General features: G+C 44.5%; 1 protein-coding gene across 1 annotated transcript; it reads left to right on the top strand.

Annotated features, from left to right (window-relative positions):
• Positions 1 to 72,448: 72,448 nt before the first annotated feature.
• Positions 72,449 to 143,282, top strand: LOC121275814 (vasoactive intestinal polypeptide receptor-like). Its single transcript, XM_041183450.1, has 15 exons — positions 72,449 to 72,608; positions 74,274 to 74,432; positions 78,776 to 78,901; positions 80,344 to 80,493; positions 86,167 to 86,274; positions 89,841 to 89,941; positions 95,048 to 95,145; positions 95,231 to 95,363; positions 99,504 to 99,657; positions 107,059 to 107,119; positions 115,338 to 115,407; positions 118,619 to 118,710; positions 128,916 to 129,045; positions 132,591 to 132,632; positions 143,100 to 143,282. Exons 1-15 carry the CDS (start codon positions 72,449 to 72,451, stop codon positions 143,280 to 143,282), a joined length of 1,767 nt encoding a protein of 588 aa, XP_041039384.1.
• The last annotated feature ends 897 nt before the right edge of the window (positions 143,283 to 144,179 follow it).

The following is a 144,179-nucleotide window of genomic DNA, read 5'->3' as shown; positions in this document are numbered from 1 at the left end:
GGCTGACAAGTGGCAAGTAACATTCACGCCACACAAGTGCCAGGCAATAGCCATCTCCAACAAGAGAGAATCTAACCATTGTCCCTTGGCGTTCAATGGCATTACCATCACTGAATCCACCACTATCAATATCCTGGGGGGGTTACCATTGACCAGAAACTGAACTGGACTAGCCATATAAATACTGTGGCTACAAGAGCAAGTTGGAGGCAAGGGATCCTGCAACGATTAACTCACCTCCTGCCTCCCCAAAGCCTGTCCACCATCTACAAGGCACAAGTCAGGAGTGTGATGGAATACTCTCCACTTGCCTGGATGAGTGCAGCTCCCACAACACTCAAGAAGCTTGATACCATCCAGGGCAAAGCAGCCCATCCACAGCACCTTCCAAACCCATGACCACTACCATCTAGTAGGACAGGAGCAGCAGATGGATGGGAAAACCACCATCTGGAAGTTCCCCTCCAAGTCGCTCACCATCCTGACTTGCAAATATATCGCTGTTCCTTCATTGTCGCTGGGTCAAAATCCTGGAACTCCCTTCGTAACATCACTGTGGGTATACCTACACTAAATGCACTGCAGCGATTCAAGAAGGTGACACACCACCACCTTCTCAAGGGCAACTAGGGATGGGCAATAAATGCTGTCCTAGCCAGTGAAGCCCACATCCTGTGGATGAATAAAAAAAATGTCCAAATCATTTATGTACACCACAATCAGCAAGAGCCTCAGCACCGATGCCTGTGGATCCCCATTGGAAACACACTTCCAATCACAGAAACATCCCTCTGCTTCCTGCCTCTCAGGCAATCTTGGATCCAACATGCCATTTTGCCTTGGATCCCAAGGGCTCTTACTTTCTTGACCAGTCTGCCATGAGGGACCTTAACAAAAGCCTTGCTAAAGTCCATGTAGACCAATCAAATGCATTACCCTCATCAACACTCCTGGTTACCTCCTCAAAATATTCAATCAAATTTGTCAAACATGACCTTCCCTTAACAACCCCATACTGAATATCCCTGATTAATCTGTCTCTCTCCAAGTGCAGATATATTCTGTCCCTCAGAACTCTTTCTAGTAACTTCCCCACCACTGAGGTTAGACTGACTGGCCTGTAATTTCCTGGTCTAATCCTTCCCCCCTTTTTAATAATGGGACGACGTTAGCAGTCCTCCAGTCCTCTGGCACCTCAGTTGTGGCCAGGGAGGATTTGAAAATTACTGCCAGGGCCTCTGATATCTCTTATCTTGCCTCCTTCGACAGCCTGGGATACATCTCAGCCTGGCCTGTGGATTTATCCACTTTTAAGGCCACTAAACCCATTAGTACCTCCTCTCTCTCTCTCTGCTAATTTCCTCTAATTTTTCACAGTCCTCCACCCTGATGTCTATACCTGCGTCGCCTCTTTCCATTGTGAAGACCGATGCAAAGTATTCATTGAGGACTGTACCCACGTCTTCCAAGTCCATACACATATTACCTCTGTGGTACCTAATTGGTCCTACTCTTTCCCTCGTTATTCTCTTACTCTTTATGTATTTAAAAAAACTTAATGTTTTCCTTTATTCTACCCACCAATGCTTTCTCATGCACTCTCTTAGCTTTCCTTATTTCCTTTTTAAATTCCCCCTGCACTTTTTACACTCCTCTAGGGACTCTACCATATTGAGCCCTTGGTATCTGCTATAAGTTTCTCTTTTTTTCTTAATCCTAACCTTTATGTTCCTCAACATCCAGGATTCTCAGACTTGTTCCCCCGCATTGTCTTTACGGTAACATACTTGTCTTGTACTCTTGCTATTTCCTCCTTGAATGCCTCCCACTGCTCTGACACCGTTTTATCTGTAAGTTGCTGCTCCCAGTCCACTTGGGCCAAATCGTATCTCATCTCAGTAAAATTAGCCTTTCCCCAGTTTAGAACTTTTATTCCCGGCCCAGCCTTATCCTTTTCCATAACTATCCTAAATTTAACTGAGTTATGGTCACTATCTCCAAAATGCTCCCTTACTTATACGCCTTCCACCTGCCCAGGTTCATTTCCGAATATTAGGTCCAGAACTTCTCCCTCCCTTGTTGGGCTTTCTAAGTACTGGTTAAAAAAGTTTTCCTGGATGAAACTTAAGAATTTTGCTCCCTCCCTACCTTGCACACTAAAACTATCCCAGTTAATATTTGGGTAGTTAAAATCCCCAACTATTACTGCCTTATTATTCTTACACTTCTCTGAAATTTGATTACATATTTGATCCTCTATCTCTCCCTGACTGTTTAGGGCCCTATAGTACACACCCAACAGTGCTTTTGCCCCTTTTGTGTTTTTTACTTCTACCCATATGGCTTCATTTGATGATTCTTCCAGGATATCATCCCTCTTCACTGCTATAATTGATTCCTTTATCAATACTGTGACTCCAACTCCTCTTCTGTTGCCCCTCTCTATCTTGCCTGAATACCCTATAACCTGGAATGTTGAGCTGCCAATCCTGCCCTTTTTTATCCAAGTCTCGGTCGTAGCTATGATATCAAACTCCCACCTGCCTAACTGTGCCCTCAGCTCGTCTGTCTTATTCCTCGGGTTCCTTGCATTAAGATATATTCCATTTAGCCTTGCTAAACTCACTTCTTTCTTATCTAGCCTATGTTTCCTCTGCCCTCCAGACTCACTTACTAGTGTTTTAACTTCTAATTCCATCTCAGCTTCTCCCCCTCTGAACTACTTTTCAAGATCCCATCCCCCTGCCAACTTTGTTTAAATTCCTGGATGGTGTTGAGCTTCTTGAGTGTTGTGGGAGCCGCACTGGTCCAGGCAAATGGAGAGTATTCCAGCAGACTCCTGATTGTATCTTGTCGATGGTGGACAGGCTTTGGGGGGTCAGGAGGTGAGTTACTCGTCACACGATTCCTAGCCTCTGATTTGCTCTTGTCACCACAGTATTTATATGGCTATCCCAGTTCAGTTTCTGGTCAACGGCAACCCCCAGGGTGTTGATGCCTGAACCGATAAGTGTAGCCAAAGTGTTAACACTGCTGGGGAAGGACTGCTACAAAGTGTAGACCACCATAAATCTAACAGGCAGGCAAAGAAAAAAGATGACAGAGATTTTGGAAGCCTTGAGTGCACATTTTGAACCCCAAGTGAATGTTACATATGAACATTATGCATTCCGCACTACAGTTGAGAGTGAAAATGAGACCATTGACCAGTACGTGACAGCAGTAAGGGCAGCTAGCAGAATCATATGAATTTGAACAGCTAAGGGATGAACTGATTAAAGACAGATTGGTCCTGGGCATGAGAGACTCCTCTGTGAGAGCAAGTCAATTGAAAGATGAGAAACGAACACTTAAGAAAGCGATAGATGTGTGTGGAAATATGGGAGTTGTGAAATATCAGCTGAAGCATATATATATATATATGGCAGAGCAGACCAGGAGACTACCATCTGGAAGCAGATGAGATGTAAGGCCAATCCAGCATCTGCTGGGAAGAGTTCCAGCTGCCCTCAAGTCAAACCTAAAAGACAAGATAGAAGAGCTGGAGAAGAGGAGAGTCATCAAAAAAAGTGACAACTCCGACAAGACTGGATTAGCAGCATGGTGTTAGTGAAACAACCTGGAAGGCTGCGAGTATGCTTAGACCCAAAGGATTTAAATAAAGCGCTGAAGAGATCCCGCTACCCCATGCCAACCTTCGGATGGAATGTTGCTTCAACTTGCCAAGGCAAAGATCGTCACTACACTAGATGGGAAGGATAGTTACCGGTAGATGGATTCTTGACTATCAAGGGAGTCAAAGGTTCTCAGGGGGGGTCAGGGAAATGTGGAGTTGAGGCCACAATCAGATCAGCCACGATCTTATTGCATGGCGGAGCAGGCTCGAGGGGCTGAATGGCCTACCCCTGCTCCTTGTTCGTATGCTCACATGTACATCTGTAAGTACTTTTAAAGTGCAGTTACTGTTGGAATGTGGGCACCCAGTTTGCACACAGCAAACTCCCATACACGGCACTGAGGTCGTGGCCAGATAATCTGTTTTTGTGATCTTGATTAAGATGTAAATATTTGCCAGAACACTAGGAATATTTCCCCACCTCTTCACAGAATTACTGAATTGTTACAGCGCTGAAGGAGGCCATTCGGCCCATTGTGTCTGCACTGGCTCTCCGAATGAGCATTTCGCCTAGTGCCACTCCCTGTCTTCTCCCTGTAACCCTGCATGTTCTTCCTTTTCAGATAACAGTCTAATTGCTTCAACTGAACCTGCCTCCACCACAATCTCAGGCAGTGCATTCCAGACTCTAACCACTCGCTGCGTGTAAAACTTATTTCTCATGTCACTTTTGCTTCTTTTGCTAATTATTTTAAATCTGTGCCCTCTGGTTCTCGATCCTTCCACCAATGGGAACAGTTTCTCCCTATCCACTCTGTCCAGACCCTCCACAAATTTGAATACCTCTATCAGATCTCGTTTAGCCTTCTTTTCTCTAAGGAAAACAACCCCACCTTCTCCAATCTTCTTCAAAATAGCACAATGGGAAACCTTGTGTCCAGCTGAGGCCCTGGTTTAGCATCCCATCTGACAGCTGGTACCTCCAACAGTGTAGTGCTCCCTTAGCTCTGCACAAGAGCGTCAAGCTCCATTTTGTGCTCAAACCCAGGACTGGGACTGGAGACCACAACCATTTGACTTAAGAGATGAGAGTCCATCAACTGAGCCACAGCCTTCATCCAGCCCATTCATCCTGAGCCTCCTCATCCCCAGCAGATAAGGAGCATTGGGGTGCATCTGTGCTGAAGTTTTTGGCACATTATGATGAACACCCCCAAATGAAGCAACGGGCATTTTGTTTTCTATTCATTCACAGGATGTGGGCTTTGCTGACTGGGCCAACATTTATTGCCCATCCCTAATTACCCTTGAGAAGGTGGTGGTGAGCTGCCTTCTTGAACCGCTGCAGTTCATGTGGTGTAAGTACACCCACAGTGCTGTTAGGAAGGGAGTTCCAGGATTTTGACTCAGCGATAGTGAAGGAAGGTCGTGTGTTTGGAAGGTGCTGTCGAAGGAGCCTTGGTGAATTTCTGCAGTGCATCTTGTAGATGGTACACACTGCTGCTACTTTAATGCCAGGAGTATTACAGGTAAAATGGATGAGTTAAGGGTGAGGATTGACATGTGGAATTGTGATATAGTAGCCATCACTGAAATGTGGTTGAGGGAGTGGCAGGATTGGCAGCTCAACATTCCGGGGTATAGAATCTTCAGGCAAGACAGGGGAGGGGGTAAAAGAGGAGGTGGCATTACATTATTAGTTAAGGAGTCAGTTACTGCAGTAAGGAGAGATGACATCTTGGAGGGGGCATCGAATGAAGCTTTTTGGGTAGAGCTTAGGAATAAAAAAGGGGCAGCCACATCTGTTAGGTGTTTATTATAGACCCCCAAATAGTTAGTGGGAAATTGAGGAGCAAATATGTGCACAATTTGTGGAGGTGTGTAAAAACAATAACATTAAGGTAATTATATTAGGTGATTTCAACTTTCCCAACATTAATTGGGATAGACCTAGTGTTAAGGGCTTGGATGGAGTGGAATTCTTGAAAGGTGTACAGGAGAATTTTTAGGTCAATATGTAGATGGTCCAACAAGGGATGTCGCAGTGCTGGACCTAATTCTGGGGAATGAAGCCAGACAGGTGGCTGAGGTGGTAGTGGGGGAGCATTTTAATGATAGTGACCACAACATGGTACAATTTAAGCTCGTTATGGACAAAGAAATAGACAAGTTGCAAAAAAATGCTTTGGATTCGGGGAGAGAAGATTTTAGTAAAATAAGGCAGGATCTGGCCAAGGTAGACTGGGAACAGGTACTGGTGGAAAAATCTACAGGGGAGCAGTGGGGGTGGGGGGTGTTCAAAAAGGAAATGGGGAGGCTACAGGCTCAATATGTTGCCCCTAGGGTGATAGGAAGGAGTAACAAGCCCAGAGAACCATGGATGACCAGAGATATTCAGGATACAATGAGAAGGGAAAGAGAGGCTTTTAGCAGGTACAAGGTAAGCAAATCAGCAGAGGCATTAGTGGAGAACAGAAAGTGCAGGGTGGAGCTTAAGAAAGCAATTAGGAGAGCAAAGAGGGGATATGAGAAAGCTCTGGCTGGTAAAAGTAGGGAAAATCCCAAGATATTCTATAAGTATATCAATGGGAAGAAAATAACCAGGGAAAGAGCAGAGCCCATTAGGGACGAAAGGGGCAATCTATGGGTGGAGCCAGAGGACATCAATAGAGTGTTGAATAAATACTTCACATCCATGTTCACCCAAGAGAATGAGGATGAAATTATCGAACTCGGGGAGAGAGACTGTGAGGTTCTTGAGCAAATTGATAGAGGGAGTGACAAGGTATTGGAGGTGTTGGCAGTCTTAAAAGTGGACAAATCTCCAGGTTTGGATGATTTATGTCTCAGACTGCTGAGGGAGGCAAGGGAGGAGATTGCAGGGGCTCTGACCCAAATTTTTAATTCCTCTCTGACCAGAGGACTGGAGAACAGCTAATGTGGTTCTGCTGTTTAAGAAGGGTTGTAGAGATAAGCCAGGGAACTACAGGCCAGTGAGTCTCACGTCAGTGGTTGGAAAACTATTGGAGAAAATTCTGAAGGAGAGAATCTATCTCCACTTGGAGAGGCAAGGTTTGATCAGGGATAGTCAGCATGGCTTTGTTAGAGGGAAGTCATGCCTAACAAATTTGATTGAATTTTTTGAGGAGGTGACCAGGTGTGTAGATGAGGGTAGTGCAGTTGATGTAGTTTATATGGATTTCAGCAAAGCCTTTGACAAGGTCCCACATGGGAGACTTATAAAGAAGGCAAGTGCACATGGGATACAGGGTAATTCGATAAGGTGGATTCAAAATTGGCTTAGTTGTAGGAGACAAAGTGTGATTACAGAAGGATGCTTTAGTGACTGGAAGCCAGTGTCCAGTGGCATACCACAGGGATCTGTGCTGGGTCCCCTATTATTCGTCATTTATATAAGTGACATAGATGACTATGTAGGGGGTAGGATTAGTAAGTTTGCGAATGACACAAAGATTGGCCGGGTGGTTAACAGTGAGGTTGAGTGTCTTGGGCTACAGCAAGATATAGACAGGATGGTCAAATGGGCAGATAAATGGCAGATGGAATTTAACCCTGAGAAGTGTGAGGTGATACACTTTGGAAGGAATAATTTGACAAGGAAGTATTCAATGAATGGCATTACACAAGGAAATTCTGAGGAACAAAGGGACCTTGGCTTGTGTGTCCATAGATCTCTGAAGGCAGAGGGGCATGTTAGTGGGGTGGTGAAAAAGGGATACGGGACACTTGCCTTTATCAATCGAGGCATAGATTACAAAAGTAGGGAGGTCATGTTGGAGTTATATAGAACCTTGGTGAGGCCACAGCTGGAGTACTGTGTGCAGTTCTGGTCGCCACATTAAAGGTAGGATGTGATTGCACTGGAGGGGTTGCAGAGGAGATTCACCAGGATGTTGCCTGGGATGAAACGTTTAAGTTATAAAGAGAGGTTGGATAGACTTGGGTTGTTTTCACTGGAGCAGAGAAGACCGAAGGGTGACCTGATCGAGGTGTACAAGATTATGAGGGGCATGGACAGGGTGGATAGGGAGCAGCTGATCCCCTTTATTGAAGGATCAGTCATGAGGGGACACAATTTCAAGGGTGAGGGGCAGGAGGTTTAGGGGGATGTGAGGAAAAGCTTTTTACCCAGAGGGTGGTGATGGTCTGGAATGCACTGCCTGGGAGGGTGGTGGAGGCGGGTTGCCTCACATCCTTTAAAAAGTACCTGGATGAGCACTTGGCACGTCATAACATTCAAGACTATGGGCCAAGTGCTGGTAAATGGGATTAGGTTGGTAGATCAGGTGTTTCTCACGTGTCGGTGCAGACTCGATGGACCGAAGGGCCTCTTCGGCACTGTGCGATTCTGTGATTCTGTGATTCTATGATCCTGTGATACTGTGCGTCAGTGGTGGAGGGAGTGAATGTTTATAGATGTGGTGCCAATCAAGTGGGCTGGTTTGTCCTGGATGGTGTCAAGCTTCTTGAGTGTTGTAGGAGCTGCACTCATCCAGGCAAGTGGGGAGTATTCCATCACACTCCTGACTTGTGCCTTGTAGATGGTTGACAGGCTTGGGGAGTCAGGAGGTGAGTTACTCATCGCATTATTCCTAACCTCTGACCTGCTCTTGTAGCCACAGTATTTATATGGGTTAGTCCTTTTGGATGACCTAAGCTTGTGCAAGGCTTTATACAAATGAGATTCTTTCCTACATTTGAAGATCTCTGTACAGTTTTTGAGACTCCAATATGGGAAGGCTATTAACATGGTTGAACAGGTACAGCAAAAGAACACTGTCCACAGCAGCCTTAAAACCTGGCAGTCAGTAACCCTGCAGTTTGACTGTTAGGATCACTTGTCCCTTAGTGAGGCTGAAGTCTGTTATGTTCCCAGTGATTCCTAAAATCCATTTATTTCTGCTGTATAAATAAACCTATCCTACAATTTATGTTTAAGTGGTGCATACGCTGACCTTGAGATCGATGTTAAGCCAAATATTTTTTAAAACGATCTTATAAAACTTGGTGAGGTTTTAATCTTCCTCCTGTTCATACTTCATGACCAAAAATAGTTTGAAAAGTTTACAAGGCGTACTCTCGTTTCACTTGCAAGTTCAATCACTCATGACACTTTTCCGCTGCTGTATTTTTTTCAAAGTATTTTCCTATTTAATTTTAAATTGGTTCTCCACTGATTAATCTAAGGTAGAGATTATACATCTCTCTGTGCACTAAGGTAACTTTCTTTTTATCTGCCGGTGTGCTATGTGCTCGTTAAATTAAAGAGGTATTAATATGGAGACATGGGATGTTTTACCATATAGGATGCCAACATCATGCAGTCACATATTGCTTGTGACACAGGTTGGGGGGTCAAGTAAAGCGTTGGGGGTTATAATGCAAAGGCTTGGTTAGACCTCTTCTGGAGTACTGAGTACGTTTTAGATCTGGGCACTGCACCTTAGGCAAGGTATATTGGAAGGAGCTCAGTTCAGATTCAACAGAACAACACTGGGCCATAAAAGGTTTTTTTAAAAAATGTATTCATTCATGGGATGCGGGCATCGCTGGCTAGACCAGTGTTTCATTGCCCCTCCCTAGTTGCCCTTGAGAAGGTGGTGGTGAGCTGCCTTCTTGAACCGCTGCAGTCCATGGGGTGTAGGTACACCCGCGGTGCTGTTAGGAGTTAAATTAGGAGGACAGGTTGCTTAAACTTGACGTGTGTTCCCTTGAGTGTAGAAGGTTAAAAGGCGATCTAATTGAGAGCTGCCATGAAATGTCAGGACTCTTTCATAGATTGAGGTCCCCAAAGCTTTTGGCAGCCACTGAATTGTTTGTTGAATTGCTGTCAAATGTAGGGGAACACGGCAGCGTAGAAAGGCTTCATACTAAGGGGACATATGGTCCCAGCCTCTCTGCTTGGAAGATCAGGTTCAATTTAAGAGGCTGCAGCTGAAATCAGAGGTGACGTTTTACCTGTCATCCATGTGGTTAATGACCTCTTGATGAAAGCCACACCGAGCCCTTAAAAATGCCTTTCGACGCTCACACATTGGCGTTCTTCATGTTTCTTTCATCTGTCAGCTGAATAAACACTAACCGAGGATATTTTATTATAAACTGTGAGTGGGGCAGACTCCTAGTTTCTCTCAGATGATTGAGAGTCGTTGGAGCTCTCTTCCTCAAAAGGCAGTGAAAGCAGGGTCTTTGAATACTCTTAAGGCAGAGCTAGATAGATTTCTGATTAACAAGGTGGGTGGGGGAGCGAAAGGTTATTAGGGGTAGATGGGGGGTTACTATCATATTGGACATGATCTTATTGAATGGTGGAGCAGTCTTGAAGGGTGAAGTTCAAAAGCTTCTATGTTCTTTGCCTAAAGGCAGGTCCTTGACAGTTATTCATTGAAATGCAGCAAAGTGCCATGATTTTTTTTTACACCAGGCAGGGCTAGGATGTTGATCCTGAGCCTACCTCAGCCAAGCCAGGGATTGAAGCCTGTGTTGCTGACATTAATCAGATCCACACACTAGTCATCTAGCCAACTGAGTTCATCGGCCCTCCCAAACTCCTGGTTGCAGGCCAGGTTAAGAGCTGAAATTCTAGAAACAGTGAAGTAAATCATATCACTCGCACACCGCAGAGAACAGATGGATTCCCAGCAGCAACGAAACAGCTGTAAATCTGGCTACAGCTCCCACAACCACTGTCAGTGAAGATGATCCCAAATTCCTGACTACAGTGTGATTGTTGTCAGCTTCATTGACAGTGCATTGGTCTATGGTACCATGGTCTACCTGCTGCTTTATGCTGATACATATAATTGCACAGAACATTCAGAACCATCAGGTTTATGTCAGTGTTTATGCCCTACATGAGCCTCTTCATCTAACTCTATCAGTATATCCTTCCATTCTTTCTCCCTCATAGACTCATAGCTTCTCCTTACATCTGTGCTATTTGCCTGAACTATTCTTTGTAGTAGCACAATATCCAGGCTTGGGCTGACAAGTGGCCAGTAACATTCGCTCCACACAAGTGCCAGGCAATGAACATCTCCAACAAGGGAGAATCCAACCATCACCTCTTGATGTTCAATGGCATTACCATCACTGAATTCCCCACTATCATCATCCTGGGGGTTACCATTGCCCAGAAACTGAACTTAGACTAGCTATATAAATACTGTGGCTACAAGAGCAAGTCAGAGGCTAGGAGCCCTGCACCGAGTAACTCACTTCCTGACTCCTCAAAGCCTGTCCACCATCTACAAGGCACAAGTCAGGAGTGTGATGGAATAGTCCCCACTTGCCTGGATGAGTGCAGCTCCCTCAACACTCAAGAAGGTTGACACCATCCAGGACAAAACAGCCCACTCGATTGGCACCACATCCACAAACATTCACTCCCTCCACCACCGACACATAGTAGCATCAGTGTGTACCATCCACAAGATGCACTGCAGGAATTCACCAAGGCTTCTCTGACAGCACCTTCCAAACCCACAACCACTACCATCTAGAAGGACAATGGCAGCAGATAGATGGGAACACCACTATCTGTAAGTTCCCCTCCAAGTCACTCACCATCCTGACTTGGAAATATATCGCCGTTCTTTCACTGTCACTGGGTCAAAATCCTGGAACTCCCTCCCTAACAGCACTGTGGGTGTATCTACACCATATGGACTGCAGCGGTTCAAGAAGGCAGCTCCCCACCACCTTCTCAAGGCGCAACTAGGGATGGGCAATAAATACTGGCCCAGGCAGAGAAGCCCTCATACTGTGAATGATTAAAAAAAAAATCCACATTAGCATCAATATTCTGGGTAAAGAAGTTTCTCCCGAATTCCCCATCGAATTTATTAGTGACTATCTTAAATTGGTGACAACTAGTCCTGGATTTTCAGTGGAAGCATCTTCTCTACATCAACTATCATTACCTCTCAGACCTTTTTAAAGGTCCCTATTAGGTCACTCCTCAGCCCTTCTTTCTCTCGAAAAAGCCCCAGGCTGCTCAGTCTTTCTTTTATTTAATTTTTGCTGTCATGGAATGTGGGTGTCGTTGGCAAGGCCAGCACTTAGTGACCATCCCTAATTGCCCGTGAACTGAATGGCTTGCCCCAGCAGACAGTTTTGCCATTTGACATCCTTTACATTCAGCAGTAACCATTTCTGCTCATTTGACATCAGTTGCACTCAAAAGCAATCACTTAGCTTTCATTTGACATCGCAAGTAGTGATTGGCATCATTATCATCAAACCACAGCATTCAAACCTTTGTGATTAGCAAAATGATTTGCCTTAACCACCAAAAACGATCATTGGGGTTCATTCTCCATATTTCTATGGTTCCAAACATCCTAAAACTGAGCTACCTTTAGAAAAAGCAGACTCATATGTTATATCAATGTTTTCACAAGTTGGTTTTATGTTTTTCTTCATAACCTATAATTAGCGCAGCACACTCCTACCCCCACCCCAGCCTCCCAGCCCTTCCCGGAGTTCGGCCATGGGGGCTCAGAGTTCACTGACAGCAGCTTGGGCCAGAAGGTTGGCAATGGGCGGTATAGGTCCAAGACCTTGCCCCCCAGAACATTGCCTGGGCTTCCAGATTACCAGTCCAATGACATTACCATTATGCCACTATTTCCTCCTTTGATATGTATATCCTCTTAGTTCTGGTGCTGTATTTCAAATCTTTTTTGCAACTTCTCAGGTGCCTCTGTCCTTTTTTTAAAAATCTTTCATCGACTTTGTGTATCACTGGCAAGACCTTCATTTGTTGCCCATCCCTAATTACCGTGGAGCTGAGTGGCTTTCTAGGCCATTTCAGTGGGCAGTTAAGAGTCAACCACATTGCTGTAGGTCTGGTCCAACAGCTACAGTGCCTGAGGCAACACCACTGTAGCCATTCATGGGAGCCAGTTAAGGGCCTCAATTGGTTTAAGGATGGGAGGGCTGTCCTCAATTTTCCCCACCCTGAACTTAACTGGGGAGTCAGAAGATGAGACTCTCCACCCCGCAAATATCTGCCCTGCTAAATAGTTTCCCACCCCTTCCAGCCCACTCCTGGGAGCATTAAATTCCACCCATAGAGTGATTACAGCATAGGAGACCATTTGGCCCTTCCTACCTGTGTTGGCTCTCAGCAAGAAGCAACTCAGCATGTCCCGCTTGCCTGTCCTTTCCCCATAGACCTGCAAGTATTTACTCTCTAGGTGTTTATCCAGTTCCCTTTCAAAACCTCTGATTGAACCTGCCTCCACCACACTCTCAGGCAGCACATTTCAGACACTAACCGCTCGCTGCATAAGTTTTTCTTCAAGTCGCTATTGATTCTTTTGCCAATTACATTAAACCTGTGCCCCTTCACTCTCGGTCCTTTCACCTGTGGGAACAGTTTCTCCCTATCTACCTTTTTAAAATGTATTCTTTCATGGGCTAAGTGTCATTGGCTAGACCAGCATTCATTGCTTATCCCTAATTGCTCTTGAGAAGGTGGCATTGCCAGATCCCTCATGGTTTTGAACGCCTCTATCAAATCTCCTCTCAACCAAAGAGAAAGGTCCCAGCTTCTCCAATCTATCTAAGTTCCTCATCCCTGGAACCAACCATTGGTTGCAAAGCACTTTGAGCTGGCTGGAGGTCATATAGATGCAAGTTTGAAGGGTAGGCAAGAGAATCCCAGTTGGTGTTCCATTGTTTTTGTCTCTCCCAGGGGGATTGTTTTTTTTTTTACTCTTTCATGGGACGTGGGCATCAGTAGCAAGGCCAGCATTTGTTGCCAATCCTTAATTGCCCATGAGCTGAGTGGCTTGCTAGATCACTTTGGATGGCAGTTAAGAATCAACCACATTGCTGTGGGTTTGGAGTCACATGTAGGCCAGACCTGGTAAGGACAGCAGATTTCCTTCCCTAAAGGATGTAACTCTTTTGAGTACAAACCCATTTCCATCTGTTTCAGATGAAGTTACATTGTTTCATAGTTTGCCATTGTGAGATTTGAACTCTTGATCTTGGGGTTACAAACCCAGTACCATAACCACTTGGCTATTTAGGCCAAGCCCCTAAAGGATGTAAATGAACCAGATGGGTTTTCATGACAATTGATGATAGTTGTCATGGTGATTCGTGGTGCCAATCGTTCTCATGTTAATGTGAGTTCAGTGAGCAGTGCGGGGCTGTAAAGAGCGCGATTTCAGTGAGCAGAGTGGGGTTGTAAAGAGCGAGACTTCAGTGAGCAGAGTGGGGCTGTGAAGAGCGAGACTTCAGTGAGCAGAGCTGTAAAGAGCGAGATTTCAGCGAGCAGAGCGGGGTTGTAAAGGGCAAGACTTCAGTGAGCAGGCTTGGGCTTAAATTTAGGGAAATAGTCCTTTAATTGAAAACAAACAAAAAATATGGCAAGGGAGCTCAGCCCCGTGTGTTGTACTGGCTGCAGCCTGTGGGAATTCTTAGACACTCCTTGCAGTCTGGATGACCACATGTGCAGGAAGTGCCACTGGCTTGACCAGCTCGAGCAACAGGTTTCAGAGCTAGGGGTCAGCTGAAGACACAGCGGAGCATCCGCGAGCTGAGGGTTATGTGGATAGCACGTTTTTAGATGTGGTCACTCCGCAGTTTAAGAAAGTGAGGTCAAAGAGAGAATGGGTGACTACCAGTCAGAAGAAGTGGGGCAGAAGAAGGCCATGGATGTGACTCCAGGATGATGTGTTACCTCCCTGGTGCCAGGGTCAAGGAAGTCAGTATGGCTACAGGGCATTCTGAAGGGGGAGGGCGAGCAGTCAGAGGTCGTAGTTCACATTGGTACCAACGACATAGGTAGAAAGAGGGCTGAGGCCCAGCAACAAGAATTTAGGGAGCTAGGTAGCAGAATAAAAAGCAGGACCACATAGATTGTAATCTCTGGATTACTCCCTGTGCCACATGCTAGTGAGTATCGGAATAGGAGGACAGAGAGGATGAAAACGTGGCTGAAGAGATGGTGCAACAGGGAGGGCTTTTGTCTCCTGGATCACTGGGTCTGTTTCTGGTGAAGGTGGGGCCTGTACAAGTCGGACAGATTGCACCTGAACCGGCACAAGACCAACATCCTTGCAGGGAAGTTTGCTAGTGCTGTTTGGGGGGGGCGGGTTTAACCTAATTTGGCAGCGGGATGGGATACAGAGTGGAGCTACAGTAGGGGGTGATGCACAGCCAAATACAGAAGATAAACTAAGTCAGCCAGGAAGGCAGAGCAAATATAGACCTGTTAAGGCACAAGGGAATAATGCAAGGCTGGATTCCATCTATTTTAACGCAAGGGGCAGAATTATCCCCCCGTCGGGGGTGGGGGGTGGAGTTTAAGACCAGGCCTCTGATCAGCGCCCCCAATTGGGGACACACCACCATTTTACATGGGCGGGCCAATTAAGGCCTACCCAGCGTGACATCCGCACGGAAGTGCTATGTGCTCCCTGTGCGGGTTGCGGGGGGGGGGGGATTCCCTGAGCCGAGAGTGCACTCTATCACGCATGCGTATGAAGAAGCACGCTCATCCCCCTGAGGCTAAATGCTGCCTCAGGGAGATCGGCTCTACAGTTAAAAATATGAAAAATAGAAAAAAAAATCCCCCTGACATGTCCCCTCATGTGACACTGTCAAATCAATTGGGACATGTCTATCTCTTTTAAATACATTTTAATTACATTTTTAAAAACCTACTTGAAACCTCTACCTGCCCGCGGACGAGGGTTTCATGCTTTTTCTAATGCCTGCCAGGGCTCCCGGCCTGTCCACCAACCTTAAGGTCGGCGGGCACACAGCTGATCCTGCTGAACCCCCGCCTACCTGAAAATTTAAATGGGGTGGGGTGAGGTTGGGAGTTCCGCCTGATGTCACCAAGCATCATTTTACACATCAGCGAGCAGGCCCCGACCCCGGCTCGCAGACTGGGAAATCCTGGCCAAAGAGCCTTGCAAGTAAGACAGGTGAAGTGAGGGCATTGATTAACACATGGGAATATGATATTGTTGCTATCACAGAGACATAGTTGAGGTAAGGGCAGGACTGGTAGCTTTTCCATGGTATAGAATCTTCAGGCGTGACAAGGGTGGGTGTAAAAGAGGAGGTGGCATTGCACTAGTGATCAAGGAGTCAATTGCTGCAGTAAGGAGGAATGTTCCTCAAATGAGGCCATCTGGGTAGAACTTATAAACAAAAAGGGGGCAATCACTTTGCTGGGAGTGTACTATAGCCCTCCAAGCAGCCAGGGAGAGATAGAGGAACAGATATGTAGGCAAATCTCAGAAATGTAAAATTAATAGGGTAATAATAGTAGGGGAATTCAACTTCCCCAATATTAACTGGGATAGTCTTAGTGTGAAAGGCTTAGAGGAAGCAGAATTCTTAAAGTGCATCCAGGAGAGCTTTTTAAGCCAGCACGTAGTACGTCCTACAAGAGAAAGGGTGGTACTGGACCTAATCTTGGGGAATAAGGCCGGGCAAGTGGTAGAAGTGTCAGTGGGGGAGCATTTCGGGGATAGTGACCATAACTCTGTAAGATTTAAGGTATTTATGGAAAGGGACAAAGATGGACTGGAAATAAAGGTCCTGAATTGGGGGAAGGCTGATTTCAATATGATATAAGATTGAATCTGACCAACTGGGAGCAGCTACTTGTAGGAAAGTCTACATCAGACCAGTGGGAGTCATTCAAAAAGAAAATAGCAAGAGTTCAGGGCCAACGTGTCCCCGTACAGGTGAAGGGTGGGACCAACAAGTCCAGGGAACCCTTGATGTCAAGGGATATTGAGGATTGGATAAGGAAAAAAAAGAGACTTATGGCAGATACAGAGGGCTGAAAACAGCGGAAGAGGAGTATAAAACTGTAGGGGGGTACTTAAAAAAGTAATTAGGAGAGCAAAGAGGGGACATAAAAAAACACTGATGGCCAAGATAAAGGAAATACAAATATAAATATATTTATAAATATATTAAGGGCAAGAGGATAACTAGGAAAAGAGTAGAGCCCATGAGCGACCAAAGTGGCAATCTGTGCATGGAGCTGGAGGATGGAGGTGAGGTTTTAAGTGATTACTTTTCATCTGTGTTCACTATGGAAAAGAACAATGTAGATATAGAAATCAGGGAGGGGTCTGTGATATACTTGAACAAATTAGCATTGAAAGGGAGGACATGTTAACGGTTTAAGCCGTCATAAAAGTGGATAAATCCCCAGGCCCAGATGAGATGTATCCCAGGCTGCTCTGTGAGGCAAGGGAGGAGATTGCAGGGGCTCTGACACTAATTTTCAAATCCCCTTTGGCTACAGGAGAGGTTACAGAGGGCTGAAGGACAGCAGATGTGGTACCATTATGCGGGAAGGGTATTCGGGTTAAACCAAGTAATTACAGGCCAGTGAGTCTAACATCAATGATAGGGAAACTATTGGAAAATATTCTGAGGGACTGGATTAATCTCCACTTGGAGAGGCAGGGATTTATCAGGAATAGTCAGCATGGCTTTGTCAGGGGGAGATCATGTCTAACAATTTGATTGAATTTTTCCAAGGAGGTGACTAGTTGTGTAGATGAGGGTAGTGTGGTTGATGTAGTCTACATGGACTTCAGTAAGGCTTTAGACAAGGTCCCGCAGGGGAGAATGGTCAAGAAGGTAAGAGCCCACGGGATCCAGGGCAATTTGGCAAATTGGATCCAAAATTGTCTTAGTCGCAGGAGACAGAGGGTGACGGTTGAAGGTTATTTTTGCGATTGGAAATCTATGATTGGGATTGGTGCTTGGACCCTTGCTATTTGTAGTGTACATTAATGATTTAGACGTGAATATAGGAGGTATGATCAGTAAGTTCGCAGATGACACGAAAATTGGTGGTGTTGTAAAAGGTGAGGAGGAAAGCCTTAGATTACAGGGCGATATAGATAGGCTGGTAAGATGGGTAGAGCAGTGACAAATGGAATTTAACCCTGAGAAGTGTGAGGTGATGCACTTTGGGAGGACTAACATGGCAAGGGAATACACAATGAATGGTAGGACCCTGGGAAGTAGAGGATCAGAGGGACTTTGGTGTACATGTCCATCAATCCCTGAAGGCAGCAGCACAGGTAGATAAGGTGGTTAAGAAGGCATATGGGACACTTGTTTTTATTGTTGAGGGATAGAACATAAGGGCAGGGAGGTTATGTTGGAGCTCTAAAAAATGCTAGTTGGGCCACAGCTGGAGTACTGTGTGCAGTTCTGGTTGCCACACTATAGGAAGGATGTGATTGCACTGGAGCAGGTGCAGAGGAGATTCACCAGGATGTTGCCTGGACTGGAGTGTTTCAGCTATGAAGAGAGACTGGACAGGCTAGGGTTGTTTTCCTTAGAGCAGAGAAGGCTAAGGTGGGACCTGATAGAGGTTTACAAAATTATGAGGGGCATAGATAGGGTAGATAGGAAGAAACTTTCCCCTTAGCGGAGGTGTCGATAACCAGGGGGCGTAGACTTAAGGTAAAGGGCAGGAGGTTTAGAGGGGATTTGAGGGAAAAAAAATTCACCCAGGGGGTGGTTTGAATCTGGAACACATTGCCTGAGGGGGTGGTAGAGGCAGGAACCCTCACAACATTTAAGAAGTATTTAGATGAGCACTTGAAAATGCCATAGCATACAGGGCTATGGGCCAAGTGCTGGGAAATGGGATTAGAGTAGATAGATGCTTGATGGCTGGCACAGACATGATGGGCTGAAGGGTCTGTTTCTGTGCTGTGTAACTCCATGACTGAGATTAGCTCTGTATTCCAGATTTGTTTTAATCCCACCAGCTGCCAGGGTGGGATTCATGAACTCATGGTCCAGCCTGGAGCATTAGCTGTTGGCTTACTAGTCCAGTGGCATGACCGACCACTACGCTACCATCCGCCTCCCGAGTGATGGAAGCTTCCTGGTGATGAGGGATGGGGGTGTTTTGATGCTGCCGAGTTGGTTCAAGTGCCTGTCTGAGAGGAGGAGCTGAAAATTAAGAGGGGGCCTGTCAGGAATAAATCTGCCCCTCTCTCTCTCTCTTCCCCCCCCCCTCTATAATATATATATATCCACTGTCATCCAACACAATGTGTATGTGTGTGCGTAATGTGTGACTCCTGTGCTGCCCTCCCAACATCTCTCTCAGTGTTCAGCAACAGGACTTGCTTTTTCAATTCTTTCATTCTCTCTTTCTCCCTCACTCTTTCTCTCTCTCTCTCATTCACTCACTCTCTTTTTTCCACCACCACCCCCCCCACCCCCCTTCCCTCCCTCTTCCCCTCTAGCTTTTTTCAAGCCATGCAATTTCGCGTCAGTTTCATGAACAGCTTGTCCATTCCCCCAGCCGCGGGTGTCTGAGGCAGACCACTTCCCGGGAGCAGCGACCGCCGAGCGGAGTCAGCGAGACAGACAGACAGAGAGAGAGAGAGAGAGAGAGAGCTTCCCTTTCCCGGACTTGACCCTTGGAGGAGTGGAGTTGCCGGGCTGGCTTTGGGCGCTTGGAGCGCTCGGATACGGCACAATGTACCCCTTGACCCGGCACCTCGTACTTTCTCTGGTCTATTACCCGCTGGTAAGCCGGTTTGATCTGATAAAGATGTTGTATTTAATACATTGTCCTGACTGCTCCTGGCTTCCAATGTGACAACTTCCAAACCCGCCTTGGCTCCGGTGTAGTTGTTTTAAATATTGCCTTTCAGTCATATCTCTATTGTATTTTCAACCAAGGGGTCAGTCAGCACGTCAAGGATCAGCACCAAGGGACCGAAAGCGTGGTAGCTAAATTTGCCGATGGCACCAACACAGGCAGGAAAGTAAGTTGTCAAGAGGAGGTGGAGAGTCTGCAAAGAGCTATCAGGTTAAGTGAGTGAGCAGCAGTTTGGCAGTTGGAGTATAAGGTGAGCAAATGTAGACTTGTCCCCAGGACAGCAGCATATTATTTAAATGGGGGAGATTGCAGAACCCTGTGGTATAGAGGGATCTGGGTCTCCTGCTCTATGAATCACAAAAAGTTAGTATGAAGGTACAGCAAGTGATTAGGAAGGAAAATGGAGTGTTGATGTTTATTGCAAGAGGAATGGAATATAAAAACGGGGAAGTCTTGTTACAGTTGTGCAGGGACTTGGCGAGGCCACATCTGGAGTATTGTGTACAGTTTTCACAGAATCACAGAGGCCCTTTAGCCCATCGAGTCTGCACCGACACATGAGAAACACCTGACCTACCTACCTAACCCCATTTACTGGCACCTGGCCCATAGCCTTGAATGTTATGAAGTGCCAAGTGCTCATCCAGGTACTTTTTAAAGGATGTGAGGCAACCCGCCTCCACCACCCTCCCAGGCAGCGCATTCCAGACCATCGCCACCCTCTGGGTAAAAAAAGTTTTTCCTCACATCCCCCCTAAACCTCCTGCCCCTCACCTTGAACTTATGTCCCCTTGTGACTAACCCTTCAACAAGGGGAACAGCTGCTCCCTACCCACCCTGTCCATGCCCCTCATAATCTTGTACATCTCGATTAGGTTGCCCCTCAGTCTTCTCTGCTCCAATGAAAACAACCCAAGTCTATCCAATCTCTCTTCATAACTTACTCCTTATTTGAAAAAGGATATAATTGCATTATAAGCAGTACAGAGAAGGTTCACTTGACTCATTCCTGGAGTGAGGGGCTTATCTTATGAGGAAAGGTTGGGCAGGCTGGACCTGTATCCATTGGAGTTTCAGAGAATGAGAGGTGATTGTATTGAAACATAAGATCCTGAGGGGACTTGACAGGGTAAAAATGAAGAGGATGTTTCCACTTGTAGGAGAGACTAGAGCCAGAGAACACAATTTAAGATTAAGAGGCTCTACTGTTTAAGATGCTGATGAGCAGAAATTGTTTCTCTCAAAGGATCGTTAGTCTGTGGAATTCTCTTCCCCAGAGAGCAGTGGAAGTTGGGTCATTGGATTTATTCAAAGCTGAGTTAGACAGATTTTTGATAGACAAGGGTTATGGGGGCAGATGATGAAGTGGAACTGAGACAGACCCAGGTCAACCATGACCTTATTGAATGGTGGAGCAGCCTCAAAGGGCTGAATGGCCTACTCCTGCTCCTAAGTCCTATGTCCTATGTACTTACCAAGGAACAACTGTTAAGGGGACTTAAAGCAACCCTGTAATTGAAAGATTGCATTCCCCTGTGCGAGCCTATGTGTGAAGGAGTGCTTCCTGATTTCACTCCTAAACAGTCTGCCTGTAAATTTAACACTATGTCCCCTGATTCTCCATTCCCACACTGGAGGGAATAGTTCCTCTCCATCTACCTTATTGAATCCCTCTAACATTTTAAACAACTCCACCAGATCACCACTTGGTTTTCTATACCCAAGGGTATATAAGTGGATAAAAGCAAAATACTCCGGGTATTGGAAATCTGAAATAAAAACAGAAAATGCTGCAAAAACTCAGCTGGTCTGACAGCATCTGTGGAGAGAGAAATAGAGTTAACATTTCAGGTCCGTATAACTCTTCTTCAGAAGCCCTACTTCAAAAAAAAGTGGAGTTTATGCAACCTTATTTTTAACCTATCTATCGGTGTTCAATCATTCCTGTACTTGGACTCCCAAATCTTTTTGCCCTCTGCATTTCCTAGCTTGTCACTGCTTGGAAAATGCTCCAGTTTATCTTCCTTGGGGTCTGGTTACAAAGACCTAATTTGTGGTTCAATAAAAATAAATTGCTGTCTTTGTGGTGTTTATGCTATTAGAAAGAGCCAGAGATATGAACAAAGATGTATTCATGTGTTTAGTTGATCATAGAAGGGAATTTGATAAAGTGAAACATGAAGAACTGCGGAGCATATCGGAGTCTCTCGACCTTCATCTTAGAGTGATAAATCTTTATCAGGAACAAACAGTATTAAAAGTTCAGAACGATTTAAACAATTTTGTGAAAATCAAAAGAGGGACTGGAGGGGAGTGTGTTTTCTCCCCAGACATATTCAATTTTTATAGTGAAAATATTCTTAGAGATTGAAGGCCTTCCTGAATTAATAGTTGGAGGCTTACGACTTTAATAATATAAGATACATCGATGACACCATTCTAACTGTCAACCCTGAAGAGAAACTGAAAAAGGTTTTGGATAGGGTAGGGAGTATAAATGAGAAGGGCTGAGCATAAAGTGTGAGAAAATAGAATGCCTAGCCGTGTCCAACAAATGTATCATACCAAAATGTAAGATCACACTGAAGAATGAGAAAGTCAAACAGGCAGACAAATTCTGTTACCTAGGAAGTACATTAACATTGGACAGAGAGTCCGACCAAGATATAAGACAAAAGATTGGAATGACCAAAGATGCATTTCACAAAATGAAAAAGATTGTGATCAACTCAAAATTAGCTATAGAACAAAGCTGAGAACCCTGGAATGCTACATCGCATTAATTTTGACATGCGGAAGGAAGAGATGGATGACCAGTGAAGCATTGCAGAGGAGAATTGAAGCAGCAGATTTGTGGTTTTTGAGGCAAATAATGAAGATATCTTGGACAAGTCAATGAAGAGGTGCTAGTAAAATCTGAGACCAAAAAAAGCTCTGCTAACCCAGATCAGGGGGATACAGTCGGAATTTCTTGGGGACATAATAAGAAATCTTGATTTAGAAAGCCTGATGCCGATGGGAAAGATTGAGGTAACAAAGAATGACCCTTTCTAAAGAGCCTCACAAACTGGCTGAATGTACCACCAACATAAATGTCGCACACCTCCAGAGCAAGATTAACATGGAGGAACATGGTCGCCAACACCCTCTTAGGTCATGGTATCTGAAAAGAGAAAGAGAGTTCATTGTTCATGTTAATAATTCAATGGTAATTTTTAGTTCTGGGAAGATTAAACATCAACTGCAGAAAATGGGGTAAATGTAGTTAACGCAGCTTGGAGTCTATTACACTTAAAAGGTTTGGGTCATGTTGATCTAAGGGGTTAACAGCTATAAAGGTAAGAGCCATAAAACAGCAGGTGGGCTAACTTAGCTGAAGAACTGGAGACATGATATCTACACTGCTTGCAAAGAAGTGCAGCCCAAAAGAGTTGTTTTGTTTTGGGAGCTAAGGTTACAATTAATTTAAAAGCATTTAGTAAGCCCTAGAAAGCTATGTTGTCATGGAGATGGATGGAGTTTAAGAAAGTTCTAGTGTTCCAATTTATCTAAGCGTCTGTTGGGAGATTGAGCATCCTGCAACAGGGGAAAAGGCCATTTTGAAAAGCTGCTGCTGTGAGAAGGATCCAGGCAGCCAAAGTGCTGGCTCTGTGAAGCTAGGGCTCAGGAGAAGTCTTGGGGAGCGCAGGAGGTGGCAGAAGGTCACTGGCTCCTTGCTGAAAATGGTCAGGGCTCAGAAGAACCCATGGGAGCCATTTATAGCTTGGTACAGCTGGGAGACTGGAGCTTGGTGAAATCCAGGGACCCTTTGAACCTAGCCAGCTATTAAAGAACTGAGATTGCACCAATAAGTAGAGACCGGAGTGCAGCTAACTCTTTCTAAACATCACAATTTCAGCCAGTAACTAAACTAGCTGGTTTCAGATACAATGTTTGTCCCATTGGTAAGCAAGCAATGGTTATAAGGACTTTCACTGTATAACCAAATTGCTGTCAATTGTAGTAATTTTACAATGAAAGTAGAAAATGATGGAAATACATAGCTGGTCCACTGCCATGTATAATAAGGAGACAGGATAATATTTTGGATGTTAATCCTTCCAGCATATTCTGTTTTTATTTGAAAGCTCCAGCATTTGGCAGGAAATCCTAGGGAACAGAGTCTCGGGACTTGAGATTGAAACTCTGGGAGGTGCGTAGTCGTTGAGGCAGTCCAAGTTGGCTTGAAGTTTGGAGAGAATTCCAAGGTGAGACTTTCAAAAGTGAAGATTGGAATTCCTGGGGAGAGAGAGAGAGAGAGAGATTGGTTGACGCACAGTGTTTACTGAGATCTGGGTGGGCTGCTGAGAAATCCATGGGATCTACCTTGGTCACATTTGGTATTCATTGTATAGAATGGTGTGTTCAACACAGTTTGCTTGTTAATTCACATATACCTTATATTAACCCTGAATGTTAGAGCATAAGATATATATTGTAAATTGTTTTATCTTTCTGACCTTGTATAGTAAAGTTTATTTTTGTTTGTTCAAAACACATGGAACGTTGTGACTTTATTCTCTTGGCAAAGTGACTTGAATCTCAAACTTTGTCTGCTTTAAGCAAAACATTATTGGCCCTTAACTGGATCTTACCAAAAGATTTGGGAGTCCAGCCTACATAACAGTCCAAAGTGGATGACCACGTTAAACTCAATCCTCCATAGTTTTAGATCATAGAGGTTAGATCTGAATCTGCAATATGGGAAGAAGCGTTGGGCGTGCACACACTGGTTGGTATGTATGGTGACATCTTTAACATGGCCTTTCAAAATCCCTGAGCTATTTCCCTCCAAAGTGAGTTACCAAGTTAAACTTTTTGATCTATTTGCTATTGGAAAACTCCAAACTATTTCACAAGAAGGAATTAGCTTGCATTTACCTGGTGCCTTTTTCAACCTTGGGAATTCTCAAAGCGCAGCACCTTTATTTTGAAGTCTTGGAATGTAGTCACTGTTATAACGTAGGAAAGGTGGGGGCCAATATGCACATAGCAAGTTCCCACAAGCAGCAAGAAAATAACTATCAATGTTGGACAGGACACTGGGGATAACTCCCCTACTCTTCTTTCAAATAGTGTACCTCCACCTGAATGGGGCCGATGGGTTTAATGTCACACCCAAAAGGCAGCGCCTCCAACAGTTCTGTTCTCCCTCAGTGCTGCACTGAAGTGTCAGCCTAGATATTTCTTGCAACTCAGTTTTAAATATATCAATCTCAGTTTTTACAAATTGCAATAGGAGCAACAGAGTCCATGATTTTCTTTTGACTCATTTGAAATCTGGAGTCAAAGGTTGATGTGACACTGGTGTCACTGGACCAGTAATCCAAAGTCCTAGACTAACCCTCTGGGAGCACGTGTTCAAATCTGGTTAGCTGGTAGAATTTAAATTCAATTAATAAATCCGGAATTAAAAACTATTTTCAGTAATGGTGGCCATGAAGCCATTGCTGATTGTTATAAAACCCCATTGCTAATGGCATATAGAGAAGGAAATCTACCATCCTTACCTGGTGTGGCTTACATGTGACTCCAGACAAACGGCATTGTGGCTGACTCTTATCTGCCTTCTGAAGTGGCCTCAGTTCAAGGGTAATTAGAGATGGGCAACAAATACTGGTCTTGCCAGTTACTGAATGTATTGGAGCCAAATTTGCTGATGATACAAAGAGAGCTAGGAAAGTAAGTTGTGAGGAGGATATAGAGTCTGCAATGGGATATAGATAATGATATAGACTTTTGACCTGGAAGCAGTACAGTAAGGAAAATTTGTAATTTCTTTAAAATATCTGTGGAACCTGTTATTGCTTTTACGAATGTTTGAAAAGGACTTCTAAGATTTTGGATCAATTATAAATTTGCAAGGGGATATAGAGAGGTTGAGTGAGTGAGCAACAACTTGGCAAATGGATTTTAATGTGGGAAAGTGTGAGGTCAGGCACTTTGGTAGGGAGAATCAAAAGGCACACTATTATTTAAATAGAAAGACACTCAAAAAAGTGCAGCACAGAGGGATCTGAGTGTTCTTGTGCATGAAACACAAAAAGTTAGCATGCAGGTGCAATAAATAATTAAGAAGGCAAATGGATATATGGCTATAGGGTTGGAGTTTAAAAATAGGGAAGTCTTGTTACAACTGTACGGGGTGTTGATGAGGCCACACCTGGAGTATTATGTACAGTTTTAGTCTCCATATTTAAGAAAAGATATCCTGGCATTGGAGGCAGTTCAAAAAACATTCACTAGGCTGATTCCTGGGATGGAGGGGTTGACTTATCAAGAGCGACTAAACAGGTTAGGCCTTTATTGATTAGAGTTTAGAAGAATGAGGGCTGATCTTATTGAAATGTACAAGAGTCTGAGGGGGTTTGACAATGTAGATGTTGAGAAGATGTTTCCACTAGTGGGGGAATCTCGAACTCGGGGACATAGTTACAGAATAAGGGGACCTCATTTAAAACAGAGATGGGAAGGAATTTCTTCACTCAGAAGGTGGTGAACGTCTGGAATTCTCTACCCCAGAGAATTGTGGAGGCTAGATCACTGAAAGTATTTAAAGAGCAGGTAGATAGATTTTTGAAAAAAATCGTGGAGTGGAGGGCTATGAGGAGCTGGCACGAAAGAGGAGTTGAGACCTAGGGCAGAGCAGCCATGATCTTATTGAATGGTGGGCCAGGCTTGAGGGGATGAATGGCCTAATCCTGCTCCTATTCCTTGTGTTCTTATGTTCTTACAAAGAGATTTTAATTTTCTGAGGAGGGTGGTGTGGTTGTAGGAACAAGCAAGCAGTGACAGGAGTAGATAATCAAAAGATGTCACAGACAAAAGAACAAAAGAACACAGAGGTGTTGAAGTTGGTGATATTATCTAAACGAATGTGCTAATTAAGAATGGATGGTGCGGCACTCAAGGTATAGCTCTAGTGGGGGTGGGGGAGCATAAAAGATTTAAAAATAATGGAAATAGGTGAGAAAAGAAAAACCTATATAAATTATTGGAAAAAACAAAAGGAAGGGGGAAGAAACAGAAAGGGGGTGGGGATGGAGGAGGGAGTTCAAGATCTAAAGTTGTTGAATTCAATATTCAGTCCGGAAGGCTGTAAAGTGCCTAGTCGGAAGATGAGGTGCTGTTCCTCCAGTTTGCGTTACAAGTTTGCGGCACTTTACAGCCTTCCGGACTGAATATTGGATTCAACAACTTTAGAACTTGAACTCCCTCCTCCATCCCCACCCTCTTTCTGTTTCTTCCCCCTTCCTTTTGTTTTTTCCAATAATTTATATAGATTTTTCTTTTCCCACCTATTTCCATTATTTTTAAATCTTTTATGCCCCCCCCCACCCCCACTAGAGCTGTACCTTGAGTGCCCTACCATCCATTCTTAATTAGCACATTCGTTTAAATAATATCACCAACTTCAACACCTCTGTGTTCTTTTGTTCTTTTGTCTGTGACATCTTTTGATTATCTACTCCTATCACTGCTTGCTTGTTCCTACAACCACACCCCCCCCCATTTCTCTCCCCCCACCCAACAACCCCGCCCCCCCCCCGCCTCACCTTAAACCAGCTTATATTTCACCCCTCTCCTTGGATTCACCCAGTTCTGTTGAAGGGTCATGAGGACTCGAAACGTCAACTCTTTTCTTCTCTGCCGATGCTGCCAGACCTGCTGAGTTTTTCCAGGTAATTCTGTTTTTGTTTTGGATTTCCAGAATCCGCAGTTTTTTGTTTTTATTTCACCAGGATGTTGCCTGGGATGAAACATTTAAGTTATGAAGAGAGGTTGGATAGACTTGGGTTGTTTTTGTTAGAGCAGAGAAGACTGAGGGGTGATCTCATCAAGATGTACAAGGTTATGAGGGGCATGGAAAGGGTGGATAGGGAGCAGCTGTTCCCCTTAGTTGAAGGGTCATTCACGAGGGGACATAACTTCAAGATGAGGGGCAAGAAGTGAGGAAAAACTTTTTTACCCAGAGTTTGGTGACGGTCTGGAATGTGCTGCCTGGGAGGGTGGTGGAGGCGAGTTGCCTCATATCCTTTAAAAAGTACCTGGATGAGCACTTGGTATGTCATACCATTCAAGGCTATGGGCCAAGTGCTGGTAAATGAGATGAAGTAGTTAGGTTGGGTGTTTCAATGTGTCGGTGCAGACCCGATGGGCAGAAGGGCCTCTTCTGCACTGTGTGATTCTGTGATTCTGTGATCCTGTGAACTGGCTGTCCCAGAAGTAGCCACGCTGGGAACTGAGGTGTTATGGTGAATCAGTTGTAAAGGAACCCTGGAAAGCTACACCATCAGGACTGTCGTAACATGAGGGAGAGTGGGTGTCTAGTTGTGCATTGCTGATGTTAATCATACGTGTGAAACCCAAAGGTGAAAACTGCTGTTGGATAGGATCCCTGACCTACCCTGTGTGAATAAAGAACAGAATAATATGGAACTGTGTAGCTACCTGGTGCCATGTTTGTATGGGGAATAATGCAAATGCTTGCCATTCCGTAAGATGTGTATTTGTTGTATCGACTATTTAAAGTGAGATTTACCTTTTTATTTGAAGTGTCATTTGCCTATTAACTAATGTGTAATTTGTGTTTGGTCTGATTTGTGTTAAAGTAAAAGCCACAAAAATTGAAATCTTGGTAATTTACTCATTTAGGGGTCATTCAGTAAATTTACTTATTTCAGTGTACAGTTTCCCTACAGGCATCATAAGAATAGATTAACTGAGTAGACAAAAATTTGTGACATGGAGTATAATGTGAGAAAATTTGTGGTTCCACTTTTGGTGAGAAGAATAGAAAAGCAGATTATTATTTAAATGGAGGGAGACTACAGGATGCGGCAGTACAGAAGGATCTGAGCGTCCTTCTCCATGAATCACAAGAAGTCAGTATGCAGGTACAGCAAGTAATTAGCAAGGCAAGTGGAATGTTATTGCAAAAGAGATGGAGCATAAATGTAGGGAAGTCTTGCTGCAGGGCAGTGGTGAGATTGCACCTAGAGTAATGTGTGCAGTATTGGTCTCCGTACTTTCTTGCATTGGAGGCAGTTCTGGGAAGGTTCATTGGGTTTGATGCCTGGGATGAAGAGCTGCCTTATTTGGAATGGTTGAGCAGGTTGGGTCTATACTCTTTGGAGTTTAAAAAAATGAGAGGTGATCGTATTGAAACATATCAGATTCTGAGGGCGTTTGACAGGTAGATGCTGAGGGGATGTTTCCCCCCATGGGAGGATTGAGTTGTTCAATTCCAGGAGGGAAACTTGAAACCACTGTCAAAACTAATTTTCAATTTGTATAAATTTGAAGGTGCATGACTTTGAATTCAATAGTAATGAGACCACCAAGTCTTATAGGTTTTTACAAAACTAGATTAAGCATTTATTAATAAGAGAAATGATTTTAAAAACATACACAGATCTACAGATTACTACTATGATAACTTCTAGCTCCCATAATCCATCCTGACTCCCAGTTCACTTTCGCTAAGGCAACAGTAAGACACACAGATTTTAAAGACCCAGGCAAAGAAACAGGATACCCTGAACAAGACAAATTCAAACTGAGTTCTCTTCACTTCAGCCCCTGGAGACAGCAGCTTGAGGCATAGATGCTGGAGGCTTTTTCACACTTGTAAGATCTTAAAATTCCTACCTTTACACAGAGCTTTTGCTCCTTCATACATATTTTCCCCTTTGAATGTAAATACCCATTGTTTCACTATGTCCCTTTATCTCCCTGAGAATAAAACAGTCTCACAGTACTAAGTTTTACCAGTAATCTTTGGGAAAATAAACACACTGCTTCAAAACTTTACCTAGCTAGGTGACACATTCACCCCTCCTTTGAAAACAATCTGACCTGGTTTATTTCAAAATGCCAATGTTTCATTGACACCTATGTTTCTAAACTTCCCAATGTTTACAATGTATACAAACCCTTCACATTAACAGAAACCATTTCAGTTTAGAGTCCAAGTTTTAAATGTCCAATTTTCCCTTTAAGCTTCAAATTCTTGATTAAGCTTCTGCAATCAGGTTTTCTTGTCCAGTGACATATGTGATCTGTAGGTTAAATGGTTGCAGTAATAAACTCAATGTGAATAGTCTTGTACTTCTGTCTAGAAATTTGTCCAGAAACCTGGGAATTGTGGCCAGTATAAACAATTGTTTCTGATGAATTGTTTGCCACATAAATTTCAAAATGCTTCAACACTAATACCAAACCCAACGTCTCCTTTTTGATCATTGAATATCTTCTCTGTTACACATTCAATTCTGTGAAAAATACCTAATCGGTTTTTCAATTCCAGTTTTACAGCATGGCCCAATGCCTATATCGCTTGTGTCAATGGCTAACTTAAATTGCTTGGTGTAATAGTGTACTACCAAAACTGGTTAGTAGTTACTACAGTTTTCAAATGATCAATTTCTATCTGACACTCCTGTATCTGTTGAAACTCCTTGTTCTTTTGTAATAGGTCAGTCAGTGGAGCAACCACACTGTTCAAATTTGGTACAAATTTCTGATAAAACCTACTCATACCCAGAAACATCAAAAATTCTTGTTTTGTTGGAGGCACTAGGAAATCTACGATAGCCTTGACTTTCACATCTCTTGGAGCCACCTTACCATGTCCAATGGTATGGCCTAGATATGTAACTTGTGCTTTTGCAGATCCACCTTCAGCCAAGTTCATCATCAAATTAGCTTCTTGTAATTGAGTAAATAATTCTTCCATAATGCTGTAAATGCTCCTCCCACAGTGGATTGAAAACTATCAAGTCATCAATAGAAACAGCACAATTACTCAAACCTGCAGTTACTTTGTTTGTCAGTCTTTGAAATGTCACAGGTGCATTCTTCATACCAAATGGCATGACTTTAAACTGATAGTCTATTTGGTGTCACACAGGCCGATATCTCATTTGCTCTTTCCAATAACTGTACATGCCAATATCCTTTTAGCAAGTCAATCTTTGTGATACATTTTGATTGTCCCACTTTCTCAAAACAATCCTCCAACCATGGTATAGGATATGAATCTGCTTTTGTCACTGCATTCACCTTTTGATAGCCCACACACAATCTTTATGTAACATCTGGTTTCGGTACCGGTACAATAGGCGAACTCCAGTTACTGCAACTGGACTCAAAGTGATATCATTTTGAAGCATGAAGTCAATTTCTTTCTGTACTTGTGATAATTTTGCCAGATTTAATCTAATCAGATGTTGCCTTACTGAAGATGCATCTTCTACAGACACGTCATGTATAGCTAAATCTGTCTTCCCCAATTTATTTCCACAAATAGCTTTGTGTATCTGCAATAGCTTTTCCAAATCACTTTGACACTTGTCTGGAAGGTAACTCAATATTATATTTACATTTTCAAGTACCCCCTCATTATCCACTTTGATTAGAGGAAAATCAATTTCAGAATCCTGCATTTCTACTTCTTTCTCATTATCTACCACCACTAATATCTCCTTTTGGTCCTTTTCCCTGTCAAAGTACTTTTAAAGCATATTTACATGACACACCCTCTGCTTCATTCTTCTATCTGGAGTATTTATTAAATAATTAATTTAACTCAGTTTCTTTTCAACCCTGTAAGGACCACTAAATCTTGTTTTTAATGAGTCACCCAGAACTGGTAGCACTTTCTCTCCAGCACCAAAATTCTGAGCTGTAGCTTTCCTGGCTGCTTTCACCTTCATCACTTGCTGTGATATATTTAAATGTTCCCTAACCAACTCACATGCTTTGTCCAATCTCCCTCCGAAGTTTAATACAAAATCCAGGAGAATGATTTCTAAATTTACCAATTTCTCATAAATCAATTTCAGTGGTCCCCTTACCTCATGACCATAGACTACTTTGAAAGAACTAAAACCAGTCGATGCATTAGGAGCATCCCTAATAGCATTTAACAAGAATGGAAGTCCTCCAGCCCAACCCTGTGGATAATCCTGACGGCACACTCTTATCATAGTTTTTAGAGTTTGATGTCATCTTTCCAAAGCATCTTTTGGTCAGGATGATAAGCTGTTGATTTAAATAGTTATATCCCCAAGTGATCATTGCTTCCTTAAATAGCTGTGACATTAAATTTGAACACTGATCCAATTGTACTTCCTTAGGTAAACCATATCTTGTAAAACATTTGGTTAACTCTTCCACAATTTTCTTTGTTGTAATGTTTCTCAAAGATATTGCTTCAGGAAATCTGGTAGACACATTGGCAGTAAGTACTGATTTCTACTTTTTGACTTAGAGAGGGGTCCTATGCAATCAATCATGACATTAGTAAAAGGTTCTTCTAGGGCCTTCAGGTGAGACAAGAAAGGAGGTAAAAGAGGAGGGGGTATTGCAATACTGATCAAGGAATCAATTACAGCAGTTAAGAGGGATGACATCAAAGACAGCTCCTCAAATGAAGCCCAATGGGTAGAACTTAAAAACAAAAAATGAGCAATCACATTGCTAGGAGTGTACTGTCGGCCCCCAAACAGTCAGAGAAAAATAGAAGAGCAGATATGTAGGCAAGTTTCAGGGAAGTGTAAAAATAATAGGGTTGTAATAGTGGGGCATTTCAACTTCCCCAACATTAACTGGGTTAGTCATAGTGTGATAGGTTTAGAAGGAGAGGAATTCTTAAAATGAATCTAGGAGAACTTTTTAAGCCAGTACGTAGAAGGTCCTACAAGAGAGGGGGTGGTACTGGACTTAATTTTAGGGAAAGAAGCCAGGCAAATGGTAGAGGTATCAGTGGGGGAGCATTTTGCAGATAGTGATCATAACTCTGTTAGATTCAGGGTTGTTTTGGAAAAGGACAAGGATGGGCCATAAATCAGAGTTCTAAATTGGGGCAAAGCTGATTTTAATAAGATCAGATATGATTTGGCCAGAGTGGACTGGGAGCAGCTACTTTTAGGTAAATCTGCATCAGAGCAATGGGACTCATTCAAGAAAGAAAGAAGGAGAGCACAGGGCCAACATATTCCAGTAAAGATAAAGGGTAGGACCAACAAATCCAGGGAACCTTTGATGTTGAGGGATATACAGGATTGGATAGAGAAAAAGGGAGGCTTATGGCAGATACTGAGGGCTCAAAACAGTGGAAGCTCTAGAGGAGTATAGAATATGTAGGGGGGAATTTAAAAAGGAAATTAGGAGAGCAAAAAGGGGGCATGAAAAAGCATTGACAGGTAAATAAAAGAAAATCCAAAGTTATTATATAAGTACATTAAAAATAAGAGGATAACAAGGGAAAGAGTAGGGCCCATTAAGGACCATAGTGGTAATCTGTGTGTGGAGCCCGAAGACGTAGGTAGGGTTCTAAGTGAATACTTTGTGTCGGTGTTCACAAGTGAGAGGGATGACATGGGTATAGAAATCAGACAGAATGACTGTGATATAATTAAAGAAATTAGCATAGAAAGGGAGGAGTTTCTAAGTGGTCTGGCAGGTTTAAAAGTAGATGAATCTCCAGGCCCAGATGAAATGCTGAGTGAGGCAAGGGAGGAGATAGAAGGGGCGCTGGCAATAATTTTTACTACCTCTCTGGCCACAGGAGAGGTGCCAGAGGACTGGAGGTCAGCCAATATGGTATCATTATTTAAGAAGGGAAGAAGGGATAAACCAGGGAACTACAGGCCAGTCAGTCTAACCTCAGTGGTGGGGAAACTATTGGAAGCAATTCTGAGGGACAGAATTAATCTACACTTGGAGAGGCAGGGATTAATCAAGGACAGTCAGCATGGTTTTGTTAAGGGGAGGTCATATCTGACCAATTTGATTGAATTTTTCGAAGGTGACCGGGTTTGTAGATGAGGGCAATGCATTTGATGTAATCTACTTGGACTTCAGCATGGCCTTTGATAAGGTCCAGCATGGGAGACTGATAACAAAGGTACGAGACCATGGGATCCAAGGCAATTTGGCAAATTGGATCCAGAATTGGCTGAGTGGCAGAAAACAGAGGGTGATGTTCGAGGGGTGTTTTTGTGACTGGACGCCTGTGTCCAGTAGGGTTCCACAGGGATCAGTGTTGGGTCCCTTGCTGTTTGTGGTATATATAAACAATTCAGACTTGAATGTAGGAGGGTCGATCAGTAAGTTTGCGGATGACATGAAAATTAGTGGGGTGGTAAATAGTGAGAAGGATAGCCTTAGATTACAGGAGGATATAGATGGGCTGGTCAGATGGGCTGATCAGTGGCAAATGGAATTTAATCCAGATAAGTATGAGGTGTTGCCTGGGCTGGAGAGTTTTAGTTATGAGGAGAGATTGGATAGCCTGGGGTTATTTTCCCTGGAGCAGAGGAGATTGAGGGGGTACATGATTGAGGTGTATAAAATTATGAGGGGCATAGATAGAGTAGACAGGAAGGAACTTTTCCTCTTGGTGGAAGGACCAATAACCAGGGGGCATAGATTTAAGGGTTAGAGGGGATGTGAGGAAGAATTTTTTCAGCCAAAGGGTGGTGGGAATCTAGAACTCACTGCCTGGAAGGGTGGCAGAGGCAGAAACCCTCATAACATTTCAGAAGTATTTGGATGTGCACTTGTGATGCCATTGGCATACAAGGCTATAGGCCTTCTGTTGGAAAATGGGATTAGAATAGTTAGGTACTTATTTGACCAGCACAGACTCGATGGGTTGAAGGCCCTTTTTTTGTGCCGTAGACCTCTATGTCTCTAAATGGTGGCAGTAGGATTAAAGGTGCCAGCTTAATCACGGCTTGTGGTTTCCCTATTACCTGACATGGGTGACATGTTCTATAGAATCTGACTACATCCCTATGCAATCCAGGCCAAAAAAATGTTTTTGTATCTTTGTGTGTGTCTTTCTAATTCCTAAATGTCCCCCCATGTGCCCCCCCACCCACCCCCCCCCCACCCCACCGCTGGAATTTCATGAGCTATCCTCAGAATGTCATTTTTACACTCAAATGGGATAACAATCTGATATTTCTTCCTTCACCTTTCATTTACTGAAACATGATAATGCCTTCATTTTCTCATTGATATATTACCCTGGAGGTAATAACATTCTGGAATACATTTTGCCTGTTTAATATAAATGTTTTATTTGCAAATCTTTTTTCTGTAACCCCACTAACTTCCTTGGGTTAAATACTTAAGCTGAATTGCCCTCTAGTCTTTCTTTCTGAACATGTTATCAAACACAGTGCCAGCCAATTGGATTTCAACAAATTGAAAAACTGCCCATTGGATACAGGCATTAAAAATAATATCATTACTCAGAATAAATTGAACCCCTGCAATGGGCAATTTTCCCATCACTTTGCCTATTTTCCACTTACTCTGTGAATTTACCTTCCTCAATGGAATAGGTTTAGTATCTCCAAGAATCCTACTTATTATCACATTATGCCTCCTGAACAACAAATATCAGTATCCCACAACATTAAGGTTTGACTAGCCCCTGTGTCTCTTAAAATTTTAACATCTTTGCCTACTCTGCCCTGTACAAATTGAAAAACTTTCCCTTCACATACAAAATCTTTAAACATCTTTGCAACCTGCTCCACCTAATTCTCCTTGGTAAATTGTGAACACCTTCCCACTCATTTACCGATCACTGATTCTCCCTTTTTTTTACCTGTACACAAACCATTGTTTTTCCCTGTGCCTGAACCTCAGGAGCCACAGCACTTTTACTTCCAGAACTTTTCTGCACCCTTATAATTCCAACAGATTTTCCCTGCATTTTCCAGCACACTGACTTTGTGTGTCCAACTTTATTACAATGAAAACACCTCAATTTTCAAATATCGCTTCTACCCTCAGTATCTTCATTTTTTATTCTGAGGAAAAACTTCCTGTAAATTTACACCCACTCCTTCGCTTCCCTGACCACCCACCTTCCTTTCACCTTCCCATTTTCTACCCTTTTCCGATTTGAAGGGGTGACGAGAAAAGATTTAGCTCTATGAACTAACTCATAATCATCAGCTATCTCTGCTGAACAAAAACAGAATTACCTGGAAAAACTCAGCAGGTCTGGCAGCATCGGCGGAGAAGAAAAGAGTTGATGTTTCTGTTTTTGTTCAGGTAATTCTGTTTTTGTTTTGGATTTCCAGCATCCACAGTTTTTTGTTTTTAGCTATCTCTGCTGCTTGGCTTAGCATTTCAATTCTCTGTTCCCCCACATGAGTTCTCACTACTGAAGGAATTGAACCTTTAAATTCTTCCAAAAGAATAACTTCTTTAAGAGCTGCATATATTGCCTCTATTTTTAATGCCCGTGTCCACTGGTCAAAATTACTTTGTTTTACTCTTTCAAACTCAATATAAGTATGCCCCTGGGCTGTTTTCTCATATTCCTACATTTCTGCCTGTATGCCTCAGGAGCCAACTCATGTGCAGTCAAAATGGTTCACATCATAGTTCACCTTCTGACAGTGAAGCATAAACTTCATGTGCTCTACCCACCAATCTGTATTGTAACAACAATGTCCAGTTCTCCTGTGGCCCTTTCATCTGTTTAGCTATCTCCTCAAGTGAAATAAGGAATGCTTCAACATCTCTTTCCTCAAACTTTGGAACAGCTTGTACAAATTTAAACATCTCCCAACTGGGTTCTGATCTGGAAACCTCATCCACTGGTGTCTCTTTTTTAGCTGCTTGCATTTTAAGCTGGAACTCTCTATCTCTCTCTCTTTCTCTCTCTCTCTTTCTCTCCTCCTTTTCTAACCTTGCAATCTCTAACTCCCTTCCTTGTTTTCTTTTGTTCTCCTGCCTTTCTGCCTGTTCCCTTTGAAATGCTCTTCCTCTTTCCTTTGCCTCTAGCTCAAGTTTTTTCATTTCCTTTGCTTGTTCAAATTCAAGCATCATTATTTCTAACCAAAGCCTCACTACCTCCAGCTGGGACTCACTAGTATCAGGTATCACTTCCAACTTTAAATGCTGTGCTATATCTTCAATTATATCTGCTTTCTTAGCCCCTGCAGGTAACCCCATGGCATTTTTTCTGCCAATTCCATTAACAACTTTTTTTTACTTTTTGCAAACCAGCCAATTTTATAACTTGAACTCCTGGACAAGTCTGAGCAACCACCAAAGCCATGTTGCAGCCTCACCACTACAAAAAAATCCCACACCACCTCCTGAATTTAAAGTGCTTCTTGTACTCGTAAGCTTTAGATTCACCAACTCCAATCCAATCAAAGAATTTCAAATATATCCCACAAAGTTTTGTTCTGACACAGCAGATGGTAAATACTGAGCTGCTCAAATCCCAGAGGGAAGCTTGAAAAACTGTCAAAACTAATTTTCAGTTTCTATAAATTTGTAGACGTCTACCTTGAATTCAGTAGTAATAACACCACCAAGTCTTATAGGTTTTTTTTTACAAAACTAGGCTAAACATTTATCAATAAGAGAAATGATTTTAAATACATACATAGATCCATGGATTACTACTAGGAGAACTTCTAACTCCCCTAATTTTTCTAACTCCCAGCTACACTTTCGCTAAGACAGTAAGACACAGATTTTAAACAGACCCAGGCAATGAAACTGGATACCCTGAAAAAGTCGAATTCCATGTGAGTTCTCTTCACTTCAGTTCCTGGAGACAGCTGCTTGAGGCATGGATGCTGAAGTTTTTCACACTTGTAAGATCTTCAAATGCCTACCCTTACACACAGCCTTTGCTCCTTTACACATATTTTCTCCTTTTGAATGCAAATACCAATTGTTTCACTATGCCTTCAGGCTTTATCTCCCTGATAATAAAACCGTCTCATAGCACTAAGCTTTACCAGTTATCTTTGGGAAAAATAAATACTGTTTCTTAACTTTACCTGGCTAGGTGACACATTTCACCCCTCCTTTGAAAACAATTTGGCCTGGTTTATTTCAAAATGCCAATGTTCCTTTGACACCTATGTTTCTAAGTTTCCTCATGTTTACCTAGTTAACATTTCAAACCTAACTTTTCTTGTTACATCAAAGCACCCAGGCTAGCTGCCTCTAATTCAATGAAGTCTCACTCACACACACACACACACACACACACACACACCCTACAGGCACATAGGCACATCCCAATAAACTCCAATAATATTATGAGAATTATTATATCTTCTTGACAGAATCTAGAACTAGGAGGCACAGTTTTAAAATAAGAGGTTTCCTATTTAAGACTGCGATCGAGGAATTTCTTTTCTGATGGTGGTTAATCTGTGGAATTCTCCACCCCAAAGAGCAGTGGAGGCTGAGTCATTGAACATATTCAAGTATGGATTAAACTGATTTTTGATCTATGAGGGAATCACGGGTTGTGGGGAACTGGCAAGAAAATGAAGTCAAGGCCACAATCAGATCAGAATGGTGCAGCAGGCTCAATGGGTTTAATGGCCTACTCCTGTTCCTATTCCTTATCTTCTTATGTCCTACCATTGGCCTAACAACACTTCCACTCTCATGGTGTCATTTCCCTCAAGCCATATGAGCAGCTGAAAACTCTTCCAACAGGATAAGTCCCAACGTCGGGCAAGCATCCTTTCCTGCCTCTCAGGTTTTGTCTATACGGTAGATTGTGGGTGTTAGTCGATCTTGGAAGCCTCTGAATGCCCTCCCAAAAACCTGGGGTTGAATTAGATGCTGAGTATAAACCGTGGACCGCCAATGTTGATGTAGGTAAGTTGATTGCCGTTTTGACATGTGAAACAAAAACATAACTGATAATTCGAATGAAATCAATGTGAGACGTTTTATAGAATGAATGAATTCCACAAGGATACCTTTAAGCACAATCAAAACATTTTAAATCAAGAGTACATTGTTTTCGGCATCTGACATGCAGGCCCATAACCCCCGGTCTCCGGAGTATCGTACCGAAAGATGCACTGGGGACACCAATGCCCCAACTTCCAAAGGAGCCCTGCACTGGGAACCATCTAATAGTCCAGTTTAAACTGCATTCTTTAGATGGCTTTGACTGTGTTATAGCAATAGTTACCCAGAAAAAGTTAGAGTAATTACAACCACTTCTAACTCATGGCTAACTATAGTATTAATACCCCATCCAACCCCCACCCTTCACATGCCCCAACTACCACCTCACCTCCCCAACTACCCTCCAGGTCACCCATAGGACCCCCTGACTGCCCTCCCAATGCCCTGACTAACCCACACTCCCCTGACTCTCCTCTCCACTCCCTGACTATCCACCCACAGGGATACCTGACTACCCACTCCACCTCTCGATGACTCTGCCTGACCCCCAGGAGAGGGGGGTTACGGATGGTGCCAAACACAGGAGCTCAGGGGCCGGGGGTGGGAAGGGGGGTGCAGGTTTTGTGTTTTAAATGGAGTTTCTCGTCATCCAGACTGAGCAGTCAGAGCCCAGCTCTGAAGGGCAGGCTCAAAAACACCGGATCTGTCAGGCTGAGAGTTCTGAATTTTCTAAAGCTGGTTTGTCAGTGTCAGGTCAGTTTCATTAAGTTGCTGCTGGTTTCCGATCTTCGGACGGCTTTGTGATACCGATTATATTTTTAAAAATCCTGCGAGAAAACCACAAAGCTGCCTGAAGGTCAACAGCAGTGCAGCAACTGAGAGTGTTCCTGGTTGAAAAATGTTAAGTCAAAACCAATTGGATAGCGGGGGGTGGGGGTGGTGTGTGTGTTTGTGTGTGTGTGTGTGTATGTGTGTGTGTGTGTGTGTGTGTGTTTGTGTATGTGTGTGTGTGTGTGTGGTTGGTGAGTGGGATGGGGGAGGGTTGGAGGGGAAGTTAGGGGGGTCTGAGTGAAGCTAGAGGGGGGACTGGAGCGGCTGTTGGGGGTGGAGGTTGGGGGCAGGTTGGAGCGAGGGTTGGAGGAGGCTAGGGAGGGTTGGAGGGATGCTGGGTGGGGGCAGGGCAGGTTAGTGACAGAGTTCAATTGCTTTATAAATGTGGTGATATCTTTGTGACCACTTTCCTAACATCAATTGTTCGCTCTTTTGTTAATTATCATGAAAGAATCAGCATTGACATGGTTACAGTCACTCTGCCTACTGCAGGTGTAATAAAAGTAACACAAAACCTACATTAATATAGCACCTTTCACAACATCTCAAATCGCCTTACCGCCAATTAAATGCTTTTGAGTTGTAGTCACTGGTATCATGAAGACAATGTTATCAATTAGTGGGGCAGGTTTGAGGGGCCGAATGGCCTCCCCCTGCTCCTAATACGTATGTTTGTTTGTCATTCTGAGATGGATGAGATGAGCTGAGTCTGGTGGCCTTTGTCTTCCATAATTATCTTGCGAATAGAGGGTGGAACCATGACTGGAGTTCAGTTTATTTTGTTGCTACTGAAAGTTTACAGTGAGCAGGCTTTGTGGGGTGGGATGGCCAGGGTAGGAGTGCATAATGGGCTCATAGTGAATAATAACTTGTTTCACACCGCACAGGATTCTCAAGAGTCTTTTCCGTTGACTTTAATATTGACCTTTTGTCTACTTACCTGTTTTCCCACTCTATCTTGGTGATTTTAACAAATTTTTGAGGTATTGAAAAAGCATGAAAAAGTTGTATATTTTAAATTTATTTGTTCGTGTGATGTGGGCATCATTGGCCAGGCCAGCATTTATTGCCCATCCCTAACTGCCCTTGTTCAGGGGGCATTTAAGAGTCAACCACATTGCTGTGGGCCTGGAGTCACATGTAGGTCAGACTGGGTAAGGACAGCAGATTTCCTTCCCTAAAGGGCATTAGTGAACCAGATGGGTTTTTACAACAATCAACAATGGGTTTGTGGTTATCGTTAGACTTTTAATTCCAGATTTTTATTCAATTCAAATTTCACCATCTGCTGTGGCAGGATTCAAACCCAAGTCCCCATTACCCTGGGGTCTCTAGAATGTTAGGACAGTGACAATCCCACTGTGCCACTGCCTCTATCTATTGAAGACGTACTGTAGTGAGAAGCAGCAATCAGCACCGTCTTCAGACTCGCTGATCATGAAAACACAGATACAGTTGTGAAACATTCAGACTTTGCCCTCTGGCCTCTTAAAGGTTGTGCCACACTGGAGGGCTCCAGTGCTTCTCGCTGATGGTGAAGACCCATGCTGTTTCATCATTCCACTTTGTCGCTCAGAAGTCTCAGATCTTTCCACCCCGTGAGATTACTGCTAAAATAGAATCTGATTGCACCCCTTGTGTGAAACGATTATATTGAATCGTACAATGCACCCAGGGAGAAGAGAGTCTTCTACTCCCCACACAGTGGAAAACATCTTTGTGCCATTGCAAGTATTGAATCTTCCTCCAAGTATGAATTTACTGTCACTGCGTCCATATGCTGTAGAGAGGGCTGAGCCGGTCACTGAAACCAGTATCATTATCTGCAGTGTTATAATTAACTAATGGGGTATTTTCCTGTCAAATTAACAACATTGTACAATGCTGTTAAAGTAAAATTTGTACCCTCTGGTTTTTTTACTAGGCGCAGTGGGAGTACCTACAGGGTGCACATAAACTAGTGCGGCTCTAATTATTTGATTTGATTTGATTGAAGTATACAAGACCCTAAACGGCCTTGAGAAAGTGTTTCCTCTTGTGGGTAAGTCCAGAACAAGGGGGGCACTGTTTTAAAATTAGAGGTTGCCCTATTAGGGCAGAGATGAGAATTTTTTTCTCTCAGGGGGTTGTGCAACTTTGGAACTCTCTGCCTCAGAAGGTGGTGGAGGTGGGGTCACTGAATATTTTTAAGGCAGAGATAGATAAGTTCTTGTTAGGCAAGGGAATCAAAGCTAATCGGGGGTAGTTGGGAATGTGGAAGATCAGCCATGATTTTATTGAATGGTGGAGCAGGCTCGAGGGGCCGAATGGTCCACTCCTGTTCCTATTTCTTATGTTCTAATGACTCATGCTGCACATTTATCGGACAATATTTGTAACCAGCCAACAATGGGCATTATCATTTTACTCGGACCTCTCTGTGATTGTTTGGTGAATTGATTGGTGAACCTTGAAAGAGGAAAAAATATCATGGATGTTCCGGTGGGGTAGGGGTTTAAAGGGGGAGGAGGGAATAAGGGGCCCAGAAACAAGATGAGCACCGGGACCCATGACTTCTCTCCCTGGTACTGCCCCAGACTATCTCCCTCCCCCTGATTACTCTCACCGACCACATCCCCTACTGATCACCCGATTCCACCCACTGACTATCCAACATCGCAATGGCCACCTGACTTACCCCCACTGATCACTGCCCCACCAGTGACCACCCCCCCCCCCTCACTGACCACTCCATTTTCCCCTCCAACTGGCTATTGCCCCCACCTAAGCCCCATATCCACAGAGGCCCCCTTCACTGGTCACTCAACCCTTCTTCCTCACTGACCATCCATCCCTCTCCCACCGGCCACAACCCTTTGGCCGCTTGAACCCCACCCATTGGCCACCCAACTCCCCTACCCCATTGACCATCACTTCCACTGACCATCAACAACCCCGCACTGACCAGACCCCCTCACTGACCACTCAACAGGCCCAATCTGACACCCCCCAACATGGCCTGACCCCGACCCCCTGACACTCCTAACCCACCAAAACCCCTGGCCTATCCTATCCTCTTACTGTACACCCTTACCTTCTCCCTGACTTCTCAAAGTGTCTGGCCCTTTGAACCTACCTGCTTTACAGCAGCTAGTGCCGTAACGAAACGAGCGTGTCTTCCTTACCCTCGACCCTCCTGCATGAGACACAAGGCCTCGGGAACCCACTGCACTGCACCTTTCTCACCTGGCCTGAGTCAGGAGGTGGTTCAGAAAGGTGCGGCTGCATTTCAGGGTAGGTAACTGCCGCCCCATGGAAGTTACAGCCCAGCGAGCTCACCAAATTCATTCTGAGTCACTTTGGCAATGGCATCATCATTTTCCTGCTCTATCCTTGCAGTCCCTGTACATTCATCTCCCTCAGGTGCCCATTTAGTTTCCTTTTGAAACCATTTCTAGGCAGCGAGTTCCAGGTCACTACCACTCGCTGTGTTAAAAAAAAATGGTTCTTCCTCACAGCATCTCTTGCCCAAAACCCCCGGTCCTTGTACCAACATCGAATGGGAGCAGTGTTTCCTTGTCCGCCTTATCCAAATCTGTACATTATCTTGTGCACTTCCATCCAATCTCACTTTGCTCCTGGGAGAACAACCCCAGCTTCTCCAAATGCCTGATTTCCACCCCCATATCCCTGGAGCCAGACTGGGTGGATCTGTGGTGTGGCCTAGTGCACGCTGCCCGGCCTTGTCCACCAGCGCCGGCCTCTCTCCTACCTGCTCCCGCACCGCCTGCCTCGACGGCAGCCAGGACCTGCTCCTCGCTGCCCGCGTCTCCCTCCAACCCGGCGGCCAGAAGCTGCCACAGGGGCTTCTGCTTCTGGAGGCCCGCGGCTCTCACACCATAAGACCATAAGACATAGGAGCAGAAATTAGGCCATTCGGCCCAGGCGGGCACACACACACACACACACACACACACACACACTATCCGGGGCTGGCACAGCGCTCCGGCGAACAGCCAGTGCAAGGCAGCGGCAGCACTACTATAGCAATCAAGCAATATATCCCTCATCATGAAACTGGATCCCACATCTTCACCTTAAATTGTGCTGAAGTGCTTGGAAAACATTGAGTTTGCTCAAACAGTCGGATTGATTATTGTATAAATAGAATGCCTATTAAAACCCCGCCAATTGGCCTTGCAATGGAAATATATGTTGGGCATGAGACTTTCACTAGCTCGCATTCTCTAAGCAAATAACCAACTTGCTGCCTGGCAGCTGTTTTAATGCCTTATAAAGTAAAAGTGTCAATAGATCGGCATCTGGAAGTTCTCACGCTATTGGCCTAAGTGCAAGTCAGGAAAGTGCATCCAAACGACTACCACACAGCACTGATGTGAAGCCCAATCTCTCCTTTGGCACCAACTCAAACTAGCCAAGGCATTGCTGAAGGAGAAAAGCGTCGAACCTTTTCATCTTGAACTCATCAGGACAATTCACAAGAATACCAATATATGGGAAAAACAACAGGTTGTACCATTTGTGAAGAGAGTGCCAAGTGGTTGGCAAGTGGACCCTGACAGGTAGATGCATTGCCGTGGAGGATGCACCCAGTGATGGTGACTGACAGTTAACTGCCAAGACAAAAACAGAATTACCTGGAAAAACTCAGCAGGTCTGGCAGCATCGGTGGAGAAGAAAAGAGTTGACGTTTCGAGTCCTCATGACCCTTCAACAGAACTGCCAAGTATTGTTTGAAATTTAAACCTGTAGCAAGGGGATAAAACAACTATGGTTAACCAAGGAAGTTAAGGATGGTATCAAAGTGAAAGAAAAAAACATACAATGTGGTAAAGATTAGTGGTAAACAAGAGGATTGGGAAAGTTATAAAAGCCCACAGAAGATGACCAAAAAAAAATAAAGAGGGAGAAAATGAATTTTGAGGGTAATCTAGCAAGTAATATAAAAATGGACAGTAAGAGATTCTTTAAATATATAAAAAGGAAGAGAGAGGCCAAAGTCAATATAGGCCCCTTAGAGAATGAGGCTGGGGAAATACTAATTGGGAACCAGGAAATGGCAGAGGAGCTGGTAGAAGATACTAATAGCATTCCAAAAATACTAAATAATCAAGGGGCAAAAGTGGGGGTGGGGGAGAAAACAAATGCAATAACTATCATTGGAGAAAAAGTACTAGGGGAACAAATGGGCCTAAAGGCTAAAAAGTTCCCTGGACCCTCTCATCCTAGGATATTAAAGGAAGTAGCTGCAGAGATAGTGGATGCACTGGTAGTAATCTTCCAAGAATCCTTAGATTCTGGAAAAGTCCCAGAGGATTGGAAAACTGCCAATGTAACACCCTTATTCAAAAATGGAGGGAGACAAAAAACAGGTAACGATAGGGCACTTAGCTTTACATCTGTCACTGGGAAAATGTTGGAGCCTATTATAAATAGCAGAGCATTTAGAAATACATAATATGATCAAGCAGAGTCAGCATGGCTTCCTGAAGGGAAAGGTAACAAGCAGGATAGATAAAGGGGAACCAGTAGATGTAATATATTTGGATTTCCAAAAGGCAATCAAGAAGGTATCGCACATAAGGTTACTTAATAAGATAAGAGCCCATGGTGTTGGGGGTAATATATTAGCATGGAAAGAGGATTGGCTAAATAACAGAAGGCAGAGAGTTGGGATAAAGGGGGCATTTTCAGGCTAGCAACCTGGAGTGCCACAGGGATCAGTGCTGGGACCACAATTATTTACAATATATATTAACGACTTGGATGAGGGAAATAAATGTACTATCACCAAGTTTGCAGATGACACAAAAATAGGTGGGAAGGCAAGTGGTGAGGATAACACAAGAGTGTCTACAGAGGGATATAGACAGGTTAAGTGAGTTGTCAAGAATGTGGCAGATGGAATATAATATGGGAAAACGTGAGGTTATGCACTTTGGCAGGAAGAATAGAGGAGCTGAATATTACTTAAATGGAGAAAGACTGCAGAAAGCTGCAGCACAGAGGGATTTGGGGGTCCTCGTGCATGAATCCCAAAAAGCTAACATTCAAGTTCAGCAGGTAATAGGGAAGGCAAGTGGAATGTTGGCCTTTATTTCAAAGGGAATGGAGTATAAAAATAGGGAAGTCTTGCTAAAATTGTACAAGGCACTAGTTAGGTCACACCTAGAATATTGTGAACAGTTTTGGTCCCCTTAACTAAGGAAAGATATACTGCATTGGAGGCAGTCCAGAGAAGGTTCACTAGGTTAATCCCAGAGATGGAGGGATTTTCTTTTAGAGCAGAGGTTGAGTCGGTTGGGCCTGTACTCATTGGAATTTAGAAGAATGACAGGAGACCTTATTGAAATATATAAGATTCTTAGGGGGCTTGACAGGGTAGATGCTGAGAGGTTGTTTCCCCTTGTGGGAGAGTCTAGGACCAGAGGGCATAATCTCAGAGTAAGTGGTCGCCCATTTAAAACAGAGATGAGGAGGAATTTCTTCTCTCAGAGGGTGGTCAATCTGTGGAATTCTTTACCGCAGAGGCCTGTAGAGGCTGGGTCGTTAAGTATATTCAAGGCTGAGACAGACAGATTTTTATTCAGTAAGGGAATCAAGGGCCATGGGGAAAGGGCAGGAAAGTGAAGTTGAGGATTATCAGATCAGCCGTGATCTCATTGAATGACGGAGCAGACTCGATGGGCCGAATGGCTGACATCTGCTCCTACGTCTTATGGCCTTATGGAGTTGATGAGAGATCCATAGCATCTCCATGGCATCTGTCACTTGGTTTCAGAGTGTGTTAACTGACTACAGGTTGTCTATTGGTTTACACGGTCTGTGTACTTACTGTGAACATGAGAGTATAAGATAGCTTTTGTAACTTGTGTTACTCTTACAAACCTGTATATATCTGCATAGTTGTGGGTGAAGGAGTTTGTAATATAGTTTATCTTTTCTTGTTCAATAGATGCTTTTTCTTTCGTTAGAAGTTCCTCAGCTGACTCCTGTGACTCTGTTCAGTAGCCGTTGTCCACACTCTAAACAAAAACTAAAAGTTAGGATATATTGAGCCAGATTCTACCCCGGGATTTGACTTGTCCAGAAGTAAAATCAGCTGGAGTCATAACACTCATATTCTCCCCAGCATCCCTTATCCATAATCTTTAATCTGTGGCCCCAGTCCTTGTACCAACAGCTAATGGGGGCAGTTCCTCTTTGTCTACCTTATCTTAATGTCATAATGTTTTACACCTCCATTAAATCTCCCTTCAACCTGCCTCTCCAAGGAGGACAACTTCAGCTTCTTCAGCCGAACCCTCTACCTGAATTCCCTAATTCCTGGAGCCATTCTGGGTGAATCTCCTGTGTGATCTAGTGCATAAACTATGCCCCAATCACCTTGCCCAGACTCCCCTACGCACTCCCATACCACCTGCTTCAGTGGTGGCTGTGTCTCCCTCCATCCCAGTGGCCGGGCACTGACACAGCAGCTTCTGTTTCTTGAGGCCCGGGGCTCATACACGCACTTTACACTCTATTTCTGTCTACCACATAACTGAGCAACGTTGTGTATAAATTTCAGTGCTGGTGCAGTGCTAGGTACGTAGGCCGCACATCCTAACGAGTGGCTAATCGCATCAAACAGCCTGTTCCTTTGGTTGTGTATAGACAGGCAGAGTACAGACTGTACATAATCCGCCCATGCTTGCAGGACCATAAGACGAAGGAAGAAAAGTTGGCCATTCGGCCCATCGAATCTGCTCCGTCATTCAATGAAATCACGGCTGATCTGATAATCCTCAGCTCCACTTTCCTACCTTTTCCCCATCACCCTTGATCCCCTTACTGATTAAAAATCTGATTATCTCAGCCTTGAATATACTTAATGACCCAGCCTCTACAGCCTTCTGCGGTAAAGAATTCCACAGATTCACTACCCTCTGAGAGAAGAAATTCCTCCTCATCTCCGTTTTAAATGGGTGCCTCCTTACTCTGAGATTATGCCCTCTGGCCCTAGACTCTCCCACAAGGGGAAACAACCTCTCAGCATCTACCCTGTCAAGCCCTCTAAGAATCTTATATGTTTCAATAAGGTCGCCTCTCATTCTTCTAAACTCCAATGAGTACAGGCCCAACCTACTCAACCTCTCCTCATAAGAAAATCTCTCCAGCCCCCCAGAACAACCAAGTGAACCTTCTCTGGACTTCCTCCAATGCCAGTATAACTTTTCTTAGATTAGGGGATCAAAGCTGTTCACAGTGTTCTAGGAGCGGTCTAACTAGTGCCTTGTATAGTTTTAGCAAGACTTCCCTATTTTTATACTCCATTCCCTTTGAAATAAAGGCCAACATTCCATTTGCCTCCCCTATTACCTGTTGAACTTGTATGTTGGCTTTTTGGGATTCATGCACAAGGACTCCCAAATCCCTCTGCAAACATTTAAGAGGATATTTCAGAACACACAGAATAGATACATTCCAACGAGTAAGAAAACGTCCAAGGGCTGGACACACCATCTGTGGTCAACTAGGAAGGTTAAAGATAGTATCAAACTTAAAGAATAAGGACATAATTGTGCAAAGATAGATGGAAGGCCAGAAGATTAGAACAGCAAAGGATGACTTAAAGATTAATAAGGAGGGAACAATTAGAGTAGGAGAGAAAGCTAACCAGAAATTTAAAAACAGATAGTAGGGGTTTCTATAAATAAAATATGAGTTAACAAAGTGAGTATTGGTCCTATTGAAAGTGAGTCTGGAGAATTGATAATGGAAAACAAGGAAATGGCAGGTGAATTGAACAGGAATTTTGCATCAGTTTTCACTATAGGGGATTCAAGTAACACCCCAGAAGCAGCTATAAATCAGGAATTGTAAGGGAAGGAGGAACTCAGGAAAATTACAATCACCAGAGAAGTGGTACTGAGTAAATTGTTGGAGCTACAGGCTGACAAGTGCCCAGGTCCTGATTGACTTCATCCAAGGGTCTTTAAACAAGTGGCTAGTGAGATAATTGATGCATTGGTTTTAATTTTCCAAAACTCACTAGATTTGGGAAAGGTTCCATTAGATTGGAAGATAGCAAATGTAACTCCTTTATCCAAAAAGCAGGGAACTACAGGTCAGTTAGCCTAGCATCTGTCATAGGGAAAATGTTAGAAGCTATTATTAAAGAAGGTATGAGCATGGCACTTAGATAACTTCAAGGTAATCAGGCAGAGTCAACATGGTTTTGTGAAAGGGAATTCAAGTTTAACTAATTTATTTGAGTTCTTTGAAGAAGTAACAGGTGCTTTGGATAAAGGGGAACCGATGGATGTACTGTACTTAGATTTCCAGAAGGCGTTTGATAAAGTGCCACATCAAAGGTAATTGCAGAAAATAAAAGCTCATGGTATAGGGCTTAACATATAAGCATGGATGGAAAATTGGCTGGCTAACAGGAAGCAGAGAGTAGGTATAAACAGGTCTTTTTCAGGATATCAAGATGTAACGAGTGGTTTGCCACAGGGATCAGTGCTGGGATCTCAACTGTTTACCATTTATATAAATGACTTGGGTGAGGGGATGGATGGGATGGTTGCCAAATTTGCTGATGACTCAAAGATAGGCAGGAAAGTAATTTGTGAAGAGGCTGTAAAGAGGCTACAAAAATATAGATAGGTTAAGTGAGTGGGCAAAGATCAGGCAAATGGAGTATTATGTGCGAAAATGTGAAACTGCCCGTTTTGGCAGGAAGAATAAAAGAGAAGCATATTATCTAAATGGTGAGAGATTGCAGATTTCTGAGATGCAGAAGGATCTGGGTGTCTTAATGCATGAATTGCAAAAGGCTAGTATGCAGGTACAGCAAGTTATTAGGAAAGCTAATAGAATGTAATCATTTATTGTGAGGGGAATTGAATACAACTGTAGATAGGTTATCCTTCAGTTGTACAGGCACTAGTGAGACCACAACTGGAATACTGTGTACAGTATTAGTCTTCTTATTTAAGGAAGGATGTAAATGCATTGGAAGCAGTTCAGAGAAGGTTTACCAGACTAACACCTGGAATGGGCTTGTCTTATGAGGAAAGATTGGACAGGTTAGGCTGGTATCCGCTGGAGTTTAGAAAAGTGAGAGGTGACTTGATTGAAACAGATAAGATCCTGAGGGGTCTTGACAGGGTGGATGTGGAGAGGATGTTTCCTCTTGTGGGAGAATCTAGAACCAGGAGTCACTGTTTAAAAATAAGGAGTTGCTCACTTAAAATGGTGATGAAGTGAGTTTTTATCACTCCAAGGGCTGTGAGTCTTTGGAACTCCCTTCCTGAAAAGGTGGTGGAAGCAGAGTCTTTGAACATTTTTAGGGCAGAGGTGGATAGATTGTTGGTAAGCAAGGTTATCAGGGGAGGTGGGATGCAGACTTGCAGTTACTATTGGGTCAGCCATGATTTTATTAAATGGGGGAGCAGGCTCGAGGGGCCGAATGGCCTTCCCCTGCTCTTTGTTTGTAAGTTCAAACGAAAGGAATACGTTCAAGCATTGGGTCTTTTTTGAATTACCCGGGAGTTTGGGGAGCTTTCGTTCCCTATTGCTGGATTTGATTGAAACTGATGGTTTGAATAGAAAAATCTACGCTTTCATCTTTACTTGTTCATCATATACATAATAACTTTATTAAACTGTTTAAAACTCCACATGAAATCTCATCCCGCCGGTGGATGGAGTTTCATGTTTTATCTATTGCCCACCGGGGCTCCTGACCGACCCACCAACCCTAAGGTTGGACGGGCATATCCTTTAATTGTTTCAATGATCCTGTCAATGGCCTCAATTGGCCATTGACAGGTCGCTGGGCCCACAGCTGATTTTGGTGTACCCCCACCTTCCTGAAAATTTAAATGGGGCGGGATGACATCGGGGGGTCCGCCCAACATCATCCCGCGTCATTTTATGCGTCGGCCAGCAGGGCCCGCCCCCTGCTCGCCGATGGCAAAATTCTGGCCAATAAGTAAATAACTGTTTACTGAACAAGATGTCTTTAACTAGTGGCAAAAGAAAGAAAAGTATACTGCTAACTTCCATATACACACACACACACACACACACACACACACACACATATGTAAACACACACCACACACACACACACATGCAAACACACACCACACACACACACACACACACACACACACGTGCACACAGACACTTGCACACACACACACGCACAGACAAACACACACACGCAAACACACACACACACGCACACACACACACATGCAAACACACACACGCACACAGACACACACCTGCACACAGACACACACACACACACGCACACACACACACGCACACACACACACACACATGCAAACACACACACGCATGCACACACGCACACACACATACATATGCACAAACACAGATACACACACGCACACACAGTCATACACATACACACACACGCACACACACACACACACACAAACACACACACACACGCACACACACGCACACGCACACACACACACGCACACACACACACACGCACACGCAAACACACACACAGACACACACGCACACAGACACACACGCGCACACACACACACACGCACACAGACACAGGCACACACGCACACATGCACACACACATACACATGCACAAACACAGATACACACACGCACACAGACAGACACATGCACATAGACACACACACACGCACACACATGCACACACGCACACACACACCCACACACACGCACACGCACACACAGACACACACACGCACACACACGCAAGACATGCTCATACACCCATGCATACACACACGCACAAACGCACATGTACACGCACACACACATGCGCACACACACAAGACATGCACACACACACACACACACAGACACAGACATACACACACACACACGAGACATATAAAACACGGATTTTAAGGGTGAGATAAAACAGTTCAATAGCGCCAATCCGGAGTACAGGATTAGGGGGGTTGATTTTGATCGATATCTTCCAAATTCCTTCCAGTTTTTAGTTGATGAGAGGAAGCGGTCTCCCAGCAAGTTCAGTCTGTAGTTCACTGGTTGAGAAACTTGCCTTCCAATGGGCAGAGTTTCACCCTTGGCCTGCAGGCTCGGCTGAGGCAGGCGGGTGGGGGGGGGGGGGGGGGTGTCGAGAAGCTGCCTGCTACTCGCCGCCCGCGATTGGGACCGGACCGCGAGTTTGCGCCAGCGAGCCAGCTAAGGCCCGCCTGGCGTGAAACGCGAGCTGCAGCCCTCAGCACTGCCTGTGTGAGGAGCGGCTGGGAGGGCGGGCGAGGGGGACGAGTAAGTGAGGGCTTCACAATCTCCCTGAGGCACGGAGTTGCCTCACTTTTACTTTTGGGAACCGCATCCTGCCTGTGGATGAGGGTCCCAAAAAAAGGCAAAGGTTGCTTGGCCTTTTCGCCTGCCCGCTAACCGTGAGGTCGGACAGGCAGCGAAATCTTTAATTTAATGGATTATTTACTGGCCTTAACAGGCCTTTCAACTGTCAGCAAACGCGCTACTGACTCCGGCGCGCGCGCCCACCGACCGAACTATCGCGCGACTGTGAGTTGACGTGGACGCGCTCGGCCGAAGTCAACGCACGTCATTTCACGCTCGAGTGCGTCAGGTGCACACACCTGCCCACTGAGCGAAAATGTCTGCCCAATGTCCCTGATGGTGATTTTTTTTTCCTTTTTTCCTCTTGACAGGGGTTTTCAAAGAAAGCAGATTGCGGAGACCTGAGGGATAGCCAGCTAGTTATTATGGCAGAATTGCTGGAATTTTACAATCACAGGAGAGAGAGAGAGAGGTTTCAGGCCTTCCCCCTTTGCAGGCTAGGAGCTGTTTTGCCAACACTGTTACCACACAAACCTTGGTCACCTCGTCAGGAGCCAATTAAAATGCTGTTGGTAGGCAGTTTCTCCCCTAGTCCAGAACTCCTTTCTGGCACCATCTTGTTCTCTTATGGCACCCTATGTTCCAGGATAGCAGCATTATAGATGCCCCTCATCCTGCTCCAGTGGACATGTCTTTCAGTTGCAGCCATGGTAAATTTTTAAAGCCACAGCCCAAGAAAAAAATGGTTTCTTTACAATAACAGCTTTTAATATTGTAAATTGCCTAAGGGTGATTCATAGGACTGTGACCAGACAAGATTTGATTTTGAGCCACTTACGAGATATGAGGGCAGATGACCAATAAGCCTAGTCAAACAATGGTGTTTTAAGGAGGGTCTTAAAGGAAGAAAGTGAGGCTGAGAGGGGCAGAGATTTAGAAAATCAACCCCAGACAAATGAAGGCATATGTGCCGACGGTGAAGTGATGATAACCCGGAACCAGAATTGGAGGAGTGAAGCGACCCTATAGGGTTGAGGGGCTGGAGAAGATTGCAGGGTTAGGGAGGCGCGAGGCAAGGGAACATGAAAGATGAGAATTTTGAAGTCAAGACGTTGCCAAACTGGGAGCTGATACAGGTCAGGCTGCACAGGGGTGAGGGGTGAGCAGGACTTGGTGTGAGAAAATAGGCAGCGGAATATTGGATCAGCTCAAGTTTGCTGAAGCTAATTGTTGAACAACTGGGCGAGCAGCCTTTGTCTGGAGTTCGAATCTGACTGGGGCGAGACGCAAACTTGAATTTCATTTGCTAGCTCATTTGTGGGATGGCACCAAGACAAAAACTAAACAGGAAAAGGTTTTTTTAAAAATTTATTCCTTCACAGGGTGTGGGCGTCACTGGCAAGGCTTGCGTTTGTTGCCCATCCCTAACTACCCTTGAACTGAGTGGCTTGTTAGGCCATTTTGGAGGGCAGTTAAGTGCTAACCGCATTGCTGTGGGTCTGGAGTCACATGTAGGCCAGACCGGGTAAGGCTGGCAGATTTCCTTCCCTAAAGGGGCATTAGTGACCCAGATCGGCCATTATGACAATTGGGGGTAGTTTCATGGTCACTATTACTGACATTAGCTTTCAATGCCAGATTTATTAATTGAATTTAAACTTCACCAGGCGGGATTTGAACACTCGTCCCCAGACCATTAGCCTAGGCCTCTATGATTATTAATTTCGTGACACTACTAGTAGGCTTCCACCTCCTCTCCCAAATATGTGCGAACAATAATGTGCATATTTATATTTTTTTATTGCAGATTAATTCAATGCATCCGGACTGCATTATATTGCAACGTATCCAAGAAAGCGAAGCCAGCTGTGCAAGGATAACCTTTAACCAATCCAGCAAATTCAATGGCACTGCCACAGGATCAACTGGTACGTGACTTTGCTTCTATTCCATTGCAAGTCAGCAATCCCTGCTCTGCGCAGAAAGACGAACAGGCCGCCTAACATAGTGACCTGAACTTCCTAACCTAAAGATGCCGAATTATCTGTCCAGAGTTGGAATACCCATGTCGTTAAATTCAAAGCCAGGCCTCGTGCGCTATGTTCAGCTACCTGCGCTCTCCCTGCCCAGTCAGCAGGTTGTGGCGACACCACCCAGTTCAAAGATTTGGATGCAAAATCCGGCCTGACACTCTGGTGCCGTACTGAGGGAGTGCTGCACTGTCCCAGGTGCCATTTTTTTGATGAGACATTGAACCGAGGCCCCTTCTGTTCCCTGAGGTGGGTGTAAAAGATCCCCACAGACCATGTTTGAAAAAGAGCAGGGGAGTCCTTCCTGGTTTCCTGCCAAGATTTACCCCTCAATAAATATGACCAAAAAAAAAACCCAGTTTAATTAGTCATTGCTGCTTGAGGAGCAGTGCTGCCCACAAGCTGGTAGCTGCATTAGCTACGTTACAACAACGACTAGACTTCAATGTCAGTAAAGACCTCTGAGGCATCTGTGAAAGACACAATATAAATGCAAGTTCCTTCCTTCTCTCCTTCCCTCTTGATGGGGGAGAATTCTCTCCCCGTTGGTGGTGGGGTGGGGGGGGTGGAGTTGTTGGGCGGGAGCAGGTGTGGGCATGCGTACAGCCGATCGCCGCCCACGATTGGCTGGGCCCCGCCATTTTGTGTGGGCGGGCCGATTAAGGCTCGCCCGGGGTAACGCGCGCCTGGAAGTGCTGAGCACTCCCTGTGCGGGCTGGGGTGGGGGGTGGGGGGTGTGACGATTCCCTGAGTCGGGGCCTGTGCTGTAGCGCGCATGAGTGCGAAAGGGAGCAGAAACCTCCCTGGGGCACAGAGCTGCCTCAGGGAGATTAGCTCAAGTTCCAAAAAAAATTTAATAAAGGGAAAAAAAAAAGTTTTTAAGACATGTCCCCTCATGTGAAACAATCACACGAGCTGGGGCATGTCTGTTGATTTTATGAGAAATCTTTTCAAACGTTTAAAAACCTTCATGAAGCTTCATCCGGCCCGTGGATGAGGTTCCGTGAAAAATATGAAGGCCGCCTCGGCTCATCGCCTGCCCTCCCCCGCCGACCTTAAGTTGGACGGGCAGCTCAGTTTATTGTTTTAATTGATAGTTAACTGGCCTTAACAGGCCTTTGACCGTTCGGCGGGCGCGCAGCTGACTCCGGTGTGTGCCCGCCGAACTGAAAATCTGAATGACACGTGGTGACATCGGGACGCACACCCGACCTCACCCGGCATCATTTTACACCTCGGAGAGCGGGCCCCACCCCCGCTCGCCAAACCGAAGCTTCTGCTCCATCTCTTTCTTTCATTCTTCCTTAGGTCGCACCGCTTGATTTCAGTCTGAAGCTCCCACGCTGTGAGGCCTCCTGCAAAAGGCTTCAGTTGGTGGGAGCTCCCTGAAGGGCCCAGCAGAGGAGGGATGGAGCAGGGTAGAGAATGGGCCTGTCCGCGCCCCCCCTGTTTCGCTGCTCGGAAAATTAGTGCTGGAGGGGGGGTGAGGATCGAGCAGTGATCGTCCTCGCGCCCAATGCCAGGCGTTGGAAGCTGGAAGCTTTCAAATAGCAGGCTGCCCGTCTGAAACAGGGCTCAGAGGCCTTGATTCTGCACACCACGGCCCTGAACCGGTTTCTCCCTTCATAGCCCCATCTCCGGGAAATTCCGAAGCAGCTTGCATCAGACTGATTCACCTCCATACCCAGTTAAATGATCTCTGCTCCCATTAAGGCAGGGTTTGCTGTCAGATGCAGTGCCCATTTTTATACCTTGTCACCTATACCAGAGATTGATAGTCCTCAAAGTAGTTCACTAAATTGTTACAGGCTCGGCTTCAGTTTCCATTACACCTCAAAAGTAAGTTTTTTTTAAAAATTCATTCACGGGATGTGGGCTTCGCTGGCTGGACCAGCATTTATTGCCCATCCCTAATTGCCCCTTGAGAAGGTGGTGGTGAGCTGCCTTCTTGAACCGCTGAAGTCCATGTGGTGTAGGTACACCCACAGTGCTGTTAGGGTGGGAGTTCCAGGATTTTGACCCAGCGACAGTGAAGGAACGGTGATATATTTCCAAGTCAGGATGGCGAGTGCCTTGGAGGGGAACTTCCAGTTGGTGGTGTTCCCATGTGTCTGCTGCCCTTGTCCTTCTAGATGGTAGTGGTCATGGGTTTGGAAGGTGCTGTCTAAGGAGCCTTGGTGAATTCCTGCAGTGCGTCTTGTAGATGGTACACACTGCTGCTACTGTGCATCAGTGGTGGAGGGAGTGAATGTTTATGGATGTGGTGCCAATCAAGTGGGCTGCTTTGTCCTGGATGGTGTTGAGCTTCTTTAGTGCTATGGGAGCTGCACTCATCCAGGCAAGTGGGGAGTATTCCATCACACTCCTGACTTGTGCTTTGTAGATGGTGGACAGGCTTTGGGGAGTCAGGAGATGAGTCACTCTTCGTATGAGTTCTAGCTTATGACCTGCTCTTGTAGCCACAGTATTTATGTGGCTAGTCCAGTTCAGTTTCTGCTTAATCATAACATCACACCCTCCTCCACCCCCCGGGAGAGTGGGGGATTCAGTGATGATATAATTCATCAGTGAAGAAAGAATGAACATGCCACTGGTCATGACGGCCAAAGCTGGTCACTCAGTAGCTAGCTGTCCCAGCTAACTCAGTGCACATGCCTACTATCACCACATAGGTTACCTGATCATGATTCGGACACAAAGATTAGGTAGCAGCCTTGGAGAAATGGCAGGTGTCGCCAATCACCTGAATTTATATAGCACCTTTAGTGTAGTAAAAATGTCCCCCATTACTTCACAGGAGTGTCAATAAAAGACATTTGGCACCGAGAAGCATGAGGCGATATTAAGCCAAGTGACCAAAAGCTTAGCTAAGAGAATGGGGAATCCCATGCAGAAACATTACCTTGCACGGGGGCTCCACATCTCAGGAAGGATATAGAACCAGAGAAAATTTACAGCACAGAAGGAGGCCATTCAGCCTATGTCGACATATGGAAAGGGTGCAGCCCTGATTCACCAGAATGATTCCAGGACCAGAATGTTCCGGCCCCATTGGCATTGGGTGTCATGGCGGGCAGCGTGTGGGGTGGGGGGGTGGGGAACAATATGGCGAGAAGGCCAAAAATCGGTTTTACACCGTCATGATGCCAGTTTGCGATCGTCCGCTTCACCCATAAATGTTTCCCATTCAAAGGATCATCCTCCGCCATTTCCGCCAACTCCAGCATGATGCCACCACCAAACACATCTTCTCTTCACCCCCCGCCGGCGGCATTCCGCAGGGATCATTCCCCCCGGGACACCCTGGTTCACTCCTCCTTCACCCCCTACACCTCAACTCCCTCCCATGGCACCTTCCCATGAAACCGCAGAAGGTGCAACACCTGCCCCTTTACTTCCCCTCTCCTCACCGTCCAAGGGCCCAAACACTCCTTTCAAGTGAAGCAGCATTTCACTTGCACCCCCTTCAACTTAGTCTACTGAATTCGTTGCTCCCAATGTGGTTTCCTCTACATTGGAGAGACCAAACGCAGACTGGGTAACTGCTTTGCAGAACACCTTTGGTTTGTCCACAAGCATGACCCAGACCTCCCCGTCACTTGCCATTTCAACACACCACCCTCTTCTCACGCCCAGGGAGAGAGAACGTTCCCCCTATCCCGCCCGTGGATGAGGTTCCATGAAAAATACAAAGGCCGCCTGGTCAGGCGGGCAGCTTTCTCAATAGGCTTAATTCGGCTGCGCCCCCGCCGAACGGAAACTCTAAATGACGCGCGGTGACGTTGGGACGCACATCACCCCCAGGTCGCTTTACCCCTCGGCGATCGGGCCCCGCCCCCAATCTCCGAGATGAAGGTCCAGCCCTGTGTGTCCGTCCTTGGCCTGCTGCATTGTTCCAGTGAAACCCAATGCAAACTGGAGGAACAGCACCTCATCTTCCGACTAGGCACTTTACAGCCTTCCGGACTGAACATTGAGTTCAACGACTCCAGATCATGAACTCTCCCCTCCATCTTCACTCCTATTTTTTTAATCCTTTTTTTTTCAGTTTTATTTATTTTATTTATTGATCTATTTTTATTTATTCATTTTTTTCTATTTTTACATTTTCTTATTATTTATTTATTTTGTGTAAAAAAAAAATCAGATCCTTTTACCCCAACCCATCGAGCACCCTCCACAAGGCCATCTGCCACTTGTTTCAATGTCGCGCTTCCATGAAGCGTTAGTCCTCGTTCCATTACTAACGCGGTGCAATATTATGTTTATGCCACTGTCAGCATCTTCTTTAGTCTTTAACACTCCCTTTCTCTTGTGTCCACGAAATCTTTTGTCAATTTCTCCTGAGCCCCCACCATTCCCACTCGGATGAAATCCATCACATTTCTGCTTCCCCTTAGCTCTGAAGAAGAGTCATACGGACTTGAAACATTAACCTTGTTTCTGTCTCCACTGATGCTGCCAGACCTGCTGAGAATTTCCAGCGTTTTCTGTTTTTATTTCATATTCGTGCAACTGGCCGACTGAGCAGGTTGTAGAATCCCCTTGTGAAAGGTGGACATGGCGCAGTCCCTGGCGGAGACGCTCACAGCCCCTTGTCTTTATCAAAGACCAGTATCCATTGTGGTTCAGGCTAACAGGGCAGCCTCGCAGTGCAGGTTAGGAGGATGCCTGTGCCTGAGCTGAGAGCACAGGATGCAGTCCATTGGCCGAAGCGGCCGCCAATCGGTCAAGTGGAGTGGGGCGGAGGTGGGTGGGGTTTCGGACAGCCAATCAGCGCACTGCACACTGACCATCCAAGTGGCGACCAGCACTCTCCCGCATGCATTAAGGGGCCTTCATTCTTAGTCAAGTGTGGTTCTTAGTACACCCAATGCTAACCCATGGGTCTCTCTCTTTGAACGTGCAGGAGGAGAACATCAGGATCATGGAGCCTGGTGATTTAGTGGGATGTGCCTCATGGCTTACAGGGAGCAGAGAGGAAGAAGAAGAGAGTGACAGAAGCACCTGGCTTGGCAAAGGGAGGAGCAGCTCCCTCAAGGTGCAGGGGAGACAGGGCCTGCTGTGCACACAGCTGAAGATCCACAGAGAGCCGTCGCTCATTGGCGCCTCGCTAGACCCAGTGTCTATAGACAGCACTTGTCATTCCTGTAGGTGACTGAGAACCTGTGTCACCAAAGACTACACATGGCCAGGGAACTGGTCAGTCACATCTGCTGCCTGCTGCAGGGTTTGGTGCCACAGGGTCAGGGAGGGCATCCACTGCCAGTGGCTGTGATAGTGACCACGGTGCTCATTTTCTATGCCGGTGGTGCCTTCCAGGGCTCCACAGTTGACCTGTGTGGAATCTCACAAGCCTCCACACACACTGTTTCCAGGAGGTCACAGACACCAGCTTCATGAAGGCACAGAACTTTGTACATTTCGCCCGGGATCAGGAAAGCCCGGAAGCAAGGGCGCTGGGATTTGGGGCAACCTCAGGTTTTCCACAGTTGCAGGGTGCCATCGACTGCTCTCATGTGGCACTTAGATCGCCGTGGCAACAAACAGTTAACTACGTCAACCGCAAGGACTTCCACTCGCTGAGAGTTCAGTTAGTGTGCGACCACCACAAACACATCCTACAGGTCTGCTCACAATTCTCGGGGAACATCCACGATTCCTACATCCTTAGCAGGTCTCAGATCCCTGACATCTTCCAGGGTTCAGAGAGGCTGCAGGGCTGGCTCCTTGGGGACAAGGGCTACCCACAGAGGATGTGGCTGATGATGCGGCCTCAGACTGCAGGAGCGTGACGGTACAATGAGGCTCGTGCCACGACCCGGACTTTGGTGGAGCAAATGAAAGGCGTTTTGAAATTGAGGTTTCGGAGCCTCAACAGGTCCAGTGGAGCACGGCAATACAGTCCTCAGAGGGTGTCACGCATCATCATCACTTGCTGTGCTGCAATGGAGGGAGGGCCTGGCTGAGGAGGAGGTGGAGGAGCCGCACGTCTCCTCCGATGAGGAAGACATTGATGATGAGGCCCTTGAAGGCGATGATGCTGGCGATGAGGCCACTGCACTGGACGGACGAGGTGCACTCGGGAGGTCCTCACAGCCGCAAGATTCGTGGAGGATGATGACGAGATGCAGTGAGGACAGTCCTAAGATCCTCACCTTGCATCTGTGAATGTCTGACTCCTGTGTGGCTGATGGCGGTGCACAGACCCTCAGTGCTCAGGTTCATGTCATGGAGATGCAGCGGAGGCCCAGATAGCTGCTAGATTCCAGGAGGATGATGATGACATGCGGTGAGGATACTCCATGGATCTTCACATAGCCTCGGCGAATGTCTGATTCCTGTCTGGCTGAGGGCAGCTCACTTGTCCTCTGTGATCAGGGACATATCATGGAGACACAGCCGTGAAACTTTAAAAGCATCTGATCCTTTGTTGGCCCTCAGCGCCTTTCCCCTTCAGGAGCTGGTGCACAGCGTCACTGGTCACAGATGCTGAAGAGATGGGGACCAGCCCCACCTTAAAGGTGCTGAGAGCTCACAGAGAGAATGAGGGAACTCTGTGGCATCTGCCCACTACATTCTGGCAGCAATGACCAGCACTATCAAGGTGCAGGTATCAGTAATGTTTCCAGGGAGTGTGAGGCTGGATTATCACTGTGGTCTGAAGGCTGCACACTGCACAGGGAAGAGTTTCTGGACTGAGACACCTGTCTTTATCTTGTGCAGGAACCAAGGTTTCACATCTGAGTGACATGAACACTGCTCATGGACCCATAAGCAGAGAGAGACATTCTTGGGAGTTTATTTACAATAGTTAACATTAAATACAAGTGATTAACACCCATTCCCAAGCTGTGCAAATAACTTCATCTGAATAGGAACAGATGGAAACGTGTTTGTACTCGAAAGAGTTACATCTCCTTGAAGGCCTTCCGTGCTCGGTGGGCACCATGGGGACTGGGGTGTTTTATCGACCCCTTTAATCACATTTTGGTTTAAAGTTTGTAAGTTCCCTTTAAACTTTGTTCTTGGTTTTACAGCTGACCTGAATTAGGGACTGTGCCTGATTTATTCCAATTTTGTTAATTTGGTTTAATTGGTTTTAACTCGAAAGAATTACATCTCCTTGACCTTCCTAATCCTGTTACTACGTCTTGGTGCTCCTCAGACATCCACAGAGGAGGTGGAGGCAGCCTGCTGACTGCGATGTCCTGTCTGTGATGATCTTGGTGGGCGTCCTCTGGGACACCAAGACTTGGAGACCCCGACCTGCTTTTGGAGTCCTGCTGTGTGGCAGTAGCACCCTCCTCGGCCTGTGGAGTGGGAGCTGCTGAGATCACAGGAAGAGGGGACTCAGATGGGCCGGATACTTCCGGAGTCACCAGGGTGGATGGCCCCGGAGTGTGTACCTGTTGATCCTCCTCCCAATGGGTGCCCCAGGGCCCCTGGCTGACTCTTTGAGGAGAAGGGGAAGTTGGAGTGAGATGGGCTGCCCAGCACCCCTCATGTTTTGACACTGTTGGAGTCCAACTATGGCATCAGAGATGGTATTCAGTCCGTGCAACAGTGCAGGAGCGGTCCTGGACCAAGGTCTCCATGGTGGCCGCCATTGTACCAGTGCTGACCTTGGTGCCTTGGCATGCCAGCGCTATCACCTCAGCCTGAAGGTGGACGGACTCCTCCATTGTGCCTTGCAATCTGAGGAGCGCAGCGGACATCCCTTCCTGATGTTCCCGAGCTTGCCTTTGCAGCTTCAGCAACTGTGACAAGACCGAGTCCAGTGGCTCGTCATCTGACTCGGCCTCAGCGACGCTCTGGCCTCCAGCAGTCCCTTAGTGCCGGGGACCTGGGAAGCCAAGGAAGTCCCTACCGCCACCTGTTGTAGATCAGTGTGATGTGCTCATTAGATTGTGACCCCGAGGCTATTCTAGAACTAGATCCCACTGAGGTGTGTGTGTCTGCACTGGTGGAAGGTGTGGGTGAGTGCTGTGACAGGCCTTCAGTTAGGGTGTCATCAGATTCTTCTTCTGCGGTGTCTTCTGGGCTTGAGTTGAGGACCTGGGTCATGGACCCACTCGGCTGTTTCCCAGATGTGCCTTTGGAAGCAAGGGGAAATAATTAGTGCATGGCAGTGGCCTGTGAAACAGGACACATCACTCCCAGCATGGTTGTCTGATGGATTTTGCACTGCTGGACCCTCACTTGGTTGAGCAGCGCCAACCTCACCGTCAGCACAGGACTGGTCCAGATCCTCACCGGTCAACTGGATGGCTCTGTTTTCAAAGTCTGTTTTTTTTAATTCATTCATGGGATGTGGGCTTCGCTGGCTGGGCCAGCATTTATTGCCCACCCCTAGTTGCCCCTGAGAAGGTGGTGGTGAGCTCTCTTCTTGAACCGCTGCAGTCCATGTGGTGTAGGTACACCCACAGTGCTGTTAGGGAGGGAGTCCCAGGATTTTGACCCAGCGACAGTGAAGGAACGGTGATATATTTCCAAGTCAGGATGATGAGTGACTTGGAGAGGAACTTCCAGGTGGTGGTGTTTCCATCTATCTGCTGTCCTTGTCCTTATAGATGGTAATGGTTGTGGGTTTGGAAGGTGCTGTTGAAGGAGCCTTGGTGAGTTCCTGCAGTGCATCTTGTAGATGATACACACTGCTGCCACTGTGCGTGGAGGGAGTGAATATTTGTGGATGTGGTGCCAATCAAGCGGACTGCATTTTCCTGGATGGTGTCAAGCTTCTTGACTTTGTCTGAGCTGCACTCATCCAGACAAGTGAGGACTTTGATGTCAGGCATTCTTCCATCAATATGCAGCTTGTCCTGCATGACTACAGATAGAGAGAGTATAAGCAGGACACCTGCCAGGCCAGATGAGGGGATCGGAATCAGCCTGGTACGTGTGGGTGGCGAGCGGTGCTATGGACGGGATAAGGACACGATCCACATGGCAGATGACGGCGAGTGTGAGAGATTGAATACTGATGCCCCTTGAACTTGCAATGAGTGAGATCCTTGTGGATGTGTGATGGGTTAGTGAGTGCATGAGTTGAGAGCGATGAGAAGAGTGACTTGCCCTGGTGGAATGGAGGAGGTCATTCATCCTCTTTCGGCACTGGGTGGCTGCCCTCTTTTGCAGGGCATTGGTGCTGATTATCTCTGCCACCGTCTCCCATGCCAGATTGGTGACCTTGCTTCCTAGTATTCAGCCAGAGGGGGATAGAGGGAGGAATCACGAAATTTGGGGGCAGCACGTTTCCTCTCTTTGGCAGTCATGACTTTGCAACAGCTTTCGATGCCTTAGGGAGAGCCAACTCTGTGCAGGGGCACCCTTTAAATATGGCGCCTGAATTACCGAAGGCCTGAGGTGACGGCAGGGCCGGCGAATCAGAGGCCACCTCACCAGTGACCCGGTGTATTTCCTGTGAAGGCATTATTAATGATGTGGGATGCGCTGCAAATGGAACGTTAGGAGGCAAAACCCCAGCATTGCAACCGACGGGTAAGATGTCCTTTTCCCCCGCCTGCTACTGTACTATGTGCAAATTAGGGATGATTCTGCCCCAGGGCTTAAAGGGTTAAATGATGAGGGTAGGTTATATAAACATGGCTTGTATTAGCTTGCTTTTAGAAGGTTAAGGCTTGATCTAATCGAGGTGTTTAGATGATAAACGGGTTTGATAGCATGTTATGACCACAGCTGATAGTAATTGCTGTGCAAACCAAACCTGAAGGAAACTTGGCTTACCCTTTTTCTTGTGTCCTGAAAATGAGAAGAAGATGTACTGATCTCAGCAGCAAGAACTCCAATAACACGTTTGGAATTTTAAAAATTTAAGTAATGGTTTTATTCACAAGAATAAAAGAAAACTTAAGCACACAAGATTACAGTTGCACAATTAAAGTTAGTCTTACAAAACATTCCCCCAAAAAGAAACTTTACTTGGTCAGACCCACCAAGTTAACACCTTCCCAGGCAACACTCCTTTACAGATGTTTAACTATAAAAATCCAGTAATCTTACCCAAGGCAAACTGCTGCAGCTTTAACAAAGGCATACTGCACGACCTGAAACTCTCTCCCACTCTGCTGTGCAAATCCAAGATTTCAGAGCAAATCTATTTGTTGCAGCCTAAGACTTTTATGGCTTGACAGGATGGCTGATTCAAACTGCCTCTTCTCCCAGCCTAGAGTTATAGCTCCCAGCTCAGCTTCAGCTATAGGTTACAGCTATATCTCACAGCTCAAGCAACTCTAAAATACCTCCCCCGACCCTTTCATCCCATGTTCCATTGTTCTCACACCTTTTTGAAACTAAACTCAAATTCTCCCAAGTAAAAAATCTTTCCTGTCTCTATTTTGTCTTTGCTTTCGGGTCAATTAAATGTAATATCCCCACTTCTATTTACCCATGGAGCTCCTAAAAGATGAAAACATGCTTCTTCTTACCTCTGACTTCCCTCTGATATTCAAACAAACTCTCAACTTATCCAAAAATGCAAATGTTAGATCTAACCTATTCATTTGTACTTCAAACCTAGTACTTCTATCCTTTTATTGTTTTAACCCCCCCCCACCCCCCATCAGACAACTTGTCTCACACTAACTTTCCCAGCTTACTTAAATACCACACACACACATACACACACAGACACACAGCCTCCTTTGCAGAATAACACAATAATCCCCAAAAATATATTTTTAAAAAATCCATTCTCGCATAGAGTAAATACAGAGAAATGCATTCCTTTGATGGGGACTGCAGGAATCGAGGGTATAATCCTAAAATTACAGCTAAGTCTGGAAATCAGGAAATGCGTTTTTACAGAAAGGGTCATAGGAATCTGCAGATCTCTTGCCAAAAGGCTGTGGGTTCAGGTCTGTTATTGTGGGTTTAACTCAGGATTGGTTGACATCTTGCTCTGGAAGAGATGTTGCTGCGGCAATGGTCTTTTGTGCAAAGCCGTGTATTTACAGGCTAACTATTTACAGAAGTTCAGTAAGATGAAGGCATAGCTGAAGCTGCCCTCTGAGGTGTTTCACACTCAGCTCCTCTCAGTGAGTGACATCACTGTGACATAGCTCCTTATGCCCATGCTCAGTAGCGGCCATTCGAGTTAACCCTTTACCCTACAGCAGGGACAATTGAATGAGGCTGAGATCGATAGATTTTGACTCAATATCACGGGAAATGGGAACAAAAGCAGGGGAAATGGAGCAAAGGGACAGGACAGCCGTGATCTAATTGAATTGGGAGCCGGCTAGAGGGGCTGAATGGCCCCCCCTGCTGTTCCTATGCTTGCTCAGCTTAGTCTCTTGGTCTACACTTCTTTGATTTGGGTGGTGAGGCGTGACCCTATTAGGAGAGAGCGTATGCTCCATATTGGACTGACTGCTGGTTGAATTATTCCAAATAGTGAGCAATGGAGCTGTGCGATGCGAAGGCAGGTTTTAATGTACGTCTCTTGGCTGACAAATCAAAGCAAGATAGCCTCAGTAGTGTTAAAAAGAGGATTACAGCAGTGATGAGTGCCCTGAGCCTCCCTGTAATAATTACATTGCTGTGAGACTGTTACAGATAATGTTATTCTTGGAGCATAATGACCATCAGTAACTCCCTGATTCTCCTAAACATTTGTCTCTAATTGGTAATGAGCAGCACCAGGGCCAATAATGATCATAGTTCATTCCAAATCACTTTAGTGCATAAATTAAATTAACCACATTAGCTGTCACAGAGAGATATGAGAAAGAATTTTGTCTTGCAGAGTTTGATTTGTCTAAACATATCAATTATTGTTCCACAGACCTTGAAATTAAATATTCTACTCTTCATTAACTCATTACTATTGCTATTGTGGCACACAATACATATGAATATATATATATATATACACACACACACACACACACAAAGATACAATGTATATATTTATATGTATAGCACCTTTCACAATCTGAGTGGGGGTGGAGGGTGTGGGATGGGGGCTCAAGTGTTTTGCAGCCAGGGAAGTACATCAGAAAGGGAAGTAGCTGCACCTTGCCCTTCAAAGTTAAAGAGTTATGAATGGCACTGATCACTTTTACTTTGGAGGAAGGAGGCCTAAAGCAGAGATCAACAGAGAGTGGTGGAGGCAAAAAAGGCTGGAGGACAGGATAGGATGCCATGAATAAAGATGGATGCTGGCAATATGAAATGCAAAGAAACAGAACAATCTAGGCACATAGGAAACAGGAGCAGGAGTAGGCCATTCGGCCCCTCAAGCCTGCTCTGCCATTCGACTAGATCATGACTGATCTTGTACATCAACACCATTTTTCTGCACTCTCCCGGTGTCCCTTGATATTTTTAATAGCTAGAGATCTCCGTCTTGAACATACTTGATACCTGAGCCTCCACAGAGTGATCTGTGATCCATATGACGGTGGCGTGTTACAATTCACGCAGGGAGTCCACGTTGCTGCGGCAACATGGACTTTTACATGCGTGTTGTAGTTCCAGAGCTGTGGATGATGATGGTAGAGGCTCCAATGTTATTTCCATCGCATGGCTGAGCAGGAATCTCTCCCGCTCTTACTGCCTGTCATTGACGTGTGTTGGAAGGATTTGGAGGTTGAAATTCAACCTGTTCGGCCACGTTATGAACATCAAGTCCTGGGGTGCACCACAACATCAAAAGGACTTTTAAGTTCATAACAGTGAATATGTTACAATAAAGTTTTGCAGCCAGCAGCCTTTGAGAGTTAATTGAAACTACTCCAACCCAACAACACAGTAATATAAACCCTTCCTGGGAATATCGCTGATAGGAATTCAGTGTGGCTTGGTTGGGAGCCATCTCATTTTAGATCTGAAATTTAAGCTTGCACACCCACTCCATAACTTAGGCATATAAACTGGGCTGATACTGTGAAAGAAAGGAAGACTTGGGGCAACATTTCCCCCCCGTTAGGGGGATGTGTGGGTGTGGGTGCAGGAGGGAGGGTTCCCAATCCTGGCGCACCGCCATTTTATGTGGGCAGGCCAATTAAGGTCCACCCAGCGCGATGTGCGCCAGGAACTCTATGCGCTCCCTGTGCGGGCGGGAGGGGGGGGTAGGGGGTTGGGGGAATTCCCTGAACTGGGGGTGCGCTCTTTCACGCATGCGCGCGACAGAGCGCACAGACCTCCCTGAGGCTCAGTGCTGCCTCAGGGAAATCGGCTCAGATTTGAAACATTAAATAAAGATGAGAGAAGAATTCCTTTGCTATGTCCCCTCATGTGACACTGTCCCACGAGTTGGGATTTGCCCATAACTTTTATTTTAACACACTCTGAAATTTTAAAATCCCTCATGAAACCTCGTCCCGCCCGTGGATGAGGTTTCACGCTTTCTCTGAAGCCCACCAGGGCTCCCGGCCTGCCCCACTAACTTTAAGGTTGGACGGGCAGGGGCACTAAAGACTTCAATTACTTTTTTAATGGCCTCAATCGGCCGTTGACAGGTCGGCGGGCGCGCAGCTGACTCGGCTGCACCCCCGCCAACCTGAAAATGGAAATGACGTGGGCTGACTTTGGGAGTTCCACCTGATGTCACCCCGCATCATTTTATGCAGGTGGGGCCTGCTCGCCGACCAGAAAATGCAGCTCTTGCATTTATATAGCACCTTTCCTGCCCTCAGGCCCTCCCAGAGTGCTTTACTTTCAATGGGGTAATTTTGAAGTGTAATCTCTGATGTAATGTAAAGAAGGCAGGAGCCCATTTGCACACAGCAAGCTCCCACAAACAGCAATGCGATAATCACCAGTTCACAACCTGTTTTGCGATGTTGATTGAGGATCAATATCAGCCAGGACACCGGGGAGAACTCCCCTGCTCTCCCTCAAAGTAGTGCCACGGGTTACTTTACACCTACCCGAGGGCCTCAGTGTAATGTCTCATCCAAAAGACAGCGCCTCCAATAGTGCAACACTCCCTCAGTGCTGCACTCGACGTGCTGGCCTAGATTTGTGGGCTCGAGTCTTGGGAGTGGAACCAGCTCAGAGGCGGATGTGCTACCAGCTGACCCATGGCTGACACCAGTGTGGCAATGATGGAGGTGCCATCCCTCATAGGAGATGTTAAACCATGGCCTGCTTCTGATAGTTTTAGTGGTTGTCAAGGATTCTGTGCTCAAACTTTGAAGAAGACCAGAGAGTTCATCTGGCTAACATCTCCCTCTCAGTCAACACCAAGAAAAGCAGACTGATTAATCATTTATTGCCTTGCTTTCTACTTTGGCTATGCACAGATTGGTTACTGTCTTTGCACCATGCTATTTGTGAGGTGGTTTGGGGTGTTAGTAAATGGAATGATAAAATAAGATGTAAATTCAAGTCTCACTTCCATATATGGAAGTCAAATGGGATGAATCGGCCTCACTCACACAGAGAGCAGTTCAGACTTAACCTGTTGAGTCTGTAAGTTTACCCATTATCAACTCAGCCCAGTTTGGTACAGTCAATATATTTCTCACCCTTCAAAGTTTGCCTCACTTACATTTAAAACCTTGAATTGTGACCCTTGCTTCTCCGAGTTAAAATTTGACATCACACATTATTTGTCACAAAGCACAAGATGCTCCCTTACAGTCAAAGGGTAGCAACTTGGTGTCCTACAATGATTGGTGCTGAGACCACTGTTGTTCACAACTTACATAATGATTTGGTCTTGGAAATTGGAAATACAATTTCAAAATCTGCAAGTGTTACTACATGTTGGGGGAAGGGTACAGTTAGGACAGAGAAAGACTGTCAGTAAACTTCCAGAGTGGATTTGTAAAATGCGAGATGGTCTATTTTGCAGTGAAGAATAAGGAGGTCACAACCCCTTGGAAAATGTATCTAAATTGGGCTACAGATAACAAAGCAGGCATGTTGCTGAAGCTTTTTGTCTCGCACTCACCAGGACAAATGCAAGAATGCCAAATTTCAAACGATCACAATAATTTATACCACAGGGGAAAAGTGTGTTGATTGGTTGACAAGTTGACTCTGATTGGCTGAGGCATTGCCATGGAGAATGCAATGGAGAACTACAGGCTCCCCAAGCTCCTGAGTAACTCAAAAAAAGATGCAAGGCTTGAACATATTCCTTTTTTTTGCAGAGAAGGAGTTCCTGAGTATTAATGAATACTACTTTGAGCAAGCATAATGAGCCACATTACAAGTTTGACTGATTGTCTTAAATTGGTTATTAAATTAGTTAGAATCCTGTTATGGACTATTAATTTTTAAAGAGAATTCCTAACACCCTATTTTAACCAATAGAACTGCACCACAATATTTCAGTTTTTTTAACAAAACACAAACTTTATTGTATATAAAACAAGTTAAACAAAGAAAGTACAGTTAACGCTATAGCTTATGTCCACATATGCTAGGCCAATAGGTTTGCTTCTTACTTCCCCCAAGAATGTTCTTATATGTTACGATATCTTAAATTTATTTACTTATATAAGGAACAACCATAAGTATGACGCAGTCCTCTGAAAACTATTCTTTTAATTTTCCTCAGCTCCAGCTATTCTTCAAGATAAAACATTAATTTATCCCCTCTTGACTGTGGATGCCTAAGTCCCTTGTTCTGGTTACTTTCCCAGTACTTCCAAGCTAATTCTGCTGGTTACTTTCTTTGTCGCAAGGCTTTGTGAGGACCACTGTACACTCTTCCACTATTTTCAAAGGCAATATTCAAGCTTCTATTCCTTCACAAAATCCAAACTGAGATTAAGCCTCATCCACATTTCACAGGGTGAATGATGAAGTTGGTATTTTTTTGTTCTGCTTACAGCGTAAGCCTAGCTAACTATCATTTACTTTGGCTATCTCTTAGCTGCAAACCACATTAGGTCCAAACTACAACTACTACTTGGATGGCTCCGAGTCCCTTTGTATAGCCTTGACCAGTTTCAGGTTTCATTTTTGTTTCTTTAGAAACAGGGAGGATCAGATTCCCTCCAGTTTCCCTTTCCTGTTTCCATTTCAGTTTCTGTTTTCTGCTAGGTTATGTATTGTTTAGCTTTCTCCATCTACTGTGTTATAACTCTATCTATTCTATTCGGACTTAATAAGTGTAATAACCTCCCAACTTAATTATGTTGCATTCACATCATATGTTTGCAAATTTTAAATCCTTCCCAGTTTTCTACAATGAAAACTTTACTTTCCTAAAACTAAATGTTATGTTTGAAAACACATGAACCACAAACCAGATATTCAGCACAGTGTAACTATTAACACATTCAGATTTGTTCAGCAAGTGCTGCCTATCGTGGAATCACATCTTTTTTTAATTAATTCATGTGGACATCGCTGGCTAGACCAGCATTTATTGCCCACCCCTAGTTGCCCTAGAGAAGGTGGTAGTGAGCTGCCTTCTTGAACCGTTGCAGTCCATGTAAGACCATAAGACCATAAGACATAGGAACAGAAATTAGGCCATTCAGCCCATCGAGTCTGCTCCACCATTCAATCATGGCTGATAAGTTTCTCAACCCCATTCTCCCGCCTTCTCCCTGTAAACCTTTGATCCCCTTACCAGTCGAGAACCTATCTATCTTGATCTTAAATACACTCAATGACCTGGCCTCCACAGCCTTTTGTGGCAATGAATGTAGTGCAATGTCATGTAGGTGCACCCACAGTGCTGTTAGGAAGGGAGTTCCAGGATTTTGACCAAGCAACAGTCAGGGAACACCTAGTATGTTTCCAAGTCAAGATGGTGAGTGGCTTGGAGGGAAACTTCCAGCTGCTGTATCTACTGCCTTTGCCCTTCTAGGTGGTTGCGGTCGTGGGTTTGGAAAGTGCTGTCCTGGGAGCCTTGGCGAGTCCCAAGAATTGACGATCTATCAGTAGTCGTTTTGTTTTGGGTTTTGCAAGCTTGGGCTGGTTGAGTACAGTCTGCAGTCTGCCTGTTACGAACAACTGAAGGAACTTGCTGTTTGGTTTGATCAGCCAATCACTGGGTCGTATGGTCTACATGCCTGATGTCCCACCAGGACTGAATTATATGCACAATGTTGCTCAATTGTGTGGTAGGCAGAACATCACTTTGGACTGACTGCTGTCAACCCTGTTAGTGGAAAGTACCACTCGTGTAGCCACGGCAGTGAGGAACGGCTTACCTGAGCTGTTGTTTCAAATTTGTGAGATACTTTGCCTTTCCAGGGTAATTTGCGGGAGACTGGGACGGAAAGTGGTGGCCTTTGGTTTATTTGCGAGCTTGCACGATACACAGTGAACAATGAACTGATCAGGTTCGCCCTATTCATGTTCTGTACAATAAAGCGAGTGTTTATACAGAAAGCACTTAAGTAGCGATACAGGTTAATAGGGCCGGGAAAAAAAGAAACAAAGTATGGGGTTCGTTGCTAGATGCATAGAAGCAGTGAAGTTATGTTAAACTTGTATAGAACTTTAGTTAGACCACATTTAACATGCTGTGAGCAGCCTTGTCATCCATGTTATAGAAAGGATATAGAAATGCTAGAAAAGGTGTGAAAATTATGGGCTCTTTCGTTGTTCTTTCATGGGATGTGGGCATCACTGGCAAGGCCAGCATTCATTGCTTATCCCGAATTGCCCTTAAATTGAGTGGCTTGCTAGACCATTTCGGGGGGTGGGAGGTGGTGTTAAGAGTCGACCACATTGCTGTGGATCTGGAGCCACATGTAGGCCAGACCAGGTGACGATGGCAGATTTCCTCCCCTAAAAGTTGCTTGTGGACCCGGTGGTTTTTTTTAATAACACCCAATGATAGCTTCGTGGCCACCATTACTGTGACTAACTTTCCGATTCCAGATTTTTTATTAGTTGAATTTAAATTCCACCAGCTGCTGTGATGGGATTTGAACCCATGGCTCTAGAAAAATACACCTGGCTCTCTGGATTATCAGTCCAGTGATATTATTACAACACTACCACCTCTCACCTATGCCAATGCCTCTCATGAAGGATTCAATAGGCTTGTGCTCTTTTCTCTAGCACGAGAAGGATAGGGGTGACCTGATAAAGGCCTTTAAGACAATGAAAGGGTTTTATACAATATGCATAGAGAAGATGTTTTTACCTGAGTTAGGTACCACTAATCATCGTTGGCTGCCCTTTGATTTGAGAATGACGTCTATTCAGAGTCGCGAGTCTCTGCCACTGGTCTTCATGTGACTGAAAAGGCCAATTCTCGACTTGAATCCTTTAGGACGCCGTGCGGGGTGGTGGGATCTGGAGCACAGGATTTGCTTCCTTCTCTTCCCTTCTTTGCCACTGTGGAATTCAGGAGAACTTTCTTTACCCAGAGATTGGTGCAAATGTGGCATTCACTACCGCAAGGAATAGTTGAGGCGAATAGCAGAGAAACCTTTAAGCAGAAGCTAGATAAACACAAATGGGAGAAAAGAATTGAATGATATGTTCATGGCGTAAGACAAAGCAAGTTTGGTCGAGGCATATGTCCAGAATAAGTACCAGCATGGAATTATTGGGCTGAATGGCCTGTTTCTGAGCTGTAGATACAATGCAAGATGGAGTAAATCAGCTTTTTCATTTATTCTGGTTCGTGACTCATCACTAAATCCAATATGGCATTATTATGCCTTGTTAGTATTCTTCATAACTGTAACCTTCAGGTGATAGAACATTTAAACCATTGCTTTTAGGTCCTTCTATAAAGAGATGCCCAGACAATGTACAATATCCCAAATACAGTGACTGCATTTCAAAGAGTGCTTCATTGGCTGTAAAGCACTTTGGGTTGCTAGATGGTCATGAAAAGCACTATATAAACGCAGGTCTTTTTTTCTTCACACGAAATCCCAGCATTAACTCCTTCCTTTTATATCCTATACCTTTTAGATGCATTTAAGGGGAAGCTAGTTAAATACCAAGGAGAAGTGAGTGGAAAGTTCTGCTGATAGGATTGGGTGATGTAGGACGGGAGGCAGCTTGTGTTTCTTTGTGATAAGCTTTATCCTGCTCCACTCAGCTTAGACCTTGACAGATTACAGTTCTCCAATTACAGCTGGGGGACAATATTTCAGCGCAGATGCTGATGTCTTAGGGGGATCTTATAGGTGTGCATTGAGTGCTTAACCCTAAACAGTATATCCAGCTATGCAAAGGTAACGAGGCACTGGGAGTGCTGTGCATTGTTATGGGCTCCAAAGATTATAGAGATTCTGGAGAAGGTGCAGAAGAAGATTTGCAATGATGATGTTGAAACTGAGGGATTATAGTTTTCAGGAAAGCCTGAACAGGCTAAAGCCGTTTTCTCTAGCAAAGGGAAGGCTGAGAGGTGACCTGCTAGAGTTCTTTAAAGTCATGAAGGTGTTCGATCACATAGACATAGAGAAGGTGTTTCCACTTGAGAGTGAGTCCAAAACTAGGAATCATAAATATAAAATAGTCACCAATGAATCCAACAAAGAATTCGGGGGAAACTTCTGCAGCCAGAGTGTGGTGAGAATGTGGAACTGACTGCCACATGGTGTGGTTCAGACCTTTATCGAGGAAGTTTGATAAGTACATGAGGGAGAAAGAATCAAAAGGATATATTTATGGGGTCAGATGAAATGGGGTGAGAGGAGGCTTGGGTACAGTATATAGACCATAGACCAGGAAAGGTTCACAGGTCGGGACTATACTCATTGGATTTTAGAAGAATAAGAGGTGATCTTATTGAAACACATAAGATCCTGAGAGGACTTGGTAATGTAAATGCTGGGTGGAAGTTTCCTCTTTTAGGAGGACCTAGACTAGTGGTTTAGTTTAAAGATAAGGGGTCTCCCATTCTAAACAGAGACGAGGAGGAATTTCTTCTCTCAGAGGCTGGTTAGTGTTTGGAATTCTCTTCCCCAGCAAGAGTGGAGGCTGGGCCACTGAATATATTCAAGGCTGAGCTAGACAGATTTTTTGATTGAAAAGGGAGTAAAGGGCAATGGGGGACAGGCAAGAGAGTGGCATTTAGGCCAAATTGAGATCAGCCATGATTTTATTGAATAGTGGAGCTGCACGGCATGATTTTTTTTTAGATTCATTCACGGGATGTGGGCTTCGCTGGCTGGGCCAGCATTTATTGTTCATCCCTAGTTGATCTTAAGAAGGTGGTAGTGAGCTGCCTTCTTGAACTGCTGCAGTCCATGTGGTGTAGGTACATCCACATTGCTGTTAGGGAGGGAGTTCAAGGATTTTGACCCAGCGACAGTGAAGGAATGGCAATGTATTTCCAAGTCAGGATGGTGAGTGACTGCGAGGGGAACTTCCAGGTGGTGATGTTCCCATCTATCTGCTGCCCTTGTCCTTCTAGATGGTAGTGGTCGTGGGTTTAGAAGGTGCTGTCTAAGGAGCCTTGGTGAATTCCTGCAGTGCATCTTATAGTTGGTACACACTGCTGCTACTGTGCATCAGTGGTGGAGGGAGTGAATATTTGTGGATGGGGTGCCAATCAAGTGGGCTGCTTTGTCCTGGGCGGTGTCCAGCTTCTTGAGTGTTGCAGCAGCTGCACTCATCCAGGCAAGTGGAGAGTATTCCATCACACTCCTGACTTGTGCCTTGTAGATGGTGGACAGGCTTTGAGGAGTCAGGAGGTGAGTTACTCGTTGCACGATTCCTAGCTTCTGACCTTCTCTTGTAGCCACAGTATTTATATGACTAGTCCAGTTCAGTTGCTGGTCAGTGGTAACCCCCAGGATGTTGATATTGGGGATTCAGTGATGGTAATGCCATTGAACGTCAAGGGGCGATGGTTGGATTCTCTCTTGTTGGAGATGGTCATTGCCTGACACTTTGAGTGGCGCGAATGTTACTTACACAGATTTTATGATCTTATAAATATATGTAATGACAAGCTGGCCTGAGCTTCTGGTCTTTGGAGGACAAGTTTAAGAGAGACACCAGGAAATGGTTCTTCCCAATGAGAGTCACCAACAGCAGGAGGCAGGGCATGGGAGTCATCTACAGAAGAGCTAGAAGATGCAGTGAGAGTATCAATTGCGCCAAAGGGCCTCCCATTTGACCCTGATGTATGTTTGGGAAGGGACGATAGTGTTCTTGGTGTTCCTCTATGTGGGGATGGAGATGGCGGAAGAACTTATCATAATCTTCCGATCTTTCCAAGATAAAGGAGAGGCGCCAGAGGATTGGAGACTAGCAAATGTAACCCCATTATTCAAGAAAGGGTGTAAGGACATTTCAGGTAACTACAGGTCAGTTAGTTTGGCATCAGTGGTGGGTAAGGTTTTAGAAACAATAATTAGGGAAAAATATAAACAGGCCCTTGGAGAGCTAATTAAGGAGAGATGGCACAGATTTGTAAACGGCAGATCGCACTTTACTAATCTCGCTGAATGTTTTGATGAAGTAAAAGAGAAGGTTGATGAAGGGAATATGGTGAATGTTGTCTATATGGATTTTAAGAAAGCTTTTGACAAAGCACCACATGAAAAGCTGGTTAATGAAATGGAGCGTCATGGAATAGGAGGGTTTGTGTCAACTTGGATTTTTAAAAATTGCTTTAAGGGCAGAAAACAGCTCGTCGTGGCAAATGATTATTTTTCAGCTTGGTGGATGGGTAGAAAGTGGTGTTCAGCAAGGGTCAGTGTTAACACTTCACTGTAGGTATGTCCTTCAGTGAATGCTGAATGGTCCACCACATGGCCTCAGCACTATGAATATAAGAGCATAACCACGTAAGATATAAGGGCCATTTAACCCCTCGAGCCTGCTCCGTTGGATCAGTATCAGATCTTCAGTAAGATGGTGGATGATCTGATTGTGCCCTAACCTCCACTTTCCTGTTTACCCCCTATAGCCCTTGACTCCCTTGTACATTGAAAATCTGTCTAACCCAGCCTTTAATATACTCAATGACCCGTTGTCCAATGCTCCCTGGGGAAGAGAATTCCAAAGATTAACGACGCTCCGAGGGAAGAGAATTCCTCTCCATCTCTGTCTTAAATGGGAGACCCTTTATTTTGAAATTGTGCCCCCTAGTTCGAGAGGAAACATCCTCTGACATGACCCCTCAGGATCTTATATATTTTAATAAGATCACCTCTCATTCTTGTAAACTCCAATGGGTATAGGCCCAACCTGCTCAACCTTCCCTCATAAGACAAAGCCCTCATCCCAGGAATCAGCCTAATGACAACCCCCCTTCATCTGAGGGATCAGCCAGTACTCTGGCCGGATTAACACTGAGGGAATTCTGCGTGCTAAGAGATGCTGTGCATCAGAAGAAATGTTAAACTGAGGTCCCTTTTGCCAGAGCAGGGGTTTCTTCCATAACTTGGCCAACATTCCTCCCTTGCTGAAGAACAGATTAACTGCTCAGTTATTTCAATGCACTGCTATTTATATTTACTGATACCAGTTAGCTGTTGTCTTTATCTGGATTACAATGATGATGACTACTTAAATTTCTATGGCACTTTTAACTTAAGAAACATTTTAAGGCATGTAACAGCAGCAATATCGATCAAATGAGGCACATGAGGTATCAGATGGCAAAAAGCTTGATTAAAGAGTGAGTTTTGAGGGAGCATCCTAAAAGGGGAAAGGGTGGTAGGGGAGCTAAGAAGTTTAGAGAGGGAACTTCTGAACCTAGGACATAAGTAATTGAAAACTGGCAATTAAAATGGCATGTGATTGTACATGTGCTTTAGGTAAAATAAACTATATTTTATTTGGTGTGATAGTTCCTTTAAGAATTTTCACTGAAGGAGGGTTTCTGGTAAAGCACCTGCATTCTAGTAAATGACCACATGACCAGGTTGCCAAAGAGATAAACAGTAGAATAGCAAAGGGTCAACCAGAAGTTAGTTATGTGGATGAGTAGATTGTAGGTGTTCTATGTTCAAGCAGTTTAGGGTTTTAGTTTTTAGTTTTAGAACAGGCTTGGTGCAGGAAACATCTCTCTCTCTCTCTCTCGAGCAGGATTCAGTGAACTCTTGTGTGCTGGCCAAAAGAATTTAAAACTCTTGTTAACTGAAGGACTTCTAACAGTGAGTTGAACCCCTGGGATAGCCAAACTGAGAAAAACGAAAGAGAGAGTTTTAGATGCAAGACCCCAGAATTTAAGAATATTAGAACCAGGAGAGCTCTGACTTGAGGTGACTATGCTTAAGATGCTAATGGCCCCTTTGTTGAATAGGGAGTCCACAACTATGGAGCGATTTGAGGTGATTTCAAGGGATAGCCTCGTCAGAAGATCCAAGGCATCTCAACCGTTATGAGTCTTTGAAGCAGTCGTTGGATCAAAGGGTTAAACTTCCAATTTCTGATACGTATCTGAGGGTGTAAATGTTAGGAAATAGATATAGTTTAAGTAAGTTATATTGGTATTTGTGGGTGTTAGGAATGAGTTTTAGCTTTAAAGTTTAAGTTTGATTTGTATTTCTGTATCTGTGTGTTGAGAAAGGCCAAATGGAGTTTTAGTTTCACTTTAGAAAGGTGCTTGCATTTCTAACGAGGAGTTTTACGATCCCTAAATAGAAAGTAAACATACAAGGGCAGAAAGATTGGACTGATGTCCAGCAACAGGGGCCCAGAGAGACACACAAACATAAGAAAAGAAACAGCAGTTGGTTTTGGAAGCTGTTTGAGTTCAGTTGGTTTGGAGACAGCTATGAAGCAGAAGCAGCCTAAAAGGGGATAGATGGCAAGACCCAACCTAAAAAACCCCAAAAACCCAAGGGAGTGGAAGAGGGGAAAGTCCAAAGACCTTCTAGTCAAAGGAAGGACAGGAACCTGGGAAAATGTCCTGTTAAGTGAAGTTAAGAGTGAAGGGTAGAGAGAAAGGCTCCAAGCTTCAGATTTAAAGAGACGAAAAGCTGCAGAAAGCAGATTTAAAGTGAGAACAGCTTGTAAGAGGCAAGAAGGTCCAAAGAGACAACTGAAGGTCTGTAACTTTGCTATGGGCATGCGAATTAGTGGTACTGTTGACCGCTGAGTTGGTAAGACTGAGTGTGTAGAAGACAGCTTGAATGAATGTGGTGACCCAGGGAAAAGGAACATCAGAAGCAGAATTCGAAACCCTGGAGGTGAACCCTTGCGGAAGGTGTCTGAGAGAAAGTGTCCATTTTGGAGAAGATTCCAAGGCGAGGTCTTGGAGAGTGGAGATTGGAAACCCTCATGTGAAGGATGGAATTCAGTGAGACTGGTTGCTTCGTAGTGCGACAAACGTCTGGGGGTGGGAGCGGGGGTGGGGGGGGGATGTTGAATCCTATACTCCAGAATTGGTGCTATTGAACTGTTTTATCCCACCCTTAAAATCCATGTTTTTGTGTCTCATATATGTGTGTATTTAAGTGGGGATTTATGAAGGTGTAGAGTTTAGGTTATAGAGCTAGAAATTCGCAGTTCATATTTCTTTTATTTTGCCACTGGTTAAAGACAATTTGTTCAATAAACAGTTATTTACTTATTAAGTTTACAAACATGGTGCTTGTATTCTGTTAACCTAAATTAAAGAATTAGGTGGGTTGATCAAACTTTTCACATTTATCAGGGCTCGAGGAGCAGTGGGGTTCAATATTACAGTGCACTGTTCCCAGGGAGTCATGACAAAATTTATTGGCTCGGGTCTGGGATAGTTAGGAACAAAGGACAACGATTTGAGAGTAAATTTAGTAAGTAATAAAAGCTAAAAGGAAACACCAGGTTTGTACGATTAAAAATAAGATGGCACTGGAATCTGCTAAAGCTTTCCTGTAAGTGGAAGAGATGTCCCTGACGATTTTACAAGGGATCCCAAAAAGCCAAGTTAATCGAATTGGCAAATAAATTAAGAGTAGGATTGCCTGCCAAAGCTAGGAAGGTAGAGATAATTGAAGGATGGCACAGCATTTGAAATTGGAAGGAATACCTGAGGGACCGAGTTCTTCAAATGGTGGTTCATTGGAATGGGCTCAAATTCAGTTGCAAATAAAAAAATATTGGAACTAGAGGCAGCGGAAAAAGAAAGGGCAGAGAAAGAAAAAGAGAAGGAAAGAGAGAGAATTTCAAAGAGAGTTAGAAACGGTGAGGTTAGACAGGCAGCAAAGAGAAAGAGAGAGAATTCCACCTTAGAATGCTGGCAGTTAAAAAAAGAGACACCAGTTGGTGAGGCAGGACTTATTTCCAGATCAGAACCCAGCTGGGAGAGGTTTAAAGTTGTACAATCTCTTCCGAGGTTTGAGGAAAGGGATGTCGAAGCATTCTTTATTTCATTTGAGAAGATAGCTAAAGGAAAACTGGACATCGCCCATGCAGAGCAAATGCAGAGCACAGGAAAATCATATTTCACTGACAGAGGAGGTTTCTAGGGATTATGATGTTTCCAGGGATTATGAGTGCAAATGAGTTGGTCCCTGAAGCATACAGACAAAAGTTTCAAAAATTTAAGGAAACAGCCTCTGCAAATTTACATTGAATTCGAAAGGATTAAGCAAAGTAATTTTGACAGGTGGAAACGAGCATTAGGAATTGAAACTACCCATGAAGTTCTCAGAGAGACCATTCTCTTGGAAGAATTTAAAAAACCCCTACCTTCTTTAATAGGAACCCATGTTGAAGACCAAAGGGTTGCAACTGCCAGACAGGCAACAGTAATGACTGACGATTATGAGCTGATCCATAAAACTAAGCCTTTTTTCCAACGCCCCATGAATTTGAAAAAGATAGAAAGTGGGAGAATGAAAGGGAGTCAAGTAGCCAGGGTAAAGAATGGATAGTTGGGAATACCTTGAGATCTCCTCCGCAGATCAGGAAGAAGAAACGGCTATGTCACATAAACATGCTGAAGCAATATCATCACAGGGAAGATGATGGAAGAGCAAGTGTGCCAGGTGGCAGGAGTAATGGAGAATGAAAGAGACAGGAGAAGTAGACAATGCACTAAGTGAACATCCTACAATTTGACTAGCCAATATGAAAATACTGGGACAGTTTGTGCTCTCATATTTAGAGGAAGGAACATGAGTAGATCTAATAAAGTTACTTAGGAAGTATAAAGGAATTTGTAGGGATACGCCTGGATGTATTACGTTAGCTAAACATGATGTAAACATGGGAGACTCAGTGCCAATAAAACAACATCCTTATCAGCAGAGAAACAAACTCAGCTGGAAACAAATAAAATCAATTGATTGAGCCCAGCTGAAGCAGCTGGAGTTCACTAGTAGTGCTGGTTCCTAAGCCGGATGGATCAACTAGTCTTTGATATAGACTACCAGAAAGTGAGTGCAGTAACGAGGACAGATTCGTACCCAAATCCTCGGTTAGAAGATTGCACCGACAGGGTTGACCGTGCTTCATTTCTTTCTAAAATTGATTTATTGAAGGGGTACTGGCAAGTGCCATTAACATCAAGGGCTAAAGAAATATCTGCCTTTGTTACAACAAGTAGGTTGTATCAATGCCTAGTCATGCTATTTGGGATTAAAAATGCCCCAGCTACATCCCAGAAACCTGTGAATCAAATCATAGCTGAAGTACCTAACTGTGTGGTTTATTTAGATGATGTCGTAATATATAGTAACACATGGGAAGAACATGTAAAGCAATTAGAGGACCTGTTTAAGCAATTGCAGTTGGCTGGCTTAGTCATAAATCTGGCCAAAAATGAATTTGCAAAAGCAAGGGTAATTTACCTAGGTCACATTGTAGGATAAGGGCAGGTGTTGCCAAGCACAGCAAAAGCGAATGCTCCAATACAATTCCTCATTCCTAAAACTAAACGAGAAATCATGAGGTTGTTGGGAATATGTGGGTTTTATCGGGAGTTTGTGCCTAATTTCAGCACAATAGCTGTACCTCTCACCAATTTGTTAAGAATAAGAACAGAGGCAAAAGTGGTATGGTCAACAGAATGCCAAGCGGCCATTGAAAAGCTGAAGGCAGTCTGAATAAATGAGCCAGTGTTGGCCATCTCTGACTTTACCAAACCTTTTAAAATGGCAACTGATGCTAGTGACTTGGGATAGGTGCAGTCCTGTTACAAGATGATCAGTTAGGGGTAGAGAAGCCAGTGGGATACCTTTCCAAGAAACTAAATCAATATCAGAGGAAGTACTCTACAATAGAGAAAGAAACTCTGGCATTGTTGTTGTCTCTTCAACGCTTTGAAGTTTATGTCCGACACGATAACAAAGAGACACTAATCCACACTGACCATAATCCGCTGGCGTTCATTGAAAAGATTAAAACTCGAAATGTGAGGCTGTTTAGATGGAGTTTATTGCCCCAACCATTCCATGTAAAGATTGTTCACATTGCCGGTAAAGATGAGGTGATCATGGATGCATTGGCCTGGGTGTAAAATGCTAGAATTAGTCAAAGAGGTGAGAAATGCTGACTCATAGACTCATAGACATTTACAGCACAGAGGGAGGCCATTTAGCCCATCGTGTCCACGCTGGTCAACAAAGATCTGACTGCACTAATCCCATTTTCCAGCGCTTGGCCCATAGCCGTGGAGGCTATGGCAATGTAAGTGAACATCTAAATACTTCTTAAATGTTACAAACGTTTCTGACTCAATCACCCTTTCAGGCAGTGAGTTCCAGACTCCCAACACCCTCCGGGTGAAAACAACTCCCCCCCCTTAGCCTTTTACCTCTTACCTTAAATCTAGGTTCCCTGGTTATTGATCCCTCTACTAATGGAAAAAATGCCTTCATATCCACCCTATCTATGCCCCTCATAATCTTATAAGCCTCTATCAGGTCCCCTCTCAACCTTCGCTGCTCCAAGGAAAACAACACCAACCTGTCCAATCTTTCCTCATAGCTCAGACCCTCCAGCCCAGGCAGCATCCTGGTAAATCTCCTCTGCACCCTCTCCAGTGCAATCATACCCTTCCTATATGTTGGTGATCAGAACTGCATACAGTCCTCCAGTTGTGCCCTAACCAGTGTTTTATACAGTTCCAACATAACCTCCCTGCTCTTATATTCTATCCTGTGGCTAATAAAGGCAAGTATCCCATATGCCTTCTTAACCACATTAACTACCTGTCCTGCTACCTTCAGGGATCTGTGGATATGCACAGCAAGGTCCCTCTGATCTTCAATACCTTCCAGGGCCCTACCATTCATAGTGTAATCCCTTGCCTTGTTAGCCCTCCCCAAGTGCACACTTTTCTGTGTTGAATTCGATTTTCCACTGCTCTGCCCACCTGACCATGCCATTTATATCCTCCTGCAGTTTACGGCTATCCTCCTCACTATTTACCACCCTACCAATTTTTGTGTCATCTGCGAACTTCTTGATCATGCCTCCCACATTTAATTCCAATTCATTTATGTACACCACAAACAGCAAGGGCCCCAACACCGAGCCCTGTGGAACCCCACTGGAAACAGACATCCAGTCATGAAACATCCCTCTACCATCACCCTCTGCTTCCTGCCTCTCAGCCAATTTTGGATCCAATATGCCACTTTGCCTTGGATCCCATGGGCTCTTACTTTCTTGACCAGTCTGCCATGAGGGGCATTATCGAAAGCCTTGCTAAAGTCCATGTAGACCACATTAAATGCATTACCCTCATCAACACTCCTGGTTACCTCCTCAAAGTATTCAATCAAATTTGTCAAACACGTCCTTCCCTTAACAAATCCATGCTGACTATCCCTGATTAATCTAGCTCTCTCCAAGTGCAGATATATTCTGTCTCTGATATATTCTTTCTAGTAACTTCCCCACCACTGAGGTTAGACTGACTGGCCTGTAATTACCTGGTTTATCCCTTCCTCCCTTTTTTAATAATGGGACAATGAAGCATATGGCTAGAAGTATAAAATACAAAAGAGGCAAACACGCTGTTGGGTGTGTACTATAGGCCCCCAAACAGTCAGGGAGAGATAGATGATCAAATATGTAATCAAAATTTCAGAGCAGTGTAAGAATAATAAGGCAGTAATAGTAGGGGATTTTAACTACCCAAGTATTAACTAGGATAGTTTTAGTGCGCAAGGTAAGGAGGGAGCAAAATTCTTAATTTGCATCCAGGAGAACTTCCCTCACTTGTGGCCAGAGAGGATTTGAAAATTACTGCCAGGGCCCCTGATATCTCTTCCCTTTCCTCCTTCAACAGCCTGGGATTTATCCACTTTTAAGCTAAACCTGCTAGTACCTCCTCTCTCTCAATTTTAATTTCCTCTAATATTTCACAGTCCTCCACCCTGATGTCTATACCTGCGTCGTCCTTTTCTCTTGTGAAGGCTGACACAAAATATTCATTGAGGACTGTACCCACAGCTTTCGGCTCCACACATAGATTACCTGTATGGTCCCTAACTGGCCCCACTTTTTCCCTAGTTATTCTGTTACTCTTTATATATTTAAAAAAACCCTTTGGGTTTTTCTTTATTCCACCCACCAATGCTTTCTTATGCACTCTCTTAGCTTTCCTAATTTCACTTTTTATACTCCTCTAGGGACTCTACCATATTGAGCCTCGGTATCTGCCATAAGCTTCTCTTTTTTTCATCCTCCTAACCTTTATGTAACTTGACATCCAAGGTTCTTCAGACTTGGTCCCCCACTTTTTCTTTATGGGAACATATTTGCCCTGTACTCTCGCTATTTCTTCCTTGAATGCCTCCCACTGCTCTGACAGTTTTATCTGCAAGTAGCTCCTCCCAGTCCACTTGGGCCAAATCGTATCTCAACTCAGTGAAATTAACCTTTTCCCGGTTTTGAATTTTTATTCCGGGCCCAACCTTATCCTTTAACGTAACTATCCTAAACTTAGCTGAGTTGTGGTCACTATCTCCACAATGCTCCCCAGCTGATACGCCTTCCACCTGCCCGGGCTCATTTCCGAATATTAGGTCCAGAACTGTCCCCTCCCTTGTTGGGTTTTCTATGTACTGGCTAAAAAGGTTCTCCTGGACGCAACTTAAGAATTTTGCTCCCTCTTTACCTTGCACACTAAAACTATCCCAGTTAATACTTGGGTAGTTAAAATCCCCTAATATTACTGCCTTATTATTCTTACACTGCTCTGAAATTTTGATTACATATTTGATCATCTATCTCTCCCTGACTGTTTGGGGGCCTATAGTACACACCCAACAGTGCGTTTGCCCCTTTTGTATTTTTTAGCCATATGGCTTCATTTGATAATCCTTCCAAGATACCATCCCTCCTCACTGCTATAATTGATTCCTTGATCAATATTGCAATAGCCCCTCATCTTCTACCCCCCTCTCTATCTCATCTGAATACCCTATAACCAGGAATGTTGAGCTGCCAATCCTGTCCTTCTTTTATCCAAGTCTTGGATGTAGCTATGATATCAAACTCCTACCTGCCTACCTATACCCTCAGCTCATCTGTCTTATTTCTTAGGCTCCTTGCATTAAAATACTTTCCACTTGCTAAACTCACTTCTTTCTTATCTAGCCTATGCTTCCTTTGCCTTCCAGGCTCACTTACTGGCATTTTAACTTCTAATTCCATCTCAGGTTCTTTCCCTTCTGAACTATTTTTTACCCTGCCAATTTAGTTTAAATCTACCCCAACAGCATTAGCAAACCTTCCCACAAGGATGTTGACATAAGATTGTATCATGGGGAGGAAGGGTGAATGGAAGTAAGCCTCATGTTTTGTTGTTCATGTGTCACGTACATTGTGATTAAACACATTTTGAAATGGTGTTTCATCTCTTTTAAGCGTGGAGGCATGAAAAGAACATGTTCTTTTATTTCTGTAGGACTGTAGATTAAAATTACAATGGCTGCAGTTTGAAGGACATGTCTACTGGAACAGTACGAGGGATATATATATAGTGTTGCTATCCTGGAACAGAGTGTGGCATGAAAGACAGGATGGTGCCAAGGAAGACATTTCTCTGGCAACAACATTTCAATTGGCCCCTGGCCAGGTGACCAGGGCTTGTGTGAGAGCAGTGCAGCAGAATAGCTCCCAGCATGAAAGAAAAAAAGACCTAAAGCCTCTGTCTTGTGTGTGTGTAAGATTACAGTAATTCTACAATAATAGCTAGCTGGCTTTTTCTCCTCATATCTCTATCACCTCTTTTTCTCTCTGAAAAGCCCTGTCAAGAGGCAAAGGGAAAAATCACTTGAGACATTGAAAGTCAAGTGCTCAACCAATGATCTAAAGACTGAAAGTACTGGAAGACCACCTCGTGTCATCAACAAAAAAACTGAAAGGAATTTGGAAAATTCAATTAGAATCAACCCATGGAATCCTGCGCTCTGGAATTGATGCTATTGAACTGTTTTATCCCACCCTTAAAATCCATGTTTTTGTGTGTCTAACGTGTCTTGCATGTGTGTATGTAAGGGTTTAAGAAGGGGTAGAGTTTAGGTTATAGGGTTAGAAAATATTTCCTTTACATTTCCTTAAAGACAATTTGTTCAATAAACAGTTATTTATTTATTAAGTTTACAAACCTGGTGCTCGTATTCTGTTAACCTGAATTAAACAGTTTGATCAAACATTTTTACATTTGTCATGGCTCAGGGAGCAGTGGAGCTTGATATTGCAGTGAACTATCCCTAGTGAGTCATGACAAATCTCTGACAATGGAAAACTGAATAGTTCTCCAGAAAAATACAGTCAGTGGAGGATAGTTATATAGTAAAAATTATGAATGTAAAAATCAACCCCTGTCACTTCTAGCACTGTGATCGAACAGCTTGACTGACAGGGGATTTAGCCAATCATCTCAATCCTGGCTGGGACTTGGGGTGTCACTGAATGCAGCCACAAAAGTAACTCACTGTGTGACAATGGGAAAAGGCGTTAGATAAATATAATCCTCTCCTTTTATCAATACCAATCCATTCCTAACAGCAATTGTGGTTAAAAGGCCTTCATAAGACACTGGATCAGCCTCAACTGGAGGTTTGTGTCTAATTCTGGGGTCCACGCTTTTGGAAGGCTGTGAAGGCATTAGAGAGGGTGTGGAAAAGATTCCCGAGAATGGTTCCAGGGATGGGGGACTTCAGTTATGTAGATAGTTTGGAGAAGTTGGAAGGTTGGGAGGAGATTTGATGGAGGTATTCATGGATGGAGGGGTCTGGGACAGAGCAGTGGCGGGGGGGGGGAACTGTGCTCATTGGTAGAAAGATCAAGAACCAGAATGGCAGAAGAACTAGAGGTGACACGAGGGAAAACCTTTTTTATGCAGTGAGTGGTTAGGATCTGGAAGGCACTGCCTGATAGTGTGGCGGAGACAGGGTCAATCACGACTTTCAAATGACAACTGGGTTATTATCTGAAGGAAAAGTTTTGCAGGGCCATAGGGAAGCGGTGGGAGAGTGGAACTAACTGAGTTGCTCTTGCAGAGAGCGGCGCATGAACCTGATGGGCCAAATGGCCTCCTTCTGTGCTGTAACCATTCTATAATCCCAATGACTATAGAAAATGGCCCTGCCAGTGGGAGAACCAGATAGATGGTCGGGAGCCTAGAAAAAGGATAGTTGGCTGCTCGTGCCAGTGATTAGTTCAATGGCCATAAAGGAAAACAAGAAGAGGGAGACCTGAAAAGGAGAGGCAATCGAAGAAATTCAAAACCACCTTCCCTGTGCCACCCATATCCCAAGTAGCTTCAGCCTTTGCTGTCAAAATTCTTCAGGACTCTGGTTGGGGCACTCTGCTTCCAGCCGCTGGTTTAGCTGAAACATTATTGGGTACAACTTTAGACCAATGTGTCTAACCTGAATACTCAAGCCTAGGACACGCGGAAATGAAAACGAATAATGTTTAGAAATGCTCAGTGATTTCTGAGGGGAGAGGAAGATAGGGCTCGGGTTTCAGGTTGAAGAACCTGCATCGCAAGCCCTGTGTTTTGATGATATGTTGACAATTATTGAAGTGAAGGAGCGTGTATAAGTGATCATGTGACGAGGTTGGAGCAATGACTTACGCTCCCTCCACCTTGATTCTCTAATTCATTTCTTGTTCCTTCCCTGCAGGTTGCCTTACAGAATGGAACACCATGATTTGCTGGCCTTCAGTTGCCATTGGAGAAGTGGTCAACAAGACCTGTCCCAGTTTTTTGAATCCCTTTTTAGCTAAGAAAGGTAAACATTTTTTTCCTATTGTTACAGTTTCCAACTTGCATCTCTAAGTTTCAGAAGAATTGTCTAACTTTGGATAGCTCTTTCAAAGCTACAGTGGGCCAAATGGCCGCCTCCTGTGCTGTATAATCCTATAATTCAATATGTAATGCCGTGCCAGCTCCATGTTGGACTGATATACTGGAATCCAATGTCTTGCCAGTTTTTCTCTATCCTGTAATTTGTAGTTCCCTGAGTATCTAATTCAAACGTGATGATTGACTACATTTCAATGGCTTCAAATGGCCTATTGTGGTAACGTGTTCCATATTCTAGTGACCCTCCGGTGTGAAAACAATTTCACTAAAACCCATCCTTTATATTTTATTTCTTTCACAGATCCCCCAGTCTCAAAAGACTAGAAGTAGTTTATTTTCCATTTTGGTCCATTACAGTAAAGGAAGAAAAAAACATACTTGCATTTATATAGCACCTTTCACATCCTTTCACTCCTTCACCTTGATGGCCATGCCTTCAGTTGTCAAGTCCCTAAGCTCTGGAATTCCCTCCCTATACCTCTCTGCCTCCCTATGTCTCTCTCTCTGTTCGCTCCTTAAAACATATCACTCTGACCAAGCTATTGGTCACCTGTCCTAATAACTTCCTATGTGGCCCAGTGTCAAATTTTGCTTAATGTTCCTATGAAACAACTTGGGATACTTTAAAACCTGGAGGGTGCTATGTGAATGCAAGTTGGTGTTGGTCTTTCAACCAAATAATCAGTAGAACAGATCATCCGGTCATTAACAAATTGCTGTTTGAGGGATCTTGCTGTGCGCAGATTGGCTGCTGTTTTTCCTAGACTACAACACTGAGTACTCTTCAAGAAAGTACTTCATGGGCTGTAAAGTGGCTTGGGTGGTCCTGAGGACATGGAACTTGCTATAAAAAGGGAGTCATTTCTGATTATTTGCACAGGCCATAAAGAGGCCTGGATGAGGCTATTTTTGTGGGGCCAGGAGGATAGCAATAGTCTGATATTACCAAGGCTGCTTTTTGTCCTTCAACTCTAAGCAACAGGTATTTCAGGCTCAGCCACTCGATCGCCTCAAAGCCAAAATCAGCCTCTTTCTGTGATATTAATGTCTGGATCAATTTAGCTCACAAAGGGTAAACTCCTCCAGCTACCAAAGCCATTTAGTACATGAATTAGAATGTTTCCCAGATAGGACACCAGCCATCTTAAACTATTTGCATATTATATTAATTTTTGAGACAATGTTGTGGTTAATACTTGAGGTATCTGAGATATTTAACGCCAACATGAAAGGAATTTTCATTCATTAAGCCCAGCCTGAACTGAATAAAAAGATCGACAGTGTAGCTAAAAGATGATGGCTTTGATTGGCAGCTTACTGGCCCAATTCTCAACACCCAGAGGTGAAGGATGGCTCAGAGGTTGTGCTCTCTATGTTTTGAAATAAAAAAGAGAGATTTACATTATAAAACATTTCTCAAGACCTCCAGACATCTCAAAGCGCTTTATAGCCAAGGAAGTGCAGTCACTGTTGCAAAATAGGACCCAAGGCAGTGATTGGGAGATGGTGGTGTAGTGGTAATATCACTGAGCTAATAATCTAAATGTCCAGATTTACTTCTCTGGGGGCATGAGTTCAAATCCCACTGGTGGAATTTGATTAATGAATCTGGGGTTAAAAGCTGGTCCCAGTAATGGTGACCATGATGCCTGTCATTGTTTGTTGTCCTATCTGGTTCACTAATCCCCTTTAGGGAAGGAAATCTGCTTCTGCCACATCCTTGCCTGGTCTATACATGACTCTAGACCCACAGCAATGTAGTTGACTCTTAACTGCCCTCTGAAATGGCCTAGCAAGCCATTCAGGGGATAGGCAAATATTGTTGGCCTTGCCAATGATGCCCACATCTAGGGAAAAAAAAGTTAATTTGCATTCAGCAAGTTCCCAAAAACAGCAGTGACAATTGAAGGCTAAATGTTGACAAGGACATTATGGATAACTAACCTGCTCTTCTTTGAAGCATACCCTAAGATCATTTACATCCACCTGAGGAGCCCTCAGTTTAACATCTCATTTGAGAGGCAGCACCTCCTCAGTACGGCACTGGAATGTCAGCCAAGATTTTTGTACTCAAGCACTAAAGTAGGACTCAAACCCAGACCTATGATTCAGAGGCAAATGTGCCACCAACTGAGCTATGGCTGACACTGGTATAGAGGGAGAAACAGTTATCCTGTAGACCGGCAAGGAGTTTGAGAGACTCCGGGTTTAGGCATCAACATGAGCACGCTCTAAAACAGGATGGTTCCCTTAGCGACAGTTGATTTGCTAAGCGAGTTCAGTATATCATGGTGACAGGGTCATAGTGTGAGGGGTTTTAAGAAACTGGTTTATTTCACTGGAACACTTTATTCTTGTGTTCTATGTTCACAGGAACAGGGATAAGGCATTCAGCTCCTTGAGCCTGTTCCACCATTCAATTAGATCCTGCCCCGTGTCCTGGTCAATGTTTCTCTGTCAATCAACATCCCAAAAACAGGTTATCTGGTCATTATTACATTACGGTTTCTAAGAGCTTGTTGTGCTCAAATTGGCTGCTGTGTTTCTTACATTACAACAGTGACTACACTTCAAAAGTAATTCATTGGCTGTCAAGCACTTTGGGAAGTCTGATGGACATGCAAGGCATTTTATAAATGCTAGTCCTTTCTTTTCTATTTCTAATCTATATTTTAACTCCTCGGTTATGTAAAATCTCTGAAACAGATTGCTTTTATTTTAAAACAGAAAAATGAACGTATGCAAGGTCATAATATCTACCACACAGGCCAAAGAGGATCTGTGTCCACATGACTTTTTTTTAATTTATTTATGGCATTACTGGCCTGGCCAACTTTTATTACCCATCCCTAGTTCAGAGGGCATTTAAGGCTCCAGACTTGTGGGTCTGGAGGACCCTAAAGGACATTAGTGAACCAGATGGGTTTTTAACAAGTCATCATTAGGCTTTTAATTCCAGATTTTTTTATTGAATTCAAATTCTACCATCTGCTATGGCAAGATTTGAACCCAGAACATTACCCTAGGTCTCTGGTCTAGTGACAATACCACTACGCCATCACCTCCCCCTAACTGCTATTGGTCACAAGAGTGAGTTCCAGAGAATAAAGGACTGGATGCTCACTTACAATCTGCTCACATCTCTCTTTTCCAAAGGAACAAAGGCACCTAGAAGGAAAAACCAGTTCAGACCAGTAATCTTACTTCCAGTTTGTACTGGTGTTCCATTTTAAGATGTACAAGACCGGTTCGGACCAGTATTCTTATTTCCCAGTTTTTACTGGATTTTTTCATCCAGGGCAGGCTTCTTTAAGCCTGATACCTCTAAGTCATCTTTGTCCTGTGCATTTTATCACCAAGACCGCCCCCTCCCCACATCCCTTCCCCCCCCACCCGCCCCACATCCCTCCCCCACCACCCCCATCACCCAAGAGCAAATTCAACCTCACTGTTACCGCACACTTGACACAGTTGTTTGTTTATATTCCTCAGGGGTTATGTACCGCAATTGTACAGAACAAGGATGGAGCAAATTGATGCCAGACTTCAGAGTGGCTTGTGAATTTCTGACCGTGTCTTCTAATGAATCTGACGTCAATATGGTGTGTGTGTGTGTGTGTGTGCGTGTGTGTGTGTGTGTGTGCCTGTGTTAATGTGTGCTTTTCAGAAACCACAGCCTTTATTTCACAGCTATAGCTGGTGTAAGCTGTACAATAACATCTGAAGAACAGGGATCAGAAGAGTTTAGAATCAGTCTAGCAATGTCAGTACAGAAATGTTGATTACTTCCTTGGGACTGGTAATTGCCGCATATTGGATCTACCTAATTTTATTTCCCACTTTTGCACTAATTCCACTTCCCAGTTTTACCTCAGCCCCATTTCCCCGCTCTACTGTAATCCCACTTACCTTTTCTCTACTTCGGTTCCACAACCGTATTCTCTATTCTAATTCCAGTTACCGCTCTTTTCCTATGCACTTTAATATGTTTACTCAAGTGTTACTTTAAATCTCTTTTTTAACCACAGGGTTGGCTTGACTTCAATGATCACTTATAGCAACACGTTTAATAACAGTTTAAACAGCCTTTGCATTAACACATTTATTCCATCCCTCCTTTTTTTATGCTAGGAGTAATTTTGTGCCAAATTCCTAATAATTTACTAATGAGGGTAAATAATCCTTCATTCACTCTTGTAGATCAAAAATCTCTCTACCTCACCCTTGAACATATTCAATGATCCAGCCTCCACTGCTCTCACCAGTGCCCTCTACAGCTGTAACAAAGCTCCCATACTTTTATACTCCATCCCCCTTGCAATAAAGGCTAACATTCATTTGCCTTTTTAACCGCTTACTGCACCTACGTGCTTGCCTTCAGTGATCCCAGGTCCCTTTGTACATCAATATTTCCCAATTGATCACCATTTAAATAATACACTGCCATTCTGTTTTTCATACTGAAGTGGATAACTTCACACTTATCCACATTATGCTGCACCTGCCATGTATTTTCCCACTCTCTCAATCTGTCTAAATTGGCTTGAAGCCTCTGAACAATGCTGAGATTGGCAGGAGGCAATTTCAAAACTGAAGATGATAAATTTTGTTGGACAAAGGGATTTTTAAAAATTCATTTACAGGATGTGGGCTTCGCTGGTTGGGCCAGCATTTATTGCCCATCCCTAGTTGCCCTTGGGAAGGTTGTGGTGAGCTGTCTTCTTGAACCGCTGCAGCCCATGTGGTGTAGGTACACCCACAGTGCTGTTAGGAAGGGAGTTCCAGGGTTTTGACTCAGCGACAGTGAAGGAACGGCGATATATTCCTAAGATAGGACTGTGTGTGACTTGGAGAGGATCTTCCAGGGGGTGATGTTCCCATGTGTCTGCTGCCCTTGTCCTTCTAGATGGTAGTGGTTGTGGGTTTGGAAGGTACTGTTGAAGGAGCCTTGGTGAATTCCTGCAGTGCAGCTTGGAGATGGTACACACGCTGCTGCTACTGTGTGTCAGTGGTGGAGGGAGTGAATGTCCAATCAAGTGGGCTGCTTTGTCCTGGATGGTGTCAAGCTTCTTGAGTGTTGTGGGAGCTGCACTCATCCAGGCAAGTGGGGACTATTCCATCAGACTCCTGACTTGTGCCATGTAGATGGTGAACAGGCTTTGGAGGTGAGTTACTTGTCACACAATTTCTAGCCTCTGCAGCCACAGTATTTATATGGCGAGTCCAGTTCAGGACAGCAGATTTCCTTCCCCCTATAGGACATTAGTGAACCAGATGGGTTTTTACAACAAGGGACAATTCCAGGTTTTCATTGAATTCAAATTTCACCAACTGCCATGGTGGGATCCATGAGAGCATTACCCTGGGTCTCTGGATACTAGCCCAGTGACAATGCCACTACACCATAGCATCGAATATGGAACCAAGATGGTGGATGGAGTTGAGTTACAGGTCAGCCATGATCTAGCTAAATGGTGGGACAGGCTTGAGATATGGCCTAAATAAAAACAAAAAATAAAAACAAAAAACTGCGGATGCTGGAAATCCAAAACAAAAACAGAATTACCTGGAAAAACTCAGCAGGTCTGGCAGCATCGGCGGAGAAGAAAAGAGTTGATGTTTCAAGTCCTCATGACCCTTCGACAGAACTAAGTAGAAATAGGAAAGGAGTGAAATATAAGCTGGTTTAAGGTGTGTGTGTGTGTGTGTGGTTGGGGGGGGGGGGGGGGGGGGGGCGGCGGGGTGGCGGGGAGTTTGGTGGGGGGAGAGATGTTGAGGGGGTGTGTGGTTGTAGGAACAAGCAAGCAGTGATAGAAGCAGATCATCAAAAGATGTCACAGACAACAGAACAGAAGAACACAGAGGTGTTGAAGTTGGTGATATTATCTAAACGAATGTGCTAATTAAGAATGGATGGTAGGGCACTCAAGGTATAGCTCTAGTGGGGGTGGGGGGAGCATAAAAGATTTAAAAATATTTAAAAATAATGGAAATAGGTGGGAAAAAGAAAAATCTATATAATTTATTGGAAAAAAAACAGAAGGAAGGGGGAAGAAACAGAAAGGGGGTGGGGATGGAGGACGGAGCTCAAGACCTAAAGTTGTTGAATTCAATATTCAGTCCGGAAGGCTGTAAAGTGCCTAGTTTGAAGATGAGGTGTTGTTCCTCCAGTTTGCGCTGGGCTTCACTGGAACAATGCAGCAAGCCAAGGACAGACATGTGGGCAAGAGAGCAGGGTGGAGTGTTGAAATGGCAAGCGACAGGAAGGTTTGGGTCATTCTTGCGGACAGACCGCAGGTGTTCTGCAAAGCAGTCGCCCAGCTTACGTTTGGTCTCTCCAATGTAGAGGAGACCGCATTGGGAGCAATGAATGCAGTAGACTAAGTTGGGGGAAATGCAAGTGAAATGTTGCTTCACTTGAAAGGAGTGTTTGGGCCCTTGGATGGTGAGACAGAACTGTCCCAGTAGACCGATCGTGTCAGCTTGCTCCTGCCCCACAGAACTCATTTCTTGTTATCTTGACTCCCTTCTCTCTCCCCTTGTCCAGTCCCTTCCCACCTACAACCGTGATTCCTCTGACACCTTAAGTCACATCAACAATTTCCAGTTCCCTGGCCCCAACCGCTTCCTTTTCACCATGGATGTCCAATCCCTCTACACCTCCATCCCCCACCAGGATGGTCTGAGGGCCCTTAGCTTCTTCCTCGAACAGAGGCCCAAACAATCCCCATCCACCACTACTCTCCTCTGTCTGGCTGAACTTGTTCTCACACTGAACAATTTCTCCTTCAACTCCTCTCACTTCCTCCAAATAAAAGGTGTGGCTATGGGTACCCACATGGGCCTGCCTGTCTCTTTATGGGGTATGTGGAACATTCCTTGTTCCAGTCCTACTCCAGCCCCCTTTCTCCGGTACATCGATGATTACTTCGGTGCTGCTTCATGCTCTCGTCGGGACTTGGAAAAATTTATTAATTTTGCTTCCAATCTCTACCCCTCCATCATTTTCACGTGGTCCATCTCTGACACTTCCCTTCCCTTCCTTGACCTCTCTGTCTCAATCTCTGGTGATAGACTGTCCACCAATATCCATTACAAGCCTACCGACTCTCACAGCTACCTTGACTACAGCTCCTCACACCCCGCTTCCTGTAAGGACTCCATCCCATTCTCTCAGTTTCTTCGCCTCCGTCACATCTGTTCCGATGATGCTACCTTCAAAAACAGTTCCTCTGACATGTCCTCCTTCTTCCTTAACTGAGGTTTTCCACCCACGGTCGTTGACAGGGCCCTCAACCGTGTCCGGCCCATCTCCTGCGCATCCGCCCTTACGCCTTCTCCTCGCTCCCAGAAACATGATAGGGTCCCCCTTGTTCTCACTTATCACCCCACCAGCCTCCGCATTCAAAGGATCATCCTCCGCTATTTCCGCCAACTCCAGCATGATGCCACCACCAAACACATCTTCCCTTCACTCCCCCTGTCGGCATTCCGTAGGGATCGTTCCCTCTGGGACATCCTGGTCCACTCCTCCATCACCCCCTACTCCTCAACCCCCACCTATGGCACCACCCAATGCCCACGCAAAAGATGTAACACCTGCCCCTTCACTTCCTCTCTCCTCACCATCCAAGGGCCCAAACACTCCTTTCAAGTGAAGCAACATTTCACTTGTATTTCCCCCAACTTAGTCTACTGCATTCGTTGCTCCCAATGCAGTCTCCTCTACATTGGAGAGACCAAACGTAAACTGGGCGACCGCTTTGCAGAACACCTGCAGTCTGTCCGCAAGAATGACCCAAACCTCCCTGTCGCTTACCATTTCAACACTCCACCATGCTCTCTTACCCACATGTCTGTCCTTGGCTTGCTGCATTGTTCCAGTGAAGCCCAACGCAAACTGGAGGAACAACACCTCATCTTCAAACTAGGCACTTTACAGCCTTCCGGACTGAATATTGAATTCAACAACTTTAGGTCTTGAGCTCCCTCCTCCATCCCCACCCCCTTTCTGTTTCTTCCCCTTTCCTTTTGTTTTTTTTTTCCAATAAATTATATAGATTTTTCTTTTTCCCACCTATTTCCATTATTTTTAAATATTTTTAAATCTTTTATGCTCCCCCCACCCCCACTAGAGCTATACCTTGAGTGCCCTACCATCCATTCTTAATTAGCACATTCGTTTAGATATATATCACCAATTTTAACACCTATGTGTTCTTTTGTTCTGTTTTCTGTGACATCTTTTGATGATCTGCTTCTATCACTGCTTGCTTGTCCCTACAACCACACCCCCCCTCCACTTCTCTCCCCCTACCCAACCCACCACCCCCCCACACCCCCGCCCCCCACACACACACACACACACACACACACACACACACACCTTAAACCAGCTTATATTTCACTCCTTTCCTATTTCTACTTAGTTCTGTCAAAGGGTCATGAGGACTCGAAACGTCAACTCTTTTCTTCTCCGCCGATGCTGCCAGACCTGCTGAGTTTTTCCAGGTAATTCTGTTTTTGTTTGAGATATGGCCTACTCCATTTCCTATCTCACCCAACAGAAAGCTCAGCATAATGCTCATGTTATAAGGGAGTTGCTGCTTAAAGATCATTATTGCTACAGCATGCTATACTTTTAACCGGTGCAATTAAAGTGTGCGCAATCTAAATGTTTTTATTTTCAATTAAATTAGGAATCCTATTATCTCACACTTAAGCAAGTGTACACTGCAGGATATGCGACATCTGTGATTGCCCTGGTAACCGCTATCATAATCCTTACAGCCGTCAGGTATGAGGTTTTATATGTTCACGATTTGCTCAGTTGTTTGGTCGACATCTTGTTTGCATCACTGATTGTCTGTCACCCCACCCAGGAAATTTCATTGTACTCGCAATTACATCCACTTGAACCTCTTTGCGTCCTTCATCCTTCGTGCCGCATCAGTCTTCACCAAAGACGCCATTTTATTCTCGAACAGAGGAATAAACCATTGTTCCATCTCAACGGTAGGACATCCTTGAGTAGCCTTTAGTTGGCGAAGAATTTTGCGCTCAGCGGGTGAAACGTTAAAACCGTGGCCCATATCTGGCCCCTCAGGTGGATGCAAAAGATCCCATGCCCTCTACCGGGAGAAGAGCAGGGGGGCTTCTCCCTGGTGTCCTGGCCAATATTTATCCCTCAACCAAATGCATTAAAACAGATTATTTGGGCATTTCACTCATCACATTCACATTTGCTGTGTGCAAATTGGCTGCTATTTTTCCTACATTGCAGCAGTAGCATAGTGGCGTTATCACTGAACCAGGGTAATTCTCTGGGGATTCTAGGTTCAAATCCCACCATGTCAGATGGTGAAATTTGAATTCACTGAAAATCTAGAATTAAAAGTCCCATGATGACCCTGAAGCCTTTGCTGATTGGAGTAAAAAATACCCATCTGGTTCACTAATGCCCTTCAGGGATGGAAATCTGCTGTCCTTCCCTGGCTTGGCCCACATGTGACTCTATACCCACAGCAAATGTGGCTGGCTCTTAAATGCCCTCTGAATAAGGGCAATTAGGGATAGGCAATAAATGCTGGCCCATTAAAGAATTGGCTGTAAAGTGCTCCTGAAGTCAGGAAAGGCACCATATAAAGGCAAATTGTTCTTATATTGCTCAACTCAAATTGCCAGAAGAAAGATTTGGGTTTTGTTTAAGCAGGCTGTGAATTATTGGGAACGAGTTTAGCAGACCCTTGTCCGACACCCTGAATGTGTGGTTAATTGCATTTAGGAGGGATTGATAGAAACCTTCTCCTCCTCTTTCATCAAGGTCATGAAGGTTATCTGATAACCATATCAGATAAGATATGAGGAAAGTTTGAGAAGTTGGGCCAATGCTCTTTGGAGTTCCTTCTCCGAGCGCCAATAGTCTTTGGAATTCTCTTCCCCAGTGAACGCTGGAGGCTGGTTCACTGAATATAATCAAGGCAGAGTTAGACAGATTTTTGATTGACTGGGGCCTAGAAGGAAAAGGATAGTTTGGACCAGTGCTCTTATTTCCCAGTTTTCACTGGTGTTCCATTTTAAGTTATACAAGGCCAGTTTGGACCAGTATTATTTCCCAGTTTGCACTGTTTTTGCGTTCTGGGGGAGTCAAAGGTTATGGGAGGGCAGGTAGGAAAATGGGGTTGAGGCCACTTCCGAACAGCCATGATCTTATTGAATGGCAGAGCAGGTTCAAGGGGCCTACTGGCTGTTTTCTGCTCCTAATTTGTATGTCGCTAATAAATTGAATGGGGAATTCAGGAAAAACCTCTGTACCCAGACAGAATGGCACCACCATCACCATCGCTGGGTATGTCCTGTTCCACCAGCAGGACAGACTCAGCAGACGTGGCAGCACAGTGGTATACAGTCGGGAGGGAGTTGCCCTGGGATTCCTCAACATCGACTCCGGACCCCGTGAAGTCTCATGGCATCAGGTCAAACACGGGCAAGGAAACCTCCTGCTGATTATCACGTACCGCCCTCCCTCAGCTGATGAATCAGTGCTCCTGCATATTGAAAATCACTTGGAGGAAACACTGAGGATGGCAAGGGCACAGAATGTACTCTGGGTGGGGCACTTCAATATCCATCACCAAGAGTGGCTCGGTAGCACCACTCCTGACCAAGCTGGCCGAGTCCTAAATGACATAGCTGCTAGACTGGGTCTGCGGCAGGTGGTGAGGGAACCAGCAAGAGGGAAAAACATACTTGACCTCATCCTCACCAACCTGCCTGCCACAGATGCATCTGTCCATGTCAGTATCGGTAGGAGTGACCACCGCACAGTCATTGTGGAGATGAAGTCCCACCTTCACATTGAAGATACCCTCCATCATGTTGTCTGGCACTACCATCTTGCTAAATGCAATAGATTTTGAACAGATCTAGCAACTCAAGACTGGGCATCCATGAGGCGCTGTGGGCCATCTGCAGCAGCAGAAATGTACTCGGGCATAATCTGTAACCTCATGGCCTGGAATATCCCCCACTCTACCATTACCATCAAGTCAGGGGATCAACCCTGGCTCAATGAAGAGTGCAGGAGGGCATGCCAGGAGCAGCACCAGGCATACTTAAAATGAGGTGTCAACCTGGTGAAGCTATAACACCGGACTACTTGCGTACCAAACAGCATAAGCAGCAAGTGATAGACAGAGCTAAGTGATCCCAACAACCAATGGATCAGATCTAAGCTCTGCAGTCCTGCCACATCCAGTCATGAATGGTGGTGGACAATTAAACAACTCACTGGAGTAGGAGGCTCCACAAATATCCCCATCCTCAATGATGGAGGAGCCCAGTACATTAGTGCAAAACATAAGGCTGAAGCATTTGCTTCAATCTTCAGCCAGAAGTGCCGAGTGATGATCCATCTCAGCCTCCTCCGGAGGTCCCCAGCATCACAGATGCCAGTCTTCAGCCAATTTGATTCATTCCATGTGATATCAAGAAACAGCTGAAGGCACTATATACTGCAAAGGCTATGGGCCCTGACAATATTCCGGCTATAGTACTGAAGACTTGTGCTCCAGAACTTACCGTGCCCCTAGCCAAGCTGTTCCAGTACAGCTACAACACTGGCATCTATCTGGCTATGTGGAAAATTATCCTCTACACAAAAAGCAGAACAAATCCAACCCGGCCAATCACCGCCCCATCAGTCTAATCTGCATCATCAGTGAAGTAATGTAAGTGGTCATCAACAGTGCTATCAAGCGGCACTTGCTTAGCAATAACCTGCTCACTGATGCCCAGTTTGGGTTCTGCCAGGGCCACTCAGCTCCTGACCTCAAAAAAGTCTTGATTCAAACATGGACAGAAGAGCTGAAGTCCCAAGTGAGGTGAGAGTAACTGCCTTTGACATCAATGACGCATCAAGAAGCCCGAGCAAAACTGAAATCAATGGGAATCAGGGGGAAAACTCTGCTCTAGTTGGAAACATACCTAGCACAAAAAAAGATGATTGTGGTTGTTGGAGGTCAGTCATCTCAACTCTAGGACATCACTGCAGGAGTTACTCAGGGTAATGTCCTTGGCCCAACTATCTTCAGCTGCTTCATCAATGATCTTCCTTCCATCATAAGGTCAGAAGTGGGAATGTGCACTGATGATTGCACAATGTTCAGCACTATTTGTGACTCCTCAGATACTGAGTCAGTCCATGTCCAAATGCAGGAAGACCTGGACAATATCCAGGCTTGGGGCTGACAAGTGACAAGTACCATTTGCACCACATAAGTGTCAGGCAATGACCATCTCCCACAAGAGAGAATCTAACCATTGCCTCTTGACGTTCAATGGCATTACCATCACTGAATCTTCCACAACCAACATCCTGGGGGTTACCATTGACCAGAAGCTGAACTGAACTAGCCATATAAATACAGTGGCTACAAGAGTGGGTCAGAGGCTAGGAATCCTGCAATGAGTAACTCACCTCGTGACTCCCCAAAGCCTATCCACCATCTACAAGGCACAAGTCAGGAGTGTGATGGAATACTCCCCACTTGCCTGGATAAGTGCAGCACCAACAATACTTAAGCTTGACAATGTCCAGGACAAAGCAGCCCGCTTGATTGGTACCACATACACAAACATTCACCCCCCTCCACCACCAACACACAATAGCAGCAGTGTGTACCATCTACAAGAAGCACTGCAGGAATTCACCAAGGCTCCTTCAATAGCACCTTCCAAACCCATGATCACTACCATCTAGAAGGACAAGGGCAGCAGATAGATGAGAACACCACCACCTGGAATTTCCCCTCCAAGTCACTCACCATCCTCACTTGGAAATATTTCGGCCATTTCTTCGCTGTCGCTGGGTGAAAATCCTGGAACTCCCTCTGTAGCACCTCATAGCCCGAGCGGTTCAAGAAGGCAGCTCACCCCCACCTTCCCAAGGGCAATAAATATTGTCCCAGCCGACAAAGCTCACATCCCATGAATGAATAAAAAAAAAGATGCACTGAAGGAGAAGTCAGTTAAATACATGAGAGGGGAAGGATTGGAAGGTTAAGCTAGTAATTGAAATATTGTTAAGCAGAGGTTCATATGGAGCATCGATGCCTAACTCCAGCTCACTCAATGTAATTCTTTTTTGTTTTCTAGGTGACTTGTAAAGCCGCTATCACATTCTTTCAGTACTGCATCCTGGCCAATTTCTCATGGCTTCTGGTGGAAGGGCTGTACCTTCAAACGCTGCTCAGCCTAACATTTGTATCAAACAAAAAGTACTTTGGCTGGTACTGCTTAATTGGTTGGGGTTTGTATTCCCTGTCTTGTTTTCCTGTGTCAAAGGCCACGCGGGGGCATGTGGATGGGGAGGGGAGAGGGTGCGAGTGAGGGCATTTCAGGTGCAGTTTTGCCATTTTTGAAAAGTAGGGTAAGGCTGGGAGGGTGGAGAGGAAAGGTGCATAAGTGATTTTATCATCGAGGGGGAATTTCTTTCAACCAGAGGGTGGTGGGGGTCAGGAACTCACTGCCTGAAAGGATGATAGAGGCAGAAACCCTTATAGCATTTAAAAAATACGTGGATAATGACTTGTACATGGATAATCATTTGCACTTGGATAATGATTTGTACAGGGATACTCACTTGTACGTGCTTAATGATTTCGTAATAACTTGACATACCAGACAGGTTTCAACTTGAAACAGAGAACTTTATTACAGGGAGCTTTTCAGAAGCTACATGCATAAACCAGGTCCTCGACAGGAAGGACCTGCCACCTCCCCCCACCCACCCCCTACCATCCCCCTTCCCCCCCACCCCCACCCCACCTCCCCCCCACCCCCGGATTACCCGCTTATCAGTAGGAGCCTCCAAGAACAATCAAGTGACCTCCGATAGGCAGTGGGCAAACAGAAAGACTAAACCTTCAATTACTTCATTTCCTCCCCCTTTAGATTTTAACAGTTTCTATTTACAGAGAACATTTGAATACCCCACAATATATACATATTTACAACTCAGGTAATTAAAGATCAAGTCTCTGAGGTGGTTTCCTTCTTCAGTTAGAGCGGTGTAGCTCTACCACTTGAGGTTCTTCCACTGGATCGACATGATCAGGAACTGCATCAACAGGTTCATCATTAGAAGTGGCAGTTCAGGGTTATGCAGCTCTACAGGGACATTGGGCATGTCTATTCCAGGTCAATCTGTTACCTCAGGGATTAATGGTTCGACGTTAATCACAGGCGGAATAGCTGGTTATTGGAATGTCTTTCTGTTCCTAAGATGGTCCACATGTTTTCAAACAATTTGGTCTTCCACTTCCACCTGGAAAGACAAAGAACCAGCTTCTGAGACAATTATACAGGAACCCAACAAGGTCCACATCCAAAATTCCACATGAAAACAGTATCTCCTACAGTAAATCTTTGAGCTTTGCTACGAATATCCTGATTCAATTTTTGATGAATCTGATCCTGCTCTCCTCCTCCTCTAAGTTTGGAAACACCAGACTTAACCTTGTACGTAGGCGGCGTTTCATCAATAACTCAGATGGTGTTGAACCCGTAGTTGAATGAGGTGTCGTACGATAATTGAGAAGAAAGTGGGAAAGCCGAGTTTCTGGAATATCTCCTGATAACCTCTTCCTTCCAGATTTGAAAGTTTGCACAACTCTTTCAGCTAACCCATTTGATGAGGGATGGTATGGCACTGTTTTAATATGTCTGATTCCACTTAAACTCATGAATCTCTGAAATTTTGTACTGGTAAAGACTGCACCATTATCAGAAACCATGACTTCCGGTAGGCCATGTACACTAAAACATTGACCCAGCTTTTCAATAGCTATGCTCGATGTTGGTGATCTGACTTCATACACATCCATCCATTTAGAATGCGCATCTACAATCAATAAAAACATGGTACCTATCATTGGTCCTACATAATCAATATGTAATTTAACCCAGGGTTGACCAGACTACTCCCACGAATGCAGTGGAGCTGGAATAGGCAACTTCTGTTGTTGCTGACAATGGAGAAAGTGCTTGACCGTGCTTTCAATGTCACTGTCTATGCCTGGCCACCAGGCATAGCTTCGTGCAAGCATTTCCATCTCTGATATGCCTGGATGCGCATTATGGAGCTCTATCAAGGGTGGTTCTCTACCTTGCAAAGGGACAATGACTCTTGATCCCCACAGCAAGATTCCATCTTGACAACTTAACTCTGATTTACAAGCATGGAATGGTCTCACCTCCTCAGACACTGGTGAATTTGACCACCCTTGCAATACAAGGTCTCGGACTTTTGACAAAATTGGATTTCTGTTCGTCTAATTTCTAATTTGCTTCACACACACCGTCGAAGAATCCAAGCAATTCAGTACAAGCACAACCTCTTGTGGCACAGGAGCATGTATAATGCTATCTGGTAATGGGAGACGACTGAGTGCATCCACATTTGCAATATGCAATCCAGGATGGTGCATAAAGGTATACTCATACGCAGATAATATCAAAGCACAACGTTGAATCCTTGCTGAGGATATTGGCGGAGTGGTTTTATCCTCACTGAATAAACTCATTTATGGTACGACACAATGGGTGAAATGTCGTCCGTGCAGATAGTGATGGGATTTCTTCACTCCGAATATTACTGATTAGCGTGCCTTTCCTAGTTGGAGATAACCCTTCTCAGCTGTAGAGAGGGTTCTGGAGACATAGCCAATTGGCCTTTCAGATCCAATTTCTGTCTTTTCCCTTACTGTTTGCTGCAGGGTTTTGTCTTGTCCTCCATTTTGATTTCACAGCCAGCTAAATTTCTCTCTGGTGAAATTTTAACTTAGTTCAGTTTGGTAGCTGAGCTCCCCACGGCATCATTCTCCACTCGCATCTTGGAAAGTTCCACGACTTATCCTTCTAATGCCTCTTTTGTTTCATTCAGCTGCTTCTTCAGCTCTTCAGCCCCTTTCTTGTATCTCTTGGCTTCCTCCTGGTATACTGAACATTGTTGAGTCTTCTCTGCCAACTGTTCCTTCAGTTTGTTCAGTGGCACCAAGTTCATTTTGTTTCTCTTCACCATTTTCCAGAGGAACCAACTCTGAACCGAGGGACCCTTGCACCCTGTGAAGGTCCCTCAATTTGCCTAACTCATTCTGAAGTACACTGTCAAATTTCCCTTAGCAGTTCAGGGACTCCTCCGGTTCTTGAGTGAGATATTTCAGACCAGTTGAGCTTAATTTTTTTGAAACCAGTCTCGGTCAAGAAGACTAGGTCCTTCGCCTGTCACAATGATCACTGGAAGCTGGGCTGTCTGTTGCCGATAGGACACAGGTACTGTGGAGATGCCCTTTACCTTATAGATTCTCCAGTGTATACAATTGAGCCATGGTTCGCTCCAGATTCAGTGACTGGGTGCCTTTATTTAGGCATTTAAACGTCTGCTCTCCCACCCACTGTGGCTGAGTCTCCCGTACCTGCCTCCGTTATTAGTGACTTCCCATTCACTTGGATTGTGACAGTGACGGGTTCGGTTTTTACCACTGTGACATTGTACAGGGAGTGGATATCAGTATCAGCAGCTTCAGGTTCTGCTGCGTTATTCCATTCAGTCATGTTGGTTTGCTGCTTTATGGGCTGTTTTGATTTCACCCTGCATTGCTTTCTTTCTTATGGCAGTGATGGCGTTCTGCCTCCTTGAATCTGCAGGTGTCTGGCGCTCTCCCCATCCAAAACAGATTAAGCTTGGAGTCGCTGCTGAAGTGCTTCCACTTGGCCTTCCCATTTCTCTAGCAGCAGGCGTTGTCTCTCACTTCGCTGCTGGTGGTTTTCAGGCCACGTCCCGGGGACAGGTTCCCGCCCCACATGAAGAACGGTGCCATGTTGTACAAGCTGTAAAGCCCGAGAGTCTCTCACAGCACTTTCCATGGCTAGCACTATTTCCATGGCGCACTTCAAATCAATGTTGACTTCTGCAAGTAAACAGCACTGAATGTCATCGTTGTGAACTCCACGAAGTAATCGGTCCCGCAGCATATCATTGAGTGTGTCTCCGAAGTCGCAGTGCACAGTCAGCTGCTTCAACTTCACTATATAGGTTGTGATGGGCTCTCCGGGGACACTTACTCTGGAATTAAACTTAAACCTCTGCATTATTACTGATGGCTTTGGCTGACTATGCATTTTCACGGGGGCCCACTAATTCGCTAAAGGACTTAGAATTGGGCATGTTCAGGGCTGTCAGACTGCGGATGAGATTGGATGTCTTACTATCACATACACTCAAAAGGATGGCTTTCTGCTTCTTCTCCGCGGTAATTTATTTCGCTAAAAAATAAAAACCAAAGCACCCGCCATACTGGCTCCAATCTTCCTTTGTCACGTCATAAGGATTAATTCTGCTGAAGAGTGGCAATGGCTGGTGAATATCCTTTTCTTTTCCCTTAAGGTTTGATGCACTCACGTTAACAAGGCGAGCTGCAGCGTTGGTGCTATTTTACTCTCGTTGCCAAATGTAATGAACTGGATGTACTGGACAGGTTTCAAACTGAAACAAATAACTTTATTACAGAGAGCTTTTCAGATGCTACATGCTTGAGTCAGGTCCCTGACAAGAAGGCCCCACCCCCTGGATTAACTGTGCTTAAGGATCATTGGCCAGAGCCTCCAAGAGCAATCACGTGACCCCTGATAGGCAGCAGGAAAGGCTATATCTTCAATCACTACAGACTTGCACGTATATAATGACTTGTACATGGATAATTGCTTGTACATGGATAATCGCTTGTATATGGATAATCGCTTGTACATGGATAATCGCTTGTACATTGGGACTAAATCCTGGAACTCCCTTCCTAACAGCACTGTGAGTGTCCCTACACCACATGGACTGCAGTGGTTCAAGAAGGCAGCTCACCACCACCTTCTCAAGGGCAATTAGGGATGGGCAATAAATGCTGGCCCAGCTAATGATGCCCACATCTCATGAATGAATAAAAAACACATGGATAATCATTTGTACATGGATAATCACTTCACTTGTACCTGCATAATGACTTGTACATACATGATGACTTGTGCATGCATGATGACTTGTAGATGGATACTCACTTGTACATGGCTAATCTCACGCAACCTATCTATGTCCATCTGCAACTTCCTCATGCCCTCTTCACAACATACTTTCCTACTTATATTTGTTTCATCAACCATGTTTTTGCTCACCTCATCTAAGTCAGTAATATAAATTGTAAAAAATTGAGGTCCCAGTACAGACCCCTGTGGGACTCCACCCGTCACATCCTGCCAATCAGAAAAAGACCCATTTATGCATACTCTCTGCTTTCTGCCAGCCAGCCAATCTTCTATCCATGCTAATATGTTACCCCCTACACCTTGTGTTTTTATTTTCCATAATAACCTTTGTTGTGGAACCTTATAAAATGCCTTCTGGAAATCCAAGGACAGTACATCTACAGGCTCCCCTTTATCCACCGTGCATGTTACTCATTCAAAAAACTCCAATAAATTTAATTTCATAAAACCATGCTGACTCTTCCCCATTGCCTTCTAAGTGCCCAGCTGTAACCTCCTTAATGAGCGATTCTAATAACTTCCCCATGACAGACTCAAGCTAACTGGCCTATAGTTTCCTGTTTTCTGCCTCCCTCCCTTCTTGAACATAGGGGTTTTATTTGCTACTTTCCAATCTGATGAAACCTTTCCAGAATCTTTTTGGAATTTTGCAAATTTAACACTAACCACCTCATTAGCCACCTCTTTTAAGGCCCTAGGATGAAGTCCATCAGGACCCGGAGACTTGCCAGTCCACAGCTCCATCAGTTTGCTCAGTGATTGTAATTTTACCAAGTTCCTCTCTCCCTTTTACCTCCTGAGTTGCAGCTATTACTGGAATGTGTTTTATATCCTCTATAGTGAACACAGAAGCAAAATATTTGTTCATTTCTTCTGCCATTTTCTTATTATCTACTATTAACTCCCCACTGTCTCTTGCTAGAGGACCAACATTCACTTTACTTACTCATTTCCTTTTTAGATACCTGTAGAAACTCTTGCTATCCATTTTTACATTTCTAGCTAGCTTCCTCTGATACTCTAATTTCTTTCTCCTGATCAACCTTTTATACATTTCTAGCTAGCTTCCTCTCATACTCTAATTACTTTCTCCTGATTAACCTTTTAGTCATTCTCTGCCATTCTTTCTATTCTGTCCAATCATCTGCCCTGCCACTCACCTTTGTGGAGTTGTATGCTTTTTCCTTAAGTTTGATGCTTTCCTTAACTTCTACCTTAACCTCTGAAATATCCCTTTAAATATCTGCCACTGCTTCTCTATTGATCTATCTCCTAGCCTAGTCTCCCAGTTCACTTCAGCTAGCTCAGCTTTCATCCCCACATAGTTGCCTTTATTTAAGTTTAAGATACTAATCTTAGACCCACTCTTCTCTCTTTCAAACTGGATGTAAAATTCAGTCCTATTGTGGTCGCTGCTACCTGGTAGTGTCTTTACTCTGAGGTCATTCATTAATCCTGTCACGTTACATCATATCAAGTCTAATATAACCTGCTGTCTGGTTGGTTTCAGAACATGCTGCTCGAAGAAACTATCTTGAAAGCATTCTATGAACTCCTCATCCAGGCTACTACATCCAATCTGATTTTTCCAGTTTATATATAGATTAAAATGACCCAGGACTATTGCCGCCCCTTTATCACAAGCACACAATATTTTCTCTTGCATATTTTGTCCTGCACTGTGGCTACTGTTAGGGGGCCTGTAGACCACTCCCACTAGTGACTTTTTTCCACCCAAACTGATTCTACATCCTGATCTGCTGAATCAAGGTCATCTCTAACTATTGCACCAATGCCCCCTTTAACTAACAGTGCTACCCCTCCACCTTTATCTAGCTTCCTATTCTTCTTGAATGTCACGTACCCCTCAATATTAAGGACCCAATCATTGTCATCCTGCAGCCATGTCCCCGCACTGCTGTCAGATCATATTTATTTACTTCAATGTGGGCCATCAATTCATTTACTTTGTTATGAATGTTATGTGCATTCAGATAGAGAGCCTTCAGTTTTATCTTTTTGTTACCTTTGTAACATCAAGTCTTGACTGTTGATACATTCTTAGTTTTTTTCTCTCTCTGTACCTTCCTGCCATTCTCTGACCCTCATTTCTCATACTATTATGTTGCTCTCCTGTCTTACCTCTACACCTTCAGTTGGTCCCTCTACCCAAGCTTGATCCAGCCACCTGAATGGGGTCAACCTAATGTTCGACCAGGGCCTGAAAATCGAATCAGGCAGGCCTTGGGGATCCCTGGGGCAGTTGAGGTTGTCCCCTCTCCCCTCCCTTTTTTACCTTCCCGCTGACCAGGCACCCATTCTCAGGCTCACTATGAGTAGCCTGGAAGATGAAACTAGGTCCGTTCATGTCAACACTTAAGGAGAGGTGGTTGAGGGATCTGGGAACATGGTGGGTGCATTTGATAGGTGCATGCTGACTGCTTTCCCATTTTAACTCATTACATGCTGATTTTCAATGGGAAATGTTGACAGCAATCGCGTGGTCAAATAATAAAGGTGGAGTTTAAATATACAGTTGAGTTTCAATATTTTCATTAATGCCTTAAAGTATTTGAGTAGCAGTTTTCCAAACAATTTTGCTTTCCATTTCTTATAGGCACACCGACCATTGTTCTAACAGTTTGGATCATTATAAAGTTGTACATTGATAATAAAGGGTAAGTCGAAACCAATTCTGAATTCTAGGGCCTGGTTTTAACTCTGCCTAAGCGAATGGGTTTTGGGTGAGTTCAGGTTGGGCCCCAGTGGTTTATGCATCTCACTGTTTGTTTTTTTTTCTTGCTTTTCCTGCACCTAAAAAAAGAGAATTTAAAGCATCTTTTAGAAAAGTAGCATAAAGTTTTCTGAGCTCCTCATGCACTCTCAGTCCTTGTGTAGAACAGGAGGCTAACTGGATAACCACAAGGGTAGAAGGGGATTGGGGCCTTGACTGTGGTTTCTCACCAGTTATTAACCTCCTGTTAGGTTCGTAGCCTTAACCAAGGAATGCAGTGGCGCAGGATCCTGGGATAACTTAAGCCCAGGTGAAACCCTTTTTTGACAGCGTGTCGCTGCTAGAAAAGTGTATGGGGATCCTTGGCTTAGGGTAGAAAAGCAAGAAAATTGTGCTAAACCTTTGAAAAACCCTGGACAAGCTTGAGCTGAAGTGTGGCATCCAATTCTGGGTAAACTTTAGGAAGATGCCCAAAGCCTTGGGAAAGGTGAAGAAGAGATTTACCGAGATGGTACCAGGATGAGGGCTTTCCGTTACGTGGAGAGGCTGGAGAAGGTGGAGTTGTTCTCCCTAGAGCAGAGAAGGTTAAGAGATGATTTATTAGAGGGGTTCAAAATTATTAAGGGTTTTGATCAAGTAGATTGGGAGAATGGCAGGAGTGTAATTTAGTAGCTCCAGGTTAAAAACTATTTGCAAAGGATTCGGGTGGAGAAATGAAGAGAAAATTTTGGGTTGTTTTCTTTGGAATGCCCTGCCTAAAAGGGAGGTGGAAGCAGATTCAACAGTGAGTTGGATTTAACGTTTTGGACCCCCGACCTAAAGGGTCAAATGGGGTCCTGACCCCGCACTGTCTGGGGAAATGATTTTCCCTGAGTTGGCCGATTAGGGGCCACAGTGCAAGCTCGCCATCCAATTAAAAACAATGGGATGGGCTCACAAAGCTGGTGGGCTCTTCAGAGGACCCCCCTCCCAGCACTGAAGAAGCTGCAGCTTTCCATTACGGGTAAGGGAGAGAGAGAGACGGCCTCCAGGGCGCCTCCATCTTGAGATGTCCACTCAGCAATTTCAAATTGAAAGTGAATCACATCCTTCAAAAAGTACCTGGATGAGCACTTGGCATGTCATAACATTCAAGGCTATGGGCCAAGTGCTGGTAAATGGGATTAGGTAGGTAGGTCAGGTGTTTCTCGTGTGTCGGAGCAGACTCGATGGGCCAAAGGGCCTCTTCTGCGCTGTGATTCTGTGAAAAAATGGCTAGGGATGCTGGGCAATTGGCTGCAGCCACGATGGGCTGAATGGCCTCCTTCCACACCGTAACGATTCTGTGATCCTGTAAAGACCCTGGGTGGAATCGTCCCAGATTTGCACAACGTGAGGTAGTGGGCGGGAAAATGGATGTTTTACCCGTCAGCTGCAATGGCGGGTTTACACGCCATATCGTCCCATTCCCAGCATTCCCGGGAAACCTGTCAGATTGCTGGCCCCCGATTTGCCTGCTCCACCATCGCCTCAGGCCAATGTCATCGAGCTTAAGGGCGATGAGGGAAATGGGACTTGCCGCTATTAAAGACACGGGCGGTGCAATCTCTGGATAATCTTAAACTTACAAAGGGTTGAACTGTGTGGACTTCGGGTAAGGGCAGGATAAGGACTTGGGTGTAGCGTTCCGCAGCCAAAGAGCAGTCGCTGTCATGGAAGATAGAGGCCGAGGTTTCTCGGACCCCGTCACGGGCGGGACTCACCACGGGCGAGGCGGGTGGCCCAGCCAGAAGCCCATTGACTTGCGGAATGGCCGGAAGATCCCGGCAGAGGGCGGGTGCAGAAAATCCCGCCAAAAATCTTCGACGAGGAATCTGGTAGAACCGGCTGAGGTGAGGAGTTAGCAATCCTCGCTGAACCTTTTACTCTTTTCATACCATTAAACACAGTAAAGAGTGAGCTGAGCACCACCTTACAGAACTCACTCCTTGGCAATTGTCAGTGTGGTTATGGAAGACTTGCCCACCATCGACATACAGCACCACCTCCTAGTAATTGCCAGCCCTCCAAGATTATCCTGGAGTCTCCATGAATTGAATATTAATCTCCAGGACACTGCAGAGAGAAAAGTCAAAGGAGCACTCGAATAAAATAGTGTCCTTTTTTTTAAGAAGTGCTATGAATTGCTGTGGATGAAGGGGAACCAATAGATGTACTGCATTTAGATTTTGAGAAGGCATTTTATAAAGTGCCGTCTCAAAGGTTATTGCCAAAAATAAAAGTTCATGGTGTAGATGGCAACATATTAGCATAAATAAAAGATTGGTTAGCTAACAGAAAGCAGTGAGTTGGTATAATGTGACGAGTGGTGTGCCACAGGGATCAGTGCTGGGTCCTCAATTTATAGAAATGTCTTGGGTGAAGGGATGGAGGAAATAGTTGATAACTTTGCTGATGACACAAAGATAGATAGGAAAGTAAATTGTGAAGGGGACATAAGGATTTACAAAGGGAAATAGATAAGTTAGGTGAGTGGGCAAAGATCTGGCAAATGGGGTATAATGTGGGCAAATGTGAAATTGTCCATTTTGGCAAAAAGAAGCAAATTATCTAAATGGTGAGAGATTGAGGATCTCTTAGATTCAGAGGGATCTGGGTGTCCTAGTATATGAATCACAAAAGGCTAGCATGCAGGTACAACAGGTAATTAGGAAGGCTAATAGAATGTTACCATTTATTGTGGGGGGAATTGATTTCAAAATGGGGCAAGTTATAGGACCATAAGACGTAGGAGCAGAAGTAGTCCATTCGGCCCTTTGAGTCTGCTCTGCCATTCAATGAGATCATGGCTGATCTGATAATCCTCAACTACACTTTGCCTATCTTTTTCCCATAACTCTTGATTCCCTTACTGATTAAACATCTGTCTATCTCAGTCTTGAATATACTTAACAACCCAGCCTCTACAGCCCTCTGCGGTAAAGAATCCCACAGATTGACTACCATCTGAGAGAAGAAATTCTTCCTCATCCCTGTTTTAAATGGGAGTCTCCTTACTCTGAGATTATGCCCTCTGGTCCTCAACTCTCCCACAAGGGGAAACAACCTCTCAGCATCTACCCTGTTGAACCCCCTAAGAATCTTATATGTTTCATTAAGGTCACCGCTCCAATGAGTACAGGCCCAACCTACTCAACCTCCTCTCATAAAAATTTCCCTCCACACCCGGGATCAACTGCGTGAACCTTCTCTGGACTGCCTCCAATGCCAGTATATCTTTCCTTAGATAAGGGGACAAAAACTGTTCATATTATTCTAGGTGTGGTCTAACTGGTGCCTTGTGTAGTTTTAGCAAGACTTCCCTATTTTTATACTCCATTCCCTTTGGAATAAAGGCCAACATTCCATTTGCCTTCCCTATTCCTGTTGAACTTGTATGCTAGCTTTTTGGGATTCATGCACAAGGACCCCCAAATCCCTCTGTGCTGTAGCTTTCTTCAGTCTTTCTACATTTAAATAATATTCAGCTCCTCTATTCTTCCTGCCAAAGTGCATAACCTCACATTTTCCCACATTATTTTCCATCTGTCAAGTTTTAGCCCACTCACTTAACCTGTCTGCATCCCTCTGTAGACTCTGTCATCCTCACCACTTGCCTTCCCACCTATTTTTGTGTCATCCACAAACTTGGCGATAGTACATTCACTTCCCTCATCCAAGTCATTAATATATATTGTAAATAATTGAGGGCCCAGCACTGATCCCTGTGGCACTCCACAAGTTACAGGTTGCCATATCCCAACTCCCTGTCTTCTATTAGTTAGCCAATCCTCTATCCATGCTAATATGCTATCCCAACACAAGGGGCTCTTATCTTATTAAGTAGCCTTATGTGTGGTACCTTATCAAACACCTTTTGGAAATCTAAATATATTACATCTACAGGTCCCCCTTTATCTACCCTGCTTGTTACCTCCTCAAAGAATTCTAATAAATTTGTCAGGCATGATTTCCCCTTCATGAAGCTATACTGACTCTGCTTGATTATATTATGCATTTCTAAATGCCCTGCTATTACATCCTTTATAATAGACCCTAACATTTTCCCGATGACAGGTGTTAAACTAACTGGCCTATAGTTACCCATTTTGCAGCCCCCCCCCCCACTGGCCCCCCCGTATTGAATAAGGGTGTTACATTGGCCGTTCTCCAATCCCCTGGGACCTTTCCTGAGTCTAAGGATTCTTGGAATATTATTACCAGTGCATCCACCATCTCTGCAATTACTTCCTTTAATATCCTAGGATGCAACCCATCAGGTCCAGGGGACTTAACAGTCTTTAGCCCCATTAGTTTCTCTAGTACTTTTCCTCTAGTGATAGTTGTTGTATTTATTTCCTTCCCCTCTTTTGCCCCTTGATTATTTAGTATTTTTGGAATGTTATTAGTGTCTTCTACCTTGAAAACTGAAGAAAAGTATTTATTCAACTCCTCTGCTATTTCCTGGTTCCCCATTATTATTTCCCTAGCCTCATTCTCTAAGGGGCCTACATTCACTTTGGCCTCTCTCTTCCTTTTTATATGCTTAAAGAAGCACTTATTGTCTGTTTTTATATTATTTGCTAGTTTACCCTCAAAGTTTATTTTCTCCCTCTATTATTTTTTGGTCATCTTTTGTTGGTTTTTAAAACATTCCCAGTCCTCTGGCTTACCACTAATCTTTGCCACATTATATGTTTTGTCTTTCAATTTTATTCTATCCTTACCTTCCTTGGTTAACCATGCTTGGTTTATCCTCTTCCTACAATCCTCCTTCCTCACCGGGATATATCTTTGTTGTGAGTCATGAACTATTTCCTTAAACATCTGCCATAGTTCATCAGTCATCTTTTCTGCTGAACACTTTTTCCAGTCCACTGCATCAAACTCTGCCATCATTCCTTTGTAATTACGCTTATCTAAGTTATTTCTAACCCAAGTTTCTCAAACTGAATGCTAAATTCCACCATGTTATAGTCATTGTTTCCTAAGGGATCTTTTGCTCTGAGATTATTTATTAAACCTGCTTCATCACACTTTACCAGATCCAAAATAGCCTGATCCCTGGCTGAATCCACAACATATTGTTCTAAGAAACTGTCCCGAATACATTCTATGAATTCTTGCTCTTGTTTACCTCTGCCAATTTGATTTTCCTAGTCTACATGATGATTAAAGTCACCCATGATTAATATACTGCCTTTTTTATATGCCCTTATTATCTCCTGATTTATTCTCTGTCCTACAGCATAGCTACTCTTCAGGGGCCTATATACCCCTACCAGTGTCTTCTTCACCTTGCTATTTTTTACCTCCACCAATATGGATTCTACATCTTCCAATCTAAGATCCTTTCTTGCTATTGTCCTTAATCCATCTCATACTAACAAAGCTACCCCACCACCCTTTCCTTCCTGCCTGTCCTTTCGAAAAGTCACATACCCCTGAATATTTAGTTCCAGCTTTGATCTCCTTATCACCACATCTCCATAATGGCTATAAAATCATACGCATTAACCTATATTTGTGCCATTAATTCATTTATTTTGTTCTGAATACTACGTGTATTTAAGTAAACACCCATCAATTTTGCATTTTTACCATTTTTTCCCCCTTTGACCCTATTTGCTGCAGTTTTGTTATGTTTGTACACTCTGTCCCTTCCTGTCACACACTGGATATCATTACCTTAATAGCTGCCCTGCAAAGCTGCCATGTTCTTTTGCTTTGTGAGCCTACGTATTCCCTTTCCAGAACCCTCCCCCTCCCCCTATTTAGTTTAAAGGCTTCTCTCCAGCCCTAGTTATTCAGTTCACCTGGACTCTGGTCCTAGCACAGTTCAAGTGAGGCCTGTCCCACTGGAACAGCTCCCTTCTACCCCAGTACTGGTGCCAGTGCCCCACGAACTGAAACCCATTCCTCCCACACCAATCTGTGAGCCACACTTTTAACTCCTTGACTTTATTTACCCTATGCCAGTTCACCTGTGGCTCAGGTAGCAACCCCGAGATAATTACCTTGGAGGTTCTGCTTTTTAATTTAGCTCCTAACAGTTCAAATTCTTTCAGCAGAACCTCCTTTCTAGTCCTATCAATGTCGTTGATACTAACATGGACAATGACAACTTGAGCCCTCCCCTCCCACTCCAAGTTCCTCTCTAGCCTTGAGGAGATGTCCTTATCCCTGGCACCGGGCAGGCAACACAGCCTTCGGGACTGATGCTCACGGCTGCAGAGAACAGTATCCATCCCCCTAATTATACTGTTCCCTACCACTACTATGTTCCCAATTCCTCCCCCCACCTCGAATTGTTCAGTTGTGCTTAAGTTGATTCAGTTATGCGTCAATTGTACAGGGCATCTGGGGTATTGTGTACAGTATTGGTCTCCTTATTTAAGGAAAGGTGTAAATGCATTAGAAGCAGTTTAGAGAAGGTTTACTAGGTTAATACCAGGAATGGACTTACAAGGAAAGTGTAGACAATCTTGTATCCACTGGAGTTTAGGAGAGTAAGAGGGAACTTGGTTGAGACTTTTAAGATTTTGGGGTCTTGACAGGGTGGATGTGGAGACGATGTTTCCTCCTGTTGGAGAATCTAGAACTAGGGATCCCTGTTTAAAAATAAAGGGTTGCTTATTTAAGACAGAGATGAGGAGGAATTTGTTTTCTCTGAGGGTTGTGAACCTTTGAAACTCTTCCGCAAAAGGCAGTGGAAACAGAGTGTTTGAATATTTTTAAGGCAGAGCTAGATAGATTCTTGATTAATAAGGGGGTGAAAGGTTATCGTGGGCATGCAAGAATGCAGGGTTAAGGTTACAATCAGATCAGCCGTGATCTCATTGAATGGCGGAGCAGGCTCCAGGGACAAGTGGCCGACTCCTGCTCCTAATTCATATGTTCGTGTGAACTCTTTGGTTATTTGTGAGAAAAATATCGGCAATGAGGAAAAAGCTTCAAAAGTCATCAAATTGAGTAATGAAGATAAAAACAAAAAAACTGCGGATGCTGGAAATCCAAAACAAAAACAGAATTACCTGGAAAAACTCAGCAGGTCTGGCAGCATCGGCGGAGAAGAAAAGAGTTGACGTTTCGAGTCCTCATGACCCTTCGACAGAACTAAGTTCTCCGCCGATGCTGCCAGACCTGCTGAGTTTTTCCAGGTAATTCTGTTTTTGTTTTGAGTAATGAAGAGGCTGTTTGCTTTCCGATTGGATGTGCGGAAATGTGATGATGGACACGTTGGCCAGTGCGGTGGCTAGAATGTGGGTCAAGGCACTTGGAGGTGGAATTTGAATGATACTTCCAGGAATGCAACCGAGGGGAGAACTTCCTTCCCGTGGGGGGTGCTGAGCGGGAGCGGGTGCGGGCGGGCACGCGCCGCCATTTTACGCGGGCAGGCCAATTAAGGCCCCGCCCAGCATGACGTGCACCCAGAAGCGCTGAGTGCTCCCTGTGCAGGCGGGGGTGGGGGGGGGGGGGGGCAGGAGGCTGAGTCAGGGCCTGCACTCCTTTGCGCATGCGTGCGAAAGAGCTCAGAACTCTCCCTGAGGCACAGAGCTGCTTCAGGGAGTTTCATTTCATTTTTAAACATTTAAATGAGGAGAAACAAAAAGTTTCAGACATGTCCCCTCATGCGACAGTGTGGCATGTCAACGAATTTTAATTAAAAAATTTATTCGATTTATAAATCCTTCATGAAACCTCATCCCACCCACGGGTGAGGTTCCATGATAAATGCAATGGCCGCCTTAAGGTTGGACATGCAGCTTCCTTAATTATTTTAATTAGTTTTGAAATGGTCTTTGACAGCTCGGCGGGCACGCAGCCAACTCCAGTGCCCGCCCGCCGAACTGAAGATCTGAATGACGCACGGTGACATCAGAATGACATCACCGCGCGTCATTTTACACGTCAGCGAGTAGGGCCCCGCCCCCGCATACCGGCCAGAGAGGTTCAGGCCCTAGAGTTGGCGACCCTATCGTCACACCAATTTACTGAATAAAACTGAACTGGACTTAGACTAAAGGAAGAAATGGAGCCCAGAAGTGTTAATAATGGAAAGCTTTATTCTTTTGTCTATAATGTATTGTGCAACAACCTGATATTCACTTACCATTATTTTGTCTCTCTTGATTTCCTTCTAGATGTTGGGATGATAATGAGAATGAATACATCTGGTGGATTATAAGAGGTGCCATTCTGTTCGCAGTCTTAGTAAGTAAATTGCTTCATTTTTTGATCAAGCGAATGAAGTAAAATCAAATTAGCATATCAATTAAATCTAGGTTGATACTCCATTGCAATACTGAGTGCTCCACTTTGTGGGGTAACACCCTTCAGATGAACTGCACCATCTGTTCTCTGAGCAATTAAGTCTTTTTGAAGTGTAGCCATGGTTTTAACGTAGGAATCTCCTATAGTCAGTTTGCGCACAGCAAGTTCCCACGAATGGTTGTTGCTCTTCCGGGGAGAGCTATCAGTGCCTGTCTGTTAGAAGAGGATGGTCAAGTCTTTTGAAAAAATTGTTAATGTTATGTCTGAACAAACTGCTGTAAGACTTGATAAATATGGGAGGCTCATTTTATCATTGGATAATCCGTTCTAATGATGTTAGTTGGTTGAGGGGTAAATTTTGGCCAGACTGTTAATGTTGAAATTGTGCTGCAATAGAGTATGTTCTTTAAGTTGGTAATTAAGCACAGATGTCCCCAGATGGGAAAGGATTAGGGAATCATTGCACGAGGATATAGACCAATTCACTCTGGGTGTCTGGGGCGAACTGGGAGAGTCTGTTCCTTTACTTTGCTGTTGTAAATAAACCTGTTTTAAGGCATGTGCTGGCTTCAGACTCATCCTTCCTCAGCGTACAATTATTGGAATTACCACCGTCTACCAGGGAGAACTCCGCTGCTCTTTTCAAATAGTTTTTTTACACCCAGTTAAGACCTCAGTTTGACATCCCCTCCAAAAGGTGCCACTTCCAACAGCGCAGCGCTCCCTCAGTACATTATAGGCTTTGTACTCAGCTCTCTGCAGTGGGACTTGAACCCAAAGTTTCCTGATTTAGAGGTTACTTGGAGGTTAATTGACTCAATAGGTTGAGTGGTCATTTTTACTTCAGTCGCTGAGGGTGGGTGGAGCTAATGTTTTCACCCATTTGTTAGTCTGTTAGTCACTGTTTAAAAATAAGGGGTCACTCATTTAAGATGAGGAGAATTTTTTTCTCTCAGCAGGTTCAGAGTCTTTGGAACTCTCTTCCTCAAAAGGCAGTGCATGCAGAGTCTTTGAATATTTTTATGGCAGAGCTAGATAGATTCTTGGTTAACAAGGGGGTGAAAGATTACCAGGGGAATGTGGAGTTGAGGTTACAATCAGATCAGCCTTGATCTTATTGAATGGCAGAGCAGGCTTGAGGGGCCGAGTTGCCTACTCTTGCTGCTAGTTCGTACGTTCATATGACTGATGTAAACAATATATCTCAAAAACTAATTGATGGATTTAACGAAACTTGGTATGCAGATAAGGTATGACCAAAGGAAGAGCATTCATTTTTGGTGAAGATGTGGATCCGAATCCTGGAACTTTTTAAGGATCGGTTAACACTGGGAGGTGGGGAGAAATGACTTTTTCCCCATATCTTGTGTGTTGTTTCATTTGGAATGTGGTTGATTTGCTTTAGAATATTGTGGGTTGTCTCAGCTGCTGTGGTGGAATTTAACATGGTTATTCAAAAACATATGAGCAGAGTTTTCAGAGCAGGCTGTTGGATGGTGATTGGCCTGAAGCTGCCTCAGTGAGATGGAAGCTCCTAATAAAAGAAAAATCTTTTTTCAGCATAACTGAGGCAGGGAAAAGCCTCAAGGAAGAGCTGGATCATTGTAATAATGTTGAGTTAACACAGTTTGGCAGAGGTACGCACTCCAAGTTCCCGCATCACTTTATTTTTTATTCGTTCATGGGATGTGGGCGTCAATGAATAGGCCAGTATTTATTGCCCATCTCCAATTGCCCTGCAGAAAGTGGTGGTGAACCGCCTTCTTGAACTGCTGCAGCTCATGTGATGTAGGTACACCCACTGTGCTTTTAGGGAGGGAGTTCCAGGATTTTGACCCAGCGACAGTGAAGGAACGGTGATATATTTCCAAGTCAGGATGGTGAGCAGCTTGGAGGTGAGTATTCCCATGTGTCTGCTGCCCTTGTCCTTCCTGATGGTAACGGTCATGGGTTTGGGAGGTGCAGTTTAAGGAGCCTTGGTGAATTCCTGCAGTGCATCTTATAGATAGTAGATACTGCAGCCACTGTGTGCCGGTGATGGAAGGAGTGAATGTTTGTGGATGTGGTGCCAATCAAGTGGACTGCTTTGTCCTGGATGGTGTCAAGCTTCTTGAGTGTTGTGGGAGCTGCACTCATCCAGGCAAGTGGGGAGTATTCTATCACACTCCTGACTTGTGCCTTGTAGATGGTGGACAGGCTTTGGAGGGTCAGGAGGTGAGTTACTCACCACAGGATTCTTAGCCTCTGAACTGCTTTAAACAGTGTCCCTTAGTTCCTTCATGAAAAGAAACAAGGATCAAGAAGATAAAAGAGGAAGTTTTATCACCCCAAGGAGCATAGATTTTTGGAATAAGAAAGACACTGAAGTGTTGGTGTTTGCTGTGGCCCAGTTGTTAACACTTGAACACTTGATAAAGCAGTGCAGTACTGTGAGGGAGTGCTGTACTGTTGGAGGTGCTATCTTTTGAATAAGGTATTAAAACTGAGGCCCCGTTTGCCCTCAAGTGCATGTAAAAGTTCCCGAGGCACTATAACATAGAAGAGAAGGGAAGTTAACCCAGATATTTGCCCGATGTTCATCCCTCCATCTACATCACAGAGACTGGATTAAAGAGTAGTCAGTATTTATTTCTAGAAGGATGAACATGTTCAGCTGACTTGATTGAATTCTTTGAAGAAACAATGCAAACAGCAGGCTAGGGCAGTGAGTTGGTGACAAAGTGGTATTGTCACTGACCAAGTATTCCTGGGTAATCCTCTGGGGACCCAGGTTCAAATCCCACTGTGACAGGTGGTGAAATTTGAGTTTAGTAAAAATCTGGAATTAAAAGTCTAATGATGACCATGATTGTCATAAAAACCCATCTGGTTCACTAGTGTCCTTTAAGGAAGGAAATCCTGGTCTGGCTCCAAACCCACGGCAATGTGGTTGACTCTTAAATGCCCTCTGAACAATAAATGCTGGTCTAGCTAGCGATGCCCACATCCAATGAATGTTACAAAAAAAAGCTTTCAGGAGCTCAAATTTAGATTGGATGGGAAAATGTTGCCATTGTGGGCAAGAAGGTAATGTAAAATTTAAATCTGTAAATGGTTGATGACAAATGACTAGGTTGTTCTATTTTTTTAATATTTTATATTCATTGCACAGGTCAACTTCCTGATATTCCTGAACATCATCCGTATCCTGATGCAGAAGCTGAGATCACCAGACATCGGAGGCAACTCCTCCACCCAATTCTCGTAAGTACCTTTTACGACTGGGTGGTAGGTCCACATTGGCTGTAAGTTATTAATTTGGGCTAACACAGCGGAGAAAATAATATATGTAGATTTTCCTTCGTACTAAGCGTTTATAAGTTTCCTACATAAATGTATCAGATCCCTGGAAAAACATCTCTCCTTCTGGTAAAATGCAACACTATATTAGAAAAATAGAACACCTTAAAATATTGGGGTGCAAAGGATAGATTGAAGAGTGTGCCAGAATCACTCTTGATTCTGGTTCAGACCCTTCTGGGTTCTATTCATATCAGGTGTGTGATCTCATAATTTGCAACTGATAACCCAGATATTTGTATTTATTAGGGAGAACATTACAGGGCTGGAGAGAGAGAGAGAGAGAGAGAGAGAGAGAGGATGTCCTAGAGGGGTCAAGGGCAAAATCTATTTGGATAGAACTAAGAAATAATAAAGGTGCCATTACATTACCAGATACATTCTATTGTCCATCAACTAGTGGGAAAGATATAGAGGAATACATTTGTTGTATTAGCACCGTTGATCACCATGAGGTGTTATGGTGCCATCACTGTAGTGTCTCAATTATGAGATCTTGAGACTGGTATGTTTAAACATGAAGCTTTTTTGTTTGGTCTAACAGCACCTGTGGAGAGAAAATTAGAGTTAACATTTGGAATCCGTATGTATCGTCAGAGCTCTGAAGACGAGTCATACGGACTCGAAATGTTAACTTTGTTTTTCTCTCCACAGATGCTGTTAAACCTGCTGAGTTTTTCCAGCATTTTCTGTTTTTGTTTCAGGCTTCCAGCACCTGCAGTATTTTGCTTTTACTTTTAACATTTTTTTGTTAATCTTTATCTATTTACATATCCCTGGTTCTGTCATGCATGGTGCTGCTGCCATGCAGGTAGGCTGCTTTTGGAGTGTTCTTCCCTAGAAAGTTACCATGTGACTCTATACATCATAGCGTGGGTGGTGCTATCCTCCAGCCCCATGTTAACCTTTGCTCTGCTGAGCACCTTTACATTACATTAGCATGCAGGCATATGTCTCGTAGTTCCTTGTGATTCAGTGTTGGATTTACATTTTCCGATCTCATTTCTGTCTTTTCTTTCTCTGCCTGGCTGTGGAACTTTGCCCTTGTCTTTTTTTTGGATTCAATGTTGGTGAGATCTATCTCCGGTGATGTCTTAACTTGTTTCAGCTCTGTAATTGTGCTACTCATGGCTCCGTTATCTGCTTGCAGCTTGGAAAGTTCTACGGCTTTTCCTTCCAATGCCACCCCGTTTTCATTCAATTGCTTCTTCAGCTCTCCAGCCTGTCTCTTGTGCTTTTGGCTTCCTCTTGGAATATTGACCATTGCCACATCTTCTCTGGCAACTGATTCCTCAGTGTGCTCAGAGTGATGTTAAATCCATTTTGATCCTCTTCGTAATTTTCCAGAGGAATAAACTTTTGTCCTAGGTGTTCTTGTAGGGAGTGAAGACTCTTCAATGGGTTTTTGATTTCTTTTCAAAGCTTGCTTGCTACATCTTGAGTTTTCCTGTAATTCAGCGTAGCCTTCTTGTGATTCTTCTGCTGTGCTTCTGGGCTGCTGTTTAAGACAACCTTCATTTCTTCATGTTGCTGAATGGTCATGCATTCCTTTTGCACTTGATCTTGAAGGATAATCAATTGTTTCTCCAACTGTTTATTTTCTTGTTGACCTCTTGCCAATTCACTCTGGGCTTCAGTGCATCATTTTGTTGCTGCTGATAGTTCCAACACAGCATTTTCAGAAGTAAGATTCAACATCCTTTTTAGTTCTTCATGTTTTTCCATGGCTATACATTGATTCTTCAAGGAGCCCTTCAGGGTCACAAATTCTTTGCACGCGTTTTTTGCCTGATGTCTTGCCAGCTGTACATCTGGCTGAGATTTCCAAACTCCTGCTTTGATTTTCCAACTATGAGGGTCATTATTTCCTACTTGTACATATGGAATACGAGCAGAAGTAGGCTGTTTGGCCCCTCAAGCCTGCTCCGCTATTCACTAACATCATGGATGATCTGTTTGTGTTTCGAATTCCACATTCCCATCTGCCCCGATAACCTTTGATTCCCTTGCCTAACAAGAATCTATTCCAACTCTGCCTGAAAAATATTCAATGATCCCACCTCCACCGCCTTCTGAGGCAGAGAGTTCCAAAGTCGCAAAACCGTCAGAAAGATTTTTTTTCCTCATCTCTGATTAGCAATTGCTAATTTTAAAACTGTGCCCCCTAGTTCTGGACTCACCCACAAGAGGAATCATCTTTCAACGGGTCCACCTCATCAAGACCATTCAAGATCTTATATACTTCCATCAAGTCACCCCTCGCTCTTCTAAACTCCGGTGGAAACAAGCCCAGTCTTTGTTATTATGGGGCAGATGATGTCTGCCAGGTATATCAAATCCACGAAGGAAACTAGATCATGCTATCACAACAGTTTTGCAATTTGTATTTATTTTGAGACGTGTGCCCTGAATTCAGAAGTAATAAGTCCACCAAGATTCCAGAGATTTTTTAAAAAAACTAAATTAAACATTTATTAACAAAAGAAAAGATTTCAAACACATATATAGGTCTACAAAATACTAGTATTAATCTGGCTTCCAGTTATACCCCCATTAAGGCAACAGTAAAAAAATAAATTTTAAACCAATTTCAGCAAGGAAACTGACCATTGAGAACTTTACTCTTCATAAAATGCTGGGCAAAGGAAGCTTTGGAAAAGTGCTACTTGCAGAGTTGAAGGGAAAGTGGAATTCAAAGTGGCTTTTTCCAGCTTCAGTTTCTGTAGACAGCAGGCTCAATGCACAAATACTGCAGGTTTTTCACACTTATGTTAAATCTTACAATGTCTACCTCCATTATACATGTTTCTCCCTTTTAATGGGTAAATTCCATTGTCCATATGTCTTTGGAACTTTACCTTTCTCATAATATAAATCTTTTCATGTTGGCACTATATTGTCAATAACCCTTGAGAAAAATAATTACATTCCTTAGCTTGCTTGCCTGGCTATTTGTAAACAGACTGAGATCCCTTTGAAAACCAAATCACCAATTCTATCTAAAAATTCAAATTTCCTTTATACCTCACATCCCAAGAACCCAATCATGTTTACTCATTAACATATTAAAGACACTTCTACACTTTACCTCTTTTAATAACTTCAACCTGCAGTCTGCTTGGCTACAAGAAGTAATTAAATCACACACACACACACACACACACTATCCAAACCCCACTATTAACCTACTTTTACAATAAATCACAATAATTTTATAAGAATTATTATACTTTCATGACACAGTTCCTTATAAGGCAACCTGCTTATTCCAGGTGACAATCAAGTAAACCTCCAGTGAACTGCCCCCAATGCATTTGCATTCAAACTGCTCACATTATTCAAGATGTGGTCTCACCAATGACCTGTATAACTGAAGCATAATGTCCTTATTTTTATGTTCAATTCCTCTTGTAATAAAGGATAGCATTCCATTAGCCTTCTTAACTATTTGCTCTACCTGCATACTAACTTTTTATGAATCATGTACTAGAACACCTAGACCCCTCTGCGCCTTGAAATTCTGCAGCCATTCCCCATTTAAGTAATACTCTGCTTCTTTACTCTTCCTGCCAAAGTGAACAACTTCACATTTTCCTACATTATACTCCATCTGCCAGATTTTTGCTCACTCACTCAACCTATCTATATCCATCTGCAACCTCCTTATGTCCTCTGCACAACATACTTTCCTACCTATCTTTGTTTCATCTGAAAATGTAGCTACAATGCCTTTACTCCCCTCATCTAAATCATTGATATAAATTGTAAAAAGTTGAGGCCCCAGCACAGACCCCTGTGGGACTCCACTCATCACATCCTGCCAATCTGAAAAAGGCCCATTTATGCATACTCTCTGTTTTCTGCCAGCCAGCCAATCTTCTATCCATGCTAATACGTTACCCCCTATACCAAGAGCTTCTATTTTCCGCAATAAACTTTGATGTGGAACCTTATCAAATGCCTTCTGTAAATCCAAATACAGTACATTTACAAGGACCCCCTTATCCACAGCGCATGTTACTCCTTCAAATGACTCCACTAAATTGGTTAAATATGAGTTTTCTTTTACAAAACCGTGCAGACTCTTCCCGATTACCTTGTGTTTTGCTAAGTGCCTGGCCATAACCTTCTTAATGATCAATTCTAACACCTTCCCTACTAACTAGCCTATTGTTTCCTGTTTTCTGCCTCCGTCCCTTCTTGAATATTATATTTGTGACTTTCCAGTCCGATGGGATCTTTCCAGAATCTAGAGAATTTTCAAAAATTCACAACAGCGCATCGACTACCTCATTGGCCACCTCTTTTAATACCCTAAGATGAAGTCCGTCAGGACTCGGAGATTGAGAGTCTGCAGCTCCATCAGTTTGTCGAGTATTGATCCCCTAGTGATTGTGATTTGTAGGTAGATTCTGCCCAGGCCATGGTGACAGAGGAGGAAACTCAGTCACTGGAAGGATTTAAAATTGATATAGAGGAGGTATTGGGTAAGGGGTACTTAAGGTGGATAAGGTACTGGGATCGGATGAGATGCAGCCAAGAATATTGAAGGAAGTGAGATTGGAAATTGCAGAGGCACTGGCAATAAGCTTTCAATGTTCCCTGGATTCAGTGGAGGTGCCGGAGTATTAGAGAATTGCAAACATAACGCCCTTGTTCAAAAAAGATTGTAAAGATATGCCCTGCAACTACAGACTAGTCAGTTTAACTTCGGTGGTGGGGAAACTTCTAGAAACAGCTATTTGAATTAATAATCACATGGAAAAATGTGGATTGATTCAGAAGAGTCAGCATGGATTTGTTAAAGGACAACCATGTCTAACTAACTTGCTGGAGTTTTTTGAAGAGGTAGCAGAGATGGTTGATGAGGGCAAGGCCATTGATGTGGTGTATATGGACTTCTAAAAGATGTTTGATACAGTGTCACACAACAGACTTATGAGGAAAGTTATAGGTCATGGAATAAAAGGGGCAGTAGCAACATGGATACAAAATTGGCTGAGGGATAGAAAACAGAGAATAATGATTAATGGGTTGTTTTCGTACTGGAGGAAGGTTTGTAGTGGAGTTCCCCAGGGGTCAGTATTGGGACCCTTGCTCTTCCTGATATATATTAATGATCTAGATCTTGCAGGGGACCATTTCAATGTTTGTGGATAATAATGGGAAGTGTTGTAAACTGTGAGGAGGACAGTGTAGAACTTCAAATGGATGCTACGTGCATTCAGATACAGAGTCTTAATTTTGTCTTTTTGTTATCTTTAGCCTTGACTGTTGGTGCATTCTCAGGTTTTATCTCTCTGTCCCTTCCTGCTATTCTATGATACTCATTTCTCATATCACTATTATGGTTTCCTGCCTTGAATCTACCCCTGGATTTGCCACATCTACCTAAGCTTGATTTCCACAACCCCCCACCTTCCACTCCCCCTCCCACCGCCGCTCCCCCGCCCCCCCTTAGTTTAAGGCCCTCTCTACTTCCCTAGGTATGCGGTTTGCAATAACACTCATCCCAGCGTGGTTCCAGTGTAAACCATTCCAATGATACAGCCCCCAATTTCCCCAGTACTAGCACCAGTGCCCCACAAACCAGAACCCACTTCTCCCACACCAGTCTTTGTGCCATGCATTTGTCTCTGATCTTATTTCCCCTCTGCCAATTTGCACATGGCTCAGGAAATAATCCGGAGAGAACCCCCTTTGAGATTCTGCTTCTTAATTTGGTATCTAGCTTCTCGTACTGATTATGCAGAACCTCTTTCCCTGTCCTGCCTACGTAATTGGTACCTACATGGACCACAACAACTGGATCCTCCCGCTCCCACTGTAAGTTCCTCTCGAGCCCTGAGCAGACATCCTGAACCCTGGCACCAGGCAGGCAACTCAGCCTTCTGGACTCCCGTTCTTTGCTACAGAGAACAGTGTCAAACACCATCACTAGACTATCTCATACTACCACTACATTCCTTTTTGCTCCCCCCACTTGAATGGTTTCCTGTACCATGGCCAGCCTGCTCATCCACATTGCAGACGCTGCTTTCATCCACATGGGTTGTGAGTGCCTCAAACCTGTTTGACGCTTTTTTTAATTCATTCACGGGATGGGGGCCGCATTTATTGCCCATCCCTAATTGCCCTTAAGAAGGCACTGGTGAGCTGCCTTCTTGAACCACTACAGTCCATGTGGTGTAGGTACACCCATGATGCTGTTAGGGAGGGAATTCCAGGATTTTGACCCAGCAGTTGTGAAGGAATGATTGCAAAGTCTGAGGCTCCTCCATTACTGGGTCCCATTCCCTGCCTCACTCATGATCACGTCCTCCTATCCCTCACTGTTGACCAAAACCTTTGTGTTGCCTCTGATATTTGTTTGTTCAGATCTCGAACAGCGTGATTGATTGAAGACTTCAGTTGATCATGCGTTTTCAAAGGTATATACTCAGCTAGAATCTTGTGCTTCACACCTTCCAGTTCAGCTCTGATAGGAGCATTTTCCTGTAGAACAGCTTCATTTACCTTTTTGCATGTTTTGCTTCTTTGGGGTCACCTCAGTAGCTTTCCATCATTCATAGCCATCTGCTCACTCCACACTGCTATGTGCTGTTGCAGTTTGGGTACCATGTCAGCATTTCCAAAAAAAGCTCTATTTTTAAGCCTTTCAGCTGCTTCTCAGCCATTTCTTTCTTCTGCACTATACTCTTTGATTCATGCATTTCATTGCACTGACATGGTCAGCAACTGTTTTGTGGTTTATTTGAATATCGTCTCCCTTGCTCCAGGCTCTCCTTTCTCCCTTACTCCAGGGTCTTCTGTCTCCCTATCTCTGCAGTCTTTTGTTGCCCTTCCATGAGGGTCTCTTGTTGCCCTCGGCACTTTATTGGGAGTTTCTCTTTCCCTGGGTCTCTTCCAATTTTCTGTTCATGGCCGTTTGTTTTTTTCTTGTAGTTACAGCTTTAAATTTCATTGCCCCTTTAAGGCTGTCAGTTCAGTAACCATTTTCTTCACTCAGGCTGTCCACAGCTGTCGGTTTCTCTGCCTGTGATTTTTCCATGTTTTTATGATCTTGGTGGGCTCCACGGAAATTGTGGGCCTTTTTTTTCTCAATCTTCAAGGTAGGAGCATTTTTCTCTGTGATTATTTCTTTTTTATCTTTTATCTGTGCAGGTGCTTTTCTCTTTCTGTTTGAGTTTCCCGTGCTCCAGGAGACTTCTCAGCCATTCAGCAATTGACAGTGTTTTAACCTTAAAGCCATAGCACTTCTTTCTATTTGCTGTGCTTGCCTGAAGGCGATTTCCTAAAAATCTTTAGAACAGCAGCAATTCTCATTTTTACTTCAGCCTGGCACCTCATGTTATATAGTGCCAGCTGGTGTTGAAGCTTTCCTCTAGCTGCCATCTGGATTCTGAGCCCTGGGACCGCCGCCCGTTCTACAATGTAAGTGTGGCTTGTATTTTGTATTTTTGCTCACCGTCTCATGAGCTGTCCAGGTCCTTTGCCTCTGTGTCACTCAGGGGTCTTACAATTTTCTGTAGTGTTGCTCACGCTACTTGTGATCTGAGCAGTTTTTTTGCTCTGTGTCACTCAGGGGTCTTGTAATTTTTGTAGTTGTGCTCACCTGTCTTTATGATCTCATGAATTTAGTAGGCTAAACAAATCCAGAACTCCGACAAAAGAGAGAGCAAGATGAAGCAGATGAAGAGTGCTTCAGGTATTAGATAGGTAATACATTTGAGAACCAGGCTAAAGATAGATGGTTCAGAGGAGAAGCATATTAAAAAGAAGAAAAGAGAGAGTATGAGTAGACTGGCTGCTAAAAAAATGGGAATCCAAAAGTTTTCTATCGCCATATAAACAGTAAAAGGGTTTATTAAGAGGGATGTGACCAATTAGGGACCTAAAAAGGAATTTATGTATGGAGGAAAGGGAATGGCTAAGGTCTTAAATTAATACATTGATTTCAAACAATCATTACAATGTATACCACAGGAGAAAAGGATGTTGATTAGTTGAAAAGTCCACTCCGATTGGCCAAGGTTCCCAGGCCATTCAAAAAAAGTGCTGGGCTTGAACATATTCCCTTTGTTTGCAGAGTACGAGTCCCTGTGTACGAATGTATCTCACTTCTGGCAAACCATAAATGAGTCACATTGGGAGCTTGACTGATTATCTTAAATTGGTTAGTATAGCCATTAGTGCAGTCAGGATTGTTCAGCAAGTGCTGCCCAATCATAGATTCACATCTAACATCTAACAGGAGACCTTTTGAAACATGGAGGGAATGAGGTGGATTGGGTGGAAATCAAGCGAGCTGCTTTGTCCTGGATGGCGTCGAGCTTCTTGAGTGTCGTTAGAGCTGCACTCATCCAGGCAAGTGGGGAATATTCCATCACGCTCCTGAGTTGTGCCTTGTAGATGGCAGACAGGCTTTGGGGAGTCCGGAGGTGAGTTACACACCGCAGAATTCCTAGCCTCTGACCTGCTTTAGTAGCTGCAGTATTTATATGACTGGTCCAGTTCATTTTCGGGTCAATGGTAACCCCTGGAATGTTGATAGTAGGGGGTTCAACGATGCTAATGCCATTAAATGTCAAGGAGGGGTAGTTAGATTATCTCTTGTTGGAGATGGATATTGTTAGGAACTTAAAGTTTAATTTATATTCACGTGTTAAGAAAGGTGGAACATGGTTTCAATTTCATTTAGATTATTTTGTGAGCTTGGTGCTGGGAAGTCTGGAGAGTCTCCTAGCAAAAAGGTTAGGTTTTCTGGATTTGTTGGGATACGTACATTTTTAATGAGGTTTTACAAGCCTTGGGGTGAGGAGTTGGACTAAAAAGGGAATTAGAAGTTTAGTGAATTTGGGAAAAAAAAAAACACAAAGTAGACAAAGCTGTGCAGTTGCCCTAGCAACAGGGGCCCAGTGAGACACGGAGACACAGAGAAAGGCAGAAAAGAAGTCCAGGGTGCGTATGTCAGAGGGGGAAGGCAGGGGTTCTGAGCTCTCTGATAAGAGTTGCTGCAAGGCTGCTGCGGACTGAGTTTAGGGAACTTGTGTTTGCCCCGCAGTTGAATTAACAGTGAGATTAGAATGCGGTTTTTGGAGCCGAAATTTTCCTTCAGCGAGCGTCCGAGCGCCCGACCTGCTCCAGTCTGAAATGACGCGCGTCGATTTCAGCCGAGTGTGCCGACGGTCAATGCACAGTCACGCGATAGCTCGGTCGGTGGGCGGGCGCCCCGGTGCTGGAGGCGCAGCCGTGAAGGTTAAAAGGCCTGTTAGGGCCATTAACTAATCGATTAATAAATGTTCTGCTACCCGTCCGACCTAATGGTTGGCGGGGCAGACGAAAAGGCCCAAACAGCCTTTGCATTTTTTTTGGAAACCTCATCCACAGCTGGGAAGAGGTTTCCAAAAGCAAACAAAAAAAAGCGAAATAAAAGTTTTAAAATTTAATTAATGACGTGTCCCAGCTCATGTGACAGAGTCACACGAGGGGACATGTTGCATTACATTTTTATTTTCTTTTATACTAACTCCTCATCTCTCTGGGGCAGCTCCGTGCCTCAGGGAGGTTCTGAAGCCCGCACTCATGCACACGCGTGAAGTTCGCACTCGCTCTGCTCACCCTCTCCACCCCAGCCCCCCAACACAGGCAGCGCTGAGCGCTGCCGCTCGCGTTTCATGCTGGGCGGGCCTTCATTTGCCTGGCAGCGTGAAATCGAAGTCCGGCCCCAAATGTGGGTGGCGGTCGACTTCCCGACCACCCCCCACCAAGCCTGACATGGATGAAATTCTGTCCTGTGTCCATCTGGAATTAATTTAGCCCTTTTTTTAAATTGAAACATCTTATTAATTACGATGCCATCTTTAATATCTAAAAATCCCCCATGTCTTTGTGAAGAATGCTACAGGGATATAGGAATCCCTCTTATTTCCAATGAGAGCTATTGAACTGGGGGGACTCTGACAAACATGTTCCCAGTGACCCTCCGCTCCTGGCCCTCATTCACTGGTCTGACGCTTTGACCTTCCCAGAGAGAAAGGCAGTAATTTTCGTTTGAAATTTTTGGGGAGGGGGTTGGTTTAAAAAAAAACTCCAAACTTCTTTTCCAGGAGGCTGACGAAGTCGACTCTGCTCCTCATCCCGCTCTTTGGTGTCCATTATATTATGTGTGTGTTTCTACCCGATCACATCGCAGAAGATCTGAGACTCCACATCGAGCTTGGAATAGGATCGTTTCAGGTACTGTCCCCACCACTTACACCCTCTGCGCTCAGCATTGGCTGCCACCTATATCGGTCAAAAGCGGCATCATTTACAAAGGTGGGGTATAGCAAAGTCAGCACAGTTCAATAAATCCTTATTCTGTACTTATCATTTAAAAGGCTGTGCTGCCATCCGGGAAAGATAGGCCTTCAGGCAGTTCCAATCATCTGCTCGTACCTCAGCAAAGTATGGTTACCATGGTGATGAGGTGCCGAATGCCTTGGTTGACCATTAGGAGAGGCAGTTGCTTAGTGAGATTTCTTTCTTATACAATATGTCGATGGTGTCACCATTTGCGAAATCACACTGGCATCGACTTTACCCTTATAAGTGGTGGGGACAGTGTGGGATGACAGACACTCAGGGGATAACTTTAATCTGACAAAATTGGTGGGTTTGGGTCGGGTGGAAAGTTAAAATGTTGAGAAGCTGACAAAAGAACCAGCCATCCTCCAACCCGCCCATTTCCAGATTTAATGGAGGTTGAATGATTAGGCAAGAGACCAACCCACTCCTGAGAGGGGTATTGGTTGTTAAAAACTTTTTAAGGGGCTGCGTACCTATATTTTACCAGTGATTGAAGTTTTAACCAGGCCTTGGGAGACCCAGCAGGTAAAAAGAGGTGACAAGGGTTGATTCTTTACAGCACTGCTTGTGGGTAAGGAGGAACAGGAGTGTATCCACCAGGCTCAACAAGCTACCCAGTAAGAACGTCCGACACCCCTGTGACCACCGACAACCACCGAACTCGAAGCCCCCATGCACTCCTGTGATCTCTGGCTCCATCTCCACTCTATCACAAAATCACAGAATCACAGAACAACACAGTGCAGAAGAGGCCCTTCGGCCCAACAAGTCTGCACTGACATGTGAGAAACACCTGGCCTTCCTAATCCCATTTACCAGCACTTGGCCCATAGACTTGAATGTTATGACGTGCCAAGTGCTCATCCAGGTACTTTTTAAAGGATGTGAGGCAATCCGTGTCCACCACCCTCCCAGGCAGCACATTCCAGACTGTCATCACTCTCTGGGTAAAAAAGCTTTTCCTCACATCCCCCCTAAACCTTCTGCCCCTCATCTTGAACTTATGCCCCCTTGTGACTGACCCTTCAACTAAGGGGAACAGCTGCTCCCTATCCACCCTGTCCATGCCCCTCATAATCTTGTACACCTCGATCAGGTCACCCCTCAGTCTTCTCTGCTCCAACAAAAACAACCCAAGTCTATCCAGCCTCTCTTCATAACTTAAATGTTTCATCCCAGGCAACATCCTGGTGAATCTCCTCTGCACCCCCATCCTGTGCAATCACATCCTTCCTATAATGTGGCGACCAGAGCTGCACACAGTACTCCAGCTGTGGCCTCACCAAGGTTCTATACAACTCCAACATAACCTCCCTACTTTTGTAATCTATGCCTCGATTGATAGAGGCAAGTGTCCCATATGCCTTTTTCACCACCCTACTAACATGCCCCTCTGCCTTCAGAGATCTATGGACAGACACGCCAAGGTCCCTTTGTTCCTCAGAACTTCCTGGTGTCATGCTATTCATTGAATACTTCCTTGTCAAATTACTCCTGCCAAAGTGTATCACCTCACACTTTTCAGGGTTAAATTCCATCTGCCACTTATCTGCCCATTTGACCATCCCGTCTATATCTTCCTGTAGCCCAAGACACTCAACCTCACTGTTAACTGCCCGGCCCCCTTGGTCCCTAATGGGCCCTACTCTTTCCCTGGTTATCCTCTTCCCATTGATATACTTATAGAATATCTTGGGATTTTCCCTACTTTTACCAGCCAGAGCTTTCTCATATCCCCTCTTTGATCTCCTAATTGCTTTCTTAAGCTCTACCCTGCACTTTCTGTACTCCACTAATGCCTCCCCTGATTTTCTCCCCATATACCTGCTAAAAGCCTCTCTTTTCCTTCTCATTGTATCCTGAATATCTCTGGTCATCCATGGTTCTCTGGGCTTGTTACTCCTTCCTATCACCCTAGAGGGAACATGTTGAGCCTGTACCCTCCCCATTTCCTCCCATCTCTGCCACTGACCTGTGACTCGACCTCTGATCTCTACCCGACCATTCCAAACCCACATTGTGTCCACCCCTCACTCACCATTGCAATCTGTACTGCCCATCAGCATTGAGATTACCTGCTCCTGGGCTGTGGCCTCATCTGCAGATTTCCCCACCTGACAGGGAAGCAAGCCTGTCAATCAAGTTGGCGTCTGGGCTGGGAACCTGTTCAAAGAAAAACATGGTCACCATGGAACTAAATCTCCATGGGGTGCATTTTATGGTCTCCCCACTGGCATATTTGAAGTTGGGGGGATTGGGGGTGGTGGGAAGTAAAATAAAATGTGTTGCCAGCCCATCACCTCGACCTGTCCCCTATATTACATGAGGCGTAAGGTGTAAGGCAGCCCATTGGACCTTATGCCTATTGCGGCCCTTAAAATGGACAATTTAAAGTCCCCATTCCACCTCAATTCTCTGGTGCACAAGGGGCATGGAGACCAGCCAGATAGCTTTCCCTTCAGGGGGCGCTGCAAGCAGGCAGGACAATGTACCCATTGTGGAAACCCCTAATACGGTACCCCACCTTTTTTCCCTCCCAACCAACCAATCAACACACCCTCTGTAACCTGATTCCCCCAGCCACGTCCCTTCACCAGGGGTCTCCTAATTTTATCCACCCAGACTTACCGCAGTCCGATACCTATCTTCTCAGGGCTAGCATGTAGCATCAATGATGGCCACTACTCTCTTCTGGTGCTGCTGGGACTACAGAACTGCCAGCCAATCAGATTAGCCAGCAGCTACTCTTCCCTCACTCTAAGCTTGTTAAGGCCAGCCCCAGTGTGTTTTTTTTATTAATCCATGGGATGTGGGCATTGTTGACTAGGCCAGCATTTATTGCTCATCCCTAATTGCCCCTTGTTCACAGGTCATTTAGGAGCCATTGCTGTGGGTCACATGTTGGCCAGACCAAGTAAGGACAGCAGATTTCCTTCCCTAAAGGGCATTAGTGAACCAGGTGGGATTTCAGATTTTTTATGAATTCAAACTCCACCATCTGCTGTGGTGGGAGTTGAACCTGGGTCTCTGGATTATTAGCCCCAGCAACAACACCACTAGACCATTGCCTATCCTGGTTTCATACTGACGAGGTGTCGACTGACTTTTAGCTTGGGGGTGGAGGGGTGGGGCAGATAACCCCCATAAAATCCACCCCATAGCGTTCATGCAAGTCTGAAATCTATCGCTGCTATTGGGCCCAATTGCTCCACATGATAGAGTTCCACATTCAAATGCTGTCTAGGTATACAAAAACTTTGGGCTTTTATAACCTTCTCCCTTCAGAACACCAACCCTACCATTACCATCAGAACATTTAGCTAATTCTTAAATGTGCCTAGTACCACTTGGAACAGACACACTTACAGCAATATTGACAAACTAAACATAATTGCTCAGCTCCACTCTAATTGATTCTATTTTTTTTTAAACAGGGCTTCGCTGTGGCTTTACTATATTGTTTCCTGAATGGAGAGGTAAGGAATTATTTACTGCTTGAGGGAGGCATTATAGTGACAAGAGCAGGAGAGCAGGCTTGTTGGAGTTTTCTTCGGACTTCCTCATGGTTCAACAGCTGTAAGCCACATCAGTTAGAATGGGGTAGGAGAAAGTATTAGAACATAGGAATATGCCTTATAAATCATCTGAACTCCTCGATTAGATTCCAGTCTGTAACTCACTCCCAGGTATCCATTGTTCTGTATATAAACCAACGAAACTCCTCAGATTCCAGCCTGTAACTCACTCCCAGGTATTCACTACTCTATATATAAACCACCCAAACCCCTCCATTAGATTCCAGTCTGCAAATCATTCCCAGGTATCCATTGTTCTGTATATAAACACCCCCAAACTCCTCAATTAGATTCCAGTCTGTAACTCACTCCCGGATATATATTATTCTATATATAAACTACCTGAACCTCATTGATTAGATTCTAGTCTATAACTCACTCCCGGATATACATTGTTCTATATATAAACCCCCCAAACCCCTCCATTAGATTCCAGTCTACAACTCATTCCCAGGTATCCATTGTTCTATATTTAAACCACCCAAACCCCTCGATTAGATTCCAGTCTGTAACACACTTCCGGGTATCCATTGTTCTATATATAAACCATCTGAACCCCTCCATTAAATTCCAGTCTGTAACTCACTCCCAGGTATCTGTTATTCTATATATAAACCCCCCTAAACCCTTTGATTAGATCCCAGTTTGTAGCTCACTCCCAGATATTCATTATTCTGTATATAAACCCCCCTGAACCCCTCCATTAGATTCCAGTCAGCGTGTGTGTCTCTCTTTCTCTGTGTGCCTCTGACTTTCTTCTACCGTCACCTATATGGAAACCCGTTCATCTTACAGCCAGAGGCCTTGCCTCTCCCTGGGCACGAGGGGTTCCCAACCTTTAGATTATGTTGATGCATTCTCATCTGTGCCTCAATGATGGGACCCTGCTTAGCCTGCTCATTACTTTGATATAAGTACCAGTTAGAAATAAAATGGTTTGTTTTAAATGCCTAAGTTAGCAGACAATAAGGAAAGACCACTCTGGCTCCTCATAGACTTGTATAATCCGCCCTCGCATGGGTTCCACCCCTTTAATTCAGTTAAATAGCTGTACCAATGAGAGAGCACAGGCACAATGGGCCAAATGGCCTCAAGTGTCCAACTTTTTCTAGCCTTTGCTCCCAGTTCAATCCTCTTTGTTACGGTTCTGCCTCAGAAAACCTAGGCCTAATTTCAAACCACCCTGAGGGCAGGTCATTTCATTCTATTTGCAGGCGATTGCACTGCTGCGGAACAAATATTCATGGGCCTTTTGACCTAAATTATACTTTTAATACTTTCTGTTACCACTGTTTACATACGAGCGTATGGCCCAGGGTTTTCCGGTCGTGGGGCAGGCTCGGCGGGTAGGCCCGGAAGGGGACCTCGAAATGGACCGCTGCTCCCGATCGGGGCCCCCGACCGCGACTTCAGGCTGGCTGGTCAATTAACGGCCAACCGGAGTGAAATGCGCGCCGAAATGCTCAGCGCTGCCGGGAGTGGGGGGGCCGGGGAGGGGTGTGAGTGTGGGAGTTTGCGCATGAGCACGGGTGCGCACAGTGAAAGCTTCCTGAGGCACGGAGCTGCTTCGGGGAGCTGAAGATTTTTAAAATAAAAAGTAGAGAATTTTAAAATGTTTAAAAACATGCCCCCCCCCCCCCACCCCATGTGACTCTGACATGTTAGCGATAGTTTGAAATTTTTTTTATTAATCACTGATCGGAACCTCATCCCACCCGGGGATGAGGCTTCGCTAAAAATCCAAAGGCCCCCTGACCAATTCGCCTACCCGCCAACCGTCAAGTTGGCCGGGCAGTGAAAAATTCCTTTTGATTATGACTTTAACGGCCTTAACACGCCGCTTAATTGTCGGCAGACACGCTGCCGGTTCCCTTGCACTCTCGCCGACCAATATATCGCGCGAGTATGTGACGACGTCGGGATGCTCGCCCGAATCCATCGGGCATCATTTTATGTTCATTCGGGTTTGGGCGCACACCCGCTGGATGAGCGAAATACCCTGGCCCTGAATTAGGAGCAGGAGTAGGCCAGTCCGGCCCCTCAGGTCTGCTCCACCATTCAATAAGTTCACGGCTGATCTGGTTGTAACCTCAACTCCACATTCCTGCCCACCCCCGATAACCTTTCACTACCCCGCCCCCCCCCCTTATTAATCAAGAATCTATCTAGCTGTGCCTTAAAAACATTCAAAGACTGTGCTTCCCCTGCCTTTGAGGAAGAGAGTTCCAAGGACTCACTACCCTCTGAGAGGAAAAGATTTCTCCCCATCTCTGTCTTAAATGGGTGACCCTTTACTTTTAAACAGTGACCCCCTAGTTCTAGATTCTCCCACAAGAGGAAACATCCTCTCATATCCTCCCTGTCAAGACCCCTCAGGATCTTAAAGGTTTCAATCAAGTCGCCTCTTACTCTTCTAAACTCCAGTGGATATGAGCCTAACCTGTCTAACCTTTCCTCATAAGACAATCCACCCACTCCTGGTATTAGTCTAGTAAACCTTCTCTGAACTGCTTCTAATGCATTTATATCTTTCCTTAAATAAGGTGACCAATACTGTACCACGGTACTCCAGATGTGATCTCACAAGTGCCCTGCACAACAGAAGTATAACCTCCCTACTTTTGTAATCAATAAATGATAATATCCTATTAGTTTTCCTAATTACTTGCTGTACTTGCAAACTAACCTTTTGTGATTCATGCACTAGGACACCCAGATCCCTCTGGATCTGAATTCTGCAGTCTCTCACCATTTAGATAATTTTATGTTTCCTAACAAAATGAACAATTTCACATTTTCCCACATTAAACTCCATTTGCCAGATCTTTTCCCACTCACGTAACCTACCTATGTCCCTTTGTAGCCTCCTTATGTCCTCTTCACAATTTACCTTCCTACCTGTCATCAGCAAATTTAGCAACCATTCCTTTGGTCCCTTCATCCAAGTTATTTATATAAATTGTAAACAGTTGAGGTCCCAGCACTGATCCTTGTGCACACCACTCATCACATCCTGCCAACCAGAAAAAGACCCATTTATGCCAACTCTCTGCTTCAAGTTAGCTAGCCAATCTTCTACCCATGTCAATATGTTAACCCCTACACTATGAGCTTTTATTTTCTGCAATAACCTTTGATGTGGCAATTTTTCAAATGCCTTCTGGAATTCTAAATACAGCACATCTACCAGTTCCCCTTTATCCACAGCATATGTGACTCCTTCAAAGAACTCCAGTAAATTGGTTAAACATGATTTCCCTTTCACAAAGCCATGTTGACTCTGCCTGATTGCCTTGAATTTTTCTAAATGCCCTACTATAACATAATTAATAATAGCTTCTAATATTTTCCCTATGACAGATGTTAGGCTAAATGGCCTACAACTTCCTGCTTTCTGTCTCCCCCTCTTTTTGAATAAAGGAGTTAGTTTTGCTATTTTCCAATCTAATGGAAGCTTACACGGATCTAAGGAATTTTGAAAAATTAAAACCAGTGCATCAACTCTCTCACTAACCACTTCTTTCAAGACCTTAGGGTGAAGTCCATCTGGGCCTGGAGATTTGTCAGCCACAGCCCCAACAACTTGCTCAATACCACTTCCCTGGTGATTGTAAACTTCCTGACTTCCTCCCTCCCTTCTATTTCCTGATTTACAACTATTTCCGAAATGTTACTTGTGTCCTCTATAGTGAAAATGAAGCAAAATATCTGTTTAATTCATCCGCCATCTCCCTATTTTCCATTACCAATACCCCAGATGTATTTTCTATAGGACAAATGCTCACATTGTTGACTCTTATTGTTTAAATCTTAGTACTCGTCTTGACATTACTAGCTAGCTTTCTCTCGTACTCTAGTTTTTCCCTCCTTCTTAATCTTTTTGTCATTCTTTGCTGTTTTCCCAATCTTCTGATCTGCCACCTGGTCTTTATGTAATTATATGCTTTTTTGTTAAGTTTGATACTGTCTTTAACTTTTTTAGTTAACCAAGAAAGGTGGACCCTCCCCTTGGAATGTTTCTTTCTCATTGGAATGTATACATTCTGTGTATTCTGAAACATCCCTTTGAATGACAAATCACTGAACTTCTATTGACCTATTCCTTAACCTCATTTGCCAGTTCACTTTAGCTAGCTCCGCTTTCATGCCCTCATAATTGCCCTTATTTAAGTTTAAAATACTAATCTTGGACGCACTCATTTCTGCCTCAAAATGAATGTAAAATTCATTTATATTATGGTCGCTGCTACCTAGGGGTACCTTCACTAGGAGGTTATCAATTAATCCTATCTCATTGTTCAATACCAGGTCTAGTATAGCCTGCTCTCTGGTTGGCTCCAGAATATGCTGTTCTAAGAAACTATACTAAAAACGTTCTATGAACTCCTCATCTACGCTACCTTTGCCCATCTGATTTTTCCGTCTATTAAAGTCCCCCATGTTTATTGCTGTACCTTTCTGGCAAGCTCCCATTATCTCTTCTTTTATACTCTGTCCTACAGTGTAGTTACAATTAGGGGGCCTGTACATCACTCCCACAAATGACTTCTTGCCTTCATCATTTCTCATCTCAACCCAAACTGCTTCTACATCCTGGTTCCCTGAACTTAGGTCATCCCTCTCTAATGTGCTAATATCATCATTAATTAACAGAGTTACCCCTCCACCTTTTCCTAACTCCCTGTCCTTCCTAAATGTCACACACCCTTCAATATTCAGGTCTCAATCTATGTCATCCTGTAGCCATGTCTCTGTAATGGCTCTCAGATCGTACTTATTTATTTGTTCGCGTTATCAGTTCATCTGTTTTGTTTTGAATGCTGCGTGCATTTAGATACAAAGCCTTTAGTTTTGTTCTGTTATTATTTTTGTAGTGTCTAGCCTTATCTGCTGAGTTACTCTTAGATTTGTACTCTCTGTCCCTTCCTGTCACAGTCTGTTTATCACTTCAAATATTAATACCTGTCTCTCTTGCCTTGTCTCTACTCTTTGGTTTACCACATCTTCCCAAATTTGATTCCTTGCCCCCGCTATTTAGTTTAAAATCCTTTTTACTTCCCTAATTAGGCAGCTCATGAGGACACCAGCCCCAGCACGGTTCAGGTATAGACCGTCCCAATGATACAGAACCCATTTTCCCCAATACCGGTGCCAGTGCTCCACAAACCGGAACCCACTTCTCCCACACCAATCTCTGAGCCGCGCATTCATTTCTCTAACCTTATTGGCTCTTTGCCAATTTTCATGTGGCTCAGGTAACAATCTAGAAATTATTACCTTTGAGATTCTGCTTCTTAATTTGATGACAAGCTCATCATACTGACTATGCAGAGCCTCTGCCCTCGTCCTGCCTATGTCATTGGTACCTACATGGACCACGACCACTGGATCCTCCCCCTCCCACTGCAAGTTCTTCTCCAACCCTAAGCAGATGTCCCAAAGCCTAGCACCGGGCAGGCAACACAGCTGCCTGGACTATCGCTCTTTGCTACAGAGAACAGTGTTAATCCCCCTCACTATACTGTCCCCTACAACCACTACATTCCTCTTTGCTCCCCCCACTTGGATGGCTTCCTGTACCACGGTGCCATAGTCAGTTTGCTTATACACCCGGCAACCCCTGCTCTCATCCAAACAAGCTGAGAGAACCTCAAACCTGTCGGACAATTGCAGAGGCTCACCCTCCTGCACTCCTGCCCTCTGGGTCCCCTTACCTGCCTCACTCGCAGTCACACCCTCCTGCCCCTGGCCACTGACCAAATCAGAAGACCCTATCCTAAATGGTGTGACTGCCTCCTGGTATAAAGCATCCAGGTAACTTCTCCCCTCCCTGATGTGTTGCAGTGTCTGCAGCTCAGCCTCCAGCTCAATGACTCAGAGCAATGCTCCTAATCTTGTCCCAGATCTACAAAGTTTCTTAAGCAAAGCACTGAAATTAATAGTGCCCACATTGAAAAGGGTTCTAATTTGCTCTGATTAGGTGTGGAGTGCTGTACATGTGTTCATGCTGCTATTCTGATTGAAGATCGTCTTGGCATTTGCAACCTGGAGACATAAGACCACAGAAATCCAGTCAGAATATTCTACATACGCACCAGATATGTCAGTCCGAGAGTGAATTTTATTTGTGCAGTTGCAGAAGGTCATCTAATCCTGAGTTAAAACAAAAAGAAATTCAGGGATTCCCCTTTCTGACACTTCGGTTGTTCACCAAAACGATGGTCGAGGCAAAGGGATTGGAAGTAGAAAGTGAACATTTACAGCAGGCACTAAGCTTTGCAGATGTTCAAAGAGGCTTCATGGTGATTTGGAAAGATTCAAGAATTTGCTAATGAATCAAAGCTGGTATTTAAAACTGAGAAGCATAATAGTGGGACGTCAAGATGGCATCATTGAATAAGGGAGTCCGCCAGCTCGGTGGCACGTTTGCCCAATATGGGTAAGCTGGCTCCTACATACGAACGTGCCAATTAGGAGCAGGACTAGGCTACTTGGCCCCTCAAGCCTGCTCCGCCATTCAATAACTTCATGACTGATCTAACTGTGACCTCAAGCCCACATTCCTGCCTACCCTTATAACCTTTCACCCTGTAGGCTCTATCCACCTCTGCCTTAAAAATATTCAAAGAATCTGCTTCCACCGCCTTGTGAGGAAGAGAGTTCCAAGGACTCACAACTCTCTGAGAGAAAAACATTTCTCCTCATCTCTGTCTTAAGTGAGCGACCCCTTATTATTAAACAGTGACCCCCTAGTTCTAGATTCTCCCAGAAGAGGAAACACCCTCTCCACATCCACCCTGTTAAGACCCCTCAGGATCTTAAATGTTTCAATCAAGCCGTCTCTTACTCTTCTAAACTCCAGCAGATACTGAATTCCAGTGGGTCCTGCTCTTTTCAGTTTTCATCTGATAATTAGACAACGGGAAGAGTAGGAGTCGGTATCTTCTTTTAGATAAAAGGGAAATTAATGGAGGGGATAGAACTATAGGGCCGTACTTCATCATTGGAGACCCGTCTGCCAGCTGGAGAGCCGGAGAGAACCCCATGATGTCTCCTATCGGGAAGGCCCACTTTATTAACTGCCAATGAGGCACTTAACTGGACAGTGGTGGGCCTTCCCCAAAATCAAGGACCTCAGGGACAGATATTACCACCCCACCACCCCTCAACCCTGAGGGCTGCCGGCCAGTGGGAGGCCGGCAACTGTTCATTGCTCAGCAGCACCAGTGGGAGCGGTGGCTGCTGCTGGTAATGCAGCCACCTGAGGCCCAGGATCGGCGAGGGACCCAGACCACAGGCGGGGTGGGGGGAGGGCAGTCACAGGGTCCGGGGATGCAGGTGAAGGGGTCGGCAGCGAGGGCAGGGCCCCCCCCCCCATCCTAATGCCATGACCCTTAATCAGGCACTGCGTGTCTTTGAATGATGGAGCATTACCCCTGCCCAACCCCCAGCCCACCCGGACGTCCGCAAGCAACCATGACAGGGAGTGCTTTTTGGGCTTCCAGTACAGGTTGGAGGGGGGGGGCACCTCGGTCAGAGGTGGTGGGATGGGGGTCCTTTAAGGGCCTTAATTGGCAGTGGGGCGAGAGGGCTGCCCATAGGCCTTGCCGCCCCAGACTTAATTTGATACAAAGGCAGTGGGATCCCCACTCACCACCCTCCCACCCAACTCAATGCCCCCCCATGCCTGCAAAGCCGCCTCAGGGTGACATTAAATTCCACCCATAGGATCATGCCCATGATGGCTCCCTGTAAGAGTGACTCAGCTAGTCTCACTCCCCTGTCTTTTCCCTGTAACCCTACAATTTGGTTCCCTTCAGATAACAATCTGGTTCCCTTTTGAAAGACGTGTGAGGGTTGGGGGTGTGAGTTGGCCTTGGGTTGGCATGGAGGGCATGGGGACATGAGGGGCAGGGGTAATGAGTTGACATTGAGTTGGCATGGGGGGTATAAGGGTGGGGTGTGTGCGGGTTGGGGGGTGGTGGGTGAGAAGGTTTGAGGGGTGAATGTTAGAGGCCCAAACAACTTCACAGAGAATTCTGGTGACTCAAGGTCTGCCTTCTGTGATGAAATGTGCCTCCACTGTACTCTCAGGCTGTCCAGATCTTGGTCACTCAACACGTTAAAAAATTCTCCTCATGTCACCGTTGCTTCCTTTGATATTCATCTTAAACCGGTGTCCTCCAGTTCTAGAATATATGGACATGGATGACAGAAAATGCTGTGATACCACTTAGCCCACTAACCAACCAAGCCGGTAAGAGTCGGTCCTTGCTCTGGCGTTAACCATTGAGCAAGGGCTGCAGTTATTCGGCTGGATTTTCACTGAGTTTAAGTGGGGTCCTTTTAAAACTGGGTGGGCGGGGACCTGAATGCAAAAGTCCAGCCACCACTTCCGACAGGTCCAATTTTTGCCGGTACGGGAAAGAGAGTGGGAGGTGGGGACACGATTCACTCAGGAGGGAAATCAGAACTCACCACACTTCTTAAAGTATGGATAAGGTCTGTTGAATTGTCCTGATGCAAAGTTTTTTTTTAATGCTCTACTCTAAACTTCCAAAAAAACCACAGGCTGTCATTGAGAGGCAAAAATAAAAATCCTTGCTGCACTATTTTAATTGCCTGGCATAGGTTAGAAAAATAGTAGCATCTGGTCATGCAGTTTCAAAAGAGCTCTTTGACATTTCTCCAAGGGCAATCATTATGTCATTACAAATGCTTGGCTGAGTTTTGAAAGCTAAAGTTATCTCAGCAGGGGCTTCTAAGTTCGCAATTTGATTGACAGCTTAAAGGCGCTATTAAAGGATTAACTATAATCCTGAATAGATGTTTGTTTTTATAAGAGATTAATCACTTAAGATTTAAAAGCCTTGAATAGATTTTATAAGTGGGAGTTTTTTCATTATCATATATGTAGGAGCGAGAGCTGTATTAGATTGTTAAAAGCTTTGTTCAACTCAACATGGCTCCTGAGGTCTGCCCATGGCAGATACTGGGTGAGCGCATGGAGTGTATGAGGGATCATGGAGTAGGTGGGGAAATGAATCAGCATTGAATTGGCATGGTGGGTGTGTGGGATGGGAATGAGTGGCATTAGGTTGGCCTGGAGGGTATGAGACATAAGACAAAAGACATAGGAGCAGAAATTCGGCCCATCGAGTCTGCTCCACCATTCAATCATGGCTGATAAGTTTCTCAACCCCATTCTCCTGTCTTCTCCCCATAACCTTTGATCCCCTTACCAATCAAGAACCTATCTATCTCAGTCTTAAATACACTCAATGACCTGGCCTCCACAGCCTTCTGTGGTAATGAATTCCATAGATTCACCACTCTCTGGCTAAAGAAGCTTCTCCTCATCTCTGTTCTAAAAGGTCTTCCCTTTACTCTGAGACTGTGCCCTCGGGTCCTGGTCTCTCCTACTAATGGAAACATCTTCCCCACGTCCACTCTATCCAGGCCTCTCAGTATCCTGTAAGTTTCAATCAGATCCCCACTCAACCTCTAAACTCCATCAAGGATGTGAGAGTTGGGGGTGTGAGTTGGCCTTGGGTTGGCATGAAGGTCATGGGGACATGAGGGGCGGGGGTAATGAGTTAATATTGAGTTGGCATGAGGGGTATAAGGGTGGGGTGTGTGCGGGTCGGGGGGGGGGGCAGTGGGGGGTGGGTGAGAAGGTTTGAGGGATGAGCATTTGAGACCTGAACAACTTCAAAGAGAATTCTGGTGAATCAAGGCCTGCCTTCTAACCAGCCCACATTGGCACACGCCCACCTCTATGGCTGCCTAGGATCTGCTTCCAGAGTCGGAGGACCTGACTCCAACTCCGATCTCAGGGCACTTTTCACTGCGGCATGTCTGGCAAACCAGGAAATTCCCCGACTTGAGCTGTCAGCCGCAGTGGCAAAAATTCAGCCCATTCAGTCCTGGGTCTGCTTCCTACAGCAGAGAAGGTGGAAAGTAGATTTAAAAGAGGTGTGTAAAATTATGAAGGGTTTAGAGTGAACAAAGGAGGAACTCTTTCCAACAGCAGGAGGGTTGCTAATCAGAGGAAGCAGAGTAACTGGCAAAAGAACCAACGGGGTGATGAGGAGAATTACTTTTACGGAGTGAACTGTTATGATCTGGACTGCCTGGATAAGACAGGCTTGATGGCAACTTTAAAAGGGCATCGGTTAAACAGTTGAATGGGGGAAAATGGCAGGATTTTGGGGAAAGAGGAGGGGAGTGGGTCTAACTGGATAGCCCTATCAAAGAGCCGATAGAGGCTCAGACGTGGGCTAAGTGGCCTCATTCTGTGCTACTCGTAAAACTCTATCTGTGTGTTTTATGATTGAAAATTACTGATGTGTCTTCTTGCCCCTTAAGGTCCTCGCTGAGCTGAGGATGTGTCTGAGATGGTGGCGCTCAGAGAGAGACCTGCAGTTCAATAGAAGACGCAAGCGGAACTGTTCAACAGAGAGTAGTGCCATTGCCTACGCCACTCAAATCTCCTTGCTCGAGAAGATTAGTCCTAAACGGAAATTGTCGGGCCGCCAAAGCAGCCCTTGACCTGTGTGGAAAGGGGCCTCATGCATGACATTTAAAGAGCTATTTATAAGTAATGAAGGTGAATAGATCAGCCTTACAAGTTGCAGTTCTTCGCTGAAGCTACTTTAGTTTCTGTTCAACTTCCCTGATTTCAAAGTTGTTGTTAATCATCCAAATTGTTGCGTGTGGGGAGGTCACTCTGCCTCCATTGTAAGGACTTAGAAGACCCATGTTGTAGGAACTCCCAAATTGCTCTTCAAAGGTTGTTTTCCCTCCTGGTATTCTTACATTGGATCGGCTTGACACTCATACCTCCGAGTCAGAAGCTCAAATCCAACTCCAGAGAGGTGAGCAGCAAATCTACATTGATACACCAGTGAGAGAGTGCTGCACTGTCAGCGGTGCCTTCTTTTGGGTGCCACGTTAGGTCTGCCCCCCCCGGGTGAATGTAGAAGATTCCGTGCCAGGATTCGCAGAAGAGTTGTAAGTGACTTTGCAAGCTGGTGCGATGCTTACATGAGAAATAGAAGCAGAAGCCTTGGGCCTGCTCGGCCAACCAATACAATCATGGCTGATTATCTGTCTCAACAACACTTTCTCACCTGATCCCTATATTCCTTGATTCCACTAGAATCCAAAAGTCTGTCTATCTCACCCGTGATTACACTCAACAATTGGGCACTCATGACCTCCAGGGGTAGAGAATTCCAAAAAATTCTCATTTCAGTCCTAAATGGCCATCTCCTTATCCTGTCACAGTGTCCGTGTCTGCAAGCCCCTAGCCAAGGAAATAGCCTTGTAGCTATTTCTCAGTTGTGAGACATTGGAGATGGCAGAATTGACCAAGGGCAACTGCACAACTGGTGCCCATATATATGTGCAGACACAAGAACAAGAACACAAGAAATAGGAGCAGGA

Source organism: Carcharodon carcharias, chromosome 3 (assembly GCF_017639515.1).
Source record: "Carcharodon carcharias isolate sCarCar2 chromosome 3, sCarCar2.pri, whole genome shotgun sequence".
Classification (NCBI taxonomy): domain Eukaryota; kingdom Metazoa; phylum Chordata; class Chondrichthyes; order Lamniformes; family Lamnidae; genus Carcharodon; species Carcharodon carcharias.
Note: the sequence above shows the minus strand (reverse complement) of the source record. Positions and strands in the feature narration are given on the sequence as shown.

Excerpts from the sequence above, each read along its gene's own strand:
- LOC121275814 (XM_041183450.1), top strand. The coding sequence starts at position 72,449 with ATGATGTTGAAACTGAGGGATTATAGTTTTCAGGAAAGCCTGAACAGG. Across the intron at positions 89,942-95,047 it reads TGTCTTCTAATGAATCTGAC|GAATCCTATTATCTCACACT; the intron begins GTCAATATGGTG and ends CAATTAAATTAG. Across the intron at positions 95,146-95,230 it reads ATAATCCTTACAGCCGTCAG|GAAATTTCATTGTACTCGCA; the intron begins GTATGAGGTTTT and ends CACCCCACCCAG.